Genomic DNA, 121,896 nt, shown 5'->3' on the forward strand with positions numbered 1-121,896 from the left:
GGGAACTTGTGGCAAGAGGTACTAGTGCACGCAGGCTTTCAATTGAACTCAGTTACACAGCGATAAAAAGAAACACAAAAAATGGCAAGAAGCTGTTGTATTATTAACTGCAACAGCCGGTCGCATGACAGCCACGGAAAGCCGATCGTTTTTTATCGGATTACGTCGTTGAAGAGAAATTTTTTAAGCCATGTTTCCGAAGTAAGAGCCGACGGATGGTCTGGATATACCAAATATAACGTCTCAGAACACTCCAGCTCACATGTTAGTCTGCTCCAAGCATTCCCACAAAGGTCATAGTTTTTTAGTAGTTAATACGTCATTTTTCTTAACATAATTGGTGATATAGGTTACAAACAAGTCTGGCGCTGAACAGAAATTGTCGCGCTCCTTTATGCTCCTTTATTTATTGTGCATAAATAGTGAATTGTCCTGACACAATATTGCGTTTCGCTTCTGTTATTATGGTACATTGACAAAAACATATACTTTTATTCACAGGATAAAACAGTTGTTTTGTATCACCAATTGTCCAGTGTGATTACAGCATACAGTATTATTGTCACTGCTACATTTCTGTGATGAACCAGAAATTATTTCCACTACTAATTAATTACCATTGAGCTCAAAGGTTATATTAGTAAACTGTTAACGAATGTGTATTTATGACGATGATTTGTGAGACTGGTAAACTTACCTTTGTTCGTACGATGGTCTTTCGTTCTACACGGTGCGTTTCAAGGTCCTGTACCCATCCGTCGGTAAACTGTACCTGGGCTTGTTGCAGTGACCTGAAGTTACTAAACTTCATGAGTGTATGCACTCACTCCAAGAACCGTATAATTATAAATCTGAGCGTGGTGAAAGTTGGGCAGCACGCTAACGTCTTTTGTCCACTCTGTGTGCTCGTAAGGGTCTGACCCTTTCACACCATTGAGTTTTTTTCCTCGTATCTTTTCTTTGTCTTTTCGTCGAGTCTGTCTTTGTACGGACCGGCATTGTTCTCCTTTTGTTCTGTACATTCCTTTTTTGTGCGGCAAAGAAAAAACAAGAAGGTGTTGGAACCGGAGAATGAACGTTTTGCGGTGCTGCAAATGCTTGCATTTGATGCAGTACTTGGATTGTTTTGCCACGAGTTCCCGGCATGCAATGCGCGAAAATCACGTGATTGCTAAACAAGGGGGCGGGTGCATTCGGCCTCCTCGGCTGTAATTGGTCCAGCCCAGAGTCGATCATGACCAATTGGCCAATCCAACACCTTTCATTATACCCTTCCAAAAAAAAAAAAAAAAAAATCCATCGGCCCATAAAAACAAAAAATCGCCAGCGGCCCACTGGGCATATGCCCGGTATGCCCGATGGCCAGTCCAGCTATGGATGAAACCAAAGTAGAACTTTTTGGTATAAACTCAACTCGTCGTGTTTGGAGGAAGAAGAATACTGAGTTGCATCCCAAGAACACCATACCTACTGTGAAGCATGGGGGTGGAAACATCATGCTATGGGGCTGTTTTTCTGCCAAGGGGACAGGACGACTGATCCGTGTTAAGGACAGAATGAATGGGGCCATGTATCGTGAGATTTTGAGCCAAAACCTCCTTCCATCAGTGAGAACTTTGAAGATGAAACGAGGCTGGGTCTTCCAACATGACAATGATCCAAAACACACCGCCCGGGCAACAAAGGAGTGGCTCCGTAAGAAGCATTTGAAAGTCCTGGAGTGGCCTAGCCAGTCTCCAGACCTCAACCCCATAGAAAATCTGTGGCGGGAGTTGAAAGTCCGTGTTGCTCGGCGACAGCCCCAAAACATCACTGCTCTCGAGAAGATCTGCATGGAGGAATGGGCCAAAATACCAGCTACTGTGTGTGCAAACCTGGTAAAGACCTATAGTAAACGTTTGACCTCTGTTATTGCCAACAAAGGTTATGTTACAAAGTATTGAGTTGTATTTTTGTTATTGACCAAATACTTATTTTCCACCCTGATTTACGAATAAATTCTTTACAAATCCTACCATGTGGATTCATGGATTTTTTTTTTTTTTCACATTCTGTCTCTCACAGTTGAAGTGTACCTCTGGTGCAAATTACTGACCTCTGTCATCATTTTAGGTGGGGGAACTTGCACAATCGGTGGCTGACTAAATACCTTTTTGCCCCACTGTATTTGATTACCCAAAAATAGGTTTTGAAGATTTGCAGAAAAAAGTTCCTCATTCTGTGGGTTCATTATTTCAGGTTTTGCTACCTGATAATTAAAGACTGCCCAAAATTTTATCTGAAAATTTTTGGGCAGATGTAGATATTTTATTCAGGAGTAAAAAATATCTGCAAGCCGAATCATGTTTATAATTAGCTGTATTAGGTAGAATTTTACAATTATAATGCAAACGAGATGCCCCCCCCCCCCCCCCCAACATAAATACAAACACAGGAACACACACACACGCTTTCTATTCATCTGCTGATCAGATGAACCTAGGAAAGAGAATCAACGCACTGAGATCTGAGTCCTCATTAGTGAAATTGTTAATAATACTGCCAAGCTAAATAATTTTACTCTATTCATAGCCTTTTGGTGTTTTTGATATAAGTTAAATTTATTATTATGCATAAATATTTGTATACACCTGATGGTGTTCTCCCTTCTGTTGTAACACTCGGATGTTGACACAGAGGGGTTCCATAAACGCTTGTTTGGATGTCCTTGAAAGCTAATAGTTACATCTGGGCACGGTTAATTATTACTACTTTTAGCAGGTTCAGGTAGACATGTCGCGAAACAAGACACACTGGAAACATGTTTAAAAACAGAGTGAAAGAACAACGGTCAGGGAAGGTCTGTTTTTTGTGTCTTTTGGACACCTGAAGGGTCTGACAGCTCTGCTGAAGCATAAGAACTGCATCTTTGCTGCTTTAGCTCAGCAGTGTCTGTTCAATAAAAAGAAAAGAAAACATTACTCCTTATGCTGCTTTTGGATATATAATTAAAACCAAAATTAAAAACTAAAGAGCAATTAAAACTTTCACAGATCAGAAGTCAATCCACAATATTTTATCACTACAGTTTGATTCTTCATCAACAGAATGACCGTTACTTAGTGTAAGTGATCCTGATGGTCTGGACATTCAGGGTCATTTTGAAGACCCAGACCCTGAACCATGGTGCTCATCTTGAGCATCTTGGCAAGGCTGGACTCCAGGATATTAAAGTAGACTTTGATGGCAGGCAGGAATGGCAAAAATGGTCATCTAAAGTTTCTACTCAGAACATCTAATACAAACACTGTACAAGCATTCTGTTGTGTCTGATGTTCCCAGTTATAAAATCTGATTATATAAAAGATTTTTGAGATTTGTTTGCCGCAATGTCCTCTGCAAAGTTTACTCTTCACACATAGGGGTGGAGCTCACCTTCAGCTTGAAGCCCTGCAGGCTATTGGTGTAGCCAACCACCGTGCCCCTCCAAACTCTCACCAGGCAGACTGTGTGAGACAACAGCTCGATGCAGTACTTGGGTTTGTCCAACTCCCCAAAGACAACACAGGCAAAGAAACAGTTCATTATTCAGACACCGACAGAGCACTGTGTAAAGTCTGACACGGGGAAACGTGCTAACATCAAAATAGCACTGGTTTCCACTATAAAACATGATTACAGTGATGGACTCTGACTTATGATAAAGTGCACCAGGATGATAAGTAATACTGAAAATACTCAGAATTGATTGGATCTACTCTGACCTGCTTTTTTTTGTGCCAAAAAACTTAGTTCAGGGTTAGACCTAAGTTTAACCAGGTGTCTGAGCACTGGCAAACGTTCATGTTCAGTTAATCTGTAAAAGGTCATTAAAATGTAATGTTCTTCCTGTTGATTCTTTCTGACAATCTCAGATGAGCTCACACTGAAATTAAATCTTTGTCTATGCCATGAGGAAGGACTATGAAGAGAACAAATCAGGGAGTGCTGAGGCTAAACCTTGGCCTCTCCCCATTGGACAGCCAATCACAAATATTTATTTATTTATTTATTTATTTATGTTTGGGGTTTCTTTGCCTGTCCTTTACAGCGCTGTAGCAAACAGAATTATTGTCTAATATTTATTTTCCTAAGTGCTCTTTTGCTATACTGGACCACTTGATTGTCATATTTAGAAGTTTTTTATCAGGATTGTTTATTTATTTATTTGTATTTTATTTTAAGTATTTACAATCAGAACTGAGAGGACCGGGGGACTGGAAAGAAAAGACAGACAGAGCCGGGGGGCAGACTGAGATATTGCACAGGCCCTGCCAAGCAGTCACCAGGAGTGAGCCAGTGCACACCCGAGCACTCAGCCCTGGACGCAGAGAACCACCAATGTACCAGCAGGTGGGGCACCAGCCACTGGCAGGGAGTATGGTGGGGGTAGATAAACCCCCATACCTAGGGGGAGAGAGGAGTGGAATCTAAGACCCAACCTGACACAGACACAAACATTTATTCCCATCCTTACGTACACATACACAAACACTCAGCTCTCGCCCAACACAGACACACACAGACATGAACCATACACACACTCCAGAGTCCAGACTCTGGAGTGGAGATGAGCAGACCACCCCAATCACAAATATTCCCAAGACCACTGCCTTACAATCCTTTACATCATATCTTTCTGATGTGGCTGCTTATTATTATTATGCATATTACTTCCGATTTATGTGCTCCCTCTACTGAACATTTTAAGCACTTTTAAAGATATCTCATATCACTGCTACTGGAATGATTCAGTTATATGTTTCTTTTTTAAGCCTCATGAGGTATCACAACTGCGTGTCTTACACAAGTGCTTAGACAGTGCAAAAAGCTGGATTAGCATGTCATGCTAAACCTTCCATCAAATTTTGACTCTGGTTTTACTTTAGATGGTCATTACTGTTTCTTCGAGATTGGATTACTGTAGCTCATTATTCACCTTCCTAAAGCATCATTGGACCATCTGCAGACTGTACAGAACACTGCTTCCAGAATTCTGGCCAAATCAAAGAGATTTTCTAATGTCACAGCACTACTCGTCCAGCTCCAGTGGCTTCCAGAAAACATTTCAAGCTCTTGGTTCTCACTTATAGGTTTCTAAATGGTCAAGCACTGGCATATATTAAAGAAAAAGAACTCTAGGGGGTCCCTAAGGTCCTGAAAACTAAAGGTGACTGAGCCTTCTCAATAGTACCACCAGGACTCTGGAACTCTCTCACCTTTAGTTTGAAGTCTGCAGACTCTGTTGAGCTTTTTAAAAAGCAACTAAAAACTTCTTTTTACAACTGCTTTTAAGTAACTTTTTCAGTGTACTGATGTGTAATGTTTTTTCTTGCTTCTGATCAGCACTTTGGGACCAATATCTTTAAAGGTGCTATTGAAGTGAAGTTTTTACTTTACTTTTTACTTTACTTCCTCTTTTCTTCTCTCTCTTGCAACTCCATCTTCATCACCTTTGTCCATTATATCGACTATCCGTCCTCTGCATATGTCCAGTCCTTGCCTCTCTGACTTTGTCTCCATGCTTAGATCTTGTTGAATTCCTCAGGCAGCAGCATCACAGGTCAGCTGATCACAGCCTGTAAACATAATCTACTCACAGTTTAAATTATTGCAAATTATTTCTAAGTGATTCTTTTTCCATCTTAGGTTTATCTCAACAACAGCATAGAGCTATTCTTAAAAATTCACTTTGTTCTACATCACATGTAGTCAAGATGAGCAAAATCATTAGAAAGTTTGTTCCCTTGTATTAATACCATTTTCAGTTAGGTCAGTTAGCTTGGCAAAAAAAAAAAAAAAAACGCTGGTGGAAATCTCCTAAAGGGCTTACTTTGGACCACTAATTACTTTCAACTTGAATACAGATGTTGAGTCAGTACCTCAGTGTTTACCAGAGTCGTTTTAAAAACAGATGTCTATACTTCTACTTAAGCAAAGAATGTCTGCACTTTTGCCACCCCTATCTGTTTGACAGTGACGGTCCTTCCCTGTACTTTGCAAGTTTCAGTGACTAGTTGACATTTGGGTGCCCTCCAGCGACAAAGAAATATATAATTCATATAATCTGTTGACTCCAATCTGCATTTTACATGTGCATGTGGAAAGCCTTAAAAAAAACTCCTGGTTAGACCTGCACAGTCACCAGATCTCATTCCAATAGAGCACATTTGGGTTATGGTAACAGGGGAGATTCCCATTATGGAATTGTAGCAACACAGTTAACCAGTGTAAAGACCACGGGCCAAATGAGGATGGCTGCGATTCATTGCGCTCTGGGTTGAGGGCCCACTTCAACAGCTGGAAATCCCCACATATGAGACTCAAACCCACAATCCTGGCTTAGGAGGCCAGTGCCTTATCCATTAGGCCACTGGGGTTACATGCTGTGATGCATGTGTGTAACCTGAACTGTGTGGGACACTGTCATGTTAATATGGATAATCTCTGAGGAATGTTTCCAGCACCTTGTTGAATCTATGCAATGAAAATTAAGGTAGTTCTAAAGGCAAAATGGGCTCCCACCTGGTTCTAGTAGTACCTAATAAAGTGGCCAGTGGGTATACACTGTAGGCTTGTCTCCCTGACTGTTTATGTTCCCTTTTCTGTGGTTTTCTAATTTAGTCCCTGGCTCTTTGTGGTCTTATGGTACTTCATAACAAAATGCAAATATGCAAACATTTAAATGTAGTCAGAAAAAAGGGCTTAAATGAAATAGCCAAAGTCAAATCCTAAAACTAATTAGGCTACATTTCACATATGTAACTGGATAAAGCTTATAAAAAGCTATTTTATACATTATCACTGAAGCCCATGAGTTGTTAAATTTCTTGTTAAAATTACTTACGTTGCTTACATTAAAGAACAGACTTTATAGTTTCTCTTCTTATCAGTTTCAGTAAATAACATTGATCCTATAAGCTCAACTTGCTGAAGTGCCCACAAATGTAACTTACATCTGGGCAACGTACAAACAGGCTGTGAGGGGGGCTGTTAAAAATATTCTGTTTACAAATATTTGGGGAATGTAGAATTCCTTTGACTCTCTCACATGGAGCTTTGAGCCCCCCTCAGAGCTTTGAGTTTATTAACCACTCTGTGCTTTTTCCTTAGGTGCTTGTGAGTTAAATGAGTTTTGTGTGCCTGATGTATGGGCTCAGGGTTATACATTATCTTTCCACAGGAAAAATGGTCATGGATGTGTGACCGAGCGTGTCGGGACAATGATTTTGCCCTCTGGTAAACTCAGTTAACCCCCATTTGTGAACAACAAGACCCGTTACTATAGAGTTTGGAGATACTATAAGTACCAGAGAGATCTTGAGAGAGAGCAGATTTCGCCTGCAGATCCTCGCAGTCAGCAGCAGGAATTTAGAACCATGGTAAGTTTCTGCAGTGTCTTACAGACTCTGTAATGTCCACTTTTAAAGGTGTGATAGTGTTGCCTATTAGATTCCACAAAGCCTTTTCTAATGTTGATGTGGCCTGGTCTTGCAGCGGGAGTGCCTCTCTGTTCATGTTGGCCAGGCAGGCGTCCAGATGGGAAACGCATGCTGGGAGCTGTACTGCCTGGAGCACGGCATCCAGCCGGATGGTCAGACGCCCAGTGACAAGACAATCGGGGGAGGAGACGACTCCTTCAACACCTTCTTCAGTGAAACCGGGGCTGGAAAACATGTTCCCAGGGCTGTCTTTGTGGACCTGGAACCAACTGTCATTGGTAAAATTTCAATTTTTTAATATAAATTTAAATATATTTATACGTAAAGGATTTGAAAAGTTTTCTCATATACTCATATACAGTTATTTTTCGTGAATATAGATGAAGTCCGTACAGGAACCTACCGGCAGCTCTTCCACCCCGAGCAGCTTATCACTGGAAAAGAAGATGCAGCCAACAACTACGCCCGAGGTCACTACACCATCGGCAAAGAGATCATTGACCTGGTTCTTGACAGAATTCGTAAACTGGTGAGTTTATCTACATGTATTAGTTTAGAGTGTAGTTATGTATGGAGAAAATAGTGCTGTTTTGTTCCCCTGCAGGCTGACCAGTGCACAGGGCTGCAGGGTTTCCTCATCTTCCACTCCTTTGGAGGAGGAACTGGCTCGGGTTTCACCTCTCTGCTCATGGAGCGTCTCTCCGTTGACTACGGCAAGAAGTCAAAGCTAGAATTCGCCATCTATCCAGCTCCTCAAGTGTCCACAGCTGTGGTGGAGCCCTACAACTCCATCCTGACCACCCACACCACCCTGGAGCACTCTGACTGTGCCTTCATGGTGGACAATGAGGCCATCTATGACATCTGCCGCAGGAACCTGGACATCGAGCGTCCCACCTACACCAACCTCAACAGGCTGATTGGTCAGATCGTCTCCTCCATCACCGCCTCCCTTCGCTTTGATGGAGCCTTGAATGTGGACCTGACAGAGTTCCAGACCAACCTGGTGCCCTACCCTCGCATCCACTTCCCTCTGGCCACCTATGCCCCTGTTATCTCAGCAGAGAAGGCCTATCACGAGCAGCTCTCTGTAGCTGAGATCACCAATGCCTGCTTCGAGCCAGCCAATCAGATGGTGAAGTGTGACCCTCGCCATGGAAAGTACATGGCCTGCTGCCTTCTGTACCGTGGTGACGTGGTTCCTAAAGAAGTGAACGCCGCCATTGCCACCATCAAGACGAAACGCACCATTCAGTTTGTGGACTGGTGTCCTACAGGTTTCAAGGTGGGCATCAACTACCAGCCCCCCACCGTGGTTCCTGGAGGAGACCTGGCCAAGGTGCAGAGAGCAGTGTGCATGCTGAGCAACACCACTGCCATCGCAGAGGCCTGGGCTCGACTCGACCACAAGTTCGATCTGATGTACGCCAAGAGGGCCTTCGTCCACTGGTATGTGGGAGAGGGAATGGAGGAAGGAGAGTTCTCAGAGGCCAGAGAGGACATGGCTGCCCTGGAGAAGGATTATGAGGAGGTGGGAACCGACAGCATCGGCGATGAGGGAGAGGGGGAGGAGTAATACGTTTTAGTTTTGCATAATGATATCATTATTGTATTTCAGCAGTGAGCAATGCCATATTGGTTTTTTATATATATGTGTGTGCATGTGTGTGCAAAAATAAACCAAGAGTGCAAAGCATTTGTCTGTCTGTGCATTTCAGTTTCTCCCACTATATGTGTCTCCTCCAGCAATGTGCATGTTTGCTGTTGAACTATAATGACTTGTCTGTTGTTGTCAGCTGACACCTGAAAGCAAACAAGGCCTGAGAGAACAGTAACTAGGGAAACCAAGTGTGAGCATGTTCTTGGAAACCTTAGGTGGTAGTTTGTGGTTACAGCTCTAGGGTTACCAGCAGATGCACGGGTGAAAGATTTAACAGTTCCCAACAATAGATTACACGGGTAATAGCACACAAGGTTTACACAAAAACATCTTCTAAGGAAAACAGGTTTCTGAAAAGGCATCAGTAGACAGTAAATCTGTACTTTAGAGGATTGGTTCTGAAATTCATTTTGGGTTATAAACTTCCTAAAGCACTTTAGTCAATATAATATGTCCATTTAGAAACTGGGGAAGTTCTTGTTAAACCTAACCTGTTAACTTCCTCCAGTTCACCAACAACCCTCTTAGGTGTAGGGTTACACTGTATAGTTTTATTTAATTCAATCTTATTTATATAGCACCAAATCACAATCGCCTGATGATACTTTAGATTGTTCCTTCAGAACAAGCTGTGGGTGATGGGAGGAAGACATTCTAGTTTCAGAAACTAAAAGATATTACTTTTTAGATCTTACATATTCTGGCCTACTGGCAAATGATTTCTATCTGGGTAAAAGAAACTACCTCTACCACAAACAGGTTACTGGTGACCTGGTGGTTTTTAAGAAATTAATCTTTTGAGGAAAATTCCTTAGGAAAACATAATCCTTTGTTAATCTCCAGCCTCAGGTATTGCATTTATCCGGTTTTCTCAATAGTACCACCATACTCCCCTTTTCTTTCTCCTGTGTACATAGCTGAAAGCTCTGAACTGAGACCTACTGGAAAAGAAACGGTGATCTCAAATGTCAGCTGGCTTTGAGGAAAGCGTGTTGCAATGTTTTCCTTGGGGAATATGCTGCCTTTGCATTGCAAATGAATCTTGACTAAAGTGGTGATGCAACGGTGAGCTGTAACAAAAGCCTATTCATTCACTCTGGGGAGGTATCCGTTATCATTCATTTGCAAGATTAGAAAACCCAGGCTGCCAATGTGTCACTTCAACATGACCAAACTTCTAATTTGAGCAGTATTTCATTAAAGAAGTAATGCTTGACACAGAAACTTTTTTTTTAAATTAAAGAGTTATGAGTTAGAGCCATCCACAGATAAATGTTTCCATCATATTTAAATTTTTCATTCAGATCTGAACCACAAGGTACTGACTGCACAGACAGAACAGCAGATTTACCTTAAATCTAACATGAAAAATTAGGTGAGGTGACACAGTTATGGGCCAAATATTTCACTGTTGGTTACTTGTGTGTATAACAACAGCTTTAGTACCTTCTGTTTGTACAGTGGGTTTTCTTTTTTGTGTTCTGCACCCTCATTTGTTATTGAAGGAGCTGGTGTTTGCTTCTTCAGCTCCTCCAGTTACCACAACATTGCAGGCTGTTGCTTGGTGATGCTTGGCTATAAAGCAGCTTACTGCACTCGCATTTCACACACAATATCCCCAGCCACTCCTCTCAAGTGAACAAGGGACTCCTCAAAGCTCCAAAAATATGGTGAGAAGCCTTTCATTTTCTTTTTAAGTTCCTCTGTTGAACAGCTTCGGATGATTTCTGAGAGAAAAAAACCTCTCACAGGGACATTGGGTGTATAAAATGGAGTGTGATTTTTTATTTATTTATTTATTAGTTTATCTCTTTCTTGGAGTATTTATTCTTTCCAAATGCCTCCTGTATTTTTCTGCATCTTACTAAGTTTGGACCCCCTTTCAGTTTACTTCCTGTTTTATTTTGAAGGTTATATTCTGGTGTGGTTTTCTTTGTTTCCCATTCCTTTCTTTGTTCTTTTCTGATCTTTCTTAAATGTCTGATTAAATTCACCTCTTCCTTTTAGCCAATAAAAATAAGTTTAAAAAAAAAAACTATTCTGAAACCAAAACTGATTCAAATGATATTTTTTTATTAACCAAGTAATTAAAATTAAATCCAAATGTATAGGAAATGTCTTTAGTTTTCTTCTTTAGTTTCAAATTTGGTCAAATGTGTCAACATATCAAGCACTGAAACTGGCATGTCTACATGACAGTATTCATGATGGTATGAGAGTGGTTTATTTTAATACGCTTTCTAAACTTCTTAAACCCCCACTACAATAAATGCCCCAGTTAATTTGTGAAAAAACTAAAACACTGAAACAAAAAATTTAAAAACAATAAAGACTAAACTGAAATGAGCAGGCCATTCTAAAGACTAACTGCAAATAAAGTGAATTGAAAACAAAAAAAGATGAAAACATAAATAAATAACAGTAAGTAGTGATAAATTTGTACATCTATAATAACTCTGATATATAGTCTGTGCATATGCCTTTGTCAGTTCATTTGAGATGTTTTTCCTGCCATTGTAGTACAGACCTTTGTGTTCTTTAAGTTACCAATAAAAAGTCCCCTTTTGATGCTACAAAATACAACAGAATTTCTGTCTGCCATTGGGGTTGTTTTCTGTTGAATAATCTCCTCTGATTAGTGTATTAAAGCTGGACAGAAAATCTGTGACAAAGACATTAAAATGTAGCTTTTACTTCAGATCTTTGTTTGACATTTGAACCACTTGTTCTTGCAGCGTGAGTGTATCTCTGTCCATGTTGGCCAAGCCGGTGCCCAGATAGGCAATGCATGCTGGGAGCTGTACTGCCTGGAGCACGGCATCCAGCCGGATGGTCAGATGCCCAGTGACAAGACCATTGGAGGAGGAGATGACTCCTTCAACACCTTCTTCAGTGAAACGGGAGCTGGAAAACATGTTCCCAGGGCTGTCTTTGTGGACCTGGAACCAACTGTCATTGGTAAGAATGCAGGAATAACTAGAGAGTGATAAATTAAGTGTCAAACCAAACCACCATTCCTAATCTTTGAGTATACTCTCAATGTCTTCCAAATACAGATGAAGTCCGTACAGGAACCTACCGCCAGCTCTTCCACCCCGAGCAGCTCATCACTGGAAAGGAAGATGCAGCCAACAACTACGCCCGAGGTCACTACACCATCGGGAAAGAGATCATTGACCTGGTTCTTGACAGAATTCGTAAACTGGTGAGTTTATCACTTGTAATGTCATGAGTTAAAATTTCCAGTGTAACTAGTAACAATAAAAAGATTTATTTTCTACCACCAGGCTGACCAGTGCACAGGGCTGCAGGGTTTCCTCATCTTCCACTCCTTTGGAGGAGGAACTGGCTCGGGTTTCACCTCTCTGCTCATGGAGCGTCTCTCCGTTGACTACGGCAAGAAGTCAAAGCTAGAATTCGCCATCTATCCAGCTCCTCAAGTGTCCACAGCTGTGGTGGAGCCCTACAACTCCATCCTGACCACCCACACCACCCTGGAGCACTCTGACTGTGCCTTCATGGTGGACAATGAGGCCATCTATGACATCTGCCGCAGGAACCTGGACATCGAGCGTCCCACCTACACCAACCTCAACAGGCTGATTGGTCAGATCGTCTCCTCCATCACCGCCTCCCTTCGCTTCGATGGAGCCTTGAACGTGGACCTGACAGAGTTCCAGACCAACCTGGTGCCCTACCCTCGCATCCACTTCCCTCTAGCCACCTATGCCCCTGTTATCTCAGCAGAGAAGGCCTATCACGAGCAGCTCTCTGTAGCTGAGATCACCAATGCCTGCTTCGAGCCGGCCAATCAGATGGTGAAGTGTGACCCTCGCCATGGGAAGTACATGGCCTGCTGCCTTCTGTACCGTGGTGATGTGGTACCCAAAGATGTGAATGCCGCCATTGCCACCATCAAGACGAAACGCACCATTCAGTTTGTGGACTGGTGTCCTACAGGTTTCAAGGTGGGCATCAACTACCAGCCCCCCACCGTGGTTCCTGGAGGAGACCTGGCCAAAGTGCAGAGAGCCGTGTGCATGCTGAGCAACACCACTGCCATCGCAGAGGCCTGGGCTCGACTCGACCACAAGTTCGATCTGATGTATGCCAAGAGGGCCTTCGTCCACTGGTATGTGGGAGAGGGAATGGAGGAGGGAGAGTTCTCAGAGGCCAGAGAGGACATGGCTGCCCTGGAGAAGGATTATGAGGAGGTGGGAACTGACAGCATCGGCGATGAAGGAGAGGAAGAGGGGGAGGAGTTTTAAAGCTAAATTAATCAATGAGATCAAGTCTAAGTTTCTTTCAAACAAACTGAGCTGCACATTCCTGTAGGTTTTAGACAATAATCTGACAAAAGCTTTGTTTGTAGCACAGTAAAGCCTTTTGTTGCTCCTTCAGTTCTGTGAAATTAAAACTACTACCTATAAGCCTTTCAAAGTTGGCAAGCACCTCGACATTTGCATTGTTGTATAATATTCTTAGACCCTAGTTTCCACTCTACAATCCTCTGTTTGCAGTGACAAGATATCATGTTTACCGTGTGTCTTTTTCTTGAGACATTAAACTGACAAGTCTTTGTCTAATCATGCTGCACAACTCAAGCTTTATTTGCCCTTCCTGAATAGCCTGAATATCTAAATCTTACGCACCAAAAAAACAACGACCCAGGATTAGACCTGCTTTCCCTGTAGTGTTTGCTCTTCATCCATAAAGAATAAATGTGAGGTAATCACTTGTTGCAGTTTATTTATTCATATGTTTTGGAACAAATATGTCATTATGTTGTCTTAAGGAGGTTTTCTTTGTCATTATTTGAAAGGGAAGCTGAACGAAAGAATGCATGTTTGCGAGCTTTTTACATTTTATATGACATATCTCAGAAATAAGTTTAAAAACCCTTAAATGACTGCAATTAAAAATAGTATAAAAATATTTTTTTTTAATCGCTAAAATTAACAACGGGATGTGAAGAAACAACCACTTAGAATTCACGTCCTAGTTGTGTTCATTTTGGTGAGGAGATATTAAGTGAGTGTAACCTTTGTTTTACAAGGTAATTCATGAACAACACGTCCTGAGTTGAAATGGCAGCCTGGCAAAAGACAAAGGTTATTGGGAAAAAGGGGGTAAGAATCAAAGGAAAAAAGTAAACACTTTTTAAAAGCATTTTTTTTTAAGTTAAAAGTGTCTAGGTATAAGACACACTTGTATGAATGTGTTTGTGGGTGAAGCTTATAGCAGAAAAGCACTTTGAGTGCTCAAAGTAGATACCAGAGAATGTCTCATAACACCCACTTTACCTGGTGGTAAAAGTTTTAATCAAATTCTTTAGAGGGTAATTACAACAAAAGTTAAAAAGTCAGTTATATGTCATCACTACAATAATGTCAGTTCAACTTTCTTTGTTTTCCCTAAAGAAAAAAAAAGCAAGAGTTAATGCACCTTAATTTCAGTTTTTCAAATGATTTAAAGTATTTTTCATCTGGCTCTCTGAGCCCAACTAATATTTAAAACTTTATTTCAAAGCCTGATGGACAAATATTGTAGGCAACGGTGGCTTTTAATTCACCTTTTATCCAGACTATCTTTTTTGTTTCTGTCTTAACACGAAATGTGAAGACACGTTTAGAGCTGAAAAGACGACATATTGAAAGACGAGATACAAAATCGGACCATATGTGAATGCAGCACTACCCAACGTTCGTTCCCGCCAACAGGAAATTCAAACCTTCGGTTTGGCTACGCCCCCTCAAAAAGTATAAATAAGACCGGCTGCTCTTCCGCTCTTCAGTCCTGCCTTCACCAACCGATTCTTCAACGTCGGGTCGAAGGAGAAAACAGCACAAAAATGGTAAGCTTAGTAAACGTTTGTCGGTTTTTTTAAAATAACGTTGCTTGCTTTCTTTTTAAGTCACATAATGACGGGTGTTACAATAAACGCAAGGTTTTTGTTAAAAAAAATAAATGATTAAAAAAAACTGCCAAGCGCTATGGACTAATTTATTTAAATCTTAAAATATAGCTCTAAGTAAAAGTATTTTGAATATATTTTTTTTAAAAAAATTCTGTTTTGTGTACGCATGTGCGCACTTAACATTATGTGACGTGGAAGCAGGCCAAACTGCTGGCGCAGTTAAAACTAAAGAGACAAAAAAAGAGTGCAGATCAAACCCCACGAGTTCGTAATAAAAAAGACGTTTTAAAGAAATAGAAATGGCCTGTAACGGTCGTGTGCACACGTGTCATGTCTTTCTGTAAGCGGTCGTGCTGAAACTGAAACTTCTGGGTTTTTTTTTTTTTTTAACTGGCGCCATTAGATAACGCCCTGTCCGTGAACGTTACACAGAGGTGGGGATCAGAGTGGGGGCAGGGAGCAGAGCTGCTTCCGCTCTGAATGGATTTTTTTTTTCTTTCAAAACTCTACTGCCCGCAGGGTGATTTTTAATGATCTGCTGTTTTTGGGAGGGGTCACCCTGCCATGTTGGAGCTCATCAGGCATGCGGAAAGCCCTACCTAAGGGTAAAACTGCTGCTCGGATGTTCCGGTGTTGTGCCAAAAAGTGATTGTCTGCCAAAAACTGATTTCCAGTGTTTCTGTGTATTTTTTATGTGTAATATCTTTACGTATGTTCGTAAATAGACTTCGGTGAACAGGGGATACAAAGGGGTTGCATAAAGAATTAAAAAATTATCTGTTTTTTAAGTATCTTTACAACTTGTACTTACATTATAGCCAATCCGGTCCTTTATCCCCATTTAAAATATTTTTACAGAACTATTGTAATATTTGCTGCCATTTCTGCTGTCCTGTTGGGCAACTTACTCTTACAAAATACATTTTTAATGTTAATGAGATTTTTTTTTTTTTTTTTTACTGCATAAATAAAGGTTATATAAAAGTCGCTGCCAAAAACTGATTGCGGCTTGTATCTTGTTACACGAATGTTGTTTGTGGCTCAAGATGACTTTATGTCAAGGGATGCATTTGACATATGTTTAACATATTATAGCCCAACAAGTTACTTATAGCACTTTAAATATGAGCAATTGCGTTTTGGCAAATACCGGAAATCAGTTTTTGGCAGACAATCACTTTTTGGCACAACACCGGCATGTCCTGACACTGCACTGAAGTTAATCTTTTTTCCTTTCACACTCTACAATTGAATGTGTCTTGTTTCCAAAAATCTTACAAATGAAATTACTAAGTCTTCTGAATTAAACATTTTTAAATAAATGTTAATGTTTTATGTCATTAAACATTCAGACACTTATCTCTAACCACCTACACCACTTTGTTTTTCATTTCAGAATTATTATTTTTTGATCGTACTTTAACCCACGAGTTTACTCACTATATAGAGGGTAATATTCTCAACGCCTTTGTTACTTGCTTTAATAAAGAACCTAAACCTTCAATAAGACTAATGGGAAGTTAGTTTTTTAAATCGGGTCTAGATACTTACAGAAACTTTAAAGTTCAGTCAAATTGATTAGTACAATTAGTTACACCTTTGTTAGTATCACATTCAACTCTCTTTTTGCTTCTGAGGGTTCTTGATTAAAAAGACTTTGAGAAACAACCACACGAAGGATGGAAATGGACATAACCAGGAAACCACTTTAATCTGGATTCCAACAGCTCATTTCCAAATATAGGAAAATAAAACTGTCGGTTCACCTTTTTAGACTTTCTGTTGGATTAAAATCTTTCAGTGTTTGGAAATGGTGCAAATATTTACAAAGCCCTGTTGTTCACGAGAACATGCAAGTTTATTACTACCTTAAAAAGCTTTGACCTTCCTCAAAAGTAAAATAATCTGGACTGTAATTAGAGTAATAGTATACTTTTCCTGTTTATGATCTGCTGTGTATTTGCTAACCAAGATCAAAATATTAAAACTGATATGGTGCCCTATTAACCAGGGTTTTTCATGCACTCAACCAAATGCAAATAACCAGTTTTGGCAACAAGGTTACTTATTCAAACATACATGACAGTCATAAATATTTGATCATTTATAGACTGCCTTAAAATGCAGTTCTGTGATAAACATTGTAAATGCAAAGCAAGAGCTAGGCTAACTCATCTTTTCCTCTGCTCTTCCACAGCGTGAGTGTATTTCAATGCACGTCGGCCAGGCCGGAGCCCAAATGGGCAATGCATGCTGGGAGCTGTACTGCCTGGAGCATGGCATCCAGCCGGACGGTCAAATGCCCAGTGACAAAACTATCGGAGGAGGCGACGACTCCTTCAACACCTTCTTCAGTGAGACTGGCGCTGGCAAACATGTTCCCAGAGCAATCTTTGTGGACTTGGAGCCGACAGTCATTGGTAAATATTTCTAAATGTGCAGCTTGGTCCCTTATTTTAAAACCAGTTGTGTATGAGAAAGTTTAAATTAATGTTGAAGTTCCCCACAAATGACTACAGATGAGCAAAAAGTCAGTAAGGTACACATCATTCTCCAGTATATTTGCAACTTCACCAGATAACAAGAGATCGATCCCCTTTCTGTGCCATTTTCTTCAATCTGCTTTGATCCTTTCCCTGCTGATACCAACACTGCTGGCTCTGAGCTCTGGATTACATTAGCCACTTTACTTTTGTTGCCGTCATTAGGAACATTTTTGTCATGTTCTCTGACTTCGTATCACTCAATCAGTGGAACAGCCTCTTGATGTTTATCGAAGTTTCCCCTAACTGTCAAATTCATATTTGGTCAGACAGGTTTTACTACAAAAATCTGGCTTTCTTCTGACTAATGCTACCAATCTTCCATTTGCTATTTATTCGTGATGTCATTTCCATTTTGTTAAACTCCTGCACAGTTGGTGTGGAGCACTCATAATTTTGTTGTACATGTACCATGACAATAAAGGGCTATTCTAATAGAATAGAACAGAATAGCTAGTTGGCTGCTCACTGTTGGTGCTAGCAGCATAAGTGAGGCACTTGAAAGCAAAACTAAGACCCACATGCTTTGGTTTTAGCCTTCACATAGGAATTGGTCCAAAGGCTCTTGGAGGCAGTTGCAAAAGTCAGAGTTTTTCATTTTTAAGTTGGGTTGCCATCCATTATGACTTGGGCAATAAAAGTGAGTGTTGACTCACAATTTTTTCAAATTAAATAAATGTGGTCGAGTTACTTTAAGTTTCTTGTAGGAAGCCACTTCATAACCCCTCAGTAAATGGTCTAAAATAGGCTTAAATATAGCTTCATTCTGAATAAATGATTTTACTCATAGCATAAATTTTTGCAGCTTTGGACACAAATATAAGAAAGGCGCCCAGTGTTTCATGATGAAGTGGAGCCACCACTAAAGGTCTATTTGTTTGTTCCTCAGATGAAGTCCGTACAGGAACCTACCGCCAGCTTTTCCACCCCGAGCAGCTCATCACTGGAAAGGAAGACGCAGCCAACAACTACGCCCGAGGTCACTACACAGTGGGTAAAGAGATCATTGACCTGGTTCTTGACAGGACTCGCAAACTGGTGAGCACAAATCTTTGGAACAAGTTAAAGCTGGTGCTTTTAATAAGACTTGAGGGTTAACGTTTCAGACACTTTTATTTTCCAGGCTGACCAGTGCACAGGGCTGCAGGGTTTCCTCATCTTCCACTCCTTTGGAGGAGGAACCGGCTCCGGTTTCACCTCTCTGCTCATGGAGCGTCTCTCTGTTGACTACGGCAAGAAGTCAAAGTTGGAGTTTGCAGTTTACCCAGCTCCTCAAGTGTCCACAGCCGTGGTGGAGCCCTACAACTCCATCCTGACCACCCACACCACCCTGGAGCACTCTGACTGTGCCTTCATGGTGGACAATGAGGCCATCTATGACATCTGCCGCAGGAACCTGGACATCGAGCGTCCCACCTACACCAACCTCAACAGGCTGATTGGTCAGATCGTCTCCTCCATCACCGCCTCCCTTCGCTTCGATGGAGCCTTGAACGTGGACCTGACAGAGTTCCAGACCAACTTGGTGCCCTACCCTCGCATCCACTTCCCTCTGGCCACCTATGCCCCTGTTATCTCAGCAGAGAAGGCCTATCACGAGCAGCTCTCTGTGGCTGATATCACCAATGCCTGCTTCGAGCCGGCCAATCAGATGGTGAAGTGTGACCCTCGCCATGGAAAGTACATGGCCTGCTGCCTCCTGTACCGTGGTGATGTAGTACCCAAAGATGTCAATTCAGCCATTGCCACCATCAAGACAAAACGCACCATTCAGTTTGTGGACTGGTGTCCTACAGGCTTCAAGGTGGGCATCAACTACCAGCCCCCCACCGTGGTTCCTGGAGGAGACCTGGCCAAGGTGCAGAGAGCAGTGTGCATGCTGAGCAACACCACCGCCATCGCAGAGGCCTGGGCTCGACTCGACCACAAGTTCGATCTGATGTACGCCAAGAGGGCCTTCGTCCACTGGTATGTGGGAGAGGGAATGGAGGAGGGAGAGTTCTCAGAGGCCAGAGAGGACATGGCTGCCCTGGAGAAGGATTATGAGGAGGTGGGAACCGACAGTGTTGGAGAGGAGGACGAAGGCGAGGAGTACTAGGCTTCTGGAAGGTCCATTTGCTGATTGCTGTAGTTCAGTGTTTACAAAGCAATATTGGACTTGTATCTTTCTGCAGTTCTGCACATTCCAGCCAGCAATGCATTTATTCCAAATAAAACCACAATAAAGTTATACTTTGTCTGTGTTTACTTTGGGTCGGAATGAATGCAATCTCTCAAGTTGTAATGTGTACATTCTATGAAACATGAAGTTCAGAGAATTAGAGTTTAAGTTTTGTGTGAATTATTTTATTTATTTATTTTGTTTTGTTAAATGTAATCAAAGTAAATGCTTGGAAATGAGTGACTCAAACCTGGTTAGCTGGAAGAAAACTTGCAGAAAAATTAATTTAAACATTTGTAGCTCCAGCTAATCAAATTGAAGAGTCTATAAAAAGCTATTAAAACATGCGAAGAGATCTAAATTTAAAGGATTAAAATGGTGCAAGTATAGCTAAGTGGTATGCATGGATGTAGTTCTACAAAACCGCAATAAAGAACTGGCTGTCGCGAAGCCTCAGACAAAGTCAGAACTCGCATGAAGTATTTGCAGCACTTACACACGAAAAGATTTATTTAAGGTCTTACAGATACAAAATAGCTTTTATTTTTTTCTCTTAGAATAGTTTCTTTTTTTTTTAAGATTTTCTTTTATCTTGCGTGAGGCAACAAACAATATTCAGAGACAAAATCCAAATGGCACAAAGGATGTTAGTTGTGTGAGGAGAGGAAATTAAATGTCAGTCTTCACACTGCATTACAACACTTTTAGAGCATTCAGATGCTTTCAAATACATGTAGACGTAAATATGCATTTTAAATTTAGCTTATTCCTTGAGGCAAAAGTCAATTCATTTCAACAGCTACAACACTTTCAGATTGGATTTCAACAGGTAACAATCAGATTTAAAACTGAAAACCACTTTCAATAGCCACATGATCCAGGTTTAATTTTCATTACTTCTTTCTCCTGAAGGTCCCTGGACACACCCGTGTCAACTATCGAAACAGATTAACTCCTTGCTAAAATCTTCAGTCTCTGTGACTCCTATTAATGCTGTCGTTTGTCAGTAGACAGAAAGAGAAAGGTAGGTTACAAGTCAAGCGCGTGGGTCAAGTCGTTGGGGTCCGTTCATCAGAGCCCTGCTCGATACTGGTTTCACTGGGGCAGAGCTTTGAGAATGGCATTCACCTCCTCAGCAACTGCAGTCAGTGCAAACTCAAACTGGTCCTGGAAAAGAGAAAAGGCCAATTTTCCATTGGTACTCCCCGAAGTTAAAGGAACTTAGCGTAAAGTAGAAAATACTGGAAGCTAAGAAATGCTCAAGTCTGTCTGCAAAAGTATTGTACTCTTATATGCATTTAATGTAAGACTGAAAGACATATCACTGAACACAAAGACTAGTAGCAAAACATCCCATCAAAAGTTTTTGCAACAATAACTGCCCACATTTGAATGAAGTGTGTGGTTAAAACTAGTCCACCAATCAGAGAAAGAACAAAGACATATTTGGACCTAATTGTTCAATTAGAATCATCAAAATGATTTGATGTGACTAACTGATATTACCTTGCCTGATATTACCTTTTATAGAGCTATGATTTTGCTCTATAAAAACCAAGTTAAAATATTAAAACTCCTTCCAACACTAGTTTCAATTAATGTTGGAAACCAGAATAAAACTGAAACCAATTAAAACTAGAAACCTAAATCTAGTTTAAAGTCATGAAGCAGTCTAAAACCAGCTAAAAACTAAACAAAGTCAAAGCTATGCCATAAACCAGTCTAAAACCAGTTAAAATAATGTAGTCACCAAATTCAGATAAAGCTTCTTTTTTTAAACTAGTTTAAGACAGATTTTTTCTTTATTTCTTATTATTCTTCAGAAAAACAAAAAAATGAACCGCAAGTAAATGAAAAGAGAGAAGAGAAACTCACCTTGGTGCGGACCATCCCAGGCCTCTGATCTCGGACATGCTCCAGTGTAGCAGCGATGTCTATCTCTTTCACGCCTGCAAAAAGAGATAGACTGGTTAAACTTTTATTACAAGATTGTTTTTTGTAAGGACTGAGGAAAAGGGCAGACAGACTTTACATACTCTAGAATTATATTACTACAGATGCTGTTGACAGTGATCTGATGGCTTTAAACTACAATGTCCTGAAGATGGAATACAAAAAGAAAATCTTAGATACTACAACCCAGCAGTTCTAGATCCCCAAGAATTCTAGATAATAATACCACAAGTGTTCATCTGTGAAGGCTCTCAGTCTTCCAGGTCATCGTAGTCTAAGGAGCTTGGAAAGAAAAGTGTCTGGACTTCTTTAAGTTTTCTTGAACTTAAAGAAAACTTAATAAAGCCTCTCATCCGAGAAACTTCTTTAGTTCTAAGCGCAATTGGTGGACAGTCCCGGATTTTAAGCCCCCCTACTGATCCTCTACCTAATCACATGAGCCAAGGTGTGAAAATGGGTGTGGGTTCCAATCAGCCAAGGTTTCGGGTGAACCCATAGTAAAACCTAGCCCAACCCTATCGTGATTTATTGAGGTCAAATGGCCCAGGATGTGAGTGGGCGTTAAGGCGTCTGGGAAGGGATCTCATAACTGAATTTTAGATAGCAGACAGTTGGTGTCGTAAAGCCCCGCTCTCTGTTCAAAGATGGTCATTCACAGTGGACATAGATGGCTTATATATAAGTGTTCCAGATAGGGGAGCCCAAGAGTTCTTAGACTATAAATGTGGACAACCCAGTAAAAGACAGAGTTCTCCAATTAGAGATTATGAACTGTATTAAAAATGATCAAGGGGAGTTTAAGTTTTGCGCTAATTTGGTTTGCATTCGTTTGTCTACACTCGTGGAACGGCTTAATTTCCTTTTCTTTCAAAAAGGATGGTCAGTGTATACTCTGCTCAAGGAGATAACAAAGGAATGATCTTTCTTTGGGTCACTTACCTCAGTTAGGCCCCAGTTGCACAGGCCTAGAGATCAATTTATGACTCCCTGAAAAACACTGGTTGGTAGGGGAAAATGTATATTCCCTTTCTAGCTGGAGAGTGGTTGTTGGAGGCAGTTGCCAGGTGAAATCACTCTGCAACACAACCCTCTTTGAGACTGATTTAATTATAAGCAGACTGCTGGGGGGCAAAGTGAAAGTTTTGCCTTTTCACACATTTTAACTCCAGTGATAAGGCACGACTACTTTAAAGGCAAACAAACATGTTTCCAGTTTGTGTCTCACTTATTCTTTTGTAAGAAAGACTTTAACAAACTGCTACAGTCTACTAGTGATCCCTGCAAAGCAAATGCAAGGAGTGTTTTATTCCAGCAACCAGTGTCTAGCACTTCATGACTGTAGCTTTAGAAAATCTATGGGAAAATTTTGTAACATCAACGAAAAAGATTTACTGCTTACAGACAATGACTATGCAGAGAGCCATAGGAAATTTTTTTAGACTAGATCACCAAACCTTTGCAGCAGTTTTATCACATTTGATTGGTAATTCTGCAAATGCAGTTTTTATGTTGTAGTGGTCATTGACATAAACAGCTCTCTCTCCATTTGTATAGATCAGGGCTTTAAAATAACTGCCTGGACGTGTTACACACTACATTCTCATGGAACAAAAACCCACGTGCAGTCATAAATATAAGTGTTTACCTTTAGCCATGCGATTCAGAACCATATCAATCAGTATGTAAGTCCCGGTCCGTCCTGTACCATCACTGTAAGCAAAGAAGAACAAAGGTAAATATTAGACACCACAAAATAAATATGAGAATTTCTTCAATTTACTCAGATAACATCAAACAAAACATCAAACTAGCAAAAACTCAAAATCTTACCAAGTATATTTGTCTTATTTCTAGTCAAAATGATCTCATTACACTTAAAATAAGACACAATCAGCTACAGGGCAACATTTCAGTAAGCTAAAGGAACTTGTTTCAAGACAGTGAATCTTGAAACTAGAGAAAAACTAGAGATTTTTCACTTGTTCCACTGGCAGATTTTTTCACTTAATACAAGATATTTTAGCTTAAAATAAGTGAAAAAATCTGCCAGTGGAACAAGTGAAAAATCTCTAGTTTTTCTCTAGTTTCAAGATTCACTGTCTTGAAACAAGTTCCTTTAGCTTACTGAAATGTTGCCCTGTAGCTGATTGTGTCTTATTTTAAGTGTAATGAGATCATTTTGACTAGAAATAAGACAAATATACTTGGTAAGATTTTGAGTTTTTGCAGTGTACTGTCTACTTAATTAAAGACTAACTACAGATGATAATAAACTCTTTAAAAAGTACTAAAACTAATTGTTTATACTACAGAAGTTCCATGAAAGTTGGTCAAGTGTATACATATGTCACACCGTTTGTGGTATTCAGGGGCAGATTTTAGCAAATATTTACATATCTTGGCATTTGTGTAGTACCTGCAGTGCACGATGATGGGGCAGGATCGTCCTCTGTAGCACTTATTCACCTTCCTGAGGAGAGAGATCATATAGGGAAGTGGGGAAGGAAAGGTTAATAGGATGTAGCAAATGGCCTTTGGTACATGGGGTGCAGGTGGTTATGATTGTGTGGCACACCCAAAATGCATGGCCACTTTTGTGTTAATCATTTAATTTAATTTATTTAATTTGTTTATCAGTTATTTTCTGTGGCTATTAATATCCAAAATGACTTTGACAACATGACCAACCTAACCAGTGCATTATTTTGTCACATAAACTGTATAGAAGGTACAAAGAAATGGAGCAACACCCCAGGCGGAACTATTATTCCAAGACAGGTGCAACCCGGTTGCTTTAGGGGGATGGACTTCCGCCCACGAGTCAGATGCAATCTGAGAGGCAAACCGAGTGCACTGTCTTCATTGATCCTGAACTTTACCTGTGTTTGCAGGGATTTCTTCTTTGTTATTGTGGCACCATTCCTGGGGCCCGTAACAAATTGTGGGGGCTCGTCCGGGATCCACTTCCTGTTGAGTCTTCTAAGGAAGAGGGTCCAGAGATACTAGAACCAGAAAGTCAACGTGAGATGGCATCGCTGTAGCCGAGACGACAGCTGGTGGGTGTCCACAAAGAGAAGTCAAGATCTGTACGAGGGTCTTCACTCCACCAACGGAACTGCACCTCTGTGTCTCATTAGTCGAAGCTCATCATGGCAGCAGCGCGCAAGGAGCTGGTTTGGAGCATCAAAAAGAACTTGTATAAGCTTTCAGGTGCAGAAGCCTATCAGCTCGCAAGGGACCTGGTCACAGACAGCCAGAGTAGTGAATTAGAGTCCACTGATGAAGAAGGTTGTGTGGATTGCATTATCAACTATATGCAGTCAGATGCTTTGTTAAATTCTGAGGATGAGGGAATGAGTCAGTTGCTGGTGCTAAATGATCTTGTATGCAGTATGGTTGAAAATCGTGGCCTATTGAACACTGCTAATGGGGTGGCGCAGCCACTGGAGTCACCAGTTGTTAGTGCTAAGACAGTCGAGCGCACTACAGTGACACATGCTACCTTAGGCCAGTTACCACCAGTTACTAACACTCAACAGCATACCACCCCCTTACTTTCCATCCCCAGAGAGCCTACAACATCACAGCAGACTGACTTTGGTGCACAGGCTCGCACCACCAATCTGAGTCCAACCCAGCCTAGAATCATAAATGATGAGCGGGGTGGAGAGCCACAGCATTTTAGAAATGCAAGTAACACACATCCTAGTGGGGCACACAGTATAGGTGACCCAGTAACACATGCAGCAATACCTCACCCCTCATCACATGTAACCACTGAGAGAATGGTTTCCTTAAAGGACCTCTCTTACCTCCAACGGAGGGAATTTAAGGTACATGGTGGCCAGATTGGGGACCACAATGCTGACATAACTTATAGCAGCATGTGTAAACAGATAGATGAAGGCATTAGAGAGGGTTTCACAGAGACTGAGGTTATCCGGGGTGTACTGAGAATTGTAAAGCCAGGTGTCTTCAAGGATATGCTCATCAACAAAGATGAAATCACTGTGAATGAACTCAAGGGCTTTCTCAGATCACACCTGGGTGAAAAGGCCAGCACTGAATTGTTCCAAGAGCTTATGTGTGCAAGACAGAGTGAACAAGAAACCCCACAACAGTTCTTGTACCGCATGATTGGACTCAAACAGAAGATCCTGTTCCAATCAAAACAGGTCAGTACAGACATTCGTTATGAACCCAAAACTATTCAGGAAGTCTTTCTTCACAGTATCTACCAAGGCCTGGGCACAAAACATACTGACATCAGACAGCAACTAAGGCCACTCCTTTCAAACAGCAACGTCACTGATGAGGAGATTCTCAGACAGGTTATGAAGATGATTAGCGATGAAAATGAACACCAGCGTAGGTTAGGTCATGCCCCCCGTCAAAAAACAACACATACACATAGTGTCCAGGTGGAAGGAGGAGATGTGAGTGCAAACAGTGGGGATAATGATGCGATCCAACAGCTTAGTGCACAAGTAGAGGCTTTGACTAACATGGTTGCGACTTTAATGGGCCAACAAGCGGCAGCTATTCATACAACCCAATCAAAGACTGCACCTTTCCAAACGCCAGGCCAGGACCAATTCCATGGCACCCAACCTCTTGTTAACCAGGCACTCACTCCTCCACCAAGTCAACCTTCAGCTGCAAGGAGAGGTAAAATACCCAGCTGCACCAAATGTATGCAGCAAGGCTCAGAAAACTGTAATCACTGCTTTGTGTGTGGGGATGCCGGGCATAGGGCAATTGGCTGTTTAAAACGAACCAACCAGCCGGGAAACGGGAGCCGGTCTCTGTTGAGGGACAGACAGAGACCATCCCACTCAGTAATGCCCACTAGCAAACTGAGACGTCTGAAGGGAAAGGGAAAAAAAACGCTGCAAAGAAAGCCAGCCCTCCCCACCGAAAAGCCAAGCAGTTACTGACAGTACAGCCCGAACAGTGCCATTGATTGGTAAAAGGAGCCTACTAAATTGTTTTGTCAACGGCTATGCTGTGACAGTACTATTTGATACTGGCTCACAAGTGAGCATCATTGATAGATCCTGGAAGGAGACGTTCATTCCCCAATATGCAGTGAGGCCCTTACAAGAACTTCTTGATCCTGGGGAAAGCCTTGACCTGTGTGCAGCAAATGGACAGCCAATCCCATATGATGGGTGGGTGGAGCTAACAGTTAATCTCCCGGGGAACACCGATCCCAACCTTACAATGGAAGTACCCTTCCTAATCAGCCAGCTCCCCCTCCCCCAGCCACTACTGGGAGCCAATGTCCTCCAAGGGATGATTAATAGTCATAAGTGTGATGCAGATGCACACACTATGATCCTCAGCCTTCTCCGCAAAGCCCTAGGAGTGGAGGAAGAACAGGCAAGAGCCATGGTCAACTTTATCAATCTGCAGAAAGAGTCAAACCACAGTATAACCACCATTAGGGTAGGGAAGGAAAATGTTTATGTTCCACCTGGTAAAACGGTAAATGTGCGATGTAAAGTACCATCTACCTTTGACATTTCCAACCCTGTTGTCCTGTATGAGCCACTAGAGGATAGCGCCACGCTAGAGCAGCTGAGTGTGGGGGAAGGATTGTTGGAAATCAGTAACACCAAACAACCATTTGTTAGAGTGCCAATTTCCAACCACACAAACCAAGTAATCACTCTGCCAAAAAGGTCCCAACTTGGCTCCATCCAACATGTTGCCAAAGTTCTGGAGCCAGGCGAACAGGACGTTGGAGATGGGGGTCCAACACAAGCTTGTGTATTGAAGGCTGAAGTTAATGTGGCCTCTCCTGGTACTCCCCTGCTGACCTGTGGTGACCACCGGTTGACCTCAGTCACCTTAGTTCAGAACAGCAGAGAATAGTCGAGAAAATGTTGAATGAGGAATCAGCTGCTTTTGCACGGGACGGCAGTGACATTGGATGTATACCCTCTCTCCAAATGTCAGTTAGACTCAAAGATGACACCCCAGTCCAAAAGGCTTATGCGTCAGTCCCAAAGCCATTGTACAGGGAGGTTAAAGAATATATACAGGAGCTGCTTGTGAAGGGGTGGATTGTAAAATCACACTCGCCATATGCTGCCCCTATTGTTTGTGTGAGAAAGAAAGACGGATCATTGCGCCTGTGCATTGATTACCGGCTTCTCAACAAAAAGACTGTGCCAGATCGGCACCCCCTCCCCCGCATACAGGACCTGATTGACTCACTCGGAGGCTACAGGTGGTTTTCCATCCTAGATCAGGGCAAGGCTTACCACCAAGGCTTTATCGCGGAGGGGTCCAGGCACCTGACTGCATTCACCACCCCATGGGGCTTATATGAGTGGGTCAGGATCCCGTTTGGCCTTTCTAATGCACCAGCAGCCTTCCAAAGAAGCATGGAGGAAATGTTGGACACACTCAGGGATGAGTGTTGCATCCCTTATCTGGATGATGTGCTATGTTTCTCCAGGTCCTTTGAGGAACATGTTGAGGTCTTGCGGCGTGTACTTCAAGCTCTGCAACGCCATGGAGTTAAGCTCCGCCCTGAGAAATGTGAGCTACTCCGCAAAGAGGTCAGGTATGTAGGCCGCCTGGTGTCGGCAGATGGAGTGAGGATAGACCCAAAGGACCTAGAGGCAGTACAGGCGCTAAAGCAAAAAGCCCCTCAAACAGTCGGTGATGTCAGGCAGCTACTGGGTTTTCTGAGCTACTACCGGGCTTATGTGCAGGACTTCTCCCGCATAGCCAGACCGCTTTATGAATTGCTCAAGACAAACCCCAGCCCACCTCTAACTAACCTTGTAAGAGAAAAGGGGAAGGGGCCGCAGTTATCTTCACGGACTCCAGTAGAGTGGGGCAGCCAACACCAACAGATTCTTGAGCGTCTCATAGACATTCTAACAAGCCCACCAGTGCTAGCCTACCCAGACTTTGATCACCCTTTCATACTGCACACAGACGCATCCCAACAGGGCCTGGGGGCGGTCCTGTACCAGAAACAAGATGATAAGATGAGGGTGATAGGTTATGGGTCACGCACACTGACCCCAGCAGAACAGAATTACCACCTCCATAGTGGGAAACTGGAGTTTCTGGCCTTGAAATGGGCAGTATGTGAAAAATTTGTCGACTACCTGTACTATGCGCCCCATTTCACAGTCTTCACGGACAACAACCCCCTGACCTACATTATGAGCACAGCCAAGCTCAATGCTGTGGGTCATCGCTGGGTGGGGCAGCTTGCCGATTTCCATTTTGAAATCAGGTATCGGCCAGGCAAACAGAACATTGATGCAGACACGCTTTCGCGCTGTCCACTTGATATCAGTGTTTTTATGGATCAGTGCTCAGAAAGACTACCAGAAGAGGCAGTGTGTGCCACCTGGGAGGGAACTAGGACTGCAGAAAAAGGGGATGTAGCATGGGTGGCAGCCCTCAACATAACATCACAACACCAGACACATGCAGACACTGGAACATTTCCAGTCATCAGCTGCAAAGAGCTCTCAGATGAGCAGCGGAAAGATCCTGTTATCAGCAAAATGTTAGAGTTAAAGGAGAATAACAGAGATCTAACTGATGAGGTTCGTAGAACATTGGACAAGTCCACAAGGAAATTGTCACGAGAATGGAGTAGGCTGCAGGTGGAAAATGGCTTACTCTATAGGAAGACTCCCAGCCGAAAGCAGTTAGTCCTGCCTGCCATCTACAAACAAACTGTCCTCTCACACCTCCATGACAACATGGGACATGTTGGTGTGGAAAGAGTCCTTAGCCTAGTAAGAGATCGCTTTTATTGGCCCTTTATGAAGAGAGAGGTTGAGGAATATATCACCAGACGATGTCGTTGCATTAAGCAAAAAAAGCCAGCCTTACCTGACAGGGCACCTATGGGGAGCCTTACATCGAGCTCGCCCCTAGAGCTCGTATGCATTGACTTTCTGCACCTTGAGACCAGCCGGGGTGGGTACGAATACATACTGGTTGTAGTCGACCACTTCACCAGATTCACACAAGCATACCCCACTAAAAACAAGGCTGGAAAGACAGCTGCGGAGCGAATCTTCGGTGACTTCATCCTACGGTTTGGCTATCCAGCTAAGCTTCACCATGATCAGGGCCGGGAGTTTGAGAATGAGTTGTTTAGGACTCTCAGGCAACTGGCCGGTGTAAACCATTCTAGGACTTCCCCATACCACCCACAGGGCAACCCTGCAGAGAGGTTCAATCGGACTCTGCTACAAATGCTCAGGACGTTGGGCGAGAAAGAGAGAGAGAACTGGAAAGATCACCTGTCTCACGTTGTGCACGCATACAACTGCACCAAACATGAGTCCACTGGGTTTTCTCCATATTACCTCCTTTATGGTCGCCATCCACGTCTCCCCGTCGATCTCCTCTTTGGGTTGGTAGCTGCACACTCCAAGTGGATATGCAAAACGATGGAAGGAGAAAATGATCGAAGCGTACAAGATAGCCAGCACGAACAGCAAACATTCGAGTGCCAAAGGCACTATTATGACAAACGGAACAGGGGTGTAACCCTACAACCAGGTGACAGGGTTCTTGTTCGCAACGTTGCAGAAAGGGGAGGTCCATGCAAACTGAAACCCTATTGGGAGAAAACTATCTACATTGTCAGAGAGCAGGTTGGTGACAACCCAGTTTATAAAGTCAGCCCTGAAAACAGAGGTCACCATACTCGCACCCTCCACAGAAATTTGTTGCTTCAAGTTAATGATCTACCAGCAGACATTACAGATGATCGCATGCCTGATAGACCGCCAAGGGCAAAAGGAAAGTCAAATCAGCCACGTGAAACGGTCGACCAAATAGAGGCTGGTGATGTAAGTGGATCTGAAACAGATGAGGAGGCACCTTGTTACTGGCTGCGGGTACCCAGAGAATCATTAAGGACCAATCGGGACATTCCTAATCAGGTCCCAGTGAGCGGGTCATTGGTTAGTCCTGAGACACCTGGTGACATGCAGGGTGGCGATGTTCCTATGGGATCAGAGTTTGACCGAGTGAGTGTAGGAGAGATGGAGCAGGAGAGAGAGAATGACATTTCGCCCCCTGTGGAGGAACCAGAGTTTGGCGAAGAGCAGCTGGCGCCCCAGACCAATGACTCCAGTGAAAACACTCAAGGGTCTCAACCTGAACCTCAGCCCGTACTAAGGAGATCTACAAGGCAGAGGAGACCTGGCCAGATACTGACCTATTCTTCCCTTGGCCAGCCAACGTATCAGCCACGTCTTGCTGTTAGTTCTGTGGGTGTACAGCCAGTGTTCTATATGCACCAGTGTCCACAATCGTACTGGCATTCAGTCCAACCCATCCATATTATGCCTGGTGTACACTCCGCTGTCACTTACCCGATCTGCTGCTGAGTTTAAGACGGGCATAGGACCTTGGGTACATATAGTGTTGGGTATTCAGAAAATGTAGAAAATCATTGCACACCCATATGTATTTGTAATTTGTGAGTATATTGAGTGAAGAGTTAAAGTTTGATTCAGAGTTAATGGAAGTTTACACTGTTAATTGCAAGTGTCGGGAGCCACTTTTGGTTTGTAGGGGAGTGTGTGGCACACCCAAAATGCATGGCCACTTTTGTGTTAATCATTTAATTTAATTTATTTAATTTGTTTATCAGTTATTTTCTGTGGCTATTAATATCCAAAATGACTTTGACAACATGACCAACCTAACCAGTGCATTATTTTGTCACATAAACTGTATAGAAGGTACAAAGAAATGGAGCAACACCCCAGGCGGAACTATTATTCCAAGACAGGTGCAACCCGGTTGCTTTAGGGGGATGGACTTCCGCCCACGAGTCAGATGCAATCTGAGAGGCAAACCGAGTGCACTGTCTTCATTGATCCTGAACTTTACCTGTGTTTGCAGGGATTTCTTCTTTGTTATTGTGGCACCATTCCTGGGGCCCGTAACAATTGTATTATTAAGCTCTGCACTTTATAAGGTAAAAATTATAAATTTTGCTTGAGAGCAGTAATAAATATCATAACAGGATTTGGAGAATACAGGACCACATTATTATCTGAATACTGGAGTTAGCAGCACAGGTGTTTTGAATGAGCTGGTTCATGGGCCATACTTATTTTAATTCTAATATCTCACAAATAATCGAGTTTGCTGTTTGGCAAAGGATTTCCAGGAGGTTTGTGCATCAATTTTGGGAGGGTTTTTTTTTTTTGTATTTCATTATTTTGCTTCTTGCTAATTAAGTTACTTAGCACTGGATGATAATTTAGAACTCTGACCTAACCACAAATTAGGAATCTGTGCATAGCCATAATTTACCTATCACTGTACAAACAAAAATGTTGTCCTTTTTCATGTGTTTAAAAATGTTTTATAGACAGATATTTTTTAAATACAAGCTTTTGTAGGTTAAGAAAGAAATAGATAAATGTTGAAGATGGATAGAGAGAGACAGAGATAAGAAGTGGGTTTTCTGCGATGGACCTCCTGCTGCAGCCACATCAGTCAATGATCATTTTTGTGACTATGCAACTGGACCCAGACTACTAGCTGCAAACCACAAGAATGACACAGACAGATGTGTTCAAAATTAAACCAGGGGCCCGCTGACCTCCATCGCACAGGGTGGGAGGAGAGGAGGGAGTGAGGCGGATGGCTGAAAGACTGAGATGGGGGAATCTATAGTGTTTATTTATCAGGTAACGTCTTTAAGTTACCTTATTGTTAGTTTGCATGACTTTGTTCCTTCTGGGTCAGAGGGAGGATAGCTGGGTGCTTCTTTTGAAGGAAGATTTTGTCATCTTTTCTTATTTTCTAGACTCCTCCAAAGCATGCACATCAAGTATTACTTGATATGCATGCTTGATTTGCTGCTTGTGTGAGCTCTTGCTGTTTTACATTATATAGAAGTCATCATCATGGATAAGCTGGTGAAGTCAATTGGCAAGCTAGCCAACTAGCACTTTGACCAACATGACATCAGCTAGCGGTTAGTGGATTACTGTTATGAAGCCTTGAGTTCTTGGTGTTTTGAAATCAAATAATAACCATAATTTAGAAATTGACTTCATGTATCGTCATGGACAAATTGCTTCTTACAAAACATGGCACCTAGGTGACAAACCACACATGATAGCTAGTGGAGCGCTTGTTATAAGTTAATCAAGTACGTGCTAATGTTCTCAGTGGTTCTACAGCAGCACTGCTTTTGGCCCTTATGTGGACTTTGTTTTTGAGTCTATGTAGTGAAGGTAGCCTATAGTTAGTTCACATTCGTTAAGCTATTATCAGCTAGTGTTGGTCAGGAACACATCCTTTGGACTGTTGGAGTACTTCACATAGAAATCAATCGACAAGCTGTTAGAGGCAATGTGAGACTCAAGGAAACTCAAATTTTAAAGTTTATTTTAATCTCTTCAGACACTGGCAATAAAAAGCAATTTAAAGTATGTAATTATGTTATGTAAAGCACTTTTAATTTACAGTTGAATAAAAAGAAAGCTTTCACAGGACTCTGCAGTCCTGTTAAAATCTAAGTACACCCCATGATTCAGTAGTTAGTAGAACCACCTTCAGCAGCAATACCTTCAAGTAATTATTTTCTGTATGACTTTATCAGGATTCTCATTGTTGTGGAGGAATTCTGGCCCACTCGTCTTTACAACATTGCTTTGGTTTATTGAGGTTCCTGCACAGCTCTCTTACGGTCCCATCAGAGCATTGCAGTCAGGTTGAGATCTGGACCATTGCATCACCTTAATTCTTTTTCAGCCATTCTGTTATAGATTTGCTGCTGAGTTGGTATCATTGTCCTGCTGCATGACCCAGTTTGGGCCAAGCTTTATCTGTCAGAGCTGACTCTAGAATACTTTGGTATAGACAGAAATTCATTGTCGACTCAATGACTGTAAGCTGCTCAGCTCCTGTGGCTGCAAAACAAGTCCAAATCATCTCCCCTCCTCCACTGTGTGGTATTTGTGCAGATGTGCTGGTTTTGGTTATTGCCAAGCATCTCTACTTTGGTCTCGTCTGTCCAAGGGACATTGTTTCAGAAGTGTTGTGCTTTGTTCAGATTCCCCTTTGCAAACCTAAACTGCGCTGCCATGTTCTTTTCAAATAAAAGAGGCTTTCTCTAGGCAATCTTTTCAAACAAGCTATACTTGTTTAGTCATTTTCTAATTGTAGTGTCATGAACTTTAACATGCTAATTGAGGCCTGTAGAGCCTAAGGTGTAGTTCTTGGGTTTTTTGCAGTTTCTCTGAGCATTGCACAGCATTGACCTTGGGGTGAATTTACTGGGACGTCCACACCTGGGAACACTGTTGCATTGTGTTAACACACAACTAAATGCTACAGATAAACTGCCAAAATTTCTGATTTTATAGAGGTGCTTACACTCACTAATGATCAGTTAATCATGGGCATCTGATTAGTGACACCTCACTGCTACTTATGTTGTTAATTCCAATGGAAGCAGTCAGGGTGTACTAGTTTCTCACAGAACTATACAGTGTCCTTTCAAAGCTTTCTTCTTCACAAGACCATAAATAAGAAAGTCAATCCACCTCCCATTCAAACCTTGTTTGAATGGGATTTAACTCTCTCAGTTTGGCATTTAACTGCAGTACCTGCGGAAGTCCAGCAGGGGGCGTGTGGAGGTAGGGATGCCCTGAGCTGGCCAGCTGAGGAAGTGAAACTGAGTGAGCGTCCGGGTCTCTTGCGTCTGCACGTTCTTTAGGTAGAAACTTCGAACCAGGAAGTCGTTACACCAGATGTGCTCCGACACCAGGTTCACCTGGACGAACACACAATAAGAATAAAATCACCCCTGCTGCTGCTGCACACGCACACAGACTCACACCCTCTCACGCACTCATCACCTCATAGATATGGTAGAGGGACGAGCCTTCATCAGGCCAGTAGCGGTCACACTGTTTCTCTCCATCCTCCACCAGAGCTGTCATCATCACGATCACAGTGCATCCATTCTCCCACACCATCTAACACAAAGTACACAGGTGCTGATTAACATACACATTTAAAACCGATCTGATACAAATTATTCACATATGTCTGCACACTGTTCTGATCAGCAGCTAAACTGACCTGCCAGAAGTCAGAGATGGTGTGAGACAGAGGGCCCTGGGTGGCAATGTAGGCCGGCATACGGGGATCGTGCTCGATCTGTAGAAGAGGACAGAAATGAACGGGGGGTCAAGAGTGTGGACAGACACATCTACTGGATGGACTGCATTTTCCTGGGAGACTTATTTTGTTGTTTTTGCTTCATTGACCAGGACCAGACCATTGGGAGAGTCTTTGATCTACAAATGATATTTGGACAATTCCATAATAGTCTGCAAGACCAAAGCTGGCCAGAAGGCCTTAATTTTTCTCTAACAGGACAACATTTTGATTTGCTTAGGTGAAAGTGGAGGGTCAGACTTACTATAGTGCTGGCATTGATGTAGTCTGACCGCGAAGGGTTGATCTCTGCCTTCAGCTTCACCCTTGCGTGGTCATCTAAAGGACAACAGTCACAGAAATAAGTATTCAAAACGTATTTATCTTAAATTTGTGTGTGACTCCAGAGGTCAGACAGGTTGCAATAGCCAGAATAAACTGGTAAAATTCAGATTTGTCAACATTTTATTGAAGTTTTGTGCATGTTCTAACTGTTTCACTTTGAGTAGTCAATTTTTTGAACTGCATTTTCCTTTCGATGGGCAATTATACTAAAAATTCCCTGTAAAAAGTTACCCTGCTCCCTCATATTCTCCATTCATAAGCTCCTCAAAATACTTCTTTCATCTTTTCAATGTGTTCTATGCATTCGTTAGCACATTTCTCTTTCTTTCTTAATTACCCTAATCTGCTCCACATCCTTGAAACTCTTCTTCTTTTTACTTTGTGTTTGCTACAGCTCTGTATACCTAGTCTCCAAGTATGCCTGTCTAATTTTTATAGATTTTCCTGACTTTCTCTTTGCTATCCTGTTCCCTTTTAAGTAAATAAGTAAACAATCTAAGCTAAAAAAAAAAAAAAAAAGTAAAACCATTACTAATTCAAGCCTAGAATGAGAAACCAGAAATCAACACAGATGCATCTTGATGCATTCTCAATCATCCAGGAAAGTAAATCTCCAAAAAGTTGATTCTGTTCATCTGGACGTAGCATTTTGTGGGAGAGACGTTTCGTCACTCATCAAAGTGACTGCAGGTGTCCCCAATCTTATAAACAGTACATTTGCATAATGACTGAAACCAGCCCACTGAAGGAACAATGGGCTGGGAGGTCAGTTCCTTAATCTTAATTATGCAAATTCTCATGACCATTGACCAACAATCACTGACCAAAACACCGGGTCTCTGTGGCTTTTAAACCCCAAAACACGCTGCGCCAAAAACTGTTCCACCCCAAGGATCGGGTCCCCTAACACAGAGTAACATAGTTTACGCTGTTAAGTGCCAGGAGGATTGCCAGGATTTATACATCGGGGAAACCAAACAACCTCTGGCGAAACGGATGGCACAACACAGAGGAGCTACCTCGTCAGGCCAGGACTCTGCAGTCTATTCACACCTACAGGCCAGTGGACACTCTTTCAAGGTTGAGGAAGTACACATCTTGGACAGGGAGGAACGCTGGTTTGAGCGCGGAGTCAAGGAGGTCATTTATGTGAAAAGGGAAAGACCATCTCTGAATCGAGGAGGGGGCCTAAGGGTACATCTTTCGCCATCTTACAATGCTTTGATTGTGGCCATTCCGCAACTCTCTGTAAATGGTACTCATGGCCATTGATCAATGGTCTTTGATTAGTGGGTTTTGGTCAGTGGTTGTTGATCAATGGTCATGAGAATTTGCATAATTAAGATTAAGGAACTGACCTCCCAGCCCATTGTTCCTTCAGTGGGCTGGTTTCAGTCATTATGCAAATGTACTGTTTATAAGATTGGGGAAACCTGCAGTCAGCTGAGACTGAAGAAGTCACTTTGATGAGTGACGAAACGTTTCTCCCACAAAACACTACGTCCAGATGAACAGAATCAACTTTTTGGAGAACACAGATACACTTAAAATCTTGATATAATTCAATATTAAGCAGCCTCAAACTCTCAGGGTGTTTCAGACAGCTTTTTTGCCCCGTGTTTTAACAGAGCAACTTTTACAGGATACTTAATGCTGATGGGAGTGAAGTTGCTGAGGAACTCACAGGGCACCGAGTCAGGACAGCGATTCTTCTTCACGTTGGTGTCGCTCTGAGCCACGGAGACAGCGCTGGGTTCGGCCTGGTAGGAACACAGAGCCTCCCACTCCTTCAGCAGCCTGTCCTTGTTCCTTAAGTGGTCCTCCATGTAAGCCTTTAGGAGTATAGGACATTCAGTCCTATCTTTCCATTATATGAAGAACCATGTATGTGTTGTCTAGACCTTTTAACAAACTGACCCAAAGTTTAGGATTTTAAAAATAATAAAGCAAATTAAAACTAAATTTATCCCAGTTTTAGAGTAAGCATCTAACACTTTAGATGTGCCCAAACTCATGTGCAGTTTAACTCTGGGAAAAATCTTACCAATGCCAGTATGTACACTGTATATAAAAGCCTTAAACCTGCATTCTTTCTAATGGCCAGCAGGGGGCGCTTGAAGAAGTCTGACTGTATAGAAATCTATTTGAAAATCAGCCTACTTCTCACGTTATTAATGACCTCAGTCAACACTTGTCTAATGTGTTTATGGGCTCAACTGTTATTTTAAGTTTTCTTTAATATAACAATGTTAATTTTGTAAATCAATTTCCATTTTAGAGTAAAATAGAGAATAACGTAGAGTATCCTTCATCCTGTAGCTACCTGGTGATCCTACAACTGAGACAAATGGCGTCAAAAAAATGAAGAGCCAGCAAAATATTTACACACAAGTCCTGTCGTTATGAGTATTTGGCGACTGTTTATAAATGTTTTTAACATCAAAATGAGCAGTGAGGCAAAGATACTCTTTAAGTAAATTTGACTTTATCTAATTTTTCAATTTTTCATAAATCTTCTTGTGAACCTTTTGACTGATCCCTTTCTAAGGTTTTACCTATTAAATTTGGCTTCCTCACTTCCTCACAGCACTTACGTGTCATCGAGTACTAACCAGTATCATGTGACCAGTAGAGATGTCCATGTTGGCCTGAGCTGGCTCCTCACACCAGGAGGGCGTGCTGCTATGGGAGCTGGGGCTTGGCTGGGCGCCGTCGCTGAACTGGGATGAAACGCTGCTCACCCTCGAGTCTGTACCTCCGCCTCCCACTGCACCTCCCGCAACACTTCCTCCACCTCCTCCTCCACTTCCTCCACTTGCTCCTCCACTTGCTCCTCCCACAGCACCTAGGGCGGCAGCTTCAAGGCGTCCAAAGGCACCTTTGGAGGCCATATGCTGGCGACACAGGTCCTGGTGAGCCAGTTATGCATGCACTGTTACACTGCACTCCTCTCACTGTGTTGTGCCTCTTAAGTGTTTATATAGATTTGTATTTGTATAAAGCATCTGAATGGACTATTTTGTCACTAAAAAAGGTGATTGGAGGCAGCTGAGAGAGTTGGGGAAAGCCTCATTTTACATTAAAGCAAGTTACATTAAAGTCAGTTCATACATTGGGAATAAAAAGCAGAACCTGGACATTCGCTTCTCACATATACAGGGAGTGCAGAATTATTAGGCAAATGAGTATTTTGTCCACATCATTCTCTTCATGCATGCTGTCTTACTCCAAGCTGTATAGGCTCGAAAGCCTACTACCAATTAAGCATATTAGGTGATGTGCATCTCTGTAATGAGAAGGGGTGTGGTCTAATGACATCAACACCCTATATCAGGTGTGCATAATTATTAGGCAACGTCCTTTCCTTTGGCAAAATGGGTCAAAAGAAGGACTTGACAGGCTCAGAAAAGTAGTGATGGGCAGATGAAGCCCCATGAAGCACTGAAGCTTTTCATCCAATTGGTTCACCCCAACGCGAAGCTTCATGAAGCTTCATTTGCTCTAGCAGGACACCTACTGGACGTAAAAATAATAGCTGGCATGAATTTGAAGAGTGTGGCATTTTGCACACAGCCTGTAAATGTCAACAACAAAAGGAGTGTGTAAAACATGTATATTGTAGTGATGGCAGTATACTGTGTATATTTATACTGGCAGTATGGGAAATGATTATTTGGAAATGCTTGAAATGGAAATGATCATTTACTGTGAGGTGAGGTGTGGTTGGGGTGTGGACAGTGGTTGTGCTTTTGTAACGTTGAGGTATGGACAGCTACACTCAGTCCTGCTCACATTTTATTCTGTAAAAACTAAATTTTCACTGCTTTTATGACCTTTTTAGTGGGGAGAACATAGCTAGGATTTAATGATTTAACAAATCTTTTGAATCCTTTGTCCTCCACAATGCTAAATGGCTGGGAGTCCTCAATCACCATGCTGACCAGGTCTTCATCTATTTGAGATTGTTCTCCTCAGGAAAGACAATAAAGATAAAGCACAAATATAAATATCACACACGTAACTTATAACAGTTGTATAATATTGTTATATCATTTAGTAACATTACTGCATCCTATATTATCATTGCATTTGATGGCTCACCTGGTCTTGCTCCACGATCGGTGTCCCCCTTATTCTCATGCAAAGCTCTGTAGTGCCTAAGCATGGATGAGGTGTTGCTGTTATATCCCAGCTCCCTGGCACATAGCAAACACTTCACCTTGTACAAAAGTCAAGACAGCTCAACATAAATTGTATTGCACCATCAGTATCATGAAAATACATCTTCTGTAGAAATTTACATACCTTGTTGGGAGGAATAAGATCAAAATGTTCCCACACAGGGGAGGACATCCTCCTCTTCTTAGCTGGCTCCATTCTCTCCTGACTTTCCTCACTCTCATAAACCTCCAAACGGTCTCCAAACTCTCACTAACCGCAACTCTCCATCAAACACCCACATTTTTGAATGAAGTCTGAGGGGTTTATATCGCTGTCATATCTCGCGGCAAAGTTCGAACCACTTCATGAACCAGTCACGTGGTACAGCCGGGCAGCGAGGCTTCGGACGTCATCATTTTCAGCTCCTCCCATAAATGAAGCAAGCCTCGATACGCGCTTCGCGGAAACGCCCCCTCCATTACTCGACACACGCTCCGAAGCCTCGATACAGAACGTCCCATCACTACAGAAAAGTCAAAAATAGTGAGATATCTTGCAGAGGGATGCAGCAGTCTCAAAATTGCAAAGCTTCTGAAGCGTGATCATCGAACAATCAAGCGTTTCATTCAAAATAGTCAACAGGGTCGCAAGAAGCGTGTGGAAAAACCAAGGCGCAAAATAACTGCCCATGAACTGAGAAAAGTCAAGCGTGCAGCTGCCAAGATGCCACTTGCCACCAGTTTGGCCATATTTCAGAGCTGCAACATCACTGGAGTGCCCAAAAGCACAAGGTGTGCAATACTCAGAGACATGGCCAAGGTAAGAAAGGCTGAAAGACGACCACCACTGAACAAGACACACAAGCTGAAACGTCAAGACTGGGCCAAGAAATATCTCAAGACTGGTTTTTCTAAGGTTTTATGGACTGATGACATGAGAGTGAGTCTTGATGGGCCAGATGGATGGGCCCGTGGCTGGATTGGTAAAGGGCAGAGAGCTCCAGTCCGACTCAGACGCCAGCAAGGTGGAGGTGGAGTACTGGTTTGGGCTGGTCATCAAAGATGAGCTTGTGGGGCGTTTTCGGGTTGAGGATGGAGTCAAGCTCAGCTCCCAGTCCTACTGCCAGTTTCTGGAAGACACCTTCTTCAAGCAGTGGTACAGGAAGAAGTCTGCATCCTTCAAGAAAAACATGATTTTCATGCAGAACAATGCTCCATCACACGCGTCCAAGTACTCCACAGCGTGGCTGGCAAGAAAGGGTATAAGAGAAGAAAAACTAATGACATGGCCTCCTTGTTCACCTGATCTGAACCCCATTGAGAACCTGTGGTCCATCATCAAATGTGAGATTTACAAGGAGGGACAACAGTACACCTCTCTGAACAGTGTCTGGGAGGCTGTGGTTGCTGCTGCACGCAATGTTGATGGTGAACAGATCAAAACACTGACAGAACCCATGGATGGCAGGCTTTTGAGTGTCCTTGCAAAGAAAGGTGGCTATATTGGTCGCTGATTTGTTTTTGTTTTGTTTTTGAATGTCAGAAATGTATATTTGTGAATGTGGAGATGTTATATTGGTTTCACTGGTAAAAATAAATAATTGAAATGGGTATATATTTGTTTTTTGTTAAGTTGCCTAATAATTATGCACAGTAATAGTCACCTGCACACACAGATATCCCCCTAAAATAGCTAAAACTAAAAACAAACTAAAAACTACTTCCAAAAACATTCAGCTTTGATATTAATGAGTTTTTTGGGTTCATTGAGAACATGGTTGTTGTTCAATAATAAAATTATTCCTCAAAAATACAACTTGCCTAATAATTCTGCACTCCCTGTACATCATATTTCCATTTTATTGACTTTAGCGGACTGTTAGAATTTTTATTGCCTATACTGGTTATAACCTTTTGTTATTGCCTATTATTCTTTCCATCTTGGCCATTTATCCAAATATTTCAACGTCCATCTGCTAGCACTATTACTTTCAACTATCAACTATCAGTTAATTAAAATTTCAACCACATGGTGCCAATGCAGTAACATTCATTGAAATTTCATTTCTGTACACCTGCTGTATCCTGAGGTACGCCCTCACCTGGTACTCCTGGTGGCTGAAGCTGCCTCCTTCTGGTCCCAGACCCAGCTTCTTTGCCGCCAGTCGGTGTGCATGGTGGCGCAGGCAGGTGATGGTCATGGCCGCCACCAGGATGCCGCCGATGCAGGCCATGGCCACCAGCATTGCAAACACCCAGCGGGAGCGGGGCTGGACTCTGGTCGCCAAGGGCAAAGACTTCCCATTATTCTTCTGTAACAAGTGGGCAGAAAAAAGCCTAAATTCAGCTTCCTTTTTGTTAGCCTCTGACCACTCGTATCAGCAACAGTGAATACCTACAGAACTGATTTTAAGATGAACGTAGATAAATGTGTAAATGCACTCACCTCTCCAACACCGCTCTGCAGCACCTTCAAGCCCGTCTCAGACTCCAGGAAGTTCTTCTCTGCAACTGATTCAACCAGCCAATCAACAATAAACCAAAGTTTAAAGATGCTCCCTCATCAGCTGGCTTTATAAACCTCTGTTAGTGTAAATGATGGAGAAACCAGATGATAATATGTTTTGGATAATAGCAGGAAAAAGTACTTTACACCTGTGATGTTTGTGACACAAAACCGCCTTTGCATCTTTCCTACTTTTTAAGCTTCCTTTCGTCCAGTTTTGTTCTCTTCTTAGTTTCTTTACATTTAAAACCTTTTCATATGTTTTCTTGCATTCTTTCCTCTGTCAGTCCTTCTTTGTTTCACTGTCCTGAACACACTATACAGTTCCTACCTTCCTATTTTTTCTTCCTTTGCTATTTTTTCTTTTTCAATTAGTTTATTCTTCCTTACCATCCTTCCTTTCTCTTTTAATCATTTTTCTTTCTACCTTATTTTTCTTACATTTCTTCCTTCAATTCTTTATTTTTCTTCAAGCCTGTCTTAATTCTTTCCTTTGTCTTTGATTCCTTCCTTTGTTCTTTTGTTCCCTTTCCTGTCTGATCTTCTTTTCTTTTACCTTTCTTCTTTTTTCTTTCCTTCCTTCCTTTCCTTTGTCCTTCATTCTTAAATTTTCTTCCTTTATTTCTTCCTTCCTCCTTCCTTCCTCACTTCCATTCTTCTCTGTTTTCTTCCTCAGTTCCCTTCCTTATCATCCATCATTACTTAGTTCCTCAATTCATCCTTTCTTCATTCCTTCATCCTTCCTTTTCATATTCCTCATCACTTCCTTCCTTCAGTTTCTTTTCTTTTCCTTCACTTCTGCTTTTATTTTTTCCTTCGTTTGTCTTTCCTTACTCACTTTTTTTTGTTCCTTCACCTTTTCTATCCTTCTTTCTTCCTTCCTACCATCCATCTTTCCTACCTCCCTCCTTCCTTAGTTTCTTTCTTCCTTCCTTCCTTTTATCCTACCTTACTTAGTTCCTCAGTTTCATCCCTTATTCCTTCTGTCCTTCCGTTGTCTTCTTCCTTTTGTTCTTTTTCCCTTCCTCCTTGCTTCCAACATTTCTTCTTTCTTATCTTTTCTTCCTTCCCTTCCTTCTTTCTTCTTTCCTGCCATCCATCTTTCCTACCTCCCTCCCTTCCTCAGTTTCTTCCTTCCTTTCATCCTACCTTACTTAGTCCCTTAATTTCATCCCTTATTCCTTCTGTCCTTCCATTTTGTTCCCCCCTTCCTTCTTTCCTGGTCTTCTCCTCTGTGACTGCTTTGATTGAACACACAGCACTGAAATAACTGAAGCGTTGCAGCGGGCAGCGCTAAAAAGTGAACAGGTGGCGTACCAGCTTTGTCGGCCACATCTGCGGCTGTCAGGTTCTTGGCGTTGGGTCTGATCCTGAAGGTGATTGCAGGTCCGACCACACTGCAGAGAGGCAGAGAATGCCCAGCAGGTGAGTTTTACACTGAATTAAAACACCAGCTGAACATAAGTTACCTAATCTAATAGTTTGTGCAACAGGAGAACAAAGAGCACTTTTACTTTTTACAGACACTTTGCAGAAATCTCCTCAGGTCAGTTCTTCTCTAAACGAGTCTCATTTTCTTCTAAGAAGCGAAAATCTGCAACAGCGTCCTCAATATTTTCATGTTTAATTTAATTTAAGTAAAAATGAATGTTTACTCATTCTAGAGCAGCAACCTGCTCTAATATTTACTTTATCCAGATACATGGAAACGATTTTAATATAATAACGACTCTTTGAGATGTTTCTTTGGGATGAACTCAGTATTTTACTTTCAATTTCATTAAAATTACTTACAGTTCTCCTGTATCTGAGGTACAGCGGCGTATTTTTGTGCATATTAATTTTTTTATTGCATTTATTACTTCTTCAATTGAATGGGTTTTTTTTCTGTTGTTCATTGAAATGTCCTGAATAAACTGTAACTGCTACTATTTTATTAAATCTTGTGAAGACATGGAGTTTATGCCGATGTTAATAAAGAAATCCGCTTGGATAAGAAGGAGATTTCTGCAGGCCGGAACTTTCTGCAGGGTCAGGAAGAAGGAGGAGCAGGAGGAGAAGCAGGTCAAAGAATCACTTCCACGAGCAGAAAGTCAGTGCAGCTTGCCGTCCAGCTTCACCAGGTCTGGGGAACCTCATGAACCAAAGAGCGAGGATCCAGAGGCTGAAGCCAGAAAGGACGTCTCCTTTTCTTTTAGATTTTTCGTTCTTATTTTTTGTGCGGGTTGAGGAGCAGTGATGTCCTCGCTCCTACCTGATTCTGATGAAGGAGTTGGTGGAGAGGCCGATCCTCTCCGACAGCAGCTCCAGCAGTCGCACCCCGTCGTTCAGACTGAGGGGGCTGACAAAACACACACATTTTAACACACACATGAACAGACACTCTCTCACACATACACACAGCAGCGTTCAAAGATTTAAAGAAGACCTTTGACCTCTGAATCTGAGTCCATCTGACAGTCACTTTATCAGCTTCTGCTTCTGATTTCCTGATCTGAGCTCAGGGTCGGCGCTTTTACTTTCTTCCTCTTCGTTTGCTCCCTCCTTCCTTCCTGTCTTTAGGTGTCTTTCCTTCTTTTAATTTCAATATCTCAGTTTCTTTCCTTTCTTCATTCTTTTTAATTTTCTTACCTCCTTCCTTTTTATTTCTTCACTTATTTTATTAAGCCTTCCTTACTTCTTTCTAGTCTTCTTCCCTATAGTTTTTTTCCTTGTTGTTTATTCAACACAGTTTTCTCTGTTAATCCTTTTGGTTTAATTTCTCTTGACATACATTCCCCCCTTTCCTCGTTTTCCTTTTTCCATTTTTTAATACCTCTGTTTCTTTCTTTTCTTCCATTTTCCTTCTGTCAGTTCTTTTACATCCTTCCATTTTCACACTGCTCTGTGTTTACTTATTTCCTTCCTTGATTTTTTCATTTCCTTTATTTCCCTCCTTGTATGTTCAAGTGTTTCCTTCCTGCCTTTTCTTCTTTTAGTCATCAGTTTCTTCTTTGCTTCTTTCTCACAGCACAGAGCAGTTTAATCACTTAAGGACAAGGTCACAGATAATAGCCTTCAACACAACTTTGCTATATATTAGATTATGGTTTTTGTGAACTGTCTGCTACATTTCACAGGAGCAAATAATAACCTTCTTTGGTCACATTACAAGAAATTTTAGACTAATGGATGGACAGCCCTGTTATCTGTCCAGGATGTATCCTGCCTCTGGCCCTAACGACTAGGACTGGCTGAAGCACCACTGCAAGCCTGAAATGGATAAGCAGACAGATGGGTGGAAAGACAGACTGATGGATTGCAAGACTGGTGGTGAATGGATGAAAGGCAGATGGATGGACAGATATCTTTTATTCATTTCCTTCTTTGCTTTCTTCGGTCATTTTCCTTTCTTTCCTTTTTTCCTTCATTCTTGTTTATTTTCTTCCTTTTCTAAATTTCATCACTCCAGTTTCTTCATTTCGCTCCTTCTTTCATTCCTTTCCACTTCTTCTTTTCATTTCTTTTCTGTTCTACTGTTTCTTTCTTTCTTTATTTGTTCAGTTATCTTTCATTATTTCTTTCCAGTCTTCTTTCCTTTAGTTCCTTCCTTTTATTTCGACACCCGTGTCTCTATCCTTTTCTTCCATTTTTCAGTGTTTGTCCTTCAGCATTAGTTGTCCTGCTGCGTCCACATTAGTGAGCAGCATGTGGACTCCTTTCACCACAAACATGAAAGCAACACATAACGAGATGTCTGTCCACTCACACCTTCAGGCGTCCTGATTGGCCAGACACTCAGGAAGCATACCTCTGATTGGTGACGATGTAGCCAAATTCGTCCACCTGACCTACTGGATCCTTCTTCCCCAGTTTGTCCTGATTGACTGTTGTGGTGGGTGTTGCCTCTTTCTGGACTCCCTCTGGTGTCGGAGGCTTGGCGTTGGAGGGTGGAGCCTCCTGGGCAGACATTTTATAGGCCATTGAGCCCTCTGAGACCTGATAGAAGAAGATAAATGAACACATTTGATTGGAAATAGATAATGAAGGAGTATTTTTGCTTATTTACTTGTTGATTTATGAGATTTATAAACAAATTAATTTAGCTTGAAATTATTGCCTTAGATTAATTTTTCTCTAAATGCAGGCAACGTTTTGAGCCCCTGAACAAGAAGAGATTAGCTCTGATGTGACAACCAGACTGTGAAGCACTGACAGGCAAAATGTACACGACTGTGTTTTTGCTGTACTCTGATATGTTTTTGTTTTTTTTAATAAACAGATAAACCATCACATCGTTTATGGTGGGAAGCAACGTATTTACCTTCTTTCCTGTAGCAGCATTGTTCCCGTATTTATCTGAAGAATAAACAAAAAGAAAACATGCTGAAGAGACTTTTTTTTCAACCCTTTAAATGCAAATGGTGGACAGGTTTGTTTATCTGATTGGATCTTTACTTTATTGGAGGTACAAATTTCGAATGTGTCCTTCAAAGATCAGCATATCTGTTGATGTTGTTGCCTGTCTGCAGCTTTAAAGAAGGCAGTGAAGTTTGTGATGTTAGTGAAGTGAAAAGATCGACCTTTGGATTCCTTTTGGGCGTAGGAGCTCTCCAGCTGCAACTGCTTCAGAGCGGCGGGCAGATCTTCTTTCTGTTCGGGGGACAAGTCCTTCATGTCGAGACCGTAGTGATCGAGCAGCAGAGCCAGTCTCTGCAGTGAACGCTCTACGAATACAGCACAGAGCACTTTAACCACTGAAGGACACATCTACAGATAACAGCCTTCAACACAGCTTTACTACTGTGGATTTTTTTAATTAGGTGAACTATCAGTTTTTTCCTCTGCTACATTTCACAAGAGCAAAGTTTTGCCTTTCTTTGGTTACATTATAATAAATGTAAGTTAGATAATGGATAGCCCCGAGACAGCCACGTGATCTATGCAGGATGTATCCTGCCTCTCGCCCAATAACGACTGAGACAGGCTCTGAACTGAATAAAGAGTTGGAGGGATGGAACAGGAGTATGGATAGCCCAATGGATGGATGAAAAATGAAAAAAATTGTAAAAATTTACAAACATTTCCCTGAAAAAGGGAAAAAAAAGAGTAAAAAGTGAGCAGAAAGACACACACACACACACATACACACACAATATTTAAAAAAGAAATACACAAAAAATAAACACGATGGACAAAAGAAATAATGACTTGTCTTCTTTTCTCGTCTCGCTCACCATCCAGTTCTGACAGGGCATCGTACTCATCCTGTGCCTTCTTCTCTGCTGGGTCCTGCTGTGCAACCTGGGAAACGTAGTCCTCACCATAGTCCAGAGGGAAGTCCAGCTCCGGGAAAAAGGAGGAAGAAGATGAGGAGGACAGTGAGGATGGGAGGCCAGCTGCTGCTGCTACTGCTCCTCTGTGGCGGGGAAGAGACTGAACAGGTGAGGAAGAGGAAGAAGAAGAGGAGGAAGGAGAAGTGAGGTAAAAGGACACTAGATCCTGGAGGAGCTGCCGGTCTCGGTCCAGAGGACTTCCTCGAGATCTGGAGCGATAGGAGGAGGGATGGAGCGGGAGGGCCGGGTTATCATCCAGAGAGTTGAGGGAGCGCTCCTCCTCCTCCTGGTAGCCGTACTGCTGCTGCAACAACACACACACACACAACAGACATGTGCTGCTTTGGCCACTAGGGGGCAGAGAAACACAAAAGTAGAATAACAATGTATTGCTTTCAGAGATGTTCTGGTTTAAACGTGTCCGGCACATTGGGGATTTCTCCCTGCATAATAAAATATTGCCGCAGGGTTTCAGTAAACTATTTTGAAGTGTTTGTCTGAACATTCCTCCCACCTTGTGGTAGGTGTATGGGTCCAGCAGGGGTGTCTGCATGTGGACAGAAGACCGGGAGGGGTTGAGGACCATGTAGTCCACATACTGCTGCATCATCTTGGGGTCAGCTTGATCTTCAGGACCCTGATCCCTCTGTGGACTGGGGCCCAGCAACCTGGAGGACCTAAGAAATAAAACAGCTCAGTCTTGTCTAAGATGCTACCCTCCCATTTTTAATGATAGTAAAGCTCTTCTTACAGTTTGGGTGACTTCTCATTAAGTTTAGAGTGGGTTTCAACGGTGGGAACTTGGCTCAGCTCTCGGCTGATGATTGCCTGGGTCATGTCGTCCTTCCAGTTAAGACCTGTGCAGCCACATGTAGAAATATCACCAAGAGTGACAGCACAAAGAAAAAAACAACTGCAATGAGGGAGCAAGAATTGCTAAAAGAACAAAATGAAACCATTAAAGAACAAAAAGTGATGACACAAAATGTCCAAAAGGTGACTAGAAGATGCAGAATTACTAAAAAGAACCAAAGGATAATCACAGCATAATACAAAATGAAGGCAAAAGGCAAAAATGATGACAAAAAAGATCAAACATCCACTTGCAGATGCCAAATTAATACAGATAGAGAAAAAATGTGTAAAAATGACATAAAATGACTACAACATGACCACAAAAGATACTAAACCACCAGAAAAACAATCTGTAAATATAAAGAGAGACAAGATGAGGAAGGGCAAAATTAGCACAAAGCACCAAAAAAAGCCCCAAATAACTTTAAAAATGGCAAAGCTACATGAAATGGACAAAAAAGGACTACAAAAAGAAAAAAAAGACCACTTAATGACAAAAAGTGATGACTTTAAGACAAAAATAACCAGAACCGATGGCCACAGAAAGCAAAATACAAGAAATAAATCCCAATTAACAGAGGATTTTTTTAGACCAATGGTAATACTGATATGTGGTGATTGTTAAAAACAATCCAATATATCGACAGATATTTTCCTTCTTTCAAACACATAAACAGAGTTCCCTAACATTTGTTATGCATAGTTATTTATTTACTTATTTATGCGAGACTCTGTGATGTTAACGGGGTATTTGCAGCTATGGTGAACAAAATGAGCATTTATTGGCTGTTACAAATGTAGACGTGGATATTTGCAAATACCCAAAATATAGCTCAATTATAACAAATAAAAAAAACTAATACTGAGCCAAAAAATTGTTACACATGCAATAATCACGAAGACATAAAAGAGGAAACCATATTCCCCCCTCTGTTTTAGTGCACATGAGCTGAATTAAAAGTGTGCCGCTGTATTCAGAGACTCACCCTGAACCATCAGGTCTTTGAGGACTTCCTGCAGTTTGTGCAGGACGGGTACAGACACCTGATACTGGACGGGTTCCTGATGAGGAGCCTGGCACTGTCCAAACAAACCATCTGCACAGAAAGAGATTCTACTGTTGCCAAACATGACAGCAACCACAAAACTCCACATATCAACACACCATAAAAAATGTTTGTGCATTTTTAAAGCAGGAGCCATAAGGTGGTTTGTTTGTCTGTCAGCAAAGATCTACTAAACTGAACTTACTGAAGAGGCAGGGCAATGGAAGAACCCATGAAAAATGAAACCAGCAGTTCTTCAATGTCCGCGTCAGCATGGCTCCAAAAGCCAGTCAATCCCCATAGACTCAATAAATTAATTCAATTCAGCTTTATTTATATACCACCAAATCAGAACAACAGTCTCCTCTATGTTCTTTGGCTTGTAAGGCAAAGACCCTACAATGACACAGATGTAAACCCAGCAATCAGTTGCCCCCTATGAGCAAGCACTTGGTGACAATGGGAAGGGAAAACTCCATTATAAAGGAACAGCCAAAAGTAGCTTTACAGCATGGATTACTGTGAGAGCCAATGTTGGCTGTTTTGCCCAAATATGTTCACTTCTAGCCCTAAAAACCCCTACCATGGTGACTAATATAAAGGTGAAATTTTGTGGGCTCCTTCCCGTCACATAGTCCAGTTTGGTACCCATGGACCAGAGGACTGACCTGCTGACCATTAAAAAGAATGTAGGTTTAAGGTACTTCAGCATTGCTTGTCCGTTCACACCCAGAAGCTACATCGGGTTAAACATTCTTTCAATGCTTCAGCATTTTGCAATTTTCTCACTTCAGATTTCTTAGCTTGTGTTTTTCTCAGCTGGGTTTGTTTTGAGCCCTCAGGGCCACCGTACTTTGCAGTTTAAATGCTGTTTTCTTTCCTTGTAGAAGAAGAATGAGAAGAACAAAAACAAGCAACTGCTCTGAGTTTACCAGGACAGCAGCAGCAGTATGAGTGCTCATCAATAATTTACACTACACATGCTGTATGTAATGCATGTAAACACGAACACAGCACATGCACACACACGTGTACACACAAACACACACTTGGCTTCATACACACACACTCACTGTGGTGGTGGTTTTGTGTGTGAGTGTGGGCTGTGGTGAGTCATCACCTCTGTCTCCATCTCACACACACACACAAGGGAGACACACGGTCGTCAGGCAAGTGATGTCACTGTTGTCATAGAGACGGCTCTCAGCCAATCGACCTGCGATTGGCTGGGAGCCGTCTGACGGAGGGAGACCTCGTTTACTCTTTTCCTCTTGCATTACTCTGTTTATCTTCATCTCTTTCTCCATCTTGACGTCGCTTCCCTCACTTCCTGTAAATCTTATTGCCCAACTGACGCAGCTCATAGAAAAATAATTTTTACACTCATCCTTCAGCACAACACTGACAAACATCCATCAGCTGCTCAAATTGAACGGTGACATCTGCAGAGGTGCAGGCAGTTACATGGGTGAAGTTTTTTCTTTTTTAAGATTACAGATGTTACAAGATAAGAAGTGTAACACAAGTTACAAATACTTAAAGCTACAAAAGATGTCTTTGTCTTACACAGTCCTGAATCACATTTAGTAAACTCAAAATGCACAACTACAGATGTTTAAGTGCAGTGAAATGTTCTCTCCCATTGAAGCTTTTAAACAAACATGATCAAAGCTTTAAAGCAGTCTGTCTATTTTTAGAGTCTTGAAACACTTTTCTTTGATTTCATCACTACAGAGACTGAAAACATATTGCAGATGTTTAAGGACACAAATCTGCATTCAAGCTTTTCCGTCCATCCTTTTTCTACCACTTATCCAGGTTGTGGGGGCAGCAGCCTAATCAGAACAGAGGCTTTCCAAGTCCAGCCAGGAGATGCAATTATTGATCTCTGGCTTTCATCCTGTCTCCCCTTCCTCACCCCCAACCAGTTGCAGTACGGTTGGAGCAGATGACCGTCCCTCCCTGAGCCTGGTTCTCCTTATATGTTTCTTCCTGTTAAAATGGAGTTTTCCTTCCAACTGTCGCCAAGTGCTTGCGCAAAGGGGGGAATTTGATTGTCTGGGTTATTGTAGGGTGTTTACATCACTATATAAAGTGACTTGAAATGACTGTTGTTGTGATTTGGTGCCATATAAATAAAATTGAAATGGATTGAATTAATCCAGCCTGTCCTTGGGCCTGCTCTAGGTCTCGTCCTTTACCAGCACAAGTCCCTACTGTCATCTCCACACTCTTTCCTTTCCTTCTCTCTCGCTACCTCCTAACGTGCACAGTTTCCACCAGCACAGCACTGAAAGCGGTCATTATTAATCCATGTCCTGACTGATGACCCGGTATGGAAATCTCATTCTTGACAATCTGCATGTTTGATTTGACTTTGATTTGATGTCGGTCGCCCTTCATGAAACAGCCACCCTCATTTATGCAGCCACTTAACCAGAACTAGTTAGGATTATACTGGCTTGGAGTTGCTGTGAAAACTCAGACAGCAAATGAATACAGCTTCTATTGTTTTTTGGCGAGACTGCAGCTTGTTTTATTTACACACAGCAGAAGTTGCACACAGTGTGTCTTTTTCCATCCATCCACTCTCGCTTATGCAATCCAGGACAAGTGTCTGAAAGGCAGCGGCCACTCCGGACAGATCGCCAGTTCAGAATCACCAGTTAACCTAACAAACCTTTCTTTTCAGGTACACACGAAGAACCCAGGCAGACTGACATTGGATTCAAACCCAGGACCGGGACTTTGTTAAGGACAATTAAACAACCCAGGGTGCGCTAATGCTAATGCACTGACAACATTCAACCCTATTTTTAGTCTTTCAGTCTGCATCACTTTATTACTTTACTGCGAAATATTTTCATCTGACCTCATAAGAAAAACTCAAAATGACCTTTTCATGAATGAAATCTAGAGAACGTGTGTGTGTGTGTGTGTGTGTTATTCAAGCATTTTAGCCCAGATTAGAAATGATTAAAGCTTTTAAAGATGTCTTTTTGTACACTCTAAATACTGCACGTCTATGGACACAGAAATGATCATTTTTATGCATAAGAAAATATTGTGAGCACAGTTTGGGTGAAGATTCGTTTTGAGGCATGGATATGTGATGGAAAGCACACAAAATGGGCAGTGTGCAAAATTCAGTCTGGCCATTTCTGCACAGATTACAGATGCCTTCTGCAATCCTTTTACCTCAGAATGGAGCTAAACCTGTTTTATTCAAACCCTCCAGATGGTGAACACAAACTGTAGGTGTTTAATAAAGACACACCAAATGGGTTATTTTGTTCATTTTTAACTATTTTATGCATCTTCACAAGAAAAAGCACCAAAATGAAACCACTGGGGTGAGTCACTTTTGATGTATTCAGAAATAATTTTGTGCATCTTCATGAAGTCTGGAAATGTGTGTTTACAGATGCTTAAGCACATAAAATGGGCTGTTTTTAAAATGCAGTCTGGGTGTTTTCCTCTTATACATGATGACACAGGCTGAAATAATTACATCTTCAAAAAAAGGACCTTCAAAGTGGGTGTTTTTTTTTGAAGACTCCTACATTTTTGATGAATCTTAATGTTGTAAGACTACAAATGGTCAGACACACAAAATGAGAGGATTTTTGAATGAAGTTTGGTAGCAAATTGATTCGTAATCATTATTCCAAACTGCAAATGTTGAAGGACATAAAAAATGAAAATCATTAAGCAGTCTAGAATAACTTTAAACATGTTTAAATCCATCAGATTTGTTCTTTTTTCCCCCCAAAGGTCTTGAAATTATTTCAATTACGTGAATATTCAGTTCAGATGTGCCAGGCTGAGAAAACGAGCTGTGTGTTCTCACAAAGCCTCGTTCTTGGATTCATCAAATGTTTGGCACGGCATGTTCCACCTCAAGGTAAAAACAAGGAACAAAACATCCTCAGGGAGGAAGGGGTAACATGCCATCAATAATGCAGGCGCCCCTTTCAGGTGCACGCCCGTGTGCCTGCTCTCGTAATGACAACCTCAAAACGTTTGAAAAGGCATGGAGGAAACAGGAAACCCAGCGAGCGATTATAAGCAGAGCCGTCAAAGGCGTGACATCTGATGGGCTCCAGGCTGCGTGATGGACAGGGGACGTGCCAGAGCTTCCTGAAGCGTGCCGCGGTAACGGGAGCCTGCTGGGATCACTCACTTTCACTCAATTTACTATTCCCATTAAGCTGCATTCAGGTTATCGTAAATATGAGCTCCCTACTGAGGAGGAAGTTTGAGCTCTAATTTAACTCGTGGAAAAAACTGGATGTTTAAAGGGTCAGGTAACCCAAGCAGAAGAATTAAAAAGAATTATGAAAATAAATAAATAAATATAGACTGGCCACTGCCACGATGGTTTGTCCTGGTAAACATGCCTTTTATCTGAGTTTCATTACAAAAATTAATGATGTACTTTAGGGAATATTCTGATTGTTTATTAACAATTTAATACTCTAAGTATTCTTTTTATTCTTTTTATTAGTAGCAGTATTTATAGTATCCAAAATGTTCCTTTAATAGGATTGTATCTGATGACTTAAAGTTGGACTTTCAATACCGTGTAGGCGACCATGGATCACTGATTATGTTCATGGATGCATGTAAACTCCCGTCCCCAAGAAATAGCAGATCTGTGAGCGTAGCTTTGAAATGCCACCAGTTTACATCAGCGACCCAGAATGCAATGCAAAATAACAGCAGCCTTCGCGGGTCAAGTTATGTATTAAGAATTTAAAAACTTTGAAACGATGAAAACATTAAGACCTACAAGCTGAAACAGTCTAGCTTCATTTTTAACTAAAACAAGACTGGGTTTGTAGTTTTAAATTTGTAGTGTCTGAGTTTAAAGTAAAGGAACTTATTTAGTATTCACAGTATTCATGTTGAAAGTGGAAGTACAATAATACTCTACATTAAGATAAAGTGAAAGTGCTGAAAGTGAAAACACAGCACCGTAAATAGAAATATGAATCTCAAACTGCAGAACAGCAGCTTTGACCTGAAATCAATCTTTTACGTATAAGAGAACGAGTTTGTTACTTCTTCATAATGTTGCACAGTTTTGATTTATGGGATAACAACTGGAAATACAGTGACCTGATATAAGTAAAAGATTTCATCACCTGTTGGTTTCTCAAAGAGTCAAAGTTAGTGTTCTGGCCACCAGAGAGCATGGAGTGCTAAGTTATCAGTGAAGGCTAATTAACTTGGTTAGTGAGCTGGATTCATAGACTATATTGATACAATGCTTGGACACAGATAACAGCTAATTGGTGCGACATGTTCATCCATTATCTTATCTGAAGGTGAGCAGGTGTTCCACGCTCCCCAGGAACTCTTGCCACTTCCACACAAGACAGTATGTATATATAATGTCTCCAGTAGGTTCTTCTGGATCTATCAGTGGCCGTGCCTCAGCATTGCTCTAAATACAGATCAATAAAATTCTACCATTTCACTCACCAAAACAGCAGCACAGAGATTTTGGACCGTCTGTATCAACAAGCAGACAGCGAGAAGCTACAGCCGCCTGTGTCAACACTCACCTGTCAATCAAAGAGTGACTTTAAGCCTTAATAAAATTCAAAGTGGAGGATTATAAGTAATCTTTTAAAAAAATCACCCAGTGCAATGTTGCTATGAAGAAAGAATGTATCCAAACCTGTTTCCTGTAAAGTTGGACAATTTAACATGGGGGTCTATGGGGGTTGACTCACTTTAGGTGGTGGCCTCAAGTGGCTGTTAGAGGACCTGCAGTTTTTTGGTACTTCTGCATTTTCCAGCCCAGCTTGAAGATGATGAGATATTGCAGTGAAATTTTGCCCCAACTCCACATCGTCCAGACTTTTGTGATAAACCCTTTTGAACCAAAGAGCTGCAAAACCTATGAAACTCCATTTATATGAATATAAAGCACCTTGAGGCAACTGCTGTTGTGATTTGGCGCTATATAAATAAAAAGAATTGAACAGAACAGTAACTGATCTAACGGGTGTAAGGTGTTGTATGAACTTGGATTAAAGAGCTGATACTCACCATCATTGCACAGCTGATCTCTGGGACACAGCTTCTTCTCAAACAAGCAACCTGCAGACACAAATTTAGAAGATGCATAAGAATTCAAAGACAACCAGCCTATAAAACTGACTATTTCTGTCAGTTCTTCACGTTTTCCTAACCTTTGATGGCTGTTTCAAGACTTTAAGAACCCTTAAATAGGGTTATCAGTTCCAGTTTGTCACACTACAAGCAAAAAGACAAACATGAACTCATTTGCGTTTCTGTAAAACTCTTTTTTTTTTCTTTTTAATTGCAGGACTCAAACAGAGCCAGAAATGAGGCAGGGAAACCCCCTGGGACAGAGAGCTACATTGTGTTGGACATCAATATTGTGTTGCTAAGAGTCCGGATGGATCTGTGTGCATGTGTGTACGTTACAGTTGACCTTTTCCCGGGCTTAATCTGTTGCGAGGCAGTAAACAGCTGCAGACGTGAAGCTACTCGCTCTGCTCTGTTTATTTATGTGTTTGAGTTGGATATTCATTAAGGATTTATATAATCCTCTATACAGTACCCATTTATAACTTGAGAAAATGCACATTGTCATGCAGCGTACTGCCTGCGTGCCCACCAACTTAGCTTCCACCGTCTGAGCTGTCAGGACAAATAAAAATTCAGACTTTAATAGCTTTCTCAGCTCTCGAGTGACAAAATGAAACTTCCAATGTCAGAAACGGCATTCAAAATCCCACAGACGTTTGCAGCAGCTCTGATAAACACAAAGCCTTAGAACAGGGTATGGCACGTGGGTCGGTTCAGATAAGAATAGCAGAGTTATTTTCCATCAGCCCAAAAAGTTTGTGACCTAATTGTCATTAGAGGTCGGGTAGATTAGCGGCAAAGCTTCTGCAATTGCTTCTTTCATATAGGCTTTTTGTTTTTTTGTTCAGTGCTCACAAATTAAACATTTAACCTTCATTTTTAACTCATATTTTGTCAGCATCAGTAGACTGCATTGAGTTGTAAATACAAATGGCTTAAGCCACAGCCTTAAAGCTACATTCTTCCTAATGTCCAGCAGGGGGCGACTCATGTGGTGTGATTAAAGAAAAAGCCTGTAAGAAAATGGGCAAACTTCTCCCTTGATCTATGGCTTCATCAAACATTTTACTGCTGAGATAAAAGTCTCAGTTGCAAGTTTTGAGGTTAATTTTTTACAGTGCTATGTTTATATTGTAAACTGTGATTAATATAAAAAAATAGCAAATAAGTTTTGAAACCAATAAGAAATTTTTGCGAGTTATGATGTGTGCAGATCTCAGCCTCCTTAGACATGCATGCAGTAGGAGGCCCAGTCACACCGGCTACTGCTGCTTTAATACATCGTTCCAATAAATGGCAAACAACCAAAGCTGCACATACAAATGCACATCTGCAAGCCACTTTGTGAGCCCACGCCATATATATTTCTACAGATAACAGCATCAAATAACATCAATCTTTTCTGGTGTTGTTGAACTACTTATTTTCTTTTTTTGTGTTTCAAGCTTCTGGTGTTTCCTGGTGGGAGTGTTTTTGCATCTAGCAGAGAAGACGACTGCCCACTGTGGTATTTCTGTTTTTGCTACGACTTGAGGCCAATGCCGGAGGAAACAAAAAAAAATACCATCTATAAGGAGGATGTCAGTATCACACAGCAGGAAAGCGACAATGAAACTGTGCAAAAGGACCCTTTAGGTAAATGTCAGTGTTATTTTGCTATTTTCTTAAATCCCAAGGCTTTTCTTCTGCTTCACCTTTAATCTATACAAAGTCCGCCTGAGTATTGACTACATGACGACACAAACAAGCCACCTCTGCAGCAGATATCACAGAGGGAATCTCCATTAAAGCAGAAATCTGACACAGGGCTAAACATAGAGCGGAGAGATCTCCATCCGTCCATCCATCTGTTCGCCACCCCTCTGACCAAACTCCACACTGATGACTAATCTCTGCTTTGTCCTTTCTCCACCACCCACACACCCATCCATCCATTCATCCATCCATAACCTCCTTTCGACTGTTTCATGAAGATTTCAGTCACTCAATCAGCGCCTCTGAAATGCGACGTTGCTGGCTAATAAGAAGGAATTTCAGTGTAATTAAGTCTGTAATGAGCAGAGTGATGGATGCACTGTCAAAAATCTCCACCCTGACCAGTTTGTTTAGTTTCATGTGAGGAAATTAAATTTAGTAAAAAACAACAACAATAACAACAACAACAAAAATCAAAAATCAAATCAGCTTAAAATGAGAGAAGAATAAGAAATCCACACAGAGGAGAAACCAGAACAAGAGAATAAATTAAACTATGAATTAATCATCCAGAATGGGTGGCTGATTGCCATCATTGATATGGAAGTATTAAAAAGATAAATAAATGAACTTTCAAAGTAAGTCAAACTTTTTAAAAGAGGGGATGTTTTTTAGCTTTCGTGCATCAGAAAATCCTCTTTATTTATTTTTTTACAAATGATTTGTTGATGCTTATTTCACAACATTATTTTTGCTTGTTGAGGTTTTGTTTCAAATACACAGGTAATACTATTCTTTTTAAAAAAAGACATGCTCTATTATCATTAGCTGAATACACAGACAATGAGTTAACCATAAAATACTCCTACCGAACTGAAAATTTGTAGTACTACAAAGTCTGGATTGACTTTGCTCGCGAATTGCTGGTAACGCTCTAGATGCTAAGTAGCCAGCAGGTTAATAATTACAGTGAAGGTTAGAGACACTCAACACTGCAAAAGCCTCCATCCACTTAAAGCTGCGGTAGGAAGAAACACAGCACTAAAACTTCTTGGTTACGGCAAAAATCATAATCACCATTGCCTTAGTCAATACTACATACAATCTTAAAACGTGTTTTTACAGTAGATTTTCTTGTGTCTTACTGTGCTCTGGAAAAGTCTTGAGCCACCCCTCATTTATTTGTTAGGAAAACAGGAAATAGGTACTGCATTTTATTGAAACATGTGCAAACATACATGGGAGTACAGTATATAAGAGTTCTTTCTCCCCACTGTCGCCAACTGTTTCTCGTATGGTCTTATTCATATTGAATAAGTATAATATTGAATAATATTGACTGAATATTGAATTCAATATTGAATATTGAATAATAATGAATATTGAATAATATTCATAATGAATAAGACCATATTCATATGGTCTTATTCATTCGTATGGTCTTATTCGTTGCTCGTATGGGATCGTCTGATTGTTGGGGTTTTGTCTGTGTTATTGTAGGTTCTTTACTCCAAAGTACAGAGCATTTTGAGATGACTCTTGCTGTGAGCTGGTACTGTTTAAATAAAACTAAAGTGAGGTGAAATATCCATGAAATTATGTTATGTCATGTGTGCCTAAAACGTTATGTGTGGAGAAGGCCGACATGAAGACAAACTTGAACAAAAAACAAGCCTTTTATTGGGCTGAAATTAAAGGCCAAAAGGAAAGCATAAATAGAAATACTGGAATAAATAAGATAAAAATGATAAATCCAAATAAACAAGAGGAGCTTCAACAATTATCTTGATAAGAGTAAAAAGGAAGGCATGATGGTCTATACAGCATAGACTGAAAAACAGGAGGGAAATGAGACAAAATGAAAGTAATTCCTCTCAGGTGATGGTGGGTAGCCCCAGAGGTAAACCTTATAGAAAACAAGCAAGAAAATAGCCATTTATAGTAAAACAGGCAATAAACAAAAGACAGCTAACACTACAGACAGCACAAATCCTGATGGGTAGAGCCACAGCACTATTTGTGTTTTTCCTGCTGTTACAGGAAAAATGATTCTATGTTTCTTTACCTTCTTTTAAATGTACAAAGATGCCTTTTGTCTGCCCTCTGCCTATGGTTAGATTAGTTTAGAATTATCTTTTTAGACTTTCCCAGCAAACACATCTTGTTTCTGGGACATATTGTTTTAGATTGTTTTATCTTCCCTAGCTCTCTGCTGACGAGACTAGCACCATATATGGAGTTGTTTTATTTTATCTGTTTATTATTTTCTTATCCTGTTCTCACTGTCTTTCCTATAAAAATTACCAAGCCACTGTGCATGGGGTGAGTTGTTCTTAGCAGCTCACCCGTGTACACGTTTGATAAAGAAAGTAACTTTGTCTCATTGTGTCTTTATTTCTCCTGGGTCTTTTACAGAGTTTTCCCCCAACACCTGCAATGAATAGTATTCAGCTGACTCTTCTGATACAGTGATCGCTGTTTTTACACAGGTGACTTTAGAAAAATGTCTTACTTGTGTTTCTGTTTATAGAAACAGGCACTAGGTAATATCTCGCCTCCATCTATTTTATTCTGCTCGCTTACGGCCAATCTGTTTCTTTTTTATTAGAAGCAGAAATTTCTTAGTTCTCTGTTTCATCTCGATCACTTTCTAGCTCGCTCTGTGGCTCAGCCATCGCTCTCTCCCTTTCACTGACGCATCATCTCTGTGGACTTCATCAGTGGCACAATAAACCAAAGAGGGAAAAAAAGATCGATCGATTCTTTTGTTTTTCATCTCCTTTTTTATTTGTACTACTGCTGTTTCATATGGCTTAAAAAACGTGTACTCCTTGTAGGTTAAGCAGTGAGAGTTGAGCCCCACCCATGGCCCGTTCAGCAGCATCTCCTGCCTGGAATCAGAAGGGTGGAGCCAAGTTTAATTACAAATGCAAATCAAATTGAAAGCACTGCACAAAACAGACAGATGAATAAGGTGATATAACAGAAGGCTAAACTAGAGTCAAGTGTGGAAAAACTGCAGGACGCTTATTTGGAAAACAGGTGGATGAACAATCTTTGATGGCAAGCATAGCAACTAGTGACATAGCAACTTGTAAAAAGCTTCATGGCCAAGTAAGGCTTGTTCCCTCTTTATTCCATGACAAACTGAGGAAATACAAGACCTGGATTATTAGAAAACTGCACTGTAGATGGGCATCTCAGCAAACCATTCAATGCTGATTAACTGCCGGATGAATGTTTTTTCTCAATGTCTCATCTTCGTTTGAGAAAAAAGGCCCAAAATGTTAGAAAGGTGACATTAATCTCTGTTGGACATAAAATGATCTTTATTGATTCAAGCAAAATAAAACAAAGCATTCACACCTGTGAACAAGAGATCTGACAAAGAATTTACCCCTCTGAGCTCTGAGGCCTATTTCTTCATTTCTGACTGACTGACACTGAACTACACCTAAAGTTTATAAAGGTGATTATAATCAGGAGAACTGTGAGGAAGATTAACTCTAACAGATGATTTTCTATAAACTGGTTCTTATATAGTGCCTTTTTACTCCACTGAGCACTCAAAGCACTCACTTGCCTCATTAGCCCATTCATACAAGCACTTTTTTCTATGCGCAAATGCTTCTTATCCAACATTCACACACCAATGGATGCATCGGAGAGCAACTTGGGGTTAGTATCTTGCCCAAGAATATTAACTGGAAAGTTGTCAGTAACATGATTGGGTATAAAAAGAGCATCTTAGAGAGGCAGAGTTTCTCAGAAGTAAAGATAGGCAGAGGTTCACCAAAACAAACAAAACAAAAACAAAAATCTTGGAACAGGAAATTTTGGAGCAGCTTGCACATCTGGAAAGGCACCATCAATGCTGAAAGGTATAAACATATGTTCCCGTCCAGTCAATGTCTTTTTTAGAGAAGGTCTTACATATCTCACCAAGACAATACTTAGCAACCTTCTACAGGGTGGGCCATTTATATGGATACACCGTAATAAAATGGGAATGGTTGGTGATATTAAAGTCCTGTTTGTGGCACATTAGTATATGTGAGGGGGCAAACTCCTCAAGATGGGTGGTGACCATGGTGGCCATTTAGAAGTCGGCCATCTTGGATACAACTTTTGTTTTTTCAATAGGAAGAGGGCCATGTGACACATCAAACTTATTGGTAATGTCACAAGAAAAACAATGGTGTGCTTGGTTTCAACGTAACTTTATTCTTTCATGAGTTATTTACAAGTTTCTGACCACTTATAAAATGTGTTCAATGTGCTGGCCATTGTGTTGGATTGTCAATGCAACCTTCTTCTTTCACTCTTCACACACTGATAGCAACACCGCAGGAGAAATGCCAGCACAGGCATCCAGTATCCGTAGTTTCAGGTGCTGCACATCTCGTATCTTCACACCATAGACAAATGCCTTCAGATGACCCCAAAGATAAAAGTCTAAGGGGGTCAGATCGGGAGACCTTGGGGGCCATTCAACTGGCCCACGATGACCAATCCCCTTTCCAGGAAACTGTTCATCTAGGAATGCTCGGACCTGGCACCCATAATGTGGTGGTGCTCCATCTTGCTGGAAAAACTCAGGGAACGTGCCAGCTTCAGTGCATAAAGAGGGAAACACATCATCGTGTAGCAATTTCAAATATCCAGTGGCCTTGAGGTTTCCATTGATGAAGAATGGACCCACTATCGTTGTACCCAATATACCACACCAAACCATCACTTTTGTTGTTCCAACAGTCTTGGAGGGATCCATCCAATGTGGGTTAGTGTCAGACCAATAGCGGTGGTTTTGTTTGTTAACTTCACCATTCACATAAAAGTTTGCCTCATCACTGAACAAAATCTTCTGCATGAACTGAGGGTCCTGTTCCAATTTTTGTTTTGCCCATTCTGCAGATTCTGTGCGCCGATCTGGGTCATCCTCGTTGAGATGCTGCAGCAGCTGGAGTTTGTAAGGTTGCCATTTGTGAATGGCTAATATCTGCCGAAGGGATGTTCGACTAATGCCACTCTCCAGTGACATGCGACGAGTGCTACGCTGTGGACTCTTGTTGAATGAAGCTAGGACAGCCACTGATGTTTCTTCATTAGTGACAGTTTTCTTGCGTCCGCATTTTGGCAAATCCAACACTGAACCAGTTTCTTAGCAAGCAGTTTGCTAACTGTAGCATGGGAGATGGGTGGTCTCGTAGGGTATCTTGCATTGAAATCTGCTGCAATGACCCGGTTACTGCGTTCACCAGATATCAACACAATTTCGATCCGCTCCTCATGTGTTAACCTCTTCGACATGTCAATGGCTGTGAACAAAGAGAAACTTGTAAATAACTCATGAAAGAATAAAGTTACGTTGAAACCAAGCACACCATTGTTTTTCTTGTGACATTACCAATAAGTTCGATGTGTCACATGGCCCTCTTCCTATTGAAAAAACAAAAGTTGTATCCAAGATGGCCGACTTCTAAATGGCCACCATGGTCACCACCCATCTTGAGGAGTTTGCCCCCTCACATATACTAATGTGCCACAAACAGGACTTTAATATCACCAACCATTCCCATTTTATTATATAGTGTATCCATATAAATGGCCCACCCTGTAGAATTGACCTGCCTGCAGTCCAGCATAAACTGAGAATGTTTGGAGCATCATGAAATAAAAAAAAAAAGTGAGACCTAGGACTGTTGAGCAGCTAGAATCCTCAATTAAACAAGAATGGGACAACATTCCTCTCCCAAAAGTCCAGCAGCTGTTTCCCTGTCCCAACTTTATGAGATATATTGATGCCATTTAATTTTTTAAAAAGTCCTAATTTTCTTCTTAAAATTATACATTTTAAAAGTTTTCTGTGTTCTATTGTTAATAAAATATGGGTTCAAGAGATTTTCAGTCACTGCATTTTGGGTTTTTTTTTTACATTTACACGGCAGCCCAACTGTTTTGGAAACAGGTTTGTACGTTTCGTAGTTTCCCAGGCGCTTCTCTCCTTTAATCTATTCAGTGTCACGGTTCTGGGTCAGTTTGACCCAGTATTTTGAGTTGTTATGTTTTGGTGTGTTTTTTCATTATGGATTGTTTTCTTATTCTCTTGTAGCGCTTGTATTGGTGATGATGATGATGATGATTAGAGTTTCATGTTTCTGTTTATCCGTGTTTAAGGAATTGTGGTCCCATGTATTGTTTGAGAGCCATGTGTTATATTCTGCCTCTCAGTCTGCGTCTTTGTTTAGTGGTTTATTGTTTCATGTTTTATTTTGAAGGATTGTGTCTTATGTTAGTATGTCCAGCTTTGCTCCCCTGTCTCGTTAGCCCTAATCTCTCCCAGCTGTGTCTCCCTCCTGTTTTCCATTCCCTTGATCTTGCCCCAAGTGGAGGAGTTCAAGTATCTCGGGGTCTTGTTCGCGAGTGATGGGAGAAGGGAGCCGGAGATCGACAGACGGATTGGGGCTGCAGCTGCAGTAATGCAGACGCTGCACCGGTCCGTCGTGGTGAAGAGGGAGCTGAGTGTAAAAGCGAAGCTCTCAATTCACCGGTCGATCTACGTCCCTACCCTCACCTATGGCCACGAGCTGTGGGTAGTGACTGAAAGAATGAGATCGCAGATACAAGCGGCAGAAATGAGCTTCCTCCGAAGGGTGGCTGGCCTCTCCCTTAGAGATAGGGTGAGAAGTTCTGCCATCCGGGAGGGGCTCGGAGTAGAGCAGCTGCTGCTCCACATCGAAAGGAGCCAGCTGAGGTGGTTCGGGCATCTGACAAGGATGCCCCCTGGGCGCCTCCTGGGTGAGGTGTTCCAGGCATGTCCCACCGGGAGGAGGCCCCGGGGCAGACCCAGGACACGTTGGAGAGATTATATCTCTCGGCTGGTATTCCCCCGGATAAGCTGGAGGAGGTGGCTGGGGAGAGGGAGGTCTGGGCCTCTTTGCTTAGGCTGCTGCCCCCGTGACCCGGCCTCGGATAAAGCGGATGAAGATGGATGGATGATTACTGCCGTGTGTATATAAGCCCTGTGTTTCCTTTGTTTTCTGTTGCGTCGTTAACGGCTGTTCATCCTCATATCACCCTGTGTGGTCTGTTTGCCTGCTTGCTAGTTTATTTGCATTCCAGGCTAGTTAGTTCTTTGTTCAGTCTGCAATCCCACAATAAAGCTGAGGGTTTTGAGTTCACCAGTTCCTCTGTGAGTCCTGCTCTTGAGTCCACCTTTCCTGCCTGCCTTCACACAGCCATGACAGAACGACGCGACCATAACCTGGACCCAGCGGGCTCATCCCGGGAGAGCGATCTCACCCGCATCATGGGCTTAAAAAAGTGGATTTCCCACACGAAGGATACTAAGGCAATGGCGATCGGATTAAACGCTATTGGAGCAATCCTCGAGGGAAATCCCCATCTTTGCCAACTTAAAGGATTTATGGGTGTAATGAACGAGTTGCACGAAGCCTGGGAGGTTCTTCAAGCTCAGGAGCTAGCAGCCTTTGCTCGCTCACAGTACTCCATGCCAAGGCCTCAGCAGCAGCAGCAACAGCAACAGCGGACGGAGTTCACTGTGAAGCAGCGTAAGCTCCCTGCGACGCAGCAGCAGAACGCGGAGCTGTCTGCAACGCCACAGCGGTCGCCACAGCAGGATGTCAATCCCTTGCCGCTGCCACAGAATGATCTACTGACTCCGGTCTGCTCCTACTATCGCTCACCTGCGTCTTTGCTGGCAGCAATGTGGTCGGGGAATGAGGAGCTGGCCCCAACCACTCCGCTGTTACCGGTCTCCTCTACACTCTCCACTCCTGCCTCCAAGAGAAAGCGGCGTACACGCCGCCAGCATTTCACCCCTCAGCCGGATTCCAGAGCCTCTGAGCCGCCGGTGGTGAGTGAGAAAGACTCTCTCTGTTCACTTTCTGAGCCTAGAGGTCAGCAGGTGCGCCAGAAGCCGTGCGCCTACTGGTTCTGCCCTGTGTGTTCCAGGGGCCCCTGTGCCTACTGGTCCTGTGACTGCACCTGCTGGAGGGCCCAAGGAGCCCGTCCAGCCACCAGCAGCTTCATCCTCGCCTGGTCCAGCTTCAGCTTCATCTGCCTCGCCTGGTCCAGCTTCACCCTCGCCTGCAGCTGCAGCGTCACCCGCAGCTGCAGCGTCACCCGCAGCTGCAGCAGCCTCATCACCCGCTTCGCCTGCAGCAGCAGCTTCTTCAGCTTCACCTGGCCCTGCAGTTGTTGCACCGCCGACCAAGGTACGTCCAGTACCTCAGCATTGCTGGCCACTTTCTGGGCCACCAGCCGGACGTCATCACCGTCGCGGGAGACCTCCGGATTGGCTTCGTCTGCATCGTTGCCGTCCGCATGGTCAGCCCCCTGAACTGTTTGCCCGTCGCCGCCGTCCGCACGGTCGGCCCCCAGAACTGTTTGCTTGCCCGTTGCCGCCGCAGCCTTTCGCACGGTCGGCCTCCGGAACTGAACTGTTTTGGCCTCCTGCGCTGTCGGCCTACGGGTCGGCCCCCTGAACTGTTTGTTGGGTTTAGTTTTTCTTGACCATCGGGGGTTTTAGTTTGTTTTTGGACTCTGTCCGTCCTTGTTTTCTGTTTGGTGACATTTCTTCTTTTTGTTGTTGTCCTGTCTGGAGCCAGCCCTTGGGGGGGGGGGGGGGGGGGGGTACTGTCAGGGTTCTGGGTCAGTTTGACCCAGAATTTTGAGTTATGTTTTGGTGTGTTTTTTCATTATGGATTGTTTTCTTATTCTCTTGTAGCGCTTGTATTGATGATGATGATGATTAGAGTTTCATGTTTCTGTTTATCCGTGTTTAAGGAATTGTGGTCCCATGTATTGTTTGAGAGCCATGTGTTATATTCTGCCTCTCAGTCTGCGTCTTTGTTTAGTGGTTTATTGTTTCCTGTTTTATTTTGAAGGATTGTGTCTTATGTTAGTGTGTCCGGCTTTGCTCCCCTGTCTCGTTAGCCCTAATCTCTCCCAGCTGTGTCTCCCTCCTGTTTTCCATTCCCTTGATTACTGCCGTGTGTGTATATAAGCCCTGTGTTTCCTTTGTTTTCTGTCGCGTCGTTAATGTCTGTTCATCCTCATACCACCCTGTGTGGTCTGTTTGCCTGCCTGCTAGTTTATTTGCATTCCAGGCTAGTTAGTTCTTTGTTCAGTCTGCAATCCCAAATAAAGCCGAGGGTTTTGAGTTCACCTGTGCCTCCGTGAGTCCTGCTCTTGGGTCCACCTTTCCTGCCTGCCTTCACACAGCCATTCAGAATTTATCTTAAAATTTTACTCACTTAAATTGGACTTAAATCTCAGCTTCAGCTTAAAGACTTTGACTTTTACTAAATTATGCTCTAAATACTATAAGCATACTATAAATTTAACCATTCCTGGAGGTGTAAGGTGAGAACATGGCTCATCATGGAGGGTGTGATGTAGCATAACTTAAGCAGCAAGGAAGGTGATAAGTAAATAGCATTAGCAGACAATTGAAGTTCTTTTTAAGCATACTTTATTGCTAGCATCTCCCTTTTACCATAAAACAATCAATCAGGCATGCAAAAATCCCACTGGCTTTATACAAGACTTTGCCCACACCTGACCTCGTTAGCCCCTACCATTGAACAAAATAGGTCAAACCAAATAATACAATTCTAAACAAAGAACAGGAATAAAGTCATGCATGAAACTGACAAACTCATTTACTCAACTAAATGGTTTGTAAAGTAAAACACTGCATACAATATAACTCAAAAGGCTACTTTAAAGAAAACAAACAATACTATACAAAATGAAAAACCCTCCATTTGGTTACACCCAGTGATCCAATCATTGACCTCATGACCCTATATAAACAGGAAGTAGTGGGCGGCCCTTCCCATACACCCGTCTCACATACAGGACCTGAATGCACAACATGGACACCATGGTAAGTATAACCAAAGCAACATAAAGAAACATAATTTACTAGACATGTGCCTGTAAACAAAAGAAAATTCAGATGATCTGATGGTTAGTAGTGTTTGCTTTAAAACACATGCATGGATGTAAAGAATGTAACTACTGCTACCACAAACAAAACCCGGGATATTGTGTGTTAAGAGAAGTTACACCAGCACTGTCTAAATTAAAGCATTATGGCTGACTGTAAAATAACAGAACACAGAATAACAATATACACAAGTGACAAATGGCAAATGAATTCTGTCCTAGCCACTTTGTCACAGATAAATCGCAGTAATAATACTAATTTCAAAGCAGCAGTAATTAGAAAAATCAACACAAAAATGCGGCTTCATATGAAAGGCTGTGGATCTACTGAACTCCAGCCTCTCATCACCATCGTCATCATCAGAGTGTCCATACTTTGCTTTTATCGTCCATTAGCCGGCTGTCAGACTGGATGAATTCAGTGTCGTTTTCATAATGGAGCTTCTGGCATTTGTGGCCGCTGCGGTGTGAGTGTGAACTCGTCCTCTGCTCTGCAGGCTGACGGGGTGGGATATTTAAGGTGGAATGAGTCAGCCTGGATGAAGCAGAGCAAACCTGAGGGCTGCTGCTTACCGGCAGCAGTGGAAGCCAGGTTGAGACCCTTCTTGGCTCCGTCGACCTGTGAACTTTTACACCGGCTCGCACTGATCACTCTGACTGGAGCTCGCGGCGCCGCATTTTAAAGGAAAGATTTACTGACAGTTTGAATAAAATCCAGTGAAAACAAGCAGAAAAATGCCTCCTTCTTACAAGCAGGGTGTGTGAAACAAAATCTGGCTCATATAGTTGGAAGAAAAATTATTCAACCCCTACTGCATATTAGCTTTATTGGTATAAATTACAATAATTGAGCTGTTTGTATGAATCCAATTACCTAAGAGTGGTTTAAATGTCTTTATTAAACCAATATTAAAAGGGTGTTTTTTCCCAAATTGAACATGATACTTTTACTGAATACTGCAGCCACAAAACTGCTTCAACCGAATTGACAAGTGTTATTAATCCTTTGCTGAGCTTCAACCTGCTCCAAACATGCTGGGTTGCCAGAACATCTATTGGCAGTGTTCCCTAGGAATTTCAGACCATTCCTCATTGGAAAAGGCTTCCAGTTCTGTCACATCCTTCTTCAAATCCAAACCAGAGACTTTCTATGCAAGATGTAAGTCATGCCTCCACAGTAGACACAATATTCCAGGGCTTCATCTGCAACCAGGTCTTGATGGATATCAAGGTAAGCTTGGGGTAAATCGACACTCAAGCTTGAGCCCTGATGGTGTGATGTTTTCTTCCAGAAGCTCATGTTGGGTGCTACATGACAGGAGCAAAGTGGCACTGAGCCAGCACCATGCTTCACTGCAGAGGGAAAGCTCTTCGTTCTTCCTCTTTCCAATATACTGCAGAGACACACAAAGCTATTGCAACACTTCACTGGCTTATCCAGATAGTTCACTTCTATTCAGTTTTATTCATGTAGCACCAAATCACAACAGCAGTCACCTCAACACACTTTATATTGTAAGTTAAAGACCCTATAATATTAGAGTGAAAACCCCAACAATCAGATGACCTTCTATGAGCAAGCACTTGACGAGACTGGGAAGAAAAAACTACCTTTTAACAGGAAGACATAGAGATCTTCAGCATGTAGTGAGCACCTTACTGTATGAACTGAAACCTGCTGCCACAGAGTCCAATTGAAAGTTTTTTTTTGTAGTATTTCTTGTAGTTTTGTAGTGATCTGCCAGTGATAACTTCCTCTCTCTGCCTAATTTGGGTGGTGCAGCCACAGTAACTCTGACTTTAAGTCTGCAAACTATAATTCCAGCAGTGTCTCTGAAAACATTCAGTGTCTTTGCTATTTTATTTCTTCTCTTGTTTGTGCAATGCACAGTTTTCTTCTAACTGTTTGAACCTCTTGTCTGTCAAATGCATATCCGGTTGTTCAGTGATGACGCGACGAATCCTACTTCCGGGTCTAAAGTAGTCTGCGTTTAATATGGCTTTTGTGTTGTTAACATGTTTAATGTTATGTATTTTCTTCTATTTGATCTCGAAAAGCTCCTAAAACAGTCAGTGATCCCTGTTGACCTCCCTCGGCTTTTATTACCATTAATCATTTATTTATTTAAGCTCAGTTTTTAAAACCTTAGGATGTAACTACAGCCCAGCCCATGCAGCAGTATATGAATGACTAACCTCGTATTGTGGATGGATTATCTCAGTTGTTCTCCTGGCTAAAGTTTGGTCCTTTTACAGCATCCTGCCATGCGATTACATTTGTTTCTGACCACCGAGAACACTCACGTTAACTTTTATCGAGTGGAAAAACAGTTAGCTTGTTTATATTATGCTAACATAGCTGTGTCGCTAGCGGTCACGTAGCACATCATTATATACCAGCTAGCCCAACTTCAGTAACCCTACAAACGTCACTGCTGTTTAGTTTTCTGTCTTCATTTATGCTGGAAGTGATAGCAGAGATGTACGTTTTAGTTTGTTTCCAAAACCCCGCAGTCAGGACATGCTATATTGTATTTAGATAGAAGCTAGCGAGCTAACTCCCTGCTAACTTCTAACTCCGTTAAATGTCATAAATTCCGTTTTCATGGATGCCTGGATGTTAAACTCAATTGTTACACCTGGTAGAGCAGAACGCTGATCATTTTATTAAAGATGAAAGACTTTAGACAGTTTTTCAACTCTCAGTAATGACATAGTGATCGTTTGATATATGGACCTGCAGCGGAGTTTAGACCCAGACACGGCTAGTGACGTCAGACTGAACAATCGGATAGAAGTACATTTAATACCATCCATCCATCCATCGTCTGCTGCTTATTCAGATCTGGATCATGGGGCTAACTGTGTAAACAGAGATGCCACTCCCAAGCTACCTCCTACAGCTGTTCTGGGGGGACACCGAAGCTTTATAATTAGGTGTAAATAATTAAAACCTTTACCACATGTGACATGCAGGAGTATATTTATGATTATCCGGTACTTTTTCATTACAAAAATACCCTTTTTTGTTACAGTTACGAAGCTACAGAGCTAAAATAACTGCCATTGTTTACTTTTTTAAATTACTAACAAAATGGAAGTAGAGTGAAAAATCTATCATCATGTTTATTTTCATACAGAGTACCTTTGTAATAATGTTGAAGTCCAGGCTCTGGGGAGGCCAATCCATGACTGATTGAGTTCCACTGTGTGTTTTTCTATCCAGGGATGATTTTACTGCACTGGCAGTGTTTAGGATCATTGTCAGGCTGAAAGATGAAGCTGTTGACAATCAGATGCTTTCCAGACGATGGATCAAAATGTCAAATCTCAAACTTGGATTCATCACCCCATCAGACTTGTTTCCACTGATTTTTCAGTCCAGTTCTTGTGTAATTTTCATACCTCAGCCTTTTCTTCCTGTTTCCTTTCCATAAGAAAGCTTCCTGACAGTCGCCCTTCCACTGAGACCATTTCTGATGATGCTTCAGTGAACAGTTGTTTTCTAAGGACACATTGCTCACCATGCTGATATATGCCAGGTTTTCAGCTAATAGCTCTTTGGGAATCAGATTGTCGGTGCAAAAATACCATCTTATGTCAAACTAGGAAATGGGAACAAATTACTTTTTTTTGACAGGCTGCTATTAACAAAGAGTCTAAAGATACAATTTAAATGGTCTGTTATGTGTAGACACAACATTGGTTAATCCCTTGAGTTGAGAAGGTGCCAGTTAATACACGCATGCTATAACATACACATTACGTTTTCTTTTCTAACTGAAGAAAGAGTCACTAACAACGAAATTTACATTTAAATCATAGCTCATTGCATCCATGCACAGCACCGCTCATCGTTGTCTACAAACTTTTTAGAAAAATCTATAAAACCACAACATAAATCCATCAACTCAACAGATCCCTTCAGGAACATCACACAGCATTTAGGATCTCTGCAGGGGTATGTGTCATGAGTCAAACTGCATGATGTCCTTTTCCTGGATTATGAGAAGATAAATAAGCCTGCGGACGGTGAGATGAGAAAGGTTTAACATTCTGTGCTGCTCTCTGCCCGCGGTGCTCAAACACTGCGTCGTGTTTAGTGCATCAAACAAACGGCGAGCTGTTGTAATTACAGCAAGCAGATGGAGCTGACGGAGGGGTTGGTTATGAGTCATAACTGTCAGAATGAGCTGCTTTTAAAGCTGCTTTATGTACAGATTTTATTTACGGTTCAGCGTCTACCTGACCCACATACTCCAGCACTAGTTTTGAAAATGTTTGAATGAAGCTTTCGGTTGTTATTCGTTTGTGATCAGACACAAAGAGGCCTGAGCTCAGGAACCCCAAAATGCTCCTACAAGAGCACATTTCAAGGACTTGTTTTTGTTTGGAGCCAATTTATGGACATCTGTCTATCTTTTAGGGGTGTCCATCATTTCTCTGGTCCTATTGAGTTTCCCAGTTGTCGACATCAGTGACGACAGATATGACAATGATTAAGTCAGAGACAACACGAAAAGCAGGCACTGGAGTGGAGGCGGGTTGCAAGGCGATTTGCAGTGACTGCACACAGGGTAAAGCAGCTTAATTGGCAGGTTTTTGAGTGGTTCTTAAATGAGAAGCACAGGAAGCAAGATTGGAACTTTACATCATCCATCCCGACCTATTCAAAGTTGGATCGTGGTGGCAGCAGGCTAAGCTGCTATTCCAGGCATTTTTGTTTTCAGCAACACCTTCCACTTCCTCCTAAGGGGTCTTGGGGTATTCTCAGACAAGGTGAGATATATAATCTCCTCATCGAGGTCTGAGCTGTGCCTGGAAAACCTCCAAAAGGAGGCTCCCAAGAGGCATTATAAATAAATCCCAGAACCACCTACACTGACTGATTCTGACACAAGTAGCAAAGGAGCAGCCTGAGCTCTTCACCCTGCTACATAAGGGAAAACCCGGTGAGCCTATGGAGGGAGCTCATTTCAGCCACAATCATTTGTATCCATAGTCACCACTCAGAGCTCGTGACCATTGGTTATGGTAGGAGCGCAGATTGACCAGTAAATCTAAAAACAACACCCACGCCTGCATTACCACAGATGAAGCCCTAATCTACCTGTCAACCTCCACCCGTCCATCACTAATGAATATGGCACATACCATTAGCAGCAGATAATGGGTGCTGTCTCACACTCACAAATATAAAATATTACCACGCAAACTATAATAGAATAGCCTTTATTGTCATTGTACAGAGTACAACGAAATTGGAGTGCCACTCCCTTGGTGCAAGTTTCAATAATAAATATAAATGTAAAATATAAAAAGTACAAAAAAAACAATCGTAAGTACTCAAACAATAGTATGTACAATATATACAGGATAGCAGCATTAATATAATGACAGTATGAATAGCAGCATAATATAATGACAGTGACGGTATGGAATAGGTTCAATTGTTTTTGTGCTTATTTACTACGGTGATAGCTCTGGGAAAGAAGCTATCCCTGAATCTGTTTGTCCTGGTTTTATGTGACCTGTACCGTCGGCCTGACGGTAATAGTTCAAACAGTTGGTTGCTGGGGTGAGAGTGGTCCTTGATGATATTGCCAGCTCTGCTGAGGTACCGAGAGTTTGCAGTGACCTCCAGGCTGGGCAGAGAGCAGCCAGTGATCTTCTGGGCTGTGTTGATGACCCTCTGCAGTACTTTCCTGTCTGCAGCTGAGCACCCTGCATACCATGTTGTTATGCCGTACGTTAGGATGCTCTCTATGGTGGCTCTGTAAAATGTCACCAGCAGCCTCTCCTCCAGGTTGTTCCTCCTGAGCACTCTCAGAAAGTGGAGACGCTGCTGGGCCTTTTTAACCACCGCCGTAGTATTTGCAGTCCAGGAGAGGTCATCAGATATCTGCACGCCCAGAAACCTCATGGAGTGTACCCTCTCTACACAGCTCCCGTGAATGTAAAGTGGGGCCGGGTCTGCTCTGCCCTTCCTGAAGTCCAAGATAAGTTCTTTAGTTTTCGTGGTGTTCAGTTGGAGGTTGTTAACTGAACACCACTCAGTCAGTCTGTTGACCTCATCTCTGTAGTCCGACTCATCCCCCCTTGAGATGAGTCCAACCACTGTGGTGTCATCCGCGAACTTTATGATGGTGTTTGAGAGATGGGTAGGGGAGCAGTCGGATGTGTAGAGCGTAAACAGGAGGGGACTCAAAACACATCCTTGTGGAGACCCGGTGCTGAGTGTGATGGTGCTGGACCGGTGGGGGCCGAGTCTGACAGACTGTGGTCTATTTGTCAGGAAGTCCTTGATCCAGAGGCAGATGGGGGTGGAGAGTCCCAGGTGAGACAGTTTCTGGACCAGGATCTCCGGGATGATATGATTGAATGCTGAGCTGAAGTCCAGAAAGAGCATTCTCACATAGCTTCCTCGGTGCTCCAGGTGACTCAGCGCAGTGTGGAGCGCTATGGTGATAGCGTCCTCGGTGGAACGATTTGTCCTGTAGGCAAATTGGTGGGGGTCCAGAGTGGGAGGCAGACCGGCCCTGATGTGCTGACAGACCAGTCTCTCAAAGCACTTCATCACTACAGGCGTAAGTGCAACAGGCCTGTAGTCATTTGGGCTGGCCACAGCTGTCTTCTTGGCGATGGGGATGATGGTGGAGGTTTTGAGGCAGGGCGGGACGGTGTTTGATGACAAGGAAAGGTTGAAGATTTTAGTGAAGACTCCGGTCAGTTCGTCAGCACATGCTCTGAGAACCTTTCCATGTATTCCATCAGGACCTGCCGCCTTCCTGGGATTCACTGACCTTAGAACACACCTCACTTGGTGCTCCCTAAGTGTTAGTGTGCCAGTGCTGGGGGCGGGTGGAAGTGGTGTGGCAGCTGAGGGCTTGGTCGTCTCAAAGCGGGCGAAGAAACGGTTTAGATCCTCAGCCAGTGAGGCATCAGTCCTAGATGTTGCCTGGTTATTGCTTCTGTAGTTGGTAATGTGATTGATCCCCTGCCACATTTTTCTGGGGTCGTTGTCAGCAAAGTGATCTTCAATCCTCCTCCTATAGGCAGCCTTAGCTTTCCTGATGCCTCTACTCAGGTCTGCCCTGGCCGCCCTATACGCAGCCCTGTCCCCTGACTTGAAGGCAGTGTTGCGGCTTTTTAGGAGGGATTGCACATAATAAATAAACACTCGGTTGATGTTACCCTCCCGTAACTGATAGAAGACGCTCCTGTCCAAACACGGTGACATACCAATGCTATTCCACTGTTTTTCACCACATTAGCACCACGCCACCTAACATTAGGTTTTTTTGCTAATTCCCAGATAGACACTGCTGTGTCATGAACATGTTACTCAACCAAACAGTTTTACTTACCTATACTAACCCTGGTATCCACGACAAACTTCATCAATATTTAATTTAATAGTTATTTTATACTTTTACTGAAACTTTCCAGGAAAAATGCTACCTGGGCTACTTTTGCACTTATATTTAATTAGGCTGTGCCTGTGGGTATAATGCTGCTGGCGCCTTGTTTCAATAGATTTATATTTCAAATTAGGAGGTGTATCATCTATTTATTTATTTATTCCTGCCTTGTCCCCTCTGCTGCTGTAACAATGTGAATTTCTGAACTCTGGGACTAATAAAGGCTATCTCATCTCATCTTATCTTATCTGCTTCATTAGCTCATTAGAAAAGAAGGATGGAAAATATGTAATTATCACACATTTTCTTGAAATGTTATTTAATTTTGAGGCCACATATCGCTGCTCCTACTACAATGACTACTTACTCGTGATGTCCACACAGGTTTGTTTCCATGTCCACAAACTGAATATAATCCCTGCCTTAAGCTCAGTCAGTAAAACTCTGGCTAAACAGAAAGCAGTAAAGAAAAATAGGATCTGCAGGCTCGCTTTGATGGTTTCCTGTACGTTTATGCACATTACTGACTTCATAATGTCTGATCTTAAGTCCCTAAATGCTTTTAAAGACATTTTCTTCATGAAGCACATCTTTATAGACCACAGTGCAAACAGCCCAAGCACCTGCAGGTGCTGCAGTCTGGATATGAATGTTTCTAACTGCTGCTTTATTAGATTCATGCTCAGCTTAATAAAACAGGCAGCAAACGTCTTGTCCATTTGGCTCTTTTTAAACTGCTCTGTTAGCAGACTGTGTGAACTCCTGCTGTTGCTATTTTTCACACTGTGGCAGTCACTCTACTTTGCATTTACAAGTCAGATGTTCGGCGTTGCCAAAACAATTTTCCACATAAAGACAATGAAGGGTGTTTTGATCCGGCTTTTAGCTCCTCTGGATTCTCATGGATCTTGCTGTGACCTCAGAGGCCCCTGCATGAAAATAACTCCCTGTCAGTTTCTACATCATCATCATGTTGGCTCCTTGTGAAGGCAAATTAACTGTGAACCAAAACAAACCAACCCAGCCCTCGCCCCTCCCTCTCTCTCTGCCTCTCCTGCTGCTGTTTTGGCTCTGTTTGTTTGTGATCAACAAAATGATTCATCTGAGCGCTCAGACACATCCGAGCCGACCCCTGGTCACAGCTTTTGCGTCACTCACGCAATTTAGCACCGAGGTAAACACCTCAGAGGCGGACAAACGGAAATGCAAGAACAGGCACTTCATGTGTTATTTCTATTCACTTTCTGCACTTTTTTATGCAGGAGTGTCAAAGCCGAGCAAAACTCGCTGAATCCAGATTATGTTCAACCGTATTTGAAAAACATCCAGTAGAGACAACGAGCAACTTTCACAAACCCCGCTGTGAATTTGAGTAAACGCCGATGAAAATAGGTTTTACACTCTTTAAAATATTTTGCAAAGAAAGTGAAACGTGAGCACAAAGTGCACCGAGGCGGCTCAGTGCTGCGGTCACTAACAGCGGGGAGCTACTCTTCGGGGAAATCGTGATTTACGCACCGCGCGTCGCAGGGTGGACAGATCCACTTTATTAAGAGGGAAGTGCATCTGTCTCCATCACATCGCATCAGATCCACGTCCACTCTCTTACCGTGTCGGGTGGCCGAGCACAGCCGGCAAGAGGCGGTGAGGAGGAGGAGGCACAGAGCTGCCCAGAGCCGCGGTGACCGCATGGTACATCCAACATCCATCGGAGCGAGGAGGGGAGAGCCGCCGCCGCCGCTGCGCTTCTACCAGCTCTCCATGTCAGAGGAGAAGCTGCTGCTGGAGGAGGGATGGAGAGGAAGAGTGAGGCTGAGAGACAGAGACGCAGAGAGAAAGAGAGAGCGAGGAGGGATGGGTGGATAATCCGAGCCACAGGAGGCGCTAAACTGCAAAAACTAAAGGAAACCTCATTAAAAGCGTCATTAAATCCAGAGTTTAAGTAGAAACAGCAGACGTAAAACTGCAAGAGGTGTCCGTAATATTTAGAAAATGTGCAAATTAGATGCATAATAAAAAAAATACAGGATGACTTAGTGGGGCTAACGTCATCATCTCTGACACTGTTTTTCAAACACACGCAAGTGTTTGCTATAGCCTGTATATAAAAGATGGACGTGGCCACGTGACATCAAACGTGACTGTTTTGAACTCAATTTTTAAGCTTTAATTATGTTTTCAGCCCTGTTCTTTTGTTGTCTTTTTTAATGTCACCATAAGTGACCATATTTGGACAAGCAGGTGCAGTGCTACGTTATTAGCTAATGCTTGAAAGCTTGGTTAGCAAGGTGCCCACTCCACATCACATTTTTGATTTCCACGATCCTGCCTGACCTTCACAGCACTATTCACACACTCGTCCTTCAAAGTTACCCCTACTTCTCTTTTCTTTGTACTATCAATCACATCACAAGTGATTGTTTTAAATTCATTTAATCGAGGGCTAAAGTTTCTATCCAGAGCTTTTAAGGCTCATTTGCAAAAATATGTGAACGGTTTTAAAGTCATCTGAACCACTTGAGATGTTTAAGGGTTAGAAAAACACAAATGCATAAACACTGAAAATATCCTCCTCTGTGTACCATGCATGTATTCGTTTGATCAAACTTGTTAAAATTATAAGTTTAAAAAGCTTTGAAAATTGTAATATTCAACAAAATGACAATAAAAACAACAAACTTATTCAATATGTTTTAACCAGCAGCCACAATTCTTTCTAATTTCACTTATTTCAGCATTCTTGCTTGTTTTTCACCTAATTTTTGTAATTTCAGGTGATTTATTTTGATGAATTCCCCAACAGGATTGTAATTGACTTTCTAACAGAGCCCATGAGACTAAAAGCAGGATTAAGGAGTGCCTTCTTCTTGCTGCATCTTGATATGGCTCATAAGTCCTCCTCATGCTGCCAAGAAACTGTCCGGCACTTGGCAGAGCGGCACATCCAGCTCCTCGCTGCATTTTATTAAAACAGAGGAGGTGAAATTCAATTACTGCAGCCTCTCCTGCAGCATGAAACGTTCACATTTACCTCCACTCCGTGTTTACCGACTCCACCAACAAGAAAATAATAAAAACAGGGCGAGACAGAAGGGATTTTAAACATTTTTTTCCAAAGTTTCTTCTACACAATTTCATTTCATAAGAAAGACATGAGGTCTTGAAGTAGTGCAGCTTTTTCGTCCGATATAATCGAACACAATTACAGCAAGATCAGATTTAAAACCTAGAATCATCCACACACAAGAAAAGACATTTTTATAAAAGGATTCAACCCACTCTCACTCCCACTCGATCACCTCAGAATCAGCTCATTTTATATAAAGTACAGTAACTTCAGTATATTTAATGTTACAGGCCCCTCGACGTGCATCATGGCATTATTTTTCCAGCATTTTTGATCTGTTCAAATTTCACAAGAACATATACACATTTAAGTTCTGCTCAGAACTGCAACAGAGCCAAATACACACCCAAAATCCAGTATCCCTGGAAAGCTCCAATCTGATTTAAATTGGTGACAAACATAAATAACATGTAAACATGATCAGGTGAGTCTGAGGTACAGGTGGGAACATCTGGTTCATATATCGCTAAGAGAGGACCACTGATCTCGATGCACTGAAAGTTAATTTGTTGCATTATTATATTTCTAAATCATTATACACAACATGTGAACTTCATGCGTCTCTGTTGGCATGTCGAAGTGTTCTTGGGCAAGACACTGAATCTCAAACTGCTCCCACACAGTACTGGAGTGTAAGTGTGTGAGATGGTGAAAAAGTGCTTAAAGGGGAGAGAATAAACCAATGTATGAATGTGGCTCAGAGTGTTAAAAGTTATTTCAACTGCAGAAGGAATCACGACTAGAAGACAAGCCTGGTATCCAAATGTAAGGAAAAAAGGAGACTTTTCATATCCTAAAACTTTTTTTAACAGGCCGCCTGTCACGCATGGTGATAATGTCCCTTAGAAGTTGACCCAAAGTGCACATTTGAAAGTTTTCACCAGCGAATCATCAGAAAACAGATCAATAGAAACAAGATTTACTCTTCAGATTTACACCCACTCAAAGTGCCACAAACTGATTTGGCTGCAGTTTTTAAAAAACTATTTAAATGTGCTTTTCAGCCCTGATAACGTCATGTGTACTCGAAGCTATGAAAGATCCAAAACACTAAAATGCTGGTTGAATTTTGCCTGGTTTCATTAAATATACCAAAGTTACTATATACTTTAAGAAAGTGTTGATTCTGAGGGGGTCAGGTGATTTTAAGATATGTTTTTTTGGCATTTAAATCACAAATAAAGCACTGCAGATTTGCAGAAGATTTTAAAATAATGCAGTCGTTCACTGAGAATGACATGTCTGTATAATCCTTTATTCCCGATCAGCTGTGGCTGTCCCAGCTCTAGTCAACGACCAGCGTGCTCCTCACGGTGGGAAACAACTCGAAGAAACCCTGAAGAAGCGAGAAGAAGCAGAAAACAGGAAGTGACAGCAAAGTTTAATATCACTAAGATTTTTTAAAGTAGATGAAAAAGCACAATAACAGGTAAAAATATAACCTAAAAGAACTCTGTCAAATGCCAGCAATGAGATCACTTAATTTGATTCTAATGTCACAGCTGGACAGTTCAAACCTGACATATTCTGACTAGAACTGTGACAAACGGATATTTCGTTGTCAGCTCAGGCGCTCATGACTATTTATCTCAGTAACTTAGGAGTTGACAAGTAGACATACATTAGTAAAGCACCATGGAGGTTCTCAAAATATTAACAATGTAAAGAGAAATGTAAGTTTATAAAATGTTCAATAATTGGCTTATACAGGCTTAAAAATGACTGAACAGGCCCCAGATTGAGAGCCTTGGTTTGAACAGACAGAAAGATAAAAAATAGCATAAAGCGCTTTTCCAAACTCAAATAAACAACAGCAAATAAAACATGGCATAATCAATAAAAAAAGGTTTAAATCAATTTAATAAAATATGTAGCTTGTGCGGTGTAGCGAGGATGGGGGCGATGTGGTGTTTTGTTTCGATTGAGATAGCAGAGATGGATGGGCAGCGGCTCCAAACATGATGAGTCCAAAGCATGGAAGCATATATATATATAAAAACATAAAAACATAAAATGGGACCAAGGACTAAGCCTTGGGGAACTCCACATGAGAGGTGGCTGAGGATGAGGAAAATTCTGTCTTTACAAGATAAAGGGATCTGTTTGATAAGCAGGAGCAAGGCAAGAGACGTCTCCATTAAACAGAAACCAAAAAGCCAAAAGATGTAAGACAAAGTTAAAGTGTTACATCTGAGAAGTTGAGGCCAGTGTCTGTATGTTAAAGTTTATTTAAGCAACTTTCAAAAGTAGCTGCAGACTTACGACAAAGTACTGAAACAATGATAAGAACAATTAAAGTCAGTTGTGTTTTACCATGTAACCATCACTTTTGGTATTTATACTTCATTAATCACGTCCTTTATAGAAAACATAAATTTACAAGGTCATGAATTAGGGGAGACACACAAATCTTACCTAAGCAACAGAGAATGTTTGGATTAAACTGCTGATGAAGCTGCCAGATCTTGCAGGAAATCCAAACTTTATGAAGCTATTATGTGTGTGAATTCAAAAGTAAAACCAGCTGGTCTATTAATTAGCTCTACATAATTCACACCCAATTTGATCTGTTACCTTGAAAAGGGTGGTGCTCTGCAGGACACTGGATGTACAACACATCTCCCTGATGGAGTGCATGGAGAGCTGCGGGGAGCCGATGTCCACCACGGGGACGCCGAGACGGGCCGCCAGGATGGGACCGATGGTGGTTCCACAGGGGCTGTCGTTACGGACCATCACGTCCTACAAGAAGACCAACAGGAACGCTCAGACTATTAAGTTAGAGTAAAAATAAAAACTGCCTCTAGTGGGTATTAAGAGGCACTGCAGGTCAAGGAGCAAGGAAAGGTGAAACGAGTTACACTATATAAAACAGCAAAGTGCATTAATAACGCTCATGAATTGAAATGAGAATAGTGTAAATAAATTTGGTGTGACCACCTTTATTCTTCAGCACAGTCTGAACTCTCTTACTCATTTCTTTAAGTAATCGATAGTTTTTTATTCCTGCCAAGTCTTCTTTTGTCCTCCAATTCTCCAGTTTCCTCAGATTTTTTTAGTGTGTCCTTATATGTCAAGTTTTCAGCTAATAGCTCTTTAGGAATCACCTTGTTGGTACAAAAATATTATTTTATGTCCGTCAAACTGTGTTAACTTTGGTATTTCATAAATTCAAATAAAGAAAGGAGAACAAATAATGTGCTTTTGTGACAGGCTGCTAGTAACAGATTGCATTTAAACTCGGTCCTTTACCCAGTGGTCCTTTTGTCTGATTATTTTACAAATACATTCCACTTCAATAAAATGACATTCTTGGGTCGATCCATTTGTCACATTTTATTTTATTGTTTAAATCGAACCTGATGCTGCCACAGTCTCTTCCTCACAGTGAGGGATACAGCTTATTAACGTAACACTAGTATCCATTGGTATCAGTAATGGAACTGGAGAAGCTGGATCTTTGCAACTAATTCCAGGACATAACATGTAAACATCTGGAAAAATCTGGAAATGTGCTTTTACACAAATACTGGTATCACAGAAAACAAGCTGAGTTCTTCATGAATTACAGTGACATAAACGCCACCGTTTTAATTCCTGTTTCTTAACTTTTACTGCAAACAGTCTTCTACAATCACACAAATGCCATCACTCAGTTCTCAATTTACCTGCAGCGGCACGTTGACCTTGCTGGCCACCTCTCTGACAATGGAGGCGGTGACAGCCGTAGTTGCGTAACGCTGGTTGCTGTTGAACTTGATTACCGGACCCTTAAACAAAAAAACAAACAAACAAACAAAAAAAAAAAAAAAAAAAAAATCACACAGGAAATCAACCACCTGGTGAGTCTCCTAAACTTTAAATAGCAATTAAATTGACTCACCTTGTGAAAAGCCGGCCGGTGGTTCTCCTCATGTTTCTCCCTGAGAGGAAACAAAATTAAAAACATATCAAACTAGAATACAAATGAAGACCAGCGATTACAGGTTTTATCTGATCTTAATGATCTAAAACGCCTTCTTTTTCTCGAATGACCGTTTAGTGCAAATGTCTGAGAGCACGTAATCTCATGCCGATACTGACTGGTAGTTGGGGTGCACGGCGTGCGCCATGTCAGCGCTGATCATGAAGGAGAGCGGCGCCGCCTGCTGGAAGGCGGTGAGGTTGGAGGGGGAGGAGGCGAGGCGGCTGAGAATGAGCTCTGTCAGGTTGGACTGAGCGCCCTGAGCGCTCTCTGATCCCACCTACAGGAAACAGGCCACACTGTAAAAAATACACCCAGGTAGTTTCACCTGCAGGCGATGACATCATTCTTCATCGCTCTGCTGGTTGTTTTCACGTTTTTTCACGTGAGATATCCAGAGCAAACAGCAGCTTCGCATCATCTCAGAATCACCTGCAGAGGAGCTTTTAATTATTATTATTATTACTGTTTAATTATGAGACACTAAAGCTGCTGTTTGCCTGCTTCTCTGGTATCCTGGCTGCCCCACACTGGCCCAGTCTCCTCTCTAAAAGCTTGGTGGACTCACCTCCTCGTTGTCGTACAGAGTGATCATACGGACGTTGGGATCTTTAGCCAGAGAGTCTGCTGTGCAGGACTCCATCAGCCCCTGAGCAAGAAAGAGGAAGTGAGGACTGAGAAACGTGGCTCGGTGTGATTAAAAACCTCCGTCTGCTTTGTGAGATATGTGAAAAACATTTGGGAGAGTCTTTGTGAGGAAGAAATTAGCACGAGTTCATTTAACTGAATCCCAGCTTAATGCCAGTTATTTACATTTTCATTCAGAGCATTCAAATGTTAAAGCTTTTAAAGTAAATCTTTCCATTATTTTTAAACTAAACAACAGAACAAAACACATTTGCTGCATTTAATGTTGAAGAACTATAAATAAACTGAAAATATACATATAAAGGTTTTTTTTCAAGCAGTGGGAACAAAATGAAAGACACAAGAAGAAAAAGAGAAATAAATCCTTTTTCTTTTTCTGGCCTGGTAGTAAAAGTGAAATTGTGCTTGCAGCAGGTGGAAAAGCGACTGACCCGCAGGGCGCAGTAGCAGCTGTGCAGGTTGTCCAGACGAGGAGAGTAAATGAACTCCTCGTACACGCCTCCTAAAGCCTGCAGAGACAAGAGAGGAAGGCGCCGACTCACGTTTTGTTACTAGACTTACAGAACATAAACGGTCAGATTTAAAAAAAACTTTAAACTCTGTTCAATCTCATATACATAACTCACACTGGTACAAAGAGACTGTAAGTACCATCATAACTCTCCACTGTTTCAAAGGAGCTTGCAAAGAAAGGCGTCTGGACTTCTTTAAATTACTTGAAGACGTTTCACCTCTCATCCGAGAAGCTTCTTCAGTTCTAAGGTCAAATGGTGGAGAGTCCCAGATATAAACCTAGTGGGAGTGACCCCCCACAGAGGGACAAAAGGACCCCCTGATGATCCTCTCAGTTCCTTAGAACTGAAGAAGCTTCTCGGATGAGAGGTGAAACGTCTTCAAGTAATTTAAAGAAGTCCAGACGCCTTTCATGCAAGCTCCTTTGACTACGATGACCTGGATGACTAAGAACCTTCACAGACATATCTCCACTGTTTCAAATATAGTCACCAACGCTGCACAAATTTTACTCCAGCAAGTAGTCCCTATCAAACATGCCTGGAATAAGTGAGCAGAATGAGAGTCTGCCCTTTCGACCCTCTTTCATAAAACTGTTGAGGAGTTTCATTTAAACCGAGGCTGGAAGTCTCACAGAGTCCTCGAGGTGAAAAACAGAGTGTGAGGAGAAGCTCCTGTATGCCTTATAGTGTGTTTGAATCTGGAAGACTGCTTTCTCTCATCTGATCAATATCACTAAAATTAGAAATCCTGTCTCAGAGTGATGCTGAAAAAAATAACTGGTACATTTATTACTTCATTGTAACATCTTATCATTATGAAGCTGTTCTAAAAGCTCTCTGAAAAGCCTCCGGTTGATCCCAAACACATCAAAGAACTGAATTTAAAATCCTTCTTCTCACACACACTACTCTGAAAAGCCTCGAGTCCCCATCATTTCTTTACATTTTGCTTCCAGACTTTGCTGTAATTTTGAAAGTGCTTGTAAGCGACAATTCTCCCAACTTTCTGAAGCTCTTTCAAAGTGTTTCTTTGGACAGCTGTTGCTTTTTCAGTCCAATCGTTGTACCTTACCATTTTTAGTTAATCCTTAACGCTGACCTATGAATCATTCAAGCATGAAAAGGGTACCTTACTCAATTATCAACTTAGCAAAGAGCCAATTTTGAATTGTATCTTCATGCAGAAAAACACAATTTGTTACCATTTCTTTAGTTGAATCTATGAAAAATCCCAAACACAACACAGTTTGACAGACATGAAATAGTATTTTTCACCAGCGAGGTGATTCCCAAAGAGCGGTTAGCTGAAAACTTGGTGTCTCTCAGCATGGTGTGCAGCGTGTCCTTAAAAAAACAATTGAGGGACCCGTACAAGTGGAGGACAAAAAAAAAGAAAAAGAAAAAAAAGAAGTGGCATATTTCTGCATGCTTCAATAAATTGCTGCGCGCATTTCATACGTTCTTAGCAAAAATATAAAGATATGAGGGGTGACTCAAGACTTTTGCACAGTACTGAATAATCAGAGCCCATCATTTCTTGTCTAAACTGTATCACATCAACAGAGCACTTCGCTCTCAGACTGCAGGCTTACTTGTAGTTCCTGGATATTTAAAAGTAGAATGGGAGGCAGAGGCTTCAGCTTTTAGGCCCCTCTTCTCTGGAATAAGCTCCCAGTTTGGACTCAGGAGACAGACACCATCTCTACTTATAAAATTAGGCTTACGTTTATAAGCTTCTCTCTCTCTCTCTATCGGTAGGTCTTTACAGTATGAAGCACACTGCCACTCTAAAAACTATACTCAAATTAATCTAACTTACTGGAATAAAATCAGAGCCATAGAAGCTCCATCTCAACTTGTTTTATTCACACATCTGAAATGAAACCTGACATAAGATGTTTTAGAGTTTTAGTCGCGTTAAGTTTCTCTGAAATGCCTGCAGAGTCAACCTGAGCTAACTGTGCAGACATCGCTCTCCTTCCTTTGTTGTGACAGATACTTAAGCCTACTAATGCAATTGATGGCATTTTCAAGCTAAATCTTGAGTGTGCCCAAGCCTCAGTCTGCCTTCATTTATCAGTTCGTCCACATTTCTCTTCATGCTGGTTCTTCTTGGCAGTCAAACACATGATCATTTTGGATCTACTGACCTGATTCAAACAAATTCTGCATGTGTTTGTCTTGGATTCTGTGCCAGCTGTCATAAAACTGATTAAACTAAAGACATCGGCCGACTTCCTGGGATCATCACTGCATTGAAAGTGACAGGAAGTCAATGGTTTACTCGCGGACTCACCGCAGGCTGCGTGTCAGCCAGACACAGCTCAAAGTCCAGCAGAGCTTCTGGCTCGACTCCCAGCTCCGAGCACAGCACCTTCACCAGCGCTGGGTGGTGTTTCTCCGCCTGAGGAAGGGACACAAAGCACAACGCAGCATCTTTAAGACTCATGTTCGTGATGTCAGCTGAAAGGACGCGGTTTATCTTTAGCTTTCAGACACCAAATCTGATAGATTATCTTTTCTTATTCCAGAGATTACTCAGGCCTCAAAATGATCTAAATATTTGGCATTTCCCAGCTTCTGCAGGCCAAGGTATCTCAGCATTTTAAGGTATCTGAAAGAGCTTTTAATACCAATTTTTTACCCAAATTTTGGATGAATGAATGTAATCCCATTCAGGGCTTTTTACAGATCTGTAGGTTGGGGTTACCGTGCTGGCAGCAGAGGAGGCGTCTCCAGAGGACGCCGAGCCTGTCTCCAGTTCCTCCTGGACGGCAGTGGCGATGATGGGCACACTGAGACAGATGAAACATACCGACTATAAACCAAAGCTCATCTCAAAGTCACATCAATGATGGACTAAAAATAGAACAAGAAAAGGCAATGACACACAGGCTTCCCTGCCTATCTATGACATCACGCAGATCCAAGGGTAGAATAGAAGCCCGAAATAAAGTGTTCACGGGGATTAGGTTTTATTATTTGTGCCTGTGTCCATGTTTAATATGAGCTTCCACTGTAACAAATTCAATAAAAGTGGTGCATTTCATAGAAGTGTTGCGTTTAGTAACTGACAGGTGGTTCTCCTTGTTGGGCCCGAAGGAGTCGTTGATGTCCCGCTGCAGGTGGATGGCCAGGTGAGGGATCCTGAGCAGAGGCCTGGAGACGTGAACGAGTCGATTCACCAGCTTACCGCCACTCTGAAGTAAAAAATATGGAGTTTCCATCATATCAAAAGGACATTACATAAACTAACTGTGGGCCACATTTAGCTTGGAAAACAGGATCCCAGTTTACGGTTCTACATTGATTTGTTAATTATTTTCTGGCCAAAGTTGAACAGGGATTCCTGCATGCACACATTAAGAGGAAATCAACAGTATGGATCATGTAATCAGAAACAGTTGTGAATATGTCACTGTTGTCGAAGCTCCTACTGATTGTTATATTGTTTTTTTTCCCCTCAACGGACTCAACAGAAGATGATCCCACGCTGCTTCAATAATGTTAAGGTGACTGATAGTGGTCTTTGTAAAAGGTATTGCCTGTCTGAATTTTCTGAATCGTGCAGCTGCGTTTTTGTGATGTTTTGCTGTAAAAAGCGATTCGACTACTCATTTAAACGGGTTTACTGTTGTGTCACAGTCTGGCTCGAGCTGACAGCTGTAGGCGAGACATTTAGCCTCTCGTCCTCAGTGGTGCGCTCGATAAATGTCATCAAAAAAAGCAGCACCGAAGTTTGACATTTTATAGAGGAATGGGTCAAAGCTGATGGTCAGGCTCCGCATAGAAAGCAAACCAGTTTCCTGATTAGAAAGAAAATGGCTTCATGTTTTTGGTCATAAATTTACATACATTTTATTTTACAGAAAAATAGCTACATATTTATATCAAATTTAAGACCAAAACCTTACAATTGAGCCTTACAATGAATTTAACATTTCTGTAAGTTATATTCTGTACAGCTTAAAAAAAATAAAAAAAAAAACAAACCCCAAAGAAAACCAGACAGCACAGATTTAATAGTAAGCCACAGAAGTAAACATAAAAACAATCACACTACCTTGACCATAACGCGGCCTGCGATGGTGAGATCACGGTCAAACCAGGTGTTCCAGATTCCGCCGCCGTAGCACTCCACGCCGACCTGCAGACAGCCCTGCTTGGTCCTCTTAGACCTCGGCTTCACCTGGAAGCACAAACACAATCAATAATCTCACAATCAAAAAATAAACACAATCATGATTTTTCTTCCCTTCTTTTGGTACAAAGAATTTGGATGAGGTTGCCTCAGTTTTCAGATTATTCTAAGACCTTAAAATGACTAAAACAAAACCATGTTGGTTCTCCAGACAGACGCAGCATTTCCTTTGGCGTCCACCCTCCTAAACATGAGAGGAAGAAGCTGATAGTAAAATAAAAACCATTCCTCATGACTCTCGGCATCGGCTCAGCTTCACTCTCCTCATGTTTCAGCTCCTCCCCGCTATGGTTTGGCTTTGCATCCAGAGTGGAAGCAAAGAGCTGATACAGGTGAATGAGTGGGCGGAGTCTCACCCTGAGGCAGGGGCTGTCTGTGTGGGCGCCGATCATAGAGAAGCCGTTTCCCGGCAGGTAGCGTCCACCCACCGCAAAGGCAATGAGGCTGGAGAAGTTCCTGGTCACAAAGTACTGCAGAGAGAAGACGGGAAAGACGGCAAATTTATCCCCATTATGGTCTCCCTTGAAGCAAGTCCACCAATCAGAAACAACCTGCTTGTGATTGGTAGATTCAAATGGAGAGAGCAAATGGAAAACTATTTAAACAGCAGTTAACCTAACACGCATGTCTTTGCACTATAGGAGGAAACCTACAGATGCACATTTTTCAAAATAAAAGCTTCTGTTAGGAAGCTATTATGACAGGAAGCATCATGAAATTCAGCCATATGCAGATAAATTAAATACCCCCACTTTATTATAACTTAACAGAAATCTCAAACACAGTTTCAAAATAATGTGTTCTTATTCTTTTTCAAAATAAAAAATTCCGTTAGTTACAGTAACTTGTCAGGATGTGAAATGAAAGTCAGATATTCAAAGCAAAAGACCCTCAGCTGTTATAGAAATTCACCAGAATATCATAAAGGGTCATTTTTTTCTAAATAAAAGGTCCCCAGTTACTTTTGGGAAATTATGAGGACATTCAGACATATGCAAAACTTTGAAAATTAAATCCTTTGATTGTTGCAGAAAATGAATAAAATTATAGAAATTCACCAGGATAATTTTCCTTCGTATTAAAAGTCTACCTGACATACACATAACACACAAGGTAAAGGACTTCAGGATGTTAAAATACACATTTAATGTTCAAAATAAAAGACCCTTAACTGTTATAGAAATTTACCAGGATACTTTAAAGGGTCTCTTTTTCCCAAAACAAAATCGAATGTCAGATTTTCAAAACAAAAGCCCCTAGACGTTTACAGACATTTATCATGATACTTCCAAAATAAAAGCCCTTGGATAGTTAGTGAACATGGTCAGATTTTACAAATACAAATTCTGAAATTTCAGCATATACAGGGAGTGCAGAATTATTAGGCAAATGAGTATTTTGTCCACATCATCCTCTTCATGCATGCTGTCTTACTCCAAGCTGTATAGGCTCGAAAGCCTACTACCAATTAAGCATATTAGGTGATGTGCATCTCTGTAATGAGAAGGGGTGTGGTCTAATGACATCAACACCCTATATCAGGTGTGCATAATTATTAGGCAATGTCCTTTCCTTTGGCAAAATGGGTCAAAAGAAGGACTTGACAGGCTCAGAAAAGTCAAAAATAGTGAGATATCTTGCAGAGGGATGCAGCAGTCTCAAAATTGCAAAGCTTCTGAAGCGTGATCATCGAACAATCAAGCGTTTCATTCAAAATAGTCAACAGGGTCGCAAGAAGCGTGTGGAAAAACCAAGGTGCAAAATAACTGCCCATGAACTGAGAAAAGTCAAGCGTGCAGCTGCCAAGATGCCACTTGCCACCAGTTTGGCCATATTTCAGAGCTGCAACATCACTGGAATGCCCAAAAGCACAAGGTGTGCAATACTCAGAGACATGGCCAAGGTAAGAAAGGCTGAAAGACGACCACCACTGAACAAGACACACAAGCTGAAATGTCAAGACTGGGCCAAGAAATATCTCAAGACTGGTTTTTCTAAGGTTTTATGGACTGATGACATGAGAGTGAGTCTTGATGGGCCAGATGGATGGGCCCGTGGCTGGATTGGTAAAGGGCAGAGAGCTCCAGTCCGACTCAGACGCCAGCAAGGTGGAGGTAGAGTACTGGTTTGGGCTGGTATCATCAAAGATTAGCTTGTGGGGCCTTTTCGGGTTGAGGATGGAGTCAAGCTCAACTCCCAGTCCTACTGCCAGTTTCTGGAAGACACCTTCTTCAAGCAGTGGTACAGGAAGAAGTCTGCATCCTTCAAGAAAAACATGATTTTCATGCAGGACAATGCTCCATCACACGCGTCCAAGTACTCCACAGCGTGGCTGGCAAGAAAGGGTATAAAAGAAGAAAAACTAATGACATGGCCTCCTTGTTCACCTGATCTGAACCCCATTGAGAACCTGTGGTCCATCATCAAATGTGAGATTTACAAGGAGGGAAAACAGTACACCTCTCTGAACAGTGTCTGGGAGGCTGTGGTTGCTGCTGCACGCAATGTTGATGGTGAACAGATCAAAACACTGACAGAATCCATGGATGGCAGGCTTTTGAGTGTCCTTGCAAAGAAAGGTGGCTATATTGGTCACTGATTTGTTGTTGTTTTGTTTTTGAATGTCAGAAATGTATATTTGTGAATGTGGAGATGTTATACTGGTGTCACTGGTAAAAATAAATAATTGAAATGGGTATATATTTGTTTTTTGTTAAGTTGCCTAATAATTATGCACAGTAATAGTCACCTGCACACACAGATATCCCCCTAAAATAGCTAAAACTAAAAACAAACTAAAAAACTTCCAAAAACATTCAGCTTTGATATTAATGAGTTTTTTGGGTTCATTGAGAACATGGTTGTTGTTCAATAATAAAATTATTCCTCAAAAATACAACTTGCCTAATAATTCTGCACTCCCTGTACAGTTGAGAGTGCAATCTTGTGCGAACCATTTAGATTTCCGTTCTACTACTTTTTACCCCACCTTGCTGGCTGGCTTGATGTCCCACTGCTCCGTCTCCTTGAGCTCGATGAACCCAGCCTCCAGCAGATGCCGGCGACATTCTTCAACCACTGCAGGGCGAGAAAGTGGAGGAAACATGAAGTTTATTTGGTTTTGTTAAAGTCAAACTGATCTATGCAGTCTGACTACATGCCTTACTGTCAGTTCTGGGCGTTATTTGTCATGATTACTTTTCAACGCTGATTAAAGTACTGAGACAACAGAGACTGAGTTTTAGAGACCTCACTGTCACATTTAACTACTCCTCAGTAAATCAATGGGAGCCATTTTCTACTTTTCAGTTGTTTTTCAAACTAGTGAAAACTCAGATTTTGTTAAGCCTAAAATGAGGTAGAGATGAGTTTCAGAGCAAAGACATGACTTTAAAATGTCTATCTCTTCTCAACCAAGTGTGCGAAAGCTATTTAAAAGATGCTACCAATTCAATAATTAAATTACCAAAATAAACCAAAAAAAGTGCAAAACGTTATTACCTTTTGCACTTCATTCCCGTTAAGGAACTGAAAAATTATTTAAATTCTTTGGTTCTTTATTTGTTCTTGGGGATAGAGTTCAGAGGGCAAAGGCTGTAGACATGATGAAATATCTGTTCCATCTCAATCTTATCTCTCTGGCTCAAAGGTGATCTGAACTGCATCTCAGCTGGTTAATGCTGAAACATGAGGACCCGTTTATGCTCTGATTACAACAGAGAGACACTCGCCGTCTTTCCTATCAAACTCAACCTGCTGCCTTCTCTTCACTGATTCTCACTGGTTTTAAAGCACAAAAGCAACAAACTGTCAGCATAAAAAACTTGGTGGGAGGAAAAACAGGTGTCAAATTTAAAATTACACCACAAAGAAAAGAGTGGCATACCGTGGACTCCTATAATGCATGTGTCATGTACAACATATTGAACTGGATAGTATGTGACTGGACCTGCTTTACTGAAGTTGTTTTACTTTCAGCTGCTTGTTAAACAAACTTTATTAAATGAGAAAACTTTCTCTTTAGAGACAGAAAATAAACCTCAGTTTCCAGCTGGGCATTTATTATAAGAGCAATGGTAAATTCAAATAACTGCTTAATTTTTCAATAATTTCAATAAAAATAATTTTCAATAATAATTTCAATAGATTTTTGTTAATTTAATGGTGTTTTTTCTTTATTACCTGTTTAAGTATTTTCCATGTATTTGTTTCAGTTTTTTGTAATTTTACCAGTTCTTTCTCAGAATTTTCCCCTTTTTTAATTTTGCCAATTTTCTTGTAAATGTCATCTTTTTCCTCATGAATTTGTAGGAGGATTTTTTTTCTAATGCATTTTTCATTTTTTTTCCATCTTGATAGAATTTTATTTATATCTTTTCTTATGAATTACAAGTTTTCCTTGTAAATTTGGTAGTTCTTTCCCTCAGAAATGGGTGGCAATGTTTACCACATGCACATTTTGTGTAAATTTGCAATATTAATCTTGAAATTTCCAAATTTCTTTTCCTCAAATCTTTAGCCACCTCCAGCTCCTTCTTTTTTCCCCATTTATTCATTTTCCTTCTGTGGCTCTAATGTACTGCCAATACAAATATGCCAGTAAGACTCTCAATAAGCGAGCTACAACAGCCATGCACCAGTAACATTTTTAAGAAGTTGGACTTTTTCTTATTATGCTTACTAAGTACTGGACATGGTCGCCGAAGTAAAAGCCTGCCTCTGACAACACGGAGAAGGTTTGCAATAATACTTTACCTCATATAAACGGGTGCTGAGCTTCAACAGGACTTTAAATTCAAAGATTTATAAACTGAGTTTGGTTCGGTACAGTTTGGAACTTGGATAAAAAACATTCAACGCTGCCATGTACGTAAGTTCCGTATGATACATATTTTATTACATTTGAAGGGATAAATCCAGAGTTTTGCAGACTTTACCGTGATACGGAGACACTCCTCTGTTGACAAACTGCAGAAACTCTTTGGCTGCTGACTGCACGGCCTCTTTGGAGCTCTTCATGATCAGCGACTAAAGGGGGGAAAAGTATAAAAAGTGTGAAAACTGTGCGCAATAAAGAATAACTTGATCACAGTAAACGCGACAGCAAAGCTAGCAAGATCTTAGTAATCGTGACAAACAGCTAGCGCCTAATTTCAACTTCGGACTGTAAGTTGAGTTCTTATGTAGGATCTGTTTTTGTCCGATAATGGAACTAACTATGTTTTGCTAGCTAACCTAATCGGGACACCCCGAGCTTTCAACGTCTTCTTCGTCACTCTTTTTTTCTTTTTCTTTTGCGACTAAAGTCAACACAGTTGTAAGTGAGGAAGCACCGCCTCCACGTGACGGCTCCACAGTAATCATTGTTATGGCACTTACCTGCATTAACCGGACTTTGATATTCTGAAATGGTACAAAGAAGACGAGCAACGACAGATTAGCTGACAGCGGCGGAGAAAGGAGCAGAGTCACAAACAGCGCAGCAGCGACACCCAGCGGCCAGGAGGCGCAATGGAACTCTCACAGGACTCCGCTTTCAGACTAATTCCTTCATTTAATTATTAATATCAGTCATTACACTTTGTACTGGGTCACTTTTGTGATATATTTTACTTTATTATACCCTGAATTGAAATTTTTAGGTACACTTTGCTAGTACCAAATTGGAGCCACTTTTTTTGCCTTTGGAGCTGCTTCAATTCTTCATAGCATAGATTCAACAAGGTACTAAAAACATGACAGCATCACACAGATGCTGCAGATTTGTCAGCTGCACATCCATGATGACAATCTTTTGTTCCACCACATACCACAGGTGCTCTATTGTGGAGGTTATTTTAGTACAGTTAGCTTATGTTCAAGAAACTAGTTTGACATGATTTAAGCTTTGTGACATTTTCTCCCTCATAAATGCAGCTCACTGGATATTTTCTCCTTTTCTGACCATTCCCTGTAAACCCTAGAGATGGTTGTGTGGGAAAATCCCAGCAGATCAGCAGTTTGTGAAATACTCAAACCAAGAACCATGCCACATCCAAACTTAAATCACCTTTCTTCCTCATTCTGATGCTCAGTTTGAACCTCAGCAGGTCATCCTGACCGTGTTTAGATACATTTGGGAATTGCTTTAATATTATTGGCTGATCAGATATTTGTGTTAACACCCACACTGCTACAGAAAAAATCAGCACAGCAATCAGCTGTTTTAAAATAATACCAAAAGCAGCAGCATACAGAGGCTTCAGATACTGACAAGAGCTTAAACTAAATTCCTAAAATCCATCATTTTCTGTCTTTTTGCAGTGCCAATAACAGATTTAAAATTGCAATGCATTGTTGAGACTTGTGTGTTTCATTAGGCAGACTAACAGAGCCAAATCACCCTCTTTTTTGTTCTCATTTGGTTTTATTTTCTATCTGGAGACCTCTGTGTTTATGCTCCATCCCCCCACCATGCTGCCATTCATCACTGTATCACCAGGGGAACCATCCTTATATAGTCCTGAACACCAAGGGAGGAGGAGGAAGAGGAGGAAAGGCAGAAAATGCTGAAGAGAGGTTTACTTCAGCTGTCAGCTCTTGAGGAAGCCCAGAGGGATGAAAATACATACTCACACATTAGCATTCAGACTTTATTAATAGATGTGAGATCAGTGGAAGTGCTGAACACATTCAGATCGTATGGGATTTAGAATAGTCCTCACACAGAAAATCACAGGATAGATCAATTAGGGAAAGCTTACAGTTATGTTTTAAAGTTAGGCAACCTCTAGTGGCCAGAGTGACAAAGTGGTTGTGAAATATATGTAGAGTAGTTACCTTCAGACTGGACTGGATAAGTGGTAGAAAATAGAATAACTACTGGTTCTTAGATAGTTGGTTCTTGTTCTTGTTCTAGTTGCACATTGCCAAAGTTCCTTCAAGGCCAAATTTGATCAAGTATTTTTTTGTGTAATCCTGCTGACAGACAATAAACAAACCAAACAAACAAGCAAAAAACAAAAAAAAACTTAAACGAAAACTTAGAAAACTCCAAACAGCAGTAACGTCACTGAAGTCTTTCCACCGCTTATGCCTGAATGGTTGGATGGATGGTAAGATGCACTTGAAACTGTCATGAAATGGCAGGCAGCAGGAAGGACCCAAATGCAGAACTCAAAACACAGGGATGAACTGAAGGAGGCTGCTTTATTGCAGTGGCACAACTTACAATACCAAACTAAAACCTAGAAACTAATAACAAAAAACTGGGAAACCACAGCCGGTGATTCCAGGGGGCACAACAGGAGAAACCCAAAAACCAACACTGACAGAAAGAAACACAGGGCTAAAATACACTGAGGGATAACGAGGGAATGGGACACAGGAGGAGAGCACAGCTTGGACTGATCACACTTGACGAGACTAAATGGAGTCAAGGCTAGAAACACAGACGTGAGACAAAGGACCGTCAAAGTAAAATGACACGAACACAAGGGGAGCACAGAGAACACCTAAACACTGGAAGAAAAATAACAAAAAACAGAAATCTCTAAAATATTAATAAACACAAAACATAAACATGGAGTCACCAGACTCCGGACCATGACAGAAACACAGAAAACTGAGTTGTTTAACGTGTATTTAACATAGTAAAAACAAGTTTGTTCCAGTTCAAACCATGACAACATGAGCACTGAACTCCAGTTCCCTGCTAGAGATGCATGGCTCTCATCAATCAGGAATGCCTGCATGGAGAATCAAAAACTGCTGTGACTTTTCATTTGGAGGATTTGTTGTTGGAATAATTTCTTGGTATGAGCATCAGGCCTTAATTGCAATCACTTTATAACAATAATGATAATAACTAGACATGCTAGTGGACCTGAATAAACGAAGGCTTCATTGCCTTTAGTTTACAGTTTTGCTCTTGGAGAGGACACTAATGACCTACTAGAGAGATACATTTCCAGGTGCAAGTCAAGGTGCAGTATATTAAAATAAATACTCCAAAGGTGAGCAATGCCATGAACTATATAAACAAGATGTAGCACGTCCAGGTGGTGTTGTGTAGTTTGATGGCCACAGGTAGGAAAGATTTCCTGTAGTGCATCATGGTGTAAAGACTCTTTTGCTAAACTGTCCAGCACCTCATTGAGAGGGTGTGAAGGCTTATCAGTGTTTCTTACACCTGTAAATGGTAAATGGCCTGCATTTGTATAGCGCTTTTCTAGTCCATAGGACCCCAAAGCGCTTTACACTACATTCCGTCATTCACCCATTCACACACACATTCACACACTGGCGATAGCAAGCTACATTTGTAGCCACAGCTGCCCTGGGGCGCACTGACAGAGGCGAGGCTGCCGGACACAGGCGCCACCGGGCCCTCTGACCACCACCAGTAGGCAAACATGGGGTTATGTATTAAGGAGTCAAGCTCCATTTCCACAACCTTACTGACCTAGATAGGTTTGTTAGGTCTGTTAGCATCTGCACCGTCCACACCAGAGCATGGAGGGTGGTGCTGGCCATAAAAGACCCAACATTCAGCTACAGGAGGTTAAATGTCAGGTGGAAGGATGAGGATTAAGTCTATTTTCATGGCAATTCAGTGGACTGAAATAATCTAAATTGATTTATTTACAGGCTTGAAAGAAAACTTAAAAAAATAAATGGAAAAAAAATCATTCCCCCCCCCCAAAAAAAAGCTGGTGGTAACTTGTGCTAACTGAGTCTACAAAAGACTATGAATTTGACTCATTTCATACAGCCACAATAGACATAATAATAAAAGTCTACAAGAATAATCATTAAAATGATTAATAAAAGCACATCTGAGAAATGTGTTTCTTCCTGTTAGCCTGGTCAGAAATGAATGTGTTAACTGTTTCTACATTGCCGTCGAATTAGCTTAATTATCTGACAAAAAACATGATGGAATGACAGAACCTTTCCTAATCAAAGTTCATATGGTTATTAGACTTCTGCATAAGTGTTTGGTGACAGGGGAGGAAATGTCATTCCTGAAAAAACTACTAAACAGTAAAATACAAAAAGAACAACAAACCAAAACTATAACCAGGATCAAAGGAAAAGCAAACCATGATGCAACAAACAGAAAGAATAACCAGATAATATCTAAAACAAGAACACCCAGAGTGCGCACCTCCACCTGAAGGGCAAGGGTTATACTAAAACTGATGTTTTATGATGTTCTTATTGCAACATGCTGACGTTAGCCTGTTACAGTGTCATTGTCATGTTGTAGAGTGTCGTATTGAAAATAAAAAACATGTATTGTACAGCTCTCTTCATGCCCTTTCATATCATATTTTACTTGATATGGTTTACTTTGACCTTGGGCGCTAACAATGAAGGTCAAGGTCAAACGCTTAGCCAACCTCGGCATTCAAGTCCCCCAAGGAGTGTGAAGTTTGACAATGATCCAAAAGAATTGTGGGTAATATAAAGATTTTACAGATTTTGGTGTATTTGGTGTGACCTTGAGCTGAATTTCCCCAAAATTAAATTAGCTCGAGCTGATACCTTAAAAACACTTGACTGCTAACAAACAGACAAACAAACAAACAAATGGAACTGAAACTAGAACGTCCATAAGCTCAAGACTAGAGCTGGGCGATATATCGAGTTTTTAAAAAATATCGATATATTTTATACGAGATATAAGATGTGACAATATCCTTTATATCGATATAGTCTATGTTACGTTATAATTATACTTGTGGAGCCGCAAGTTTGCCTCTCTTTCGTCCACTTTCGTCTTTACGCAACGTTACTCGGCCTCGCCTCTCCTTCACTGAACACAACTCCCCCTCCTCCCCCATCGCTTCACCTGCAGGAAGCGACAAGATGGACACGGCAAATCTCCGTTAACGAGTTACTGCGCATCGCCCCGTGCGTGGGGCTGGACGGCGTCAACGTGTTAGCTAGCTAACCACGCTAACGAGCTAACCACGCTAACGCCATGCAGCCCAGAGGGGCTGCACGGACTAAAATCCTTTCATTTTCTCAAAAGTTGACAGCGCGCCTTATGTATGAATTCTGGTTGTGCTTGATGGCCGCGAACCGATTTTATGTGGAACACAGCGCTCAGCAATCTGTCAAAAAATGTTTTAGTACGACTTTGGTAAGCTACAGAGCTGCACCGCTTGATGGATTGTCGGAGCATTACGGCTGAGCCTCGCGGAGTGATACGTACTGTGCTTCAACGTAATATTACCCTGTGTATAAGGACCATAAATGGCACCTGTTAAGAGACGTGGTTGCGAAGCGGATTTCAAACTCCAGGCTGTCAGTCACGCAGTACAAGTTGGGAACAGAGCAGCTGTGAAATCTGTCTTTGTTACTATGCTCAGCGTCTATTAGTTTACATTTTGACTGCACAATTGTGAGCTTTTTGTTATGCACAAAAACAACATTGTTTTCTTTTATTTATGGAGCATTATTATTTAATAAATGCTCATAATTTATTTTTGAGTAAATTTTATGTACATCTGCTCTATGTTAATAAAAGTGCCTGTGTGACTTCTGGGACACAGCTTTGACTAAGAACTCTCTTTTTGTTCTTACTTTATGGCTTTTAAAAATATATATCGAGATATATATCTTATATCGCCATCCAGCTAAAAAATATCGAGATGTGAATTTTGGGTCATATCGCCCAGCCCTACTCAAGACATTGGGTCAATGACCGAGGACCAGATGTGATAATCGTGATTTTATTTTGCACCTGCCGACATGAATTTGACATTTTGAGACTAAATTATACAAAGATACACCAGGGAACACAGGGGAATCCTACAATGACACAGAAAACAGATATCAATAAATAAGACTTCTATTTAAAAAGAAAAAGAATTTTGTCAGATAACCCAAATACTCATGTTAAACTCTCTTCTTACGAAGACAGCAAAAGAAGCTTGAGTGGATTAAACCAGCATCACATTTCACACTTGTAATGTCTGCTTTGCAACTACATCTAAACACTATTTTAAAAAAAATGTCAGCATTTCATCACCACAAGCTAAATATTCTACCTTTTTGTTTAGGCTTTAGATTTGGAAAGATTTAGCGTTATCCAGCTTAGGATCAGTCCACAGAAACCTTTTTAAACATTGATGAGGTGTGAGTTTTCACTGAGAGATTAGTGCAGTTGTACATAATCCCATTAATGAGGTGTCACAGAAAGCCCTGCAGGGCCCTTCAGCAGAAACACCTGAATGAACTGCAGCCTTTTTAATCTCATTATTAAAACCTGTCTGAGTCAAAGTGTCTGTGAGAGACTCGTCTGTGTGGCCTTTATTACCGCGGGATTTAAGAAAGTTACGACTGATTAATGTTGAAGAAACCTTTTAGTTTCTTGAGAAAAAGCTCCTGGAACCTAAAGCTTAAAGTACTTAGGGTGGAAATGCAGACTTATTTCCATTGTTTTGCTTACTGTTCACACTTTCTACCATCATCATAAAGAGGGAGACAACCAGTCAGGGTTCACTATAAATACAACTGAATATATCACATAAAAACAAAAGCGAGACATATAAAACAGCAATTTATAAACTGTTATCTAAAGTAGATGAAATTAAATTGTTGGACAGATCAAAGGTTCATACTACAGTAGCACTGTAGTATGAATATCTGGCTCAGTATGTTTTTGTGTTAGTAATTCCTTTAAAGTTTGACACGGCTCCAGATCTGCCACTTTAAATGCTGGCAGAGGGAAACCTCCCTTTAAATCCCCTTCACACTCACATGTAATGTTATCAGCATTAATGGCACATATTGTTTGTGAATGTGGTATTTCTTTGCTCTGGTATGTACTGCTGCACTCTGTGTCTCAGACTCTTGGGACGGGATAGTTTTCCTTTTTAAGGCAGGTTAGTCAGAGCTCTTCCCCCTCGAATGCTGTCATTAACAACCTGGGCCACCTCACCATGTGAGGACGAGGCTAAGTCTTGAAAGTTGCCTTGCATCCTCGCATTGTTATGATGTGAGATCACAGCGGCAGGGAAAGACGATGTTCGCATGAACCTCGACAGGTCTTCCTTGGAAGTTTATCCTTTTTGTAAAGGATCGGTTCTAGTTTTCATGGATCTGCAAGGATTGGTGTAGGCACAAACTGTAGGTATAGACTATAATTGTTGTCTATATTGAAAATAAAACATTGCTGAGCAAAAGTAGGAAATAAACACCCCCCAAATATCATCCTAAATACTCACAAAAAGATTAAAAATAACCCCAAAAGCATGCAGAACTACTACAAAAAGACTCAAACAACCATAAAAGAGTCATGGGGAACAAGATACGGAGAGCCTCAAAATTATTTTACTCCACGTTCTGCATGCAAAAAGTTTTGAGGCCATCTCGAATTTGGCTAGTCAGTGTACCCCACCATATTAAGAAGGAAGTGCAGACTGCTTGTGGTGGATGAATCGTCTCGAATTTTCTCTTGACTGAAGCTTGGACTTTCAAAGTTTCATTCAGCAATATTGTGATAGTGTTTGTCTCTGCCCATCAAGAACTGTCAACATTAACCTTTATTAAGAATAGCTCAACCCTAATTTTCCATCTTCCTTGAGCTAATGTGTTTACATTAGCTTAACCATAGCTCTTTGGCTAGCAGACCATTATATGTTAGTCCAAATTCACTACCTACCAAATATTACTTCTATTTAGTTTTCTGTCTCTACTTACATCAAAGTTATAGCACTGCTGTATTTCCTTTTTCAGAACATGTTTTATCATCTATGGATGTATATCAGCTAGCTACCTAGCTTCCAGCTAAGTTCTAACTAAGCTAAACCTTAAATCCTCTTGTCAATAAACTTTATTGTAACACCTGGGAGAACAGCCACATTGATCATTCAACAGGAATCAAGGAAATTTGGACTATTTTGCTCTTGATTGTGCCTCTATTTTTGTTTGACTAATAAATGCAACACGTGTATTGGGCGAAATATAAACATTACTGCCCCCACTCAGCAGCAGGTCCTGATATGGAAGCTGGCTCCAGAGCAAATCTCATCAACTTTAAAAACCTGAAGTTTTAAATTTTGGGTCAATTTCAAACTATTTTCTCACAATTTTGAGTTAGTATAACACTAACCCTAGATGTAGTGACCTGTATGTTAGCTCTCTCTAACCCAGTAATCTTACCTAAACCTAACCAAGAGCTAGGTCAGCCTAGTTTAACTTAGGTAACTTAGTATGGACATTTAAGTGCCTTTCTCTCAGTTGAGTGACAAATAATTGGGAAGTCTAAAAGTTACATCCACCAGCCACTACAAACTAATATCTGTCGATCAAGTGTATCCAGCAGGGTGATTGAATTAATCCTGATTTTACCCTTAACTTAACTAAATATTTTGCAAGCGTAACCTGAATTTTTGACTTTGAAATGGCAAAAAGCTTTTATTCAGTGGGAAAAAAAAAGCTGCCATAGCCTGCTGCATGACTTCTTCTTGTTTTAACTATTACAGATGTGCCAAACACATGGATGTCCGTACTGATTGCAGACCCTTTTCGTACACTTAGATATGGAAATGCTACACATTGTTGGTTGACTGGTTTAAAAAAAATGAAACAGGTCTATTTTGTTTATGTCCAATATTTTGTTGACCTATCCACCCACCCCAACCTCACACTACACTGTGGCTTTAAAATTCACATGTTTTAAGGGACTTCCGCTCGTTAAACATGTTTTGTAATCATTTGCTTAAAATACTGATGAATACTCACATGACCACTCAAAGCCAATAAAAATATCAATATGTTATAAACAAATTGGAAAAAAACCTTATGTCAGCAACTCAAGTAACAGCTTGGACAATGGTTGTTTTTAATTCAGTTTAATTCAATTTTAATTAATTTATATAGTGCCAAATCACAACAATAGTTGCCTTAAATCACTTAGTGACAACAAATGCAGTGTGTTAAGCATGTCTGTTCCTTCCTTTGATCATAATTATGATTGTTTTGCCTTTTTCTTTATACATCCTGTCTTAAGGAAACAAATTTGTGGCTGCATAGAATATGAATGCCTGCAAAAGCAGAAGAAAGTGAAGAGAAAGGGCTGAGGGAGAAAGGAGAGAAGGCAAGGGGGAAAAGGTAGCTGGAGAAGAAATGAAGGCAGGAAAGGAGAGAAGAAAGAAAAAGAATGTAACAAGAAGGGCTAAAGGAGAAAGACAGAGACAGAGGGAGGGCAGTTCCCAGGAAGGAGGGGGGAAAATTGAGGAAGGAGGTAACTACAAATAGTTGAGGGCTGCAGGTTCTTCTTCAGTGCTCCTCTCTGCTGCAGCTCTCGCCAGGCTCTCTGTGTCCTCCAACATGGCCTCCTACAGCTCCTCCGGTCAGACCGCCTCATCGTACCGCCGCACCTTCGGTCATGGCACCTACGCCTCACCATCACTCAACCGATCCCTGCTGGGCCACAGCGGCAGTGGCGGGGGTCATGTCACCTCCAGGGTCTATGAGGTGACCCGTACCAGCGCCACACCAGCTTACCGGGTCTCCTCAAGCTACTATGGCAGGCCGGTGACAACCTCCCGGGCATCCGTTGGGCGCTCTTATGCTGGCATGGGCGAGACGCTGGACTTTAGCCTGGCGGACGCCCTCAACCAGGAGTTTCTCACCACACGGACCAATGAGAAGGCCGAGCTGCAGCACCTGAATGATCGTTTTGCCAGCTACATTGAGAAGGTCCGCTTCTTGGAGCAGCAGAACCAGGCGCTAGTGGTGGAGGTGGAGCGCCTGCGAGGCCGTGAGCCCACGCGCATTGCCGACCTGTACGAGGAGGAGATGAGCGAGCTTAGGAGGCAGGTGGAGATCCTGACCAATCAGAGGTCACGCATAGAGGTGGAGCGGGACAACCTGCTCGATGACCTGGATAAACTCAAAATCAGGTGGGAGGAGCAAGAAGAGTCATGTGTCTTACTAGCTTGTTTATTCTTGTTTATTCTGACATGACCTTTATATATTATGACAAAAAAGAGCTTTACTTAATTTTAAAGTAAAAATCTTTATAGACTTATAGTGAGTCTTCAAACAAATAAACAATTTTAAAAATAATTTTAAAATAAGTAAACTGAAAATATTTCTTAAAAACACAATATTATATATATATATACACAAGTACACAATATTACTTGTCCCATACACTTAACAGTTACAGAAATATTGATATTACCATAATTTAAGCAACAACCTGGAGCATTTACCCACTGTGTGGTGTATCTGGAACTAAAATGTGACAAAAACTCTGCAGGTTTTTGTATTTTATTGCACTTTTCTGTGAACACTTGCCAACTGCTCAACAAGCAGTAGTGAAAAATTGTGACGCAAAATGAAAAGAAGTGTGTGGAGTGGAATAATGAATGGAGGAATGAGGTGATACATAGGCTTGTGTGTGCTAGATTCAACCAGCCGTGTGGGAGATGATCTGCTGTTTGTTGCAGTTACAGGAAGTATTTTTAAACCCTGGTTCCTCTGTGCATCTTATTGGTTTCACAGATTGTGCTCTTTACAACAGATTACTTGATTATACGTTTGCTATTTTCAAGATATTTCCTAAATACTCTAAATATATTTTAAACATATTTTGTATAAATGCAAAGCTGTTTAAATCAAAATATAACAGGATCATTTATACATCATCACAGGAAGAAGATTACAGGTGAGTCATGAGGATGAGTGCCTTACAGGGGGTATTTTGGGTATAAGGATGTTAGAATGTAGAGGGGCGTATAATCAGATAAATCAAAGTAAAACATATATTTGACTGAAGCTTAACAATAATAATGCTGCTAAAATATTACAATCAGAAAAAATAAACCAAAGTATTTTATTAGGTCATCTAAAAAGTATAAATAATCTATGTAATCCTGCTAACAACATGTTTATGCTGTGGTAAAAAATCTCTGATAATAAAGGGTTATACCAAACATCGGAATATCAGTGAAATGTTATTTTTACTAACCTTGGCACAAAAGCTAAAAAGCTATCTGACTATTACAATGGACTCTTAAATGGTGTAGGGTGCAAGCTACTGAGGAACTAGCTGCCAAATGAGTTTTTCCCTCATTTGAACTAATGAGCAAGATTAGTGACCACATAATTAATCAATCTTTATCTAATTAAATGCATAGCTTAATAACATTAAGTCATGTGATTTTCATAAGCAAGTTATTTGGTAGTTACTGCTACTTTACTTGGCTATGCTAACTAGGCTAAACAGCAATAATTACTATCTATATAAATATTATGTAGATAGTAATTCTCTGTTATGATTAGATTCAATATTTGTTGTAATATAATAAATTACTTTATTTTTTTTAAACTAATATAGAAATAATGACCTAGGTTAATAAATTAGTATTGACTTAAAGAAATTTAATATTGAGCTTAACCGCTAGTAATAATAATAATAAAAGTAATAAAAATGTATACTTTATTGATCCCTGTGGGGAAATTACTCTCTCTGCATTTGACCCACTCGCTCAGTGAAGCAGTGGGCAGTCACTAAGCAGGTGCACCGGGGAGCAGTGTGTAAGGACGGCACCTTGCTCAGGGGTACCTCAGGGTAGCCGTTCAGTGGATTCAAACCCCTGACCGTCCGATCATGGGGCCACCACTCTACCTACTGAGCTAAACTTCTTGTTACTTTTTTCTCCATTATAGTTGATTTGGTTTGGTTGGTTTTTTATTTAATATAATACATTAACTTCCTAAAATATAAAAAAAAAAAATTAAACTGTTGATTAATGTGTCTGTTTGAATACCATTGAACTCGTAGGCTAATTACAGTAGTAATTAATAATTTCCAAATTAAGCATCCTTTATTACTTTCTTCTTTATTATGATTAGATTTAACTGGAATATTTATGGAATATAAAAAAACATTTTCTAATTTATCAACGAATATTGAACTTATGAACAGGATTAATTACTGTGTGTTTAATAAGATAAGTTTAAATATGTACCTTAATTTCTGTATTAGGACAGTTAGCTTATAGTGCCAACAACTAACTATTGTCTGGTGTTAAATTAGATACAACTCCATTATTTGAATAAAAAAGCTGTGTTTTTAATAACTGGAAAAGAAAATTTAATTTATTAATTTAATGAAAGACAAAGCTGGGAAATTATGTTAGTTTTAATATCTTATAATTAGCCTCATTGTAGTTGATTTTTATATATTTTGTTTAATTTATACAGCATTATAAAGTTTATATGAAAATATAAAATGTAACTTCATCAATATATATGTTTATTATAAAATAATTTTATATTGTAAGCTCTGTTACCTCGCTTCTGACAAATTCAATTTGAGTTAAATGATAGAAATTGTAATTTTCTTTCCACGTAGCTCTTTATTTAATAATATTAATTATTAATATTATTACTGCATTGTTATTTACAGCATGACAATGATTATAGAGGCATTTTGCAAAGCTCAAACCAGTCTGCATCGATAAATATACTTGTGTGCCATGATTTAACTTTAGGCCTGACATAATGATGAAGTGCTCCTGGGCATACAATTCTTCAATCAGTCCATTCAAAATGTGACATAAACTGCTGTTAATCTCAGAGCTGAGCATCATTTTTCTCTGACTCCAAAAAGCATTGGCGACTGATTTGATGTGATTAATAGGCATGTGTGTGTCAGTGTGTGTGTTACTACTTGAGACTGACCAAAGTTAGTGCTAATCACACACTGTGTTTACATGGCTCTCTTCTATAAAAGGAGAGGAACAAGCTCACACATATCTGAAGGATCTGTCCTTTCTCTGTCTGCAGTTTACGTTTTTAACAAGCAAAAGTTCATTTCTTTCCTTGTGGTTGAGACTTAAAGGCGCTCTTCTGACACCTTAAATAATTAAATGTGGTAGGCAGTGTGTGTTTTGACTTTACTGGACAAAAAAAGTTGCCATGATAACCTATAAGCATTTTGTATTTCAAGAGTCAAAGATCAAACAAGCCTCCTAACCTCCTCAGGCTTTAGAAAATCTATTCCACAAGGGGAGTCTTTAACCGATCAGTGACCTTTACAGGGTATAAAAAGTGAACAAGTTCAAGTTAAAGTATGCACTTTCATCTTTTATTTTGGAAAAGTGTCCTTTTAAGCTCAGACTGTAAAGTAATGGACTTCCAAGTCTGAAGCCAATGTGGAATTGTGCTAAACCTGTATTGTTTCTAATTGCCAGCAGGGGGCGTCACCTCTGGATGTTAGTTTCAAATCTTATTTATTATAATATAATGTTTATTTTCTACATTTTTCAGACCATTTAAGGTTAGAAAGGATGATAAAGAAGGATGTGCAATCAGGCAGGCCACCTTGTGTGCAGTCACTTCTGGTTTAAAAACACCAAAATGAAAATGCTAAACCTGAGGCGTCACTAACCAATGGGTGAGAGCACACTGGCAACATCCATCTTTTATATACAGGCTATGAAATTATGCATCTTTGAACTTATTAGCCTAATTCAGCTTTAACGTCTTTCTGCAGAGCTCCCTGGTGTGTGGACAGCAGCTTCTACAGTGTGTTCAAATCAATCATTAATCCAGCTGCTCATTAATTAATGGCTCTCTGTCTGAAACCATGCTTTGTGTCTCACTGTCCTGCAGACTCCAGGAGGAGATTCTTCAAAAAGAAGAAGCAGAAAACAACCTGGCTGCTTTCAGAGCGGTATGTCCCACTCTCATTTCCTGTACTTTCCCCAATAAATACAGTGTTAGAGGGGAAAGGCTGAGATGGTTCAGACATGCAGAAGAGGGATAGTGGATATTTGTTACTGGACAAAGGATGTTGAAGATAGAGCTGCCAGGCAGGAGGAAAAGACAAGTTCATAGCGAAGAGTCATGGATGTAGTGAAGGAGGACACACAGGAGGAGGAGGATACTAGAAGATAGAAGAAGAATGCTGAAGATCATAGAAGCAAAAACATAAAAAAACAACTATAAACATAACAAAATAATATAATTATGATAATAATATTAATATAATAATATGAATGTGATAAATAAAATTTATCTTCGTTTTTTCTGTTACTTTTTGGTGTACTATGGCAGACTATGGATGTAAGAAGGCTATAAATCTGGGTTACAACATTTTAAAAGGGAAAATACTGTTAAAAGTTTTGTACTTCTAACATTTTCAAAGCCATCAAGTGGACTGGATTAGTTGGTCTGCATTTTGGCCCATGGGCCATATGTTTGCCATGTTTCACAATAATTAGCCTGCTGGTGTGGCAAACTTAATGGAAGGTTGTAATATATGCATTTTTTAAAATCATTATACACTTTGATTCAATGGAAAATATGTCGATAATTATTCCATGATTATCTCATTTTTACATAAAATGAACATTTTTAATGTTGCAGGATGTGGACGCTGCCACTCTGGCCCGTCTGGACCTGGAGAGACGCATCGAGACGCTGCAGGAGGAAATCGCTTTCTTGAAGAAGATCCATGAAGAGGTTTGTTCTTCACCCTCTTCCATCTTTACCAGTCGCTGATCCCAGCTCCTTTATCAGGGTTTAAAATGCATTCATAAGTGTTTTATTACACTGCTGCCATCAGCGTAGGTTCTTCATTTCAAATCAAATCAAATCAAATCAAATCACTTTTATTGTCACATCACATGTGCAGGCACACTGGCACAGCACATGCGAGTGAAATTCTTGTGTGCGAGCCCCACAAGCAACAGAGATGTGCAAACACAACAACACAAACGAGCAAAATATAAGAATGGCCAACCTGAAACTAATAAATATATGTACAGTATATAATAGTGTATGCATTTCTGGATGTGTATACTAAATATTTTCCTACGTGTGTGTGTGTGTGTGTGTGTGTGTGTGTGTGTACACATTTTTACAAATTAAATAGTAAAAAAAATAAAATAATAATAATAATAATAATAATAATAATACAATATATAAAATATACAGAGTTGAATATGTGCAAAACAAGTGGCATTTATATACAGTGTGGAGTGCATAACGTTGAAGTTCCAGTAGTGAAGCTGAGGTGTCTATGACGTGTTCAGCAGTCTGATGGCCTGATGGAAGAAGCTGTCTCTCAGTCTGCTGGTACGGGACCGGATGCTGCAGAACCTCCTTCCTGATGGAAGCAGTCTGAACAGTTTATGGCTGGGGTGACTGGAGTCCTTGATGATCCTCCCCGCTTTCCTCAGGCAGCGCTTCCTGTAGATGTCTTGGAGGGAGGGAAGCTCACCTCCAATTATCCGTTCAGAGCACCGCACTACTTGCTGGAGAGCTTTGCAGTTGTAGGCGGTGCTGTTGCCATACCAGGTGGTGATGCATCCAGTGAGGATGCTCTCAATGGCACAGTGATAGAAGGTCCTGAGGATGCGGGGGTTCATGCCGAATCTTTTCAGTCTCCTGAGAAAGAAGAGGCGCTGCTGTGCCTTCTTCACTGTTTTGTTTGTGTGTACTGACCACGTAAGATCCTCAGCCAGGTGTACACCAAGGAACCGGAAGCTGCTCACTCTCTCCACAGCAGCGCCGTTGATGGTGATGGGGGTGTGTACTTCTCTGCACCTCCGGAAGTCCACTATCAACTCCTTTGTCTTTGCGACGTTGAGGGTGAGATGGTTGTCTTGACACCAGTGGGTCAGGGCGCTGACCTCCTCCCTGTAAGCCGTCTCATCACCGTTGGTGATAAGACCCACCACTGTAGTGTCGTCCGCAAACTTCACAATGATGTTGGAGTTGTTAGTGGCTGTGCAGTCGTAGGTGTAGAGTGAGTACAGGAGAGGGCTCAGTACACACCCCTGTGGAGCACCAGTGTTCAGTGTGATGGGGGATGAGGTGATGCTGCCCAGTCTGACCACCTGGCGTCTGACAGACAGGAAGCTAAGGATCCAGCTGCAGAGGGAGCTGCTCAGTCCTAGATCCTGCAGTTTCCTGTCCAGCTTCGAGGGAACGATGGTATTGAATGCTGAGCTGTAATCTACAAACAGCATCCTCACATACGTGTCTCTCTTCTCCAGGTGTGACAGGGCAGTGTGTAGTGTCAGGGCTATGGCATCATCAGTGGACCTGTTGTGGCGGTATGCGAACTGTAGAGGGTCCAGTGAGTCGGGTAGTGCAGAGCGGATGAAGTCCCTGACCAGCTTCTCGAAGCATTTGCTTACGATGGGGGTCAGGGCTACAGGTCGCCAGTCGTTCAATGAGGAGATGGTGGAGGATTTGGGTACAGGGACGATGGTGGCCATTTTGAAGCAGGCTGGGACTACAGACAGAGGGAAAGGTTGAAGATGTGTGTGAACACTCCAGCCAGCTGAGCCGCGCATGACCTGAGGACGCGGCCGGGAATCCCGCCCGGACCAGTAGCTTTGCGTGCGTTCACCTTCCTGAAGCACTTCCGCACATTTAGTAATAAGTAGATTATAGAGGACTTTAGGGAGGAAAGGTGTCACAAATTGTTGCTTTAAAATAAATCTGTCAGTGAGGCACAAACAAGCTTCACAGGATTAAGAATGTGTGTTGAGCTGTGTGACAATGCTCTCGGTCTGTCTTAGCATCTGTTAGAACATCTGTCTCTGTGTGTGCGAGATGACAAACGAGAGGGTTTGGGGAGTTTTCACTTTCAAACACGCACAGAATGGCATTGTTGGCAGCAGGCCTGGGCAGCGTGGCAGTAGAGCTCTGAAATCTCCCACTGCAGATGTAAGGCTAAAATTACTCTGTGTACCAACCGGCGGACAAATCCTCGTCTCTGATCTGCATGGGCTTCGTTCTGTCTCCAGCCTGGAGCGATTACTACATGATGCCAAAGTAGTGTGCTCGACATGGCCTAGGGTTACTCAGAGTGGATTAAAGTGTTAGAAACAGTTTGGACTAAAATTAAGTCACTTTTTAGACAAAAGGAGGAATAAAACCTCAGAAGGTCTGATGACGGTGAATCTTGTTTTACTTCACATCTGCAAATTAATTTGCAACACTGTATAAAGAAAGAGGAAGAAAATCCTGATAACATCTTAAAGCGTCTTTAACTTGGATTCTTTAATTTCATACTCTTATTATCTCCTTGTACCACTTGTTTTTATTACTGTTCTTTTCCTTGTTCTTCCTGGTTTTCTTGTGGTAATTATTTTTCTTCCTCTCATTCTTGTTCTAGTTATTATTGTTGTTCTTTTATTCTTTTTATCTTCATTATTATTAGTCTTGTTTCTGTTGTTTTTCTTCTTCATGTTGTAATAATTAGCAGGTATGAAGCTCTGTGCTCACTTACTCAGATGTTTGTTCCTTGTGTTTTGTTTGTTTTGTTTTTTATTGGTATTTTATTTAATTTATTTTATAGCATTGCTAATAGTTCACCATCTGCACATTCTATAGCTTCATTTATCATTTTAGCTTCTGGGAGATGCCAACTTTTCTGGTCGTTCACTGCCAAGGCTTACTGTCACACATCAGGTCCTCATTAATCATATTTATGAACTGCAGAAGGAATTTGGGGTTGATGGTGGGTGTATAAAGTTCTGGCCCTCCAGACCAGAGACTTTCACTAATGTTTGGTAAAGTTGCTGATTTTGGTTGAATGTAATTTAATCATGGTTACTACAGTTAGACTTCAATGGCTTTTTTCTGTATTAAGCCAGACTGGGTTTGTGTCCTAAACAACAAGGAGAGATAGTGATGTTTAAAACTACGTAAGGTTTGTTATGCTCTATAATTGGATAGCCATCCATTCATTTTCCTCAATTAAACTGGTGATGTTTAAGGACTATCCCAGCTGTCATAGGGCCAGGGCACTGGTACATCTAGCACAGATGACTAATTTGTCATAGAGCTCACACAGAGAGCCGATGGGAAGAGGCGTGAGTTTCTAAAAATGGGCTCATTGAGTCAGCACGGATAAGATCTTGGAGAGACTACGGCTGCTGTGAACACTCAGAATAAGATCTCTGACTGCAGACTGGATTACATCTCGGAAGGGCTAGCTCGAAATAACATCTCTGTGCGCAAATTGGATGACATCTCGGGGAGGCACACTGCCGTGAGTTCTCAGAATCGGCTCTTTGAGCACAAGAATGACAATATCACAGAGCGCAAGTTTGATAACATCATGGCGAAGCTCGCGGCTCTCCAACGGGAGATTGAGAGACCAATGTTGGACTGTAGAACTGCTTTGAAATTCATATGAGCTGTTCGCACTAAAGTAAAAACCACCATCACTTATGCGGATACCCCTTTGGCGCCAGCTGCGGTCTCAAGGCTGGAGCCAAACAAAAACACCCTGATAACGACGGTGTTGAGTCTGTTCCTTCCCATTCCATGCAAGGCCACCTGGGTTGGCTGGAAGACTGTTTACTTAACCTAGCAGGGCGAAGGACACTGTCTCAGCTGAACTCTGGACACGCACACACATACATATACACTGATATGCACACACTCATCCCCACTCCCTTTCCAAATGCCTTCGACGCTTATTCCCTTCCGATGCTGACGGTGGATCAAGGAGACCAGCGCACAGGCTGCAGGCCCGGATGCACTGTCTAAATCGGCTGTCTCTCACCCTTTACCCACCCCTGTTGCTTGTCATGTGTTTCTTTGGTGTATTTGAGTTTTTTCATGTGCTATGTGCAGAAGTGTTTTTTTCTGTTCTCAAACTGATCTCCCTGTTGGAGCTCAGTCTGGGGGGAGTTATTTTTCTCTCCTTATCTTTCCTCATGTGGTGCATTTTCCATTGTTATACCTCTCTGACCTGTCTTCCCCATGTGATGTTTTGTGTAATGTATGTAAGGTCAGAGGGTAAGTTGGCACCGCCATTGCGTGCAATAGGTCGGCAGCCTTATGAAATTTCCCCTTGTGGGACTAATAAAGGTATATCAAATTCAAATTCAAATATAACAGGCCAGTCAACCTTACGTTTCTCCTCCTCCCACAGGAGATCCGTGAGCTGCAGGCCCAGATGCAGGAGACTCAAGTCCAGATCCAGATGGACATGTCCAAGCCGGACCTGACGGCAGCACTACGAGACATCAGGGCTCAGTATGAGGGCATTGCTGCCAAGAACATCGCAGAGGCTGAGGAGTGGTACAAGTCCAAGGTCAGAGGGATGTTGTCTGTATTAACGACACTTAGAGATCGATTCTGACATCCAAGAGTTGGGGATTTAAAATAAATTGTGAAATCTATTTAACCTTTGACCCTGCAGGTGTCTGATCTGAACCAGGCGGTAAGTAAGAACAACGAGGCTCTGAAGCAGGCCCGTCAGGAGACCATGGAGTTCAGACACCAGATCCAGGCCTACACCTGTGAGATCGACTCCCTCAAAGGCACCGTAGGTCTCATAAACCTTCTTCGGTTTTTATTTAAACGTAATCTTCTCTGAGCTCGGTTTGATTTCAGACTCTCCTCTCTGATTAATCCAGAATGAGTCTCTGATGAGGCAGATGCGGGACATGGAGGACCGTCATGGACGAGAGGCCGGCAACTACCAGGATAGCATTGCCCGCCTGGAGGCGGAGATCGCCAACATGAAGGACGAGATGGCGCGCCACCTCCGTGAGTACCAGGACCTACTCAATGTCAAGATGGCGCTGGATGTGGAGATCGCCACCTACAGGAAGCTGCTGGAAGGAGAGGAGAGCAGGTAATTTATCAAACTATCCAACCAGGCCAAAATTCTTTTGTTTTAGTGTGCTGCCTTTACAATAAAGCTTTGGAAAAGAAAACTGCCTCAGAATGTCAATATTTTATCCAGATACACATAAAATAACATTTAAAATGATATTTTCTACACTTTCCCTTCTCCCGTTGCAGGATTGCCTTGCCTGTGCAAACCTACTCCACGCTGAGTTTCCGAGGTGCACACACAGCTGCAGTTACCTAAACATACCACCAGGGGCTAGGCTTCCTTTAACCAGGACACAGGCCTTATTCTGTTTGATTCCACAGTCTGTTCAGATGGAGCCTCCTTTACTGTTTGTTATACATTTCAATAATATTTTACTTTTTTACCACATTAAAACTATGTAAGATTAAAATTTTACTTAATTAAGAAAATGGGTGTTAATTAATGAATTGATTTCTAAATCAATTAACCTACAAATTAAATACAACCCCAGTGTTATGGGGTTGTATTTAATTTGTATTTCATAGGTCCAAGAGGCATCCACATAAAGTTTTCATTGATTTTTCAAAATAACATAACACATTTTACATATTAAATAAAAATTAAATGTATTCCGACCTTTGTTAATCAGAGACCAGCCCTGAGCAGCAGCGCTCCTCTGAGATGCATTCAAAGAAGACTGTCCTCATCAAGACCATCGAGACTCGCGATGGAGAGGTAAAACTGCTAAGATATAAAACTGCATTCATTAGCCTTGTAAGTTTTTAAGTTCCCTTCATAAGGATTTTTTCTTTTGTTTGTTTGCTTTTCTTTTGATGTGATCCACTCCAGCACCTTATTCAAGAAATTCATGAAAAATTTATTTAAGTTCTATAAATCACATTTTATCTTATCAAAGACCGGTAGAGCTTTATTCAACTGCACAAATGCTGCCTGGCACTGCTCTGTCCACTGGACCAGATCTGGGGCACACTTTTGAGTGAGATTAGTTACATGGCTGGTCAGCTCCACAAAGCCGGTCATGAACCGGCGGTCAGTATCTCTTTGGGGATGCCGACTCGGGAGATGATCTGAAACAGGGCCTGGAGGTGCCAGTGTTATGACTCGCTCTATGAAGCCTATCTTTAATCAATACAAATTACAGGTAGGTCAGTGCTGTGTCAGGGCAAACGTGTGACCATCAATTTTTATCACTTGATCAGAAGCTGAGGTTGCATAGAGTTTAGTCATGAGATTCCTCTAGTGGGAAATATCCTGTGGAGTGAATCGCTGGAGGCAGCAGGGCCTCATTAGATGGCCTCCTCCTCCTCCCTAGAGTCAGAGTTGAATAAACTAAAGGTCTCCGCTAAGCACAGCACAAACATCCCCCTTGCTAAAGCTCGTGATTGTATCCCCACACATTGCCCCAAAAGGTTATTGAACACCAGCAAATCTGTACCCAGAATTAAGGGATGCCTCAGGTGCAAGCTAACTGCAGCCTTTACACCATGTGTTTTGCCCTTGTATTTAATTTGGAGCAGCACTATGGGATATTTGTGTATGTCCTCATGCACACATCTAACCTCCACCAACGCCCCGTGCCGTACCAGGGTTTGGAGGACCAGGGTCTGCATGCAGCCCAGACTCACCCTGCAGCCCGAGTCCACCAGAGCCTGGCGTATATCCACTGGCACCTTGACAGTGCATGTCCCTCTTGGACCTGGGGTAGGTGTTGGAGGGCCAGCAACACGGAACAGCTACCCCACATCCGTCAGTGGGCACTCCTAATGTCAGTGTTCTGGCCGCCCACACCTCCAACATACCTGCCTCAGCATTTGCACGGCTCCCTGTGAGTTGGGGGCAGCTTAGTTGCTGGAACCTGTGGGGAGACAGCGAGACTGGCTGTTGTGGTGGCTGCTCCATAACCAGCAAAGTTATAGTGGAGCTGGGGAACCTCCTCCTTGTATTTAGTATTTAGTATTTATTTATTTATTGTCATTGTCAAGAACAATGAAATTGTGTTTGGGGCTTCCATACAACCCAAAAAAAAGAAGAAAATAATAAATACCCCTTAAAACCCAAGTGTACATATTTAACCCAGTGTGACTCCAATGCAATAAGACAATCCTTAGCAATAATGTTCGTAGAAATTCAGACAAAGACCTGAGAAACATGACAAAATACAACAATGCAACCCATTCAATATTATTGTACTGTGAGATATGATATCAGATATGATAGTTATCTATTTAAGAAAAAGGGGGGGGGGGGGCAGGAGGGGGAAGAGAATAAAGATATGATGCACCAATGCAGACCAGTTCATTGCTATTAAGAAGTTGGATATGGTTATTGTCCGTGAGAGGGGGGCAGAGAGTTCAGGAGCCTCACAGCCTGTGGATACAGGCTGTTGGCCAGTCTGGATGTTCTGGCCTGTATAGACCTGTACCTTCTCCCTGAGGGCAGCAGATGGAAAAGGTGGCGCGCAGGGTGATGTTGGTCCCGCAGGATACTGTGCACCCTCCTCAGACAGCGAGTGGGGAAGATATTACTGATCTCTGGCAGACTTGTTCCAATAATTCTGCCAGCTTCTTTCACCACCCGCTGGAGTGCTTGCTGATCGGCCTTGGTGCAGCTGGGACCGGCCAATTCTCCACAACTGGCTGTGGTTGATCCAGCAGGTTTGCTGGCTGCACTGCCGGGTGGTTTTTGGCCAGTCATACAGCCATGTCACGGTTTGCTTGACATGACTGTGTGGGACAACAGAGGAGCCAGGGGGATGCCAGACCGAGACTAGGTGCACTCTCATCTGGCGCTCGGCCTAATTCTGTAGCCACTGGAGCTGATCTTGATGCACAGTCGCCTGTTCTTGGTGCACGATGGCCATCTCTGCCAGCATTGCTGTCAGCACTTCCACTGGCTGTACTGGTTGCACATCTGTCCTAGCGCATCTGGGTTTCGACAGCACTGTGACACGACGGACCAACACAAACACACTGTTAAAGAGCTGGGTAAGTATTAGTTGCAACTTTTCCAAATTGCTCTGATCATACCAATCAGTCCCAGCTACTCTGCCAGCCTTTTGGCACTGCCCACTGCCACACCACTCCTCTGAAGCAGAGCTGCAGAAAACACTCTTGCCACATCAGCAAATGCAATTGTCCCATATTTAGACAGAAAACAGTCCATTACCTTATTTACACCTAATATTTTAGAAACTTTACATACAAATAAAGATTGCTTTAATGTAAGTAATTAACTGCTGAAGTGACTGCTGGTGTTTCTTAATCTGTTCTGTGTTCACCTGGGCTCTCTGACTGTAATCTTTCTGTCTCGACTGTTGTAGTTTGTATGGATTTGGGACAGTGTTCACTCATTTCCAGATATCTTACATTCATCCAGACAGAGAAGTCATCTGATAAGGCTTTTATGTTTCTGTCTCATGTTTTTCTCCTTCAGGTTGTCAGCGAGTCCACGCAGCACCAGCAAGACATCATGTAACAGCCTGCAGGACATAAGAAGAGAAGAAGAAACAAAAAGCTCTCATGTGTCCCTGCCTGAGACGGACACATGAAAACAATAAAGAAACAAGCAAAAGAAATAAAACTAAGAAATAAGACTTTACACACTCGTCTTTACGGCCTGCCCTGTGTTTGTTTGCAAGTTACTGAGATATGTGTATTTAAAGCAGAAATTCATCAGGATTTATTTATTTTTGGTTAAATGTAGGTTAACATGCAAAAACTGAAAAAAGGAAAAATCTCAATTTAATCAGGAAATTTCTGTGTTTACTGACCGTTTAAGACTTTAAAATCTCTAATAAATGAGCAAAAAGAATATTAAGTAGAATAGTAGTCGTCTATCAGTTGTAGTCTGCAGCTAACTGAGTTGGTCAGATGGAGAATTTTGCAACATATTCAGCTCTGAAGTTTAAAATCACTTCAGATGCCCAATAAATAACAGATTCTGATCCATGGAGCCAAATCAGAGCTGAAACTGAAAAACAAAAAGTAGAAAGTGAACGTTGAACTCCCTCATCATGAGTATAGTTTTGATTACATTTTTAAGGAAACTATTTTTTTTCACTGATACTCATATTTGATCTTTTTTTCAGTTTCAGATTATATGATTGCAAATTTCTTAAGAAACCTGTCACATTGAATTATTTTAAGCTTCTTGCTCTTTGAGTTTCTGACCTTGATCTGGTGTTTACTGAAAGGTGGAAATGGAGGAAATAGGAACTGAACTTTACTGTATGTGTAGGATTACAAAGCAGTCTGTGAATGTGCTTAATAGACAATGGTTATTGGATGTGTGTAGCCCAAATGATGTTTAATAGGCTGAAGGTAAAGAATAAACAGTGGAGCACAATTCTCCCCAAAGGGCAAGGGCTATACTACCTATTTGATGATTTATGATGTTTTTATAACAACGTAAGGATGTCAGCCTGCTTTCATAACAACACGCTAATGTCTGACCTTTGACCTATGACCTTGAAGCATAAAATGGTGTATTTTATTATCTTTAGTCATCTGATTGGAGCTGAATTGGCTGAAATCTTTGGCTTCTATAAGCTGCACACCATGCTGAAATATGGCAAGTTTCACAAGTCCTGCAACTTCAAAAGCGTCCAACAGTGAATACGTATGGACAGTGTAGGCCAGTAAAAATGCCAATAGTTAACAGACTTATTAATATTGTTTTATCATTACATCATTATAATTGAGTATCCCATTAAATGGATGTTCAAATTTACATCAGACAGTTGGAGTTTTTGTTATTTCAGCTGTAGCCCTGATGGTGTTTAATGGTCTGAGAGAAAGTAAAGAATAAATACAAAAACAGAATTCAAATGTAGGCTTAATCTACTTTATAGTCCAGAATGAGTCCCTGATGAGGCAGATGGAAGTCCCGCATCTGCCTCTAGTTTAAAGTCCACAAGTACAAATAGGAGTCCTGATTTATATGTGAATGCTTATAACACAACAGAATGTTTGTAAAATTAAAAAAAAAAAATCAACAAACAAAAGAAGAAAAATCAAGGAATAAAATTGCCTATAAGAATCTATATTTATTACTGTTGCTGATTTGAAACATGGGAACCTGGGAAACATGGAATGTAGGGTGGATGTGCATAGATGGGGCAATTTGAGTTTAACAGCTGAATGCTAATGACAGACTCAGACTCTGTCTCAGTACCTGGTATTGGCCCACCGAGCTCCGGGTCGTCTCGAAGGGCTTGGTGGATGGTTTATTCTAGGTCCCAGGTCAAGGAGCCCATTTTGCATTAGGGTGGCAAGATGTTTCCTGGTTCCCATTGTTCAGCATTGCTGGAGAACTGGCAGGGACTGGCAGCATTTTATGTTTCTGGAACCTGGGAGATAGGATATAGAAAAGCTGAAACAACCGAAAAACAAAGACCATTGAGCATGCTGAACATTGAGTCTTTTAGCGATTCTTAAGTAAATCAGATTATAATGATCTGTCAAGATTATAAATGGTTATCTGGCTGCCAGTCCTCCAAGGCTAGCTTTACTGCCAGTAATTTGTGGTCTTGCACATCGTAATTGTCTTCAAAATGAGTTAAGCAGTGGGGGGGGAAGCCACAAGGCTGCAGCTTACCATGCAGGCCAGAACACTGGATGAGAACTGCCCCCATCCCAGAATCAGTGTGTCTACCTAGACAGTAAACTATTTCTTTGTGTCAGGATCAGTGTTGGTCAAGTTACTTGAAAAAGGTAATCAGTGACTAATTACTGATTACTTCCCCCAAAAAGTAATCCTGTTACTTTACTGATTACTTATTTTCAAAAGTAATTAATTACTTAGTTACTTAGTTACTTTTTATAAACACAATTTACAACCTGAATAGGTGATAAAGCGATAGATCTTTCAGCCCAATTCTACTTTTTCTGCATAATCCATCATACAAAATGTAATCAAATGGAAAAGTCTCTTTTTAAAACTTGTTTTATTAGTTTTAATCTTTTAACTTTATGCATCAACCAAAAATTTAATTATATGCAACATTCTCTGACTGGAAGAAATTTGTTTAATATTTAAACCTATTTTCTGCACATTCCAGCACATAATTTTTTTTGTGTGTGTTTACACTCAGTCTTTCAAATAGATGCAAGTAAAACACAGCAGAAAATAAATAAAGTCAAAGACTCAGCGGTCCTTTTGCTCTATTTTCACCTGTAAAGCAGGAGTGGGGTAGGCGGAGGTTTACCCTGGTGCAGGTGTGCCGCAGCGGTCAGCGGAAGAATCCACGAGTTTCTCTGTGAATTTCCCATTACATCGTTGCGCACTCGGTGCTTGCTTGGAAGTTTAGGGGTTTTTTCACTGTAAAAAGAAGTTTTCTTCCCACGCACAACGGACGCTAATGTTTTTGTCACTTTTTATGGAATCAAACTTAAAGTAAGGTCAGTACTTCCACGCTTTAAACGCTGCACGCTCATACTCTCTCCGCACTCTATATGTGATCCATTGTTGATCTGCACACAGCTGTTGTCACGAACGTCGCACTCGCTTACGTCACTGTCATGAGACATTCTGGCAAAAAATCCCAGTTTTAGTAACGCAGTAACGCAGCGTTCCTACGGGAAAGTAACGGTAATCTAATTACCGTTTTTGCAATAGTAATCCCTTACTTTACTCGTCACTTGAAAAAGTAATTGGATTACAGTAACACGTTAACGCGTTACTGCCCATCTCTGGTCAGGATGAACCAAAATGGGTGCAACAGTGAATAGTTGTTTCACCTGCTTCAACTTGGCATTGGCTTCTGTGGACCAGATAAAAGGAACTTTTGTGTAGGTGTAACACACAGACATTAAAGCAGTCGCGCCAGAATGTCCTGCTAAAAAGAAAGATTCTTTAAAATACAAGGGGGAGCAAGCGGGTCAGATACCACGGGCACAGAGATGAAGCAGGTCTGATCAGAAACAGTTTATTACTAGGCCAGGGAGCACAAATAAAAACACCCTTAAAATGTACGTAATAAAATGTTGTCAATCTTCTAAAACTAAATAAAACAATTCTAAAACCTGTAAGACTACCATTTTCTACATTCACTAAAAACCCCTGCTATAATTATGCCACATGTTCATTATGGGTCCATCAGCAGGCCAGGAATTCCTTCTGTAGAGCAGAGTCCACGCCAGCCTCGTCTTTGGCAGACAAGGAAGAGCCTCCCATCTTCTTGTCCTTCCACTGGCCCATCACATCCCAGCCCAGCTTGCGTTCTGCACCCGAATCCATCATGCGACCACCGCCACAGCTCCCCTTGCGTCGGTGTCCTGTAAAATAACAAATAGGGGCCAGAACAAGGGTCCCAGAAGCGACCCTGGCTCATGGCCATGGCGACCCTCTCCCAACCCAGCTGCACCCAGTAAACAACAGTAGAGGTAAACCTCTGCCCTGCTGCCAATCACACACGTTGTCTCCTACTGTTGCCTTTCCATGAGGTCATGACTGGGTCGCCGTGTCACACAGGACATCTAGCATCAACCTTCCAGCCTCTCTCCTTCAGTGCTCAGCTAGCCTGCTTTAAAAGGTCTTTACACAGCTGATAGGCCACCTCTGGACACACCCATGCCTCAGCAGGTGGTCCCTATCAGCTAATTTGTCCCATGTGTAGCCAGTCCACAGTGGATTAAAACCTATGTCACATAAAAAACTAAAACCCATGCAATAGAAACAGAATAAAACCATGCAAATAAAACAACACTCATAAATAAACACTAAAAATCAGTATTAAAAAAAATATACAAGATAAATACAAATTTCCACTGTGTGACATAGGTAAGGCGAGTAAAGTGGTGCTGCTCCTAACTGTGGTTGAGAATGAAGTGTTGGTAGAAGTTGGTGTAACCAAGTACATTCAAATTTTTCGGCTTTAAAGTATAGTCGGATCTCCAGAAGCCACTGTAGCACTCTGCGGATTGTGATCTTCTGCTCGTTCTAGGACTCCTAAGATCAATATGTCATTTGGATACACAAAAACGAACTGGTTCAAACAGGCTTTTAAAACGTTATTGACGAGGGCTTGGAAAACTGTGGGAGAATTAAGTCCCTTTTCTATTAGTACCTACTCAGCAGGCTCACCACGCCTTGCCACACTTTCAGAGTTTCCATCAGGTCATAGTACCTGGTACCAGGTACTTTTTTAGCACCTACTCTGCCAGGGTTCCAACCAATGTTCCCTCTAAGCTGCGCGTGTGCGCAATTGCGCACTGCTGGCACGGTCTCTGCGCACAGAAAATCTGCGGTTCGCACAGAAAAAAAATCTAACCTGAATTGTAATTAAAATTAATACTTTAACAATTCTGTTTTTGCAGTGGGAGTCAGTAAGTGACTGGCTGCTCCAGTATGGGATTAGAATGATGCCACCTTATCCCATAGTCCAGCCAATAATGCGATTCACGTTCGTGTACGCAGCTAATCAACGTCGACAGGCTACGACAGCGTCCTTGTGTGCCAACACCGGTGTTTTAGCTAGCAAAGCGGCGTGGCTGATGTGGAGTGAAGCCACGTTAATGACAACGTGCACAACCAATGGAGATGTGAGCAGGACAGACGAAACAATTGACAGAAAATGTGTGGACTTTATACCAGTTTTTAAATTGTGTTGATAGGACACAATTACAGCGGGAAGAAACGGTAAAAACAGCGTTTTATAAGGAAAGCGCTAAAAAGTACTCTCCGCTTGTGAGCAAAACCCCCCATCGTTTCCTATTGGTGGAAAAATCAAATCAAATCAAATCAAAATTTATTTATATAGCACATATTAAAAACAACAGTGTTGACCATAGTGCTTCACAGTCAATAAAAACATGAGACAGTTAAAACAAACAATAGAAGAGGACAACAAACAATAGGTAACAACGCAACAAGCTAAAACAGCCAACTAGACAGAATCAAAAGCCAAAGTAAAAAAATAAGTTTTAAGACGTAATTTAAAAGACTGGATAGACTCGGCAGTGCGAATATGAACGGGGAGGTTATTCCAGAGTCTGGGTGCCACGGATGCAAAGGCCCGGTCGCCTCTCGACTTCATTCGAGTCCTAGGTTGTGCTAGGAGCCTATGGTTGGATGATCTAAGTGCCCTGTTGGGATTGTATGAATGGAGTAAATCAGAAAGATAACTGGGCGCTAAATTATTCAAAATATTAAAAGTGAACAAAAGAATTTTAAAATCTATACGATATTTAACAGGGAGCCAATGTAATTTGGCTAAAATTGGAGTTATGTGTTCATGAATTCTCGTACCTGTTAAAAGACGCGCTGCTGCATTTTGAATTAACTGGAGCCGGCAAAGAGAGGAGTGTTGGAGGCCCGAGTAGAGGGAGTTACAGTAGTCCAATCTGGATGTAATAAATGCGTGGATAAGCTTTTCAAGATCTTTTAAAGGAAGAAACGGCTTTGCTTTGGAAATCTGACGCAACTGGTAAAAGCTGTTTTTTACCACAGTGGACACCTGTTTCTCGAGTTTAAAAGAGCCATCCAGGAACACTCCGAGGTTTCTTACAGTGGACGAAAGATGGCTAGCGAGAGGGCCTAGGGCGTCAGCTAACTGGTCTAGCGGAGTGTGACTACCAAAGACTATGATTTCGGTCTTATTCTCGTTCAATGTAAGAAAATTATGTGATAACCAAATTTTAACTTCATGCAAACAGTTGAACAGAGGTTGCAAAGAAGCAGTCACATCGGATTTCAAAGGTAAATAAATCTGGATATCATCGGCATAACAGTGAAAGGAGATGTTGTGTTTTCTAAAAATTAATCCCAACGGCAACATGTACAAAGAGAAAAGAGCAGGACCGAGCACGGACCCTTGAGGCACACCACAATAAATAGGGGCAGAAGCCGAGGAGTGTTGCCCCATAGCAACAGAGAACGACCTCTCTGAGAGATAGGATTTAAACCAAGATAAAACCGTACCTTTGAGACCAACAACATGTTCCAATCTTGATAGAAGAATGTTGTGATTAACCGTGTCAAAAGCAGCAGACAAGTCAAGTAAAACTAAGACCACAGAATATCCAGAATCAACAGTTAAAAGAAGATCATTAAAAACTCTAAGTAAGGCTGTCTCTGTGCTGTGGCGAGGTTTAAAACCAGACTGAAACTTTTCATTAATACCATTTGCATCTAAAAAGGCCTGAAGTTGTTTTAGAACTACCTTTTCCAATATTTTGGAAATAAAAGGGAGTTTAGAGATCGGCCTGTAGTTAGTGAGAGCATTAGGGTCAAGATTTTTCTTTTTCATAATAGGTTGCACAACAGCATGCTTAAAGACAGACGGTACACAACCTGATGACAATGATGCATTCAGCAGAGATAAGATACAAGGACCAATAACATGTAAAGCTTCCTTAAAGAAACGAGAAGGAAGAATATCATGCGGGGAACCAGAGATTTTGAGATGATCAATTATATCTTTTAAAGCAGAATAAGACACTGGCTCAAACTGTTGAAAAATTTACTATGTGGACCAATAAAAAAATGATATGGCAACATTTAGTTGTTTA

General features: G+C 41.5%; 6 protein-coding genes and 2 long non-coding RNA genes across 13 annotated transcripts; 5 read left to right on the forward strand and 3 right to left on the reverse strand.

Annotated features, from left to right (window-relative positions):
- The first annotated feature begins 7,283 nt into the window (after positions 1-7,283).
- On the forward strand, positions 7,284-9,156 carry LOC113016293 (tubulin alpha-1A chain-like). Its single transcript, XM_026159027.2, has 4 exons — positions 7,284-7,400; positions 7,516-7,738; positions 7,841-7,989; positions 8,065-9,156. Exons 1-4 carry the CDS (start codon positions 7,398-7,400, stop codon positions 9,034-9,036), a joined length of 1,347 nt encoding a protein of 448 aa, XP_026014812.1. The 5' UTR covers positions 7,284-7,397; the 3' UTR covers positions 9,037-9,156.
- Positions 9,157-10,673: 1,517 nt separating this feature from the next.
- On the forward strand, positions 10,674-13,855 carry LOC113016055 (tubulin alpha-1A chain-like). The gene is made up of 4 exons (XM_026158539.2): positions 10,674-10,790; positions 11,856-12,078; positions 12,177-12,325; positions 12,408-13,855. The coding sequence occupies exons 1-4, from the start codon at positions 10,788-10,790 to the stop codon at positions 13,386-13,388; spliced, it is 1,356 nt and encodes a 451-aa protein (XP_026014324.1). The 5' UTR covers positions 10,674-10,787; the 3' UTR covers positions 13,389-13,855.
- A 441-nt stretch (positions 13,856-14,296) lies between these two features.
- LOC145419231 (tubulin alpha chain-like) lies at positions 14,297-19,810 on the forward strand. The gene is made up of 4 exons (XM_026158540.2): positions 14,297-14,974; positions 17,235-17,457; positions 18,470-18,618; positions 18,704-19,810. Exons 1-4 carry the CDS (start codon positions 14,972-14,974, stop codon positions 19,676-19,678), a joined length of 1,350 nt encoding a protein of 449 aa, XP_026014325.1. The 5' UTR covers positions 14,297-14,971; the 3' UTR covers positions 19,679-19,810.
- A 411-nt stretch (positions 19,811-20,221) lies between these two features.
- Positions 20,222-76,750, reverse strand: ptprnb (protein tyrosine phosphatase receptor type Nb). 3 transcript variants are annotated; one of them, XM_080297018.1, is made up of 23 exons: positions 75,936-76,750; positions 55,170-55,220; positions 49,050-49,160; positions 47,960-48,065; positions 47,723-47,885; positions 47,110-47,509; positions 46,456-46,599; positions 46,197-46,231; positions 45,684-45,871; positions 44,148-44,234; positions 43,211-43,290; positions 41,834-41,898; positions 41,490-41,699; positions 37,840-38,136; positions 36,912-37,059; positions 35,148-35,221; positions 34,805-34,882; positions 34,579-34,698; positions 34,327-34,493; positions 24,111-24,164; positions 23,340-23,404; positions 21,617-21,690; positions 20,222-20,908 (listed from the first exon to the last, which is right to left on the reverse strand). In XM_080297018.1, the coding sequence occupies exons 1-23, from the start codon at positions 76,033-76,035 to the stop codon at positions 20,837-20,839; spliced, it is 2,889 nt and encodes a 962-aa protein (XP_080153144.1). In that variant the 5' UTR covers positions 76,036-76,750; the 3' UTR covers positions 20,222-20,836. The 3 variants fall into 3 exon arrangements, with proteins under 3 accessions (XP_080153144.1, XP_026014318.1, XP_026014319.1); XM_026158533.2 differs by having other exon boundaries at positions 47,110-47,512; XM_026158534.2 differs by lacking the exon at positions 44,148-44,234 and having other exon boundaries at positions 47,110-47,512.
- LOC145424125 (uncharacterized) lies at positions 39,017-39,919 on the reverse strand. 2 transcript variants are annotated; one of them, XR_013905095.1, is made up of 3 exons: positions 39,533-39,919; positions 39,329-39,384; positions 39,017-39,197 (listed from the first exon to the last, which is right to left on the reverse strand). It is a non-coding gene; the product is annotated as an uncharacterized LOC145424125 (long non-coding RNA). The 2 variants fall into 2 exon arrangements; XR_013905094.1 differs by having other exon boundaries at positions 39,329-39,446.
- LOC145424124 (uncharacterized) lies at positions 66,350-67,641 on the forward strand. Its single transcript, XR_013905093.1, has 2 exons — positions 66,350-66,843; positions 67,403-67,641. It is a non-coding gene; the product is annotated as an uncharacterized LOC145424124 (long non-coding RNA).
- Positions 76,751-77,419: 669 nt separating the features above from the next.
- dnpep (aspartyl aminopeptidase) lies at positions 77,420-94,252 on the reverse strand. Of its 3 annotated transcripts, none has more exons than XM_026158538.2 (15): positions 93,601-94,252; positions 91,719-91,809; positions 89,771-89,859; positions 87,138-87,251; positions 86,644-86,769; positions 85,656-85,780; positions 85,291-85,375; positions 84,877-84,984; positions 82,497-82,574; positions 81,986-82,066; positions 81,537-81,697; positions 81,337-81,376; positions 81,122-81,223; positions 80,028-80,195; positions 77,420-78,789 (listed from the first exon to the last, which is right to left on the reverse strand). In XM_026158538.2, the coding sequence occupies exons 2-15, from the start codon at positions 91,798-91,800 to the stop codon at positions 78,739-78,741; spliced, it is 1,410 nt and encodes a 469-aa protein (XP_026014323.1). In that variant the 5' UTR covers positions 91,801-91,809; positions 93,601-94,252; the 3' UTR covers positions 77,420-78,738. The 3 variants fall into 3 exon arrangements, with proteins under 3 accessions (XP_026014323.1, XP_026014321.1, XP_026014322.1); XM_026158536.2 differs by lacking the exon at positions 93,601-94,252 and adding an exon at positions 92,161-92,295; XM_026158537.2 differs by lacking the exon at positions 93,601-94,252 and adding an exon at positions 92,017-92,155.
- A 6,722-nt stretch (positions 94,253-100,974) lies between these two features.
- On the forward strand, positions 100,975-115,764 carry desmb (desmin b). The gene is made up of 9 exons (XM_026159971.2): positions 100,975-101,681; positions 105,406-105,466; positions 106,162-106,257; positions 110,696-110,857; positions 110,966-111,091; positions 111,183-111,403; positions 111,574-111,617; positions 112,017-112,102; positions 114,821-115,764. Exons 1-9 carry the CDS (start codon positions 101,107-101,109, stop codon positions 114,860-114,862), a joined length of 1,413 nt encoding a protein of 470 aa, XP_026015756.2. The 5' UTR covers positions 100,975-101,106; the 3' UTR covers positions 114,863-115,764.
- The last annotated feature ends 6,132 nt before the right edge of the window (positions 115,765-121,896 follow it).

Source organism: Astatotilapia calliptera, chromosome 23, assembly GCF_964374335.1.
Source record: "Astatotilapia calliptera chromosome 23, fAstCal68.1, whole genome shotgun sequence".
NCBI classification, from domain to species: domain Eukaryota; kingdom Metazoa; phylum Chordata; class Actinopteri; order Cichliformes; family Cichlidae; genus Astatotilapia; species Astatotilapia calliptera.

Excerpts from the sequence above, each read along its gene's own strand:
- LOC113016293 (XM_026159027.2), top strand. Across the intron at positions 7,739-7,840 it reads CCTGGAACCAACTGTCATTG|ATGAAGTCCGTACAGGAACC; the intron begins GTAAAATTTCAA and ends TCGTGAATATAG. Across the intron at positions 7,990-8,064 it reads TTGACAGAATTCGTAAACTG|GCTGACCAGTGCACAGGGCT; the intron begins GTGAGTTTATCT and ends GTTCCCCTGCAG.
- LOC113016055 (XM_026158539.2), top strand. Across the intron at positions 12,079-12,176 it reads CCTGGAACCAACTGTCATTG|ATGAAGTCCGTACAGGAACC; the intron begins GTAAGAATGCAG and ends TTCCAAATACAG. Across the intron at positions 12,326-12,407 it reads TTGACAGAATTCGTAAACTG|GCTGACCAGTGCACAGGGCT; the intron begins GTGAGTTTATCA and ends TTCTACCACCAG.
- LOC145419231 (XM_026158540.2), top strand. Across the intron at positions 17,458-18,469 it reads CTTGGAGCCGACAGTCATTG|ATGAAGTCCGTACAGGAACC; the intron begins GTAAATATTTCT and ends TTTGTTCCTCAG. Across the intron at positions 18,619-18,703 it reads TTGACAGGACTCGCAAACTG|GCTGACCAGTGCACAGGGCT; the intron begins GTGAGCACAAAT and ends TTTATTTTCCAG.
- ptprnb (XM_026158533.2), bottom strand. The coding sequence starts at position 76,035 with ATGGATGTTGGATGTACCATGCGGTCACCGCGGCTCTGGGCAGCTCTG. Across the intron at positions 55,221-75,935 it reads GTGCTCGGCCACCCGACACG|GTTGCTTGTTTGAGAAGAAG; the intron begins GTAAGAGAGTGG and ends TTGTGTCTGCAG. Across the intron at positions 24,165-34,326 it reads CCCCTGCTGGACTTCCGCAG|GAAGGTGAATAAGTGCTACA; the intron begins GTACTGCAGTTA and ends CTCTCTCCTCAG.
- dnpep (XM_026158536.2), bottom strand. Across the intron at positions 81,224-81,336 it reads ACCGGCCGGCTTTTCACAAG|GGTCCGGTAATCAAGTTCAA; the intron begins GTGAGTCAATTT and ends TTTTTGTTTAAG. Across the intron at positions 78,790-80,027 it reads AGAGCACCACCCTTTTCAAG|GGTTTCTTCGAGTTGTTTCC; the intron begins GTAACAGATCAA and ends TCGCTTCTTCAG.
- desmb (XM_026159971.2), top strand. The coding sequence starts at position 101,107 with ATGGCCTCCTACAGCTCCTCCGGTCAGACCGCCTCATCGTACCGCCGC. Across the intron at positions 111,404-111,573 it reads CTGGAAGGAGAGGAGAGCAG|GATTGCCTTGCCTGTGCAAA; the intron begins GTAATTTATCAA and ends CTCCCGTTGCAG. Across the intron at positions 112,103-114,820 it reads TCGAGACTCGCGATGGAGAG|GTTGTCAGCGAGTCCACGCA; the intron begins GTAAAACTGCTA and ends TTTCTCCTTCAG.